The sequence below is a fragment of the Myodes glareolus genome, chromosome 23 (genome assembly GCF_982192425.1).
Source record: "Myodes glareolus chromosome 23, mMyoGla1.1, whole genome shotgun sequence".
Lineage (NCBI taxonomy): Eukaryota > Metazoa > Chordata > Mammalia > Rodentia > Cricetidae > Myodes > Myodes glareolus.
The window spans coordinates 53,743,493-53,886,750 of record NC_142048.1 but is presented as its reverse complement, the minus strand read 5'-3'; the positions used below and the strand labels follow the sequence as shown (position 1 = coordinate 53,886,750).

At 47.6% G+C, this 143,258-nt stretch overlaps 2 protein-coding genes, 1 long non-coding RNA gene, 1 other non-coding gene and 1 pseudogene across 12 annotated transcripts in view; 4 read left to right on the top strand and 1 right to left on the bottom strand.

The window, feature by feature from the left end:
- The window catches only part of Kbtbd11 (kelch repeat and BTB domain containing 11), a 24,274-nt gene extending 6,235 nt beyond the window's left edge, over positions 1–18,039 (top strand). For 3 of the 5 annotated variants that reach the window (XM_048456125.3, XM_085680678.2, XM_085680677.2), the window contains one exon: positions 11,577–18,039. In XM_048456125.3, the coding sequence (XP_048312082.3) occupies positions 12,316–14,220 (1,905 nt within the window). In that variant the 5' untranslated portion in view covers positions 11,577–12,315 and the 3' untranslated portion in view covers positions 14,221–18,039. Of the gene's footprint in view, positions 1–2,150; positions 3,204–11,086; positions 11,225–11,576 lie in introns of those variants that run through there. The other 2 variants (XM_085680680.2, XM_085680681.2) reach the window with 2 other exon arrangements.
- Positions 8,030–10,950, bottom strand: LOC146890540 (uncharacterized). Its single transcript, XR_014998685.2, has 2 exons — positions 10,219–10,950; positions 8,030–9,745 (listed from the first exon to the last, which is right to left on the bottom strand). It is a non-coding gene; the product is annotated as an uncharacterized LOC146890540 (long non-coding RNA).
- Positions 18,040–35,471: 17,432 nt separating the features above from the next.
- Positions 35,472–35,578, top strand: LOC125414581 (U6 spliceosomal RNA). The gene has a single exon (XR_007236319.1). It is a non-coding gene; the product is annotated as a U6 spliceosomal RNA (small nuclear RNA).
- Positions 35,579–38,982: 3,404 nt separating this feature from the next.
- Positions 38,983–103,733, top strand: Myom2 (myomesin 2). 5 transcript variants are annotated; one of them, XM_085680684.2, is made up of 38 exons: positions 39,006–39,024; positions 43,903–44,006; positions 44,188–44,305; positions 46,228–46,380; positions 49,372–49,510; positions 49,628–49,785; positions 50,714–50,806; positions 58,017–58,105; positions 58,198–58,248; positions 59,376–59,540; positions 59,802–59,963; positions 62,008–62,149; positions 63,673–63,872; positions 64,510–64,563; positions 71,579–71,706; positions 72,935–73,118; positions 74,366–74,540; positions 75,906–76,027; positions 77,780–77,967; positions 79,291–79,417; positions 81,273–81,451; positions 83,299–83,413; positions 84,891–85,047; positions 85,129–85,235; positions 86,843–86,887; positions 87,274–87,410; positions 90,138–90,282; positions 90,382–90,441; positions 91,704–91,771; positions 94,472–94,585; positions 94,767–94,854; positions 95,614–95,652; positions 97,386–97,491; positions 99,268–99,431; positions 99,681–99,717; positions 100,964–100,986; positions 101,412–101,467; positions 102,967–103,733. In XM_085680684.2, the coding sequence occupies exons 3-38, from the start codon at positions 44,199–44,201 to the stop codon at positions 103,276–103,278; spliced, it is 4,389 nt and encodes a 1,462-aa protein (XP_085536810.1). In that variant the 5' UTR covers positions 39,006–39,024; positions 43,903–44,006; positions 44,188–44,198; the 3' UTR covers positions 103,279–103,733. The 5 variants fall into 5 exon arrangements, with proteins under 5 accessions (XP_048312243.2, XP_085536810.1, XP_048312242.2 ...); XM_085680685.2 differs by lacking the exon at positions 39,006–39,024 and adding an exon at positions 41,308–41,447; XM_048456286.3 differs by lacking the exon at positions 43,903–44,006 and having other exon boundaries at positions 38,983–39,024.
- A 3,642-nt stretch (positions 103,734–107,375) lies between these two features.
- Positions 107,376–108,405, top strand: LOC148118365 (elongation factor 1-delta pseudogene; annotated as a pseudogene).
- The last annotated feature ends 34,853 nt before the right edge of the window (positions 108,406–143,258 follow it).

Below are 143,258 nucleotides of genomic sequence, written 5' to 3'. Positions count from 1 at the left end.
CTTTCCAGAGAAGATTCAACTAATGCCGCCTGTGAGAAGCAGGCTTCCCTTTTTAAGGTTAAACTGCACACAGTGAGGGGGCAGAGAGATCTACCAGGTGAGAGGAGCCTGCGGGACTGTGGGTGGCTGTGCTTGTGGCCAATGAAACAAGCTAAATCAGAACCTTTATGGCCAAAGGCACTCTGTACTGTAGGCGCACATGCAATGATAGTAATTAGAACATTAGAGTCTTAATTGTGATGAAGCACTATGACCGAAAGCAGCTTGGGGGAGGGAAGGGTTTATTTGGCTTACACTTCCATATTCATTACTGAAGGAAGCCAGGACAGGAACTCAAACAGGACAGGAATCTGGAGACAGGGACTTATGCAGATGCCGTGGAGGAGTGCTGCTTACTGGCTTGCTCCCCATGTCTTGCTCAGTCTGCTTTCTTCTGGAATCTAGGACCACCAGCCCAGGGGTGGAAGTACCCACAGTGGGCTGGCCCCTCCCCATCAATCACTAATTAAGAACACGCTCTACAGGCCTGCCTACAGCCTGATCTAGGGAGGCATTTTCTCAGTTGAGGTTCCCTCCTCTCTGTAGTGTGTGTCGAGTGGACGTAAAGCTAGCCAGCATAAAGAGCAATAACAATAATAATGCAGAGATTAGTTTATCAGACCGGCGGTGTTAAGTTGCTAAACTCACTTGTTCTTGGGGCCAGGTGTCTGGAAGGTTGACAGAGCATGTAGGGCTGTTTGGCTTAGAGACTGTGGGTGCCCAGAGCCAGCAGGAACCTGCTGTGTCCTCCCCCTTCCCAGAGGAGAGGGACACCTGGAACCCTGCCCTCCTAAGACAGCCTATTCCTTTCCACACAGTGTCTGTGTCCCTGCCTTCTCTGCTGCTGTCTGGTAAAGTGTGACATTCTTAGGGGTGTCCCGAATGTGCTCATGGGACCGAGGAAGCGCCTTCAGAAAATGAAAAGTGCCTTTGTGGGATTCTGGCAAAGGCCAGTCCAGGCTGAACCACTCTCACAAGACCCCCTCAGAGAGGAGGCACTGATGTCTGTAGGAAGGCTGCCCACAGAAGCTGCAAGGGTATTGGGGCACCCATGTGACCTTTGGCTCCAAAGGGAGATAATTGTAAATCCTCACTGCAGAGTGCCCTTGGGACCCTGTGCTGAGGTTGGCTCGCAGCCACTCCTTTCTCCGTACTTTACCCTTATCCAGCACACTTGGAAGGTTTCCAGCTCCCAGAGGGCGTCAGCACTGGGGTGTGGGACAAGGCCATCCCATAACACAACTCTCCCAGGCCACGCCAGTCACATGAGATGCTACAGCCTGTTCTGGGGTGACCAGGATGGCTCCCCAAGTGCAGGCCCAAGAAGGAGCTCCTGGGAAGGTCTCCCGAGTATGGCAACACCTGGCCCTGATGGCTTTTGCCTTACCCTTCTCCCCCATTCCCACTACCTCCATAAACCGTTAGATTACACTCCTAAAGCTAGCCCCCAAGGTCTATTCCCTTATTTGGCGACTTACTCCTAAAGCTGGCTATCAAGGTCCAGCAATCAAAGTATTGAAATCCAGCAATCAAAAGCTCCCTTTTGACCACCCCAGTTAATATGCCCAATCAAAATTAACCAATGCATCTTCTCATGGGGTTTTCCTCTTTCCCTTTATAAACTCCCACTTGTCCAGCCTATATTTGTCTCCTGTCCATCTTGAGACAGTCCTTTGTCCCTCTGAGGCAAATATCCCTTCCCCATCTCCCCTCTTCTTTTCTTCTCCCTCCTCTATCTCCTGTCTTTGTCTCTTATTCCCTGACCTCTGTCTCTCTGGGGCAAGTAAATCTCCTTTGTGCTGAGAACTCCGTCTCGGGGTGTCTTGTGCTGACATCGAGGCCCTTTCACCCTGAGTGTTCTACAGAGGCTACCTTCAAACCTGCTTGTTGGGGGAACCGAAATAAAAACGACAACATTGAGAAGTCCGTGACAGTGAGGAAAGTGTCTGGAATTTAAGGTTCCAAGTTCATTGCCGGGGCTAATTGTGGGTAGATTTCGCATCCACGGGTGTCGCCGCCTCTTGTAACCTTGGAACTAGAAATGGTCTTCTTGTTCTTGCCCTTCAGACCCCAGGTTCTGATGCTTACTTCCACACAGCGGTTAAACTGTGAAAGTCACTGGAAAGAGCCCTGCTCATCTTTGCCCTGCTGCACATCCAGTTAACCTAATTAGTGGAGGCCATCATGTGACCAAGCTAGGGTGCCCCGCCCCAGCCTTCCTGTCTCAGCATCATCTCTTCCAGGCCCCCTCTTCCTGACCTCCAAACAGGAAGCGTATCTTTGGACACCGTAACTGTGATGAAAAGAATCCTGTTTTCTCTCTGGCCCCGAAGCAGTTAACACCTGATGTTTAGGCTGAACAGGACGTTCCAGTCAGGAACATCCTATGTTTGAGAACTGACAGTTTTCACGATGCAGGCACTGTAGATGAGGAGAGCAAAGGAGCTGGAATCTGGCTGGCTTTAAGTTTGTCCCCACTGTGGAATCAAGTGTGCTGACCAGAAGATGCAGTTTGGGGCCTGCCTGGGTTTGGGCAGTCCTGACGCTGTTGCCACTGTGTGATCTTGCCCAAGTTTTAGTTTATAAACCCAAGAGCTCACAAGTTTAGAAATTATACCATGTGAGTGTTCCTTTTGAACACTGTTTCATTTGCCTAGAACATGAGTAACCACATAAGTCACTTAGCTGTCATGTCCCTTGTCTGGTGACAATCTTACTTTGTCTGGGATTTCACACCTTGTATTTAGTGTAGGCCAGCTCACACCACTGAAGAGTCTGTCACTGGAGCGTCCAGAGTAACAAATTACAAATTAAAAGACTTTGAACAAACACAAACTATCAGAACAGAAAAGGAGGCACTCCTGTTCCTGAGATTGAATGTGTTATTGTCGGTCCTTTGATGTTCACTCATTCTGAGAAGCCCGATAGCACAAACAAAGCAGGAGGAAACGCCCCTGTACTTCACACGTAGAGTCTGCCCAAAGACCTGTCTCACCTCCCTTCCTGTGTTTTCCACTTTGCAAGCGACCGGCAGCATTTTTATATTTAAGAAAGCGTGTAGGTGGCATTACAGGTAACATCTGGCCAATCTTCAAAAAGGCGGAATTGTGTTTGTGGGATTCACTATGGTTGGTCCGTGCGGATTTGAGCTCGTCGATTTTAAGGTAAAGTTAGCAGTGCTGAAGAATAAGAATCAAGATCTTTTATCTTTTGCTTCTGTCTGAAAGGACAAGACAGGCTCTCCCTGCACATCACTGCTTGCTTTAATTCTTCCAAAGACGCTCATGGTTCTCTTTGTGGCCAAGGTGACAGAACTCTGTGACTACCTGAGATCTCGCTGCCCCACTGGTTCTGAGGTTCCTTACAGCCCATTGGCCACTCTCCTGGGGAGCCAGGCTCACTCCCACAGGCCTTCGAGTCTCCCACTGGCCTCAGTAGAAATTTCATATTCTCTGGAAGCATCACCTGCCCTGGAAGTTAGGTCCTGTCATGACATCTTAGGTCTTGTGTCCACACTTAGCTGGTCATGGCATCTGATTCCATTTGAACATGTGGTAGCTTAGTCTGTCTCCTGACACAGCTCCAGAGGGTGAGGACTAACTGATGTCTGGTCTCATCCAGGTGCTCAGCCTTGTGTACCCAGCCCATGGTAGGTGCTTCGTGTTCATCTGATAATGACTACTGATAAGTATTGTCCAGTTCTGGAGGACCAGTCAGAACCTGAGTGGATGCTTGGAAAAGCTGCAGGTTCATCAGTCTTGCTGGCCTCTCATTTCTGACGCCTGCACCTGTCACTGGTGAAACGTTCCATGTTGACTTTGGGCTCACAGATGGTTCCACAGTCAGGCTGGCCCAGGCAGTGCTAGGAATCGGATGTTCTGGCTATACATGTAAGATAGACTTACAGTGTGTGTACCTTTCCCCCGGGTCTCGGTGATTCCAGGTGTTCACACTTTTTATTTCTCCAAGTCCCTAATGTCACTTGAGTCACCAGGAGGGGCAGACACTTCCGATTTCAGAATATTCCATCTGTGTCTGGGCGTATGTCCTCGCAGAAGGCAGGGGCACAGCTTGCGTCATCTAACCGTGAATGCTTTGAGTGAACGAGCATTGAATTTCCACCCTTTTCTGATCCCAGTGAGTTTGCCTGCCTTGTAACAGTGATGGGGTGGATAGGGTTGCTCTATATTCCAGGTTTGAACACTCCCATCCTTGGGCAGTGGCTTTTATCCCCATTTGCTTTCAAGTGTTGTGCTTCAGGCACGAAAGTAGAAAATGCATTCTGTAGGATATGAAGCTATGCCCTATGTGTGTTTCAGAATAGTGGGATATAAAATCATCCACAGTTGCGTGGAGGAAACAGATGGTAACATCTATTATTTCATGAGCTGGTTGGTGTTCAACTGGATAAGTGAAAATTTAATCTCTCTACATGATACTTCAGATCTCTCCAAATAGCCCTCAGCTGGTGGTGGTCAAGGGTCCCAGGGAACGGAATCCTGCCTCCTCTCTATTATGCAGTGTGGCCTGACCCTGGCGTCATGCTGTAAATACAGTGAAACCCTGGGGACTAGAGTCTGTGACTGAGCGCGGACCTTTAAACACTATGGCCAGTGAATAGCCCTGTTAGCTCACATGGTTTATTAAACTTAAGGACTAGGAAAGCCAAATGCCTCGGCTCTCCTCTCCACAGCCACCTGTGGACAGTGCAAGGGCGATAAGGGGCCATTGCTAGGCTTTGTTTGGTGTTTTGAGACCATGCACCTAATGCTTCTGAGCACAGGCCATTTTCTTGTCTCTTAATCAAGACAGTTCTGTTACTCATGTGATGGTTGTGATAGTGGTCACAGCTGTGGGGGCATGTCCAGGTGGGGTGCACAGCTGTGGGGGCATGCCCAGGTGGGGTGCACAGCTGTTGGGGCATGTCCAGGTGGGGTGCACAGCTGTTGGGGCATGTCCAGGTGGGGTGCACAGCTGTGGAGGCATGCCCAGGTGGGGTGCACAGCTGTTGGGGCATGTCCAGGTGGGGTGCACAGCTGTGGGGACATGTCCAGGTGGGGTACAGCAACTGTGGGGGCATGCCCAGATGAGTACTGGATGGATGCAGCTCACAGACCTCAGAATCCTGCACGCCAGATGAAAGTTTGGGACCTGACCCAGTCCAGTGTTCTTTCTCCTGTGGTTTTCATTTCTTAGATTTTTTTTTTTACTCATGTGTTGAGATTTACACACACACACACACACACACACACACACACACACACACACACAGACCAGCCAGGGCAAGTTTTCCCTCAATTCTAGCTTAGAGTGAACTGGGACAAATGCCTTCTCTGGTACCACCCTGAGCCTACCCTCAAGCCTCTCTTGTGACCTTGTGGGGCTGGGGAGAGTCTGCACTGAACTTGCCATAACATGGCCATGGTCATAGTTACTGGCATCCCATCGGGGCTGAAGGGAGCGTTTGCTGGGCGTGATTCTCTTCCCCAAAGGGACAGTGACAGTCGTGAGGGAGGAACCCCCTCCGGCTTTTAGTCTAGAGCTGAAACAGGCAGTCGGGATGTCAGCTGCCTGGAGTCCCAGCTTGTCAGCGACAGACATACAGGGCAGGTATGTGGGACCGCAGCAGGAGCGCTTTGGGCACAGACTCAAGCGCAGCAGCAGCAGCAGCAGCAGCAGCAGCAGCAGCAGCAGCAGCAGCAGCAGCTTGCTTTATGCCAGTACCACAGAGGCCTCCGTAGATTATGCGAAACCTGTCCAGTGATTTGAATTTGGGGAATTATGGCTTAAGCTCTCGCCCCTTCAAAAAGCGCCACCAGCATTGTATTTCCCTGAGAATGCTGTTTGCTCGGTGTTCAGCACACCTGTGAGTTGCTGAGGACCCCCACCGCCATGGCTCAGTCTTCAGTGAATCAGGAAATTGAGGAAGAGCCCCTACCCCAACCACTGGCCTTCCCACTTGTATAGTGTGTGTTGAGACACCTGTTCTTGGGTTTGGGGTGTTTGGTGCTGTTCCGAACAAGGAAACAAATGTCAGTTGCACATCACTGGGTGTGGCCAGGCTAGAGGTGCGGGGGATACAAGGGGGAACTGGGGAACCCCTGAGAACTCAGGGGCTCAAAACAGTGAAGGATGAGAACAAGGTGAGCCTGTGTTCTGGGAGGGGAGAGGAATTTGAGCACAGGTGCTTTTGATAGAAACAATGATCAAAGACTAAAAAAAAAAAAAGGCCACTGTCCTAACATCTGTCCTGGTTTCTATACATTTGAAACTTTTAAGCGAGAACGTCAATACTTTAAAACCTGCAAGTTGTATGATTACAAAAGCCATATAGGTTTATTTTTTAAAAAAAAAATGGAAATCTGTTGGGTGTGATAACACCTGCCTGTAAATCCCAGTGTGTGGGAGGCAAAGGCAAGAAGGTTTCCAGTGTGAGGCCACCATGGCTGTGCGGGAAGTCAACGTGCAGCCTAGGCTGTGTCGTGACATCCTGTCTCAGGGAGGACTCAATGTGGTTATCCAAGAGAGCCTGGGCTCTGCTTGCCAGCACCCAGCATGCATGCCCACCAAACCTGGGAAGTCTGCCATCTTACAAATGCATCATATGGTGTGCTGTGTGTTATATACTATGGGGCATTTTATCTGGGTGCTTACAAGTGATAAATAAATATAACCAGGAAATAGATATTATATATTAACTATGGATGTGTGTGTGTATATATATACATATACATATATATATATTAGGGGTACGTGCACATACACATATATATTATATATAATATATATTATATCTCCCTAGTTAGTGAAAAGTCTCACATTTCAGGTCCTAGGGGGACACTGAAGTGGCTTGTCCTTTTGGGCAAGAGGTTTATTAGCTATTAGGGCCATAGACAGACAATGTGACAGGAGTTCTAAAACGTTCAGACCTATTTTCTAACAAGGGCCCTCAGACGTTTCAGAGTGTCTGGGGGGCTATGCCGTGTAGCCGATGAGCAGCCCACACACAGCACATCACATGCTGTTGTCTGCTTGTCTCTTGATTCCCAGGCTGCAGAAGAGGGAAAGTGTGTGTGTGTGTGTGTGTGTGTGTGTGTGTGTGTGTGTGTGTGTGTGTGTGAGAGAGAGAGAGAGAGAGAGAGAGAGAGAGAGAGACAGAGAGAGAGAGACAGAGAGAGAGAGACAGAGACAGAGAGAAGAGCCACTGCTAGCCCTCATGACTTAGGAACTTCCTTTTTTTTTATTTTCAAGACAGGGTTTCTCTGTAGCTTTGGAGGCTGTCCTGGAACTAGCTCTTGTAGACCAGGTTGCCTCTGCCTCCTGAGTGCTGGGATTAAAGGTGTGCGCCACCACCGCCCTGCTGGAATTTCCTTTTGAAAAGTCAGGATTACATCAAGGAAAGTCATGAGTATGGCATCTGTCATTTCTTTGTAGAAACTGTGTAACTGTGTGTATGTGTGGTGGTGGGGAAGCAGATAACAGGAACGTGAGCTTCAGGAGTAAGAATTTTGGCTCCCAGGAGAATGGAGGTTTCTAGGCAAAGCTATCTTCCCTGACATACACGTCACATCCCGAGATGGTGGGCACACTGTCTCATGAGCAGCTGCCACAGGGAAGGCTCTGGTGGTTGGGAAGAGAGATGGGCAGTAACTAGAAACACATTGCCCTGTGCCTCACCTACTGGCCCAAGGTGCCTGGTGGCAGTTTATTGGTTCTTGACTATGAAGCATCAGGTAGGCAGAGCAAAGATACCTTTCCCAGAGAGGCCGTGGTCCTGTAGGTGTGGGGGACACAGGCTGGGTATGGGAGAGACACAAGGGAGTACTGTGCATCATTGAAGTTTGTCTCCGGTTTGTAAGTACATCAACAAACTTAAAGTGAGCTGGCTGTAGCAACCTGAAGGATTCTTTTTCGCAACTGGTATTATAGCAAAGTATATAACTTAATTTTGAATAAACTGATACCCACATTACACATATAGTCCAGTGTCTACATTGGGAAGCCATACACAATCTTATGGTTTTTATTCATATAAATGGTAAATAAACAGAAACTTAGTATTGTTTAGATACTTTTAAGGTCTGACTTAGAAGGTCATATCTTACAGAGAAAATGCTATGTGAATTATATTTAGCTAAAAGCTTGTTGTAATCCATGATTGCCTGGCTGTTTAGGAAAGAGGCTTTGGCACTTCTCCCCCTCGGTCCTGGCACACTCCTTCCCAGCAGTTTTCTGGACAAACGGCCTCACTGAGGAGAGTCTTGTCCTAAGGTCAGGAGCAGGCAGTGAGGGCTTCAGTTACTGTACCATAATGGCGACAGAGCTCGGCAGGAGCCTTCGAGGGATCCTTGCCCTCAAGCTGACCGCAATGCAGGGAAATTTCCACTTCCAAACCTCCGTTTGGTTTGGAATGGCATGGGATGGTCTTAGCAGAGTCACAGCCGCCAGAGTTGTTCTTTCCCTTTATTCTAGTTTGCTTAGACTTTTGTAACTTCTTAAAGCTGCTAGGGTTTACAGTTAATCCCCTAATACAAACATGGCTGCTCCCAGTTGTACAACCCACATTGCTTCCCTGCACCCTGCTGTACACAAGTACGGGGAGGGGGGAGGGGGAAGAGGGATCACATCAGAGTCAGACAGCTCAGGCGGTCCTTCCCATGGACAGACTGTCCAGGAAGCCATTCCATCTTGTTAGGGAGGGCCTGTGTGTGAAGACGGCCTGGCTGCTCTGTCTGCTTTCAGGTTACGCTACAGTCGTGGCCGATCCTAGTGAAGAACCCAGTTTCCCTTACCACCACCTCCAAAAGACCATGGGGACCCCCCACCCCGTCTTGCTCATGTGGGGAAGTTTGGTACCTCCATCTCTTTTTTTGAGCTGGGGAGATGTGCTGCCAGCCTTCAGGTAACCAGATTTCTGAAGTGTGACCCTGGCTTTAGTGGGGGACTACCTGGTTGCCAGATTGCCCCTACCTGTTCTGCACCAGCCTCAAAGAGGTGAGGCTGACAGGTTTTGCTGCAGTGGTGGGGTGTGTGCTGCTGGCCGTCACAGGGTGATAGGAGAGCCCTTGTTCGAGGGAGCAGAGTGAGGTAACAGGAGATGTTCTGTATGCCATGCTCAGAACAAAGCACTCAGCCAGCTCACCCTGCTGTCTGTGCTGGGGGGCATCATGGGACACCGAGGAATTCAGTGGGGCACCGTTAAAGCCATACTCTGGAAATGTGCTTCTAAAAGTCATGTTGGGGTCGTGTGTGTTGGGGTCATGTATGTTGGGAGTAAGCAATATAGCCATTAAGAAACACGGCAAGTGTTTTTTGGTGGTAACTGAGTTTCCTTTTCCAGAATGACCCAGAGCTGGAGTTAGCTCCATCCCAGGCCTCCTGACCAAAGACAGGTCCCATCGGTGTAGGCCAGACCACACCACTGCCTTAGCATAGCTTCAGCATGGACACTCAGTGAACATTCTTTCAGGACTTAGGACCTTGAAATGACCAATCCCAAGCTTCTCTTGTAGAGTCTTCTGTTGCGTGGTCCTCCTCTCAGGCTGTGAAGCCAGGAAACCAGGTAGTGCTGAGGCCACTTCCTAAGTCAGAAGATGTTCTAAAGGTGACGATGGTCCGCTGTCCCTCACAGAGGCAGTGTGAAGAATGGGTTGACCAGGAAAACCAGCTCTACTTCAGTCTCATCCAGTGAGGTTTCCAAACATTTCTGTATAAGGCATGTATTGTGTCATGCTTCTGATTTCACTTTCCTTCAGTGCTAAGCCCAAAGGAAAATCTCTACAGCCCGTGGGGTCCTGGGGCACCCATCTCTCTTGTGTTTGAGGTCATCCTTACATCCTCATTGCTATGGACCAGCAAGTCCTTCTGTTCCCTGGGCTGACAGACAGCTGGATGGAGGCTTTGTTGGGATGATCATAGGTCAACCAAAGGACATCATGTCCTGTATCCTCCTTGGAGTCCTCTGACCCATGTGCCTGGCAAACAAAGCTTCAGGTTCCCAAACCTCCCTGGCATTACCTCTCCTGAAGATCTTAGTGCAGTGCCACGGGCAGGGAGAAAATGCCAAGTGAAGCAAATTTGGCATGGAGGGAACTGAATGTCTCCAAGTTCCACGATGGATGTCAGTGGTAAAGAGACTGGAGGAACTGGGTGTGGGTGGGGGTGCTGCACATGACATACCTCTATGTGATCCTCTTCATCCTGTGACAGAAATACCTGAAAAGCAATAGGTGAAGGTTTGGGGCTTGCTGCTTCCAGGCTTATAACCCATTACTGCGGGGTAGGTATGACAGCTGGGGCTCTGTCTGTGATAGTGAGCGCCTGCCCAGGGTTTGCTATGCCTTAGCAGATTGGAAAGCAAAAAAAGTAGACGGGAACAAGATGGTCTATAACCCTCAAGACAGCCCCAGCTCCTAAGCACACATATATGTAGGATAGCAATGAAGGTGGCCGAAAGAGATTCATAACTTAAAACACGAGGGGATTTTTTTTTTTACGTGGGTACGTTAAATTGACTGCATGAGTCTCCAGCAGGAACACTGCAGTGTCAAAAGGTTGGGCATGCCTGCTACTTCGGGCAGCCACAGCCTCCTCCAACGGCACCAGCAGCTGGGAACCGTGTGCTCAAACATAAGGCTGTGAGGGACAGCTCACATTCAAACCATGACAGCACTTATGTAGTATGTGTATGAGAGAGGGAGAGGGAGAGAGGGAATGAAGCAGGCCCTGAGATGCACAATGTACCCAGATGTCACTTCTTGCCTTGGGGAGGCAAGTACATTCTCTGCATTAGTGCCAGTCCCTGAGTTGCCTCTGCTTTTCTCTGTCCATGCTCTTCAGAAGGCTACAACTGGGCCACGCTGACCTGCTGCTCAAATCCCCTCCAGCAAGGCAGGGAATTGTCACCAGTGCCCACCAGGGCAGAACTCTACCTAGTATTCTTAGGGTCCTGACACCCTGCCACACCTGTGCAGCTTTGCCTTCCTTCTCCTTTGCCCCCTTCAGGATATTTGGCAACTGCCTCTCCGAGGAAGAGACCTGATTCCAGTAAGGACCACAGGGGTGGCAGGTGGAGCCCCAGGATCAGATCCTTGATGGTTTCAAATATTTGACATATATTGATTGCAAGTGAATAGGATTGTTTCCAGAAAAGTCAAGGAAACTGCCAGCACTTTAAGTTAATGAGGTGTGTAGCCACGCTGTGCTTCCTCAACACACGATCTTGGTTCTGAATGTAATTCTGCTGGGTTAAACTTCACACTGATAGCTGGCTAGTTATGGAACTAGCCACATATTGGGCCTAACTTACCGTGGTCATAGCCTCTTTTAGTGACATCCATTGCCTGAACTGGGCCTTTCTTAGTCTTGTGCCAGAAGGGGGACTGAGTGATTATGTGTTCCCTCTCCACCAAACTCCAGCGCTAATCAGACGTCTGGCCACCAGACAGAGTAATAACTGCAAGTGGTGAAGGGTCAGGGGTGAAACCATCTCCCTCAACAGTGAAACTCAACACTTCCCGCTTTCCTTTTGTGAACAGGAACAAGACTGTGGAGAGTGACGTGGGACCCTGACATCCCACGACAGAGGCGGCAGAGGCAGGCCCCAGATGACAGATGAAGAAGGCCTGGGATACACACAGGAACTGCCTTTCCTGACACCCACCTAGAGGTGGTAGTTCCCCAAGTGGACTGCGTAGGTGCAGAGCTGCCACCCAGGACTCAGACGTACACCTCTGCTGAACTCTGGGCTGCACAGCGGGAGGCTAAAAGAGCGGAAGCTAGGGATTTAAATGTGGTCACCCCCACCCCTAGAGGATTTTCCGGTCCCGGGGCTGCAGCATTGTGAGGCAAGGTGACACAGGGGGTTCACAGAGATTCAAATGAAGGGCGTGTCTTGGTGGACTAGAGGCATTTAACCTCAGTTCTCCAGGAGCCACACCAGAGAGCCGCAGCTCAGGACGTGCAAACTGAGACAAAACTGCTTTGGCACCAAGCTGGTTGGTTGACCTCCACCCCGACGGATGTAGCCGGAGTTGAGGATCCCGCGGTTCAAAAGTTCAGTGGGAGTTGGGTGCGTCCTCCTCACTAGAGAGGAGAGTGGGAAGGGCAAGGTGGGAGTGGCGTGAATAGGGAAGGGGGTGGACATATGTGAAATCTGATCTGGTGCCAAGGGAAGGTTGTGCCTGCCAAGGACCCCCCAGGGTAACGAACGCTCAGCCTCCACCAGGCATGTGTGACTCCTGAGCTGGCAGAGACCGCACACAACACAGCCCGCTCATGGAGAACTCCGTGGCGCCTTTCGTCCTCTACCCGGGGACTGAGTCCGGGACTCCGAGAGAGGACAGCCTGCCGCTGCCAGCCGAGGAGGAGGAGGGCGCTGCGTCCCCGGCGCAGACATCCTGCAGTCTCAGCACCTCGCTGTGCTTCAGCTCTGGGGACGACTCCCCACCGCAGTCTCGCGCCTCTGCCGCGGAGGGCGCTGAGGCCTCTCCTCCTCCTCCTCAACGCAGCGACTCGCGTGTGGTGGAGACGCAGTGGGAAGTCAGCAGCGCCGCGTCCCCGGAGTCCCCGGAAGAGTGCGCGCGCCCGGAAGAGCCGGCGTCGCCCGAGGAGCCCCTTTCCCGCCACGAGGACGCGCGCCCTGCGGAGTCTCTAGACGAGCTCGGGGAGCCCGTGCCGCTGCCCCCCGGGGTCGGACCCGCGCACGGAGAACCCGACCTGGTCATCGAGGTGGCCGGTCGCCGGCTGCGGGCGCATAAGGCGGTGCTGGCGGCGCGCAGCGACTATTTCCGCGCGCGCGCGTCACGGGACGTGCTGCGGGTGCAAGGCGTGAGCTTCACGGCCCTGCGGCTGCTGCTGGCCGACGCGTACAGCGGGTGCATGGCGGGCGTGCGGCCCGACAACGTGGCCGAGGTGGTGGCCGGCGCGCGCCGCCTCCAGCTGCCCGGCGCTGCGCAGCGCGCCACCGATGCCATGGCGCCCCATCTGAGCTTGGATAACTGCTACGAGGTGCTGAGCGCCGGCAAGCGGCAGCGGCTGAGCGAGCTGCGCGACGCCGCCTACCGCTTCATGAGCGATCACTACCTGGAGGTGCTGCGCGAGCCCGCGGTCTTCGGCCGCCTGTCCGGTGCCGAGCGCGATCTGCTGCTGCGGCGCCGCCTGTGTTCGGGCCGCCCCTGCCTGCTGGCCGCTGCGCTCGGACCCACCGGGGAGCGTGCGGGCAGCCGCCCGCAGAGCCCGTCCGGGGACGCGGAGTCGCGAGGGGACGCGGCGGTTTATTGCTACCAGGCGGAGGCCGGGGAGTGGCGCGAGCTGACGCGGCTGCCCGAGGGCGCGCCGGCGCGCGGCTGCGGTCTCTGCGTGCTCTTCAACTACCTCTTCGTGGCGGGCGGTGTGGCTCCCGCGGGTCCCGACGGCCGCGCGCGCCCCTCGGACCAGGTGTTTTGCTACAACCCGGCCACCGACAGCTGGAGTACCGTGCGACCGCTGCGCCAGGCGCGCTCGCAGGTGCAGCTGCTGGCCCTGGACGGACACCTGTACGCAGTGGGCGGCGAGTGCCTGCTCAGCGTGGAGCGCTATGACCCGCGAGCAGACCGCTGGACCGCGGTGGCCCCGCTGCCCCGGGGCGCCTTCGCAGTGGCCCACGAGGCTGCCACTTGTAATGGCGAGATCTACGTGTCCGGGGGCTCGCTCTTCTACCGCCTGCTCAAGTACGACCCCCGACGTGATGAGTGGCAGGAGTGTCCCTGCAGCAGCAGTCGAGAGCGCTCTGCTGACATGGTGGCCCTGGACGGCTTCCTCTATCGCTTTGACCTGTGCGGGAGCCGCGGTGACGCTCAGGTTGCAGTGGGTTCAGGTGGCGGGGTCAGCGTCTTCCGCTACCATTGCCTGGCCAAGCAATGGAGCCAGTGTGCCGTGCACCTGCGGCCCCCGGGCGCGCCATCAGGCCTGCAGCCCTTCCGCTGCGCCGCCCTGGACGGTACCATCTACTGTGTCAGCCGCGCGGGGACCTGGCGCTACGTGCCTTCTCAGGACACTGAGCCTGGCAGCGAAACGGGACCTGGTGGCAGCTTTGAGCCCGAACCCCTGGGATCCCCTCTGGATGTACGGGGCGTACTGTTTCCATTTGTACTCAACCTGCCTGAGAAACCGGACCGCGGGGAGCAGGGATCAGCAGCCTAGGGCAGGATCAGCTGTACAATTCCACTGTCCAGCAGCTGGGGCGGGGGTGCAAGAGAGTGGGCTGGGGAACCCCCCAGTGGGGAGGGAGGGCAAAGAGGGTGCCCTATAGATAGGGCAGGCTGCTGGCCACAGCGCATCATGCAAATGCTTTTGAGAGTAGAAGCTTCGCTGGTTCCGAAGACATTCTTGCAATGCTGTTTTAAGACCCGCTTTGCAGTGCTGGATTCTCCCGTTGCTTCACTTGCTTAGTGGGGTTCATGTCATAAAGTTTGGGATGAATCAGATAATCCGATGCCTAAGGGAAGAGGTAGAGGCCACCGATGAAATCAGGGGTGGGCATGAGGTGTAATGAGGAGCCTGCCCAGTCCCTGCTGCAAGGCTCTCAAGCCTGAATGGGATCCTAAAGTAGACCAGACGTCAACGCAAACTGCCGAGGGAAGATCACATTCCGCACTGAGGTTTAAAACCGTAACTTATAAGATCTACATGACCTGAAAAGTTCTCTGTGTGAGACATAACTTCAAGAGTAGTGCACTAAGTACTGAAGGTGAAACTTTGTTGACCAGCATGGTTTCTAGTCCCAAGCGTACTGTGTCAAACCACAGACACACAATCAGGCCTGTGTCTCAGAGCCGAGGCATCCTTCGAGGCAACTGTGGAGAGGATGTTATTAGTGAGAGTGATCATCCGTCCTTGCTTAGATTTGAAGCCTTTGGTGATGAAATGTTGTCAGGAAGCATGCTGAGCAGGAAAGCATGACCAGCAAGGGAGTCTTCCTATTAAAAAGAACCTAGGATCCAGGCTCTGCGCATGTTCACCCACTTCCCCGGTTTAGACTAAGCAAGGGCAAGCTTCCCCACTCTAAGACAAGTTAAAATCACATGTTGACAGTTGCACGCTTTGGGCTCTCTACTTGGTTATGTTTTGAATGTGTCTTCTGTGATTCTGATGAGGGAGATGAACCATCTCCCTGGAAGGTGTGGAGGAGTGGTACCCTAAGGTGTAGGGCAAGGAGAAGCACATGTGCTTTGAATGTAGTTTAGCAAGTGTCGTTTACCTAACTTCTAAAATACCCTAATAGAAGTGAAAGGAAACTCATACGTAGATAAGGTTGCAAGGACCCAAACCAAATCAGTTCATGTTCCTCTCATGTGTTAGGATGCTGTACATTTTGAGCGTATACAGACAAGGCCTCCTATTTATTAAGACGTTAAGGACCAAATGCATGTTCCCAAATAACTGGTTGAGATTCCACATCTGGCCCGTTGTTTTATTGCAAGAGGGTCCCTACACATTGAGAGTTTCTGGAGCGTAATTAGAGGAAGCTCTGCATGTACCATGTCATCCCCGTAGAAGTCGGTGCTTAGCTGGGAATTGGTTAGGCTTTAGAGCCTGCTCTGAAAGGTCATAGTGAGGAGTGTTTAGAAACAACCAGTTTGGTTATTCTGCATGACCCAGAGGAATGGAGTTTACGGTTTCTGTTTAGATGTTCCAGCGCTTTGTGCTTGCTCGTGATTACTCATAAACCAAGAGGATGTCTTGGCAACTTGGTTAATCATCTTAGGAAAGAAAAACAGACTTCTTATGCCTGGTTTTTATTGGTCTTTCTTAGGAGTGTCCTGGAGGAAGGGGAGCAAAGTGAAACAATGTTACTCTTTAAACAATGTTTAGAGAGATGTACCTTTTATATTGTAGCTCTTTTTTTTAAAAAAATGAAATTGGTCTCTATTTTCTTTCCTTCAGTACCAAACTTATACAATGCCATTATGTGGTTTTTGCCTGAGAAGTCATTCCTCTGACGTTCCCCTTTGAAATTTGGCCCCTTGAGTGGCATGTCCCTGGAGAGGACAGATGCACATCAGAGGAGTCTTCCTGTGGGGACTAGCATGCTGTTGTGCCCACGGAACACAAACAAAACCCAAGGAAGTCAAAAGGGTAAATGTATTAATCTGTGAACCGTGAAAGGAAAATTAGTTCATTAATCATGAATAGATGTGTGGCCAAGCTGTTTTTGAGAGCATATAAAATATTTTATATCCTGTTTCTAAATAGTGCCCCTTATGAAAACAAATACTGCAGGCCCTGGCATGTCTTAGCAACCATGGGTTTTGTTCTTGGGCTCTGGGAGATTTACTACCTATCTGTCTTAGATTCATTTCATGTTGACATAAGCAACTTACGGGAGAGAGGGTTTATTGTAGCTCAAAGTTCAGGTTACAGTCCCTCAAGCTGTGGCAGTCACAGGCCATAACCTTGAGGGAACAGGTGATATTGATCTGCAGTCAAGAGACAGCCTTGAATGCGCATTACCAGCCAGCTCCTTTTTCTACATTGTGTACATTCCCAGGACCCAGGCAGGAAATGGTGTGGCCCACAGTGGACAGCTCTTTCCATTTCAATGGATACAATCAAGGTTAACTCCTGACAGGTGTGCTTAGAGGCCCACCTTCTGGGTGATTCTAGGTCCTATCAGTTAGCATTAACCTTAATGCCTCCCACCCCCAACAAACAGATGTGAACTCTGTAAGGTATTGGTTTGGTAGTGAGGGGAGCAGGCATCGCTGAGATGTGCCTCCAGGGTGTGAACCAGGGTAAGTCCTTTCATGTTCTACATGCTGGTCACATTCTGCCCCTAAGTCCACCTAGGAGGGTGGTTGGTGTGAGCACAGATCTGACTATCAGTTACAAGAGTATGTTTGTGACACCCATTCATAATCTCAGGACAGTAACCTTTGCACACTGACGCCCTGGGCGTTTGAAAGAACAGTGCTGCTTTAAGGGGAAAATGATCAACACACAAAAGATTGACCTTTTGTTTGGCTGATGGGTAATTACATTTGTGTTGCCAGGGTTCATTTGGGATCCTAGGCAACGAACTAATGTTTCTCGGTTTTCTTTCTGTTTTGTACTTGGGCATGGGACAAGCCCCACCTCTACTGCAGACTCTTGGCAGCTCCGCGGACTTGGAGTGCAGTGCTTTGGCTTCTAGAGAAAGGATGGCAGGAGTTTCTGTAATTCTAAGAAAAACGAACATTGTGGAAATTTGGTTGGCTGCTTAGTTTAATTTCTTACCTGTGCTGGCTTTGCTATTTCGACAAAACGCAATGACCAGTGATCTCTAGTAATCCTGGTGATGACTGTGCGAACCCTCAGCAAACTGTCCAATGTTGAAATCGAATGCCTTTGAGGTGGTCTGCAGAAGTCAAGGTGAGGCGGGATGTGAGCATCTGGGATGTCTTCGTGGGTGATGGGAGCCCAAGCGTGCTTTAGCTTTGTGCCTCGGTTTAGTGCCTTCCCCAGGTTACAGTTTTCATCTTGACTCTCAAACAATACCACTGTCCCCTTTTATTTTATTTTATTTTGTTTTATTTTTTGATATCGTTCACAAGGACGTAATGACCCCAGCTAAAAGTGGAACCGTGCCAACACTTCAGCTGCATCTGCACTTATCCAAGCGACTTTGTCATCCATGTTCTGTCCACACCCGTGAAGAGGAGACTGTCCTGGCAGCAGCTTCACGTGGCTCTGTGGACAGGTTTGGGTTGAAGTAAAAGTCTAGGTGTATTCTGATGTGAGACTGCAGTGCACCCCCGCCCCCGTGCTCGGTAAATCGCCCAACAGTACCTACTAACTAGCACGCACATGCTGCCATTTGGTAAAGATCTGCACCTGTTTAAGGGGAGGTCAGGCCAGCCGTTACTGGTTGTGTAGTTACTGTGCTAACGCTTGAGTTTTCTCCTAGGCATAAATGATGTCAAACCCCTTTATGTCTGTCACCTGCGCCAAGACGAAATAAACCATGTGCCAGTGCTTCTGAAATTCTGCTGTGCTTGCCTCTCTCCCTCGGATCCCCAGGATGGCAGGCGTGGTGTGGCCCCACAGTGACTGGACTCTAATGAGTCTTGGGAGATCTAGGGTATCACTGCAACCAGCTTCCGTGGATGCTGAGGTTTCCCCCGCCTCTCCATCAGCCTCACCTCCATCTTCATACTTGTCTTCATAGTTAGCCCCGTCACAGCCAGGTCTTGCCCCGCAGACTGGGGTGATGGAGCCATGAGGGCTGTGTGTGGGCTCATGAGGTCCATACAGCCGCCAGAACAGAGGAGTGGTCACTGCGTGCCATGGATGGGTAGCCGGACTGGAAATTCAGGAGTAGGTGAGAGTGGTCAAGCCAGGCCTGTGCTGTAGCTCCCTGTAGGCAGAGCAAGCAGACTGGTCACTGTTGGCCAGTGTGACTGATTCTGGGTTCTGGGCTTTGATGGGGATGGGGAAGTGGGGGGAGCAGTCCTCTCCACCTCCCTGACTCTGTCTGGCCTTTGGGGTCCTCTTTGATTCTCTGACTCGGGGCAGTTCAGAGAGCGTAGTTTTGCATCTGAAAGTCAGGGAAGGGTGTGGGTGTTGGTCTGTCTGAGGGACATGCGAGCCAAACCCTGTGTTGTTTTTCCTAGGAACCGACTATTTCAGGGGGGAGGGGGTGTCTCTCCCCAGCATCAAGTTCTAGCGTGTCCAAACATCTTAAAACAGAAAGTACAAGATAGAGTCACATCGGCCAGCCACACCTCTTGGAGAGGGTTCATGGGGAACTGGAAATGAGCACTGGTTTGACTGGGATTCCCTGGTGTATGGGACTGGGGGCCTCTTACATCACGTGGCCTCCTGACACCCCCAGGAGATTCAAACTAGAACTGGCCTAGCAGCTGAGAAGAGGGAACCCCACTGAACAGAGTGACCTATGTCAGCTGAGGAGAACCAGATGTGCAGAGTGGACCCAGCTGAACATAGGACCTGGGGGAGCATGGGTGACTTGTATGAGCTTGGGATACCCGGATGCATGGATATTGCCTACATGATCTGGGTAGGAAGAAGTTTGGGGTTGGCTCTGGAACAAAAGCCCCTGAAGAGACTCTAGCCAGCCTGAGTATGGCAAACATGGCTCTGGCAGGCCTTGCCCTTCTCTCCCATTCCCTCTCCTGGCTGAAAACCATTAGATTCCATTCCTAAAGCTAGCCCCCACAATCGATTCCCTTATTGGCCCTTCCTCCTCCTGAGGCTGATTAACAAGGTCCAGCTATCAAAGTATTGACGTCCAAAAATCAAAAACCCCCTTGTGGCTGCCCCGATTTAAACAAATCAATCCAACCAAAATTAGACACCATTCTAACAAGGTTTCCCCTTTTACCTTATAAACTGCTGTTTGCCTATGGGTCACACCTGTCTCCTCTCTATCCAGAGGCAGTTCCTTGTCCCTCCCAGGACAAATGCCCCTTCTCTTCTCCCTCATCCTCTGTCTCCTGTCTTGTCTCTTATTCCCTGCCCTTTGTCCCTATAGGGCAAGCAAATCTCCTTTGTGCTGAGAACTTCGTTTTGGGGTGTCCTGGGCTGATACTGGTCTCTACAGCCACTGGGAAGGGAAGCCCAGATCCTCAGAGGACCGCAAAGCATGCTCTTTGATGGGGCAGACCCCAGGGTAGTCTAGCATGGCGGGAGGGCCTCCTTCTTCCCTCCTATGCATGGTGAAAGGCTGGAGTACAACTGATGTTCTCTTGCTGGAGAGAGGTGCAGGCCTTGGACCCTAGGAGAACACTCTTGCTCTTAGGGACAGCCAGATTTCCAGTGTGTATGTATGTGATGGGAGGGGATTACAGATTCTGCTGGAACCCTGAAGACACCCATACACTGTGCGTTTGCCTTGGAGTTTGGAGTATCAGAGTGTTAAAACACAGAGCTCTGAAAATGAGGTCCCAGGGTTGTGAGGCCCGTGAGCCTTGACTCTAATATATCGTCCAGGTTCCAGTGTTACCACTTCTATCAGGTGTGGCTGAAAAACAACCAATCACGCTTACCTTTCTGTACCTCTTTCCTGCTCCTTCTGTTCAGGATGGCGTTTGGGTACACAGGCAATGGTCCAGAGTCTGTCTTGCAAACACGAGATCTGGTTCTATGATCAGATTGCACCCAAAAAAGTCACATGCGATAATACGTGCCTGTAATCCAAGAAATGGAGCAAGGTGGATCTCTGGGGCTTGTAGCTAGTTAGCCTAGGTTACCTAGTGCATTCCAGGCTGGTAAGACACTGCCTCAAAAAGTCAAGTTAGGTGGCTCTGAGGACTCACAGCCATGGTTTTCCGATGACCTCAATGTGGTTGTCCTGTCCTCTACATGCTTGAGCACATAGGCATATACACATTTAAACATAGGCATGCACACATACGTACAAACACACACACACACACACACACACACACACACGACATCTAGCTGGAGGCTTCTCCTGCCCACTGCCCTCCTCCCACTCAGCTCTCTGTCCCATGTATTTGAGTTGAGGTGGTGTCAAATGCAGAGAGAGGATTTATGCCCCTCTCTAGATGGTGCGTCTGCTTTTCAGTAAGCTTTACCCTGAGAGACGAAGCCTAGACAAGTTCACTATTCATGGCAACGCAATGCAGCCTGGAGAATATGCTACCAACAACCCAGGAGGAAGAAGAAAAGCTGATGTCTTAAGTTCCCATGGTGTCCTCTCTTGGCTGGATTGTGGTTTTGTCTTTAGTGCTGAATGCTACTCTTCAATGTCTGGATAGGCCACAGGTCACCTAGGCACCGTCTGAAAGGTGTCTTGGTTGCTTCTGAGTTTTTGGAATTATGGACAAAACACCCACATACTGGTTTCTACATGAGCACGTTTTCAATTTACGTTGCTTTTAGACCAACTATCACGATGTCTTGTGTACTTGATAATACTCTCATTCCAAGCATATGGTTCAACCTCTTCTGTCCAAATGTATTTACAACCAAACACGTGTCCATGTACTCAGACTATGGTCAAAACAATGAATGACTGTACCCAGATGAAGTCCCTTCCTGCCCAGTCCTGCAGCCCTGACACTGGTTTGATATGGATCAGAAGTTTCTTTTGTCAATCACTTTTAAAACGCTATTCAAGATGGATGTAGTATTCAAAGTTTTGCATCCAAGCAAAGAGTGGTACTCCATGCCTGTAATCCTAACATTTGGGAGGCTGAGGCAGGAGGATTGCTGTGAGTTTGAGGCCAGACTATGAAGACGGAGATCGCTTGTTCATTCCTGGCCACCCAGACCTGAAATAATCACACAGAAACGATTAATTACAACACTGCTTGGCCCTTAGCTTAGGCTTTTTATTAACTAACTATAACATCTTAAATGAACCCATCTCTATTATTTTGTATTTTATCATGAGGCTCATGGTTTACTGGTAAGGTTCCATGTTCACTGTTTCCTCTCTCACTCAGCCTCCTTTTCCCCAGCATTCAGTTTAGTTTTCCCACCTAGGAGGCCAAAGCAGCTTTATTCATTAACCACTGGTTCACAGCATACAGAGGGGAATCCCACATCAAGGCTGGAATTATATAATAGATATCCTGTCAACCTGGGGTTGTGGGCAGCTGGATGACTGTCACCTGGTCTTAGGTGTGGTCAATGAAGCTTGGCAGTACAAATCTCCTTAGAGCAGGTTCCTAACCCTCAAGCCTCCAGGCTCTTGTCAGGACCTCTGGGCCTCCTCAGCCTCCAGGTGAAGGCTGGAGGAACGTAGACAACTTGAACCTTGGAAAACCTTGGAGCAGAGGAAGGAGCTTGTCTGGGGAAAGTCGAGATCAGTGAGGTGAACTCTCGGGTGTGTCCAAGGTACTGACATTGTGGTAGACGGTCACCTTCAAAGTTTGAACTTAAGAACTTCTCAGTAGAGTTATAAAGATTAATTATGGGCTGGAGAGACGGCTTAGTCAATAAACTGTTTGCCATGCAAGCACGGGGACATGAGTTTGGGTACCAGTGCTGGGGAGATGGAGACAGGAGGATCCCAGGTCACTGGCAGCCAGCATAGCTGAATCGATCTCTCAGTGAGAGACTGTGTCTTAAAAACCAAGGTGGTGGAATGACTCAGGGTCAAGCAATTGCTATTGAAAGACGAAAGCCCTATGGACTGAGTTCATGCCCCAGAACTCACATAAGGGAGAGAACCAATTCCACAGAGGTGCCCTCTGACTGCTTCTGTACCCATCAATGAAAGACGTCCAGTGTCAACCTCTGGCATGGTATACACACATGCACGCACCCATACAAAACATACACACTCAATACACATAGAACTACCCAAACCAAACAAAAAACCCAAATCTCATTCATTATAATAAGCTCACCATTCTGTGCCAAGCTGCATTCATAGCTCTTCTGGGGCACCCCGGCGGCAAGTGGGACATGGCCAAGTACATCTGTCTGTCTGTCAATTCCATATTAACCTTGGCTGTACAGCCTCACAGGGTTGTTCTGCTCCGCTTTTCTAAAATATGGAGCAGTAAGTATGCAAACTTGAAGAAAAAATAACTTTCCTTTGAAAGGATTTCCTGGAAACTATGAGGTCAAGAGCTGAACGTCGATCCCTCTGCTGTTCAGGACATTTACATTTAAAATGCTACTCGACCTTGGAGTCTTATAGGAACGAAGCCCCTGCTCTGCCACACACTATTCCCACCCCCATCGTGAGACAGGGTTTCTCTGAGTAGCCTGGGCTTTCCTGGAACTAGCTCTATAGATCAACTAGGCTAGCCTTGAACTTAGAGATCCCCCTGCTTCTGCCTCCTGAGTGCTGGGCTTAAAGGCACGCACCACCACCACCGGCTTTCCACTCAGCTTCTCTGGTGTGATACAGACCTTGGGCCCCGAGACCCAGTGTTTTACCTCCCGTTCCCCACCAGTGCTGTGCAGCCCAGTGCAGGAATCCACCGCATGGGTGGTAGCAGCAGCAAGCCAGGTGTATGCAGGCCACTCCAGGCTTCAGTGTCCCCGAGTGTCCACCCCAACACCAGCAGCAGCTGGCTCAGGACCTGTGGCCTGGAAGCAGCTCTCTGGAAATCTGTTTCCTCTTTGTTTTTTTCCTGTTGCCGCCCCCACCCCCACCCATGTTCCCAGTTCCTTTTCCTTCCAGGGTTAAGCATGACATCACCGAGCCCTGGGCACACTCTACACACAGGCCACTTTCTTTGGTAAGTCTTGTCTGTCACAGTTTACCCTCTGTCCAGCTGAGGACAGAAAATCAAGAGAAAAGTGCCCATTGTCCTGAGCTGTGGGGAGGACGCTGGAGGCTGCGGAGTGGACAAATGCTCTTTCTCTGGCTAGCCCTCCAATCGGATTTCCTCTGGTCCCCCTGCTCTGGCCGGATGTGATTGGGGGGGCAGATTGAGAGTCTTAGTGGCTTCTGTTGCTCCAGAAGATCCTTGTGGAGAAAGTGGGTGGTCTGGCACGATAGTCACCTACGCCGTCACCTACACTGTCCCCTACACTGTCACCTACACGGCCACGAAGAGTTGGGGAGTGCTGTTCAGGAGAAGGCCAAGTCTGAGAGCTAACAAAACCAGATCCAGATCCTCAGGTCTTTCCATGACCCCACCCTGAAAACTAGGTGTTTCCTGCCATCTCTGCCATACTCTGTCTTCATCTCTTCATCTCTGGTGATCCTCGGCTCTGTCTTTAAACTCTCTCTGAGGTTTTTTTCTCTGTACCGATAATGTCTACGGTCCAATTCGAATGGTTTTCTCTCCAAGGTTGGAGTTCTGTGAGCGGATGTACAATGTAAAAGCATCAAGGCCAGTCATGATTTACATGGGTCGCTGAGTGTGGGAGAGGAAGACCGAAGAGTGTGGGAGGCAGACAGGAGAGAGGTCTGGCGGGATGTGTCTGCGTGGAGCCCCGCCCAGCCTGGGACATCAACAGCTGGCCCCATCTGCCTTATTCAGATGCGGTAGGCTGGGGGAGCCTGGGAGTGCTGATAGCCCTGGGCTCCCACATGCCAGGGTCTCGTGGGTTGCAAACCTGAGAGGTTCACAGCTCTCCTTCCTCAAAATTAGTTTCAGCCTCAAGCATTCCAAACTAGAAACCATCAGCTCTCCACATTCAGGCCCAAGCCAACTCTAGGCTTTCTCCTATGGAGTGCGGTTCTCTAGCCTTGGGTGCCAGGACTCTTGGTCTTAGCTGTTAGCCCTCTGTCCATGGAAGTTCCCTGAAGCTCTTCCTGCCCCAGGCTGTGGTTCTTTGCACATCCCCAGTCCACTGAGTTCTCTGTCGTCTCCAGCTTCCTCCTGAGGTGCAAGTGAGCTCAGGGTTTGCAGCTGCCTTCCCCAGCTGCCTTCCAGCTGCTACTCCTGGGGGTCTGGGCCCCCAGAGCATCACCTGTTCCGGTGTCACCAGTTCAGCCTGCTCTACCTGTGACAGGGACAGTAGGTGGCAATGGACCACTCAGAAGAGGCCTCTACTGCCTCTTGTTACAACACGGGAGTAGGAATATACTGGAGAGGCCTAGGCTAACCCGTCAAGATTGAGAAATAACCTGCTTATATATCGAAAAAAGGGGTACAGCAAAATTCTGCTTAGCTGCAATTCTACCAAGCCTCCGACTTGTGCGTGCATGGCTTTCATTTATACCTCTCTTAAGGAGAGATGGCTCCAAAGGTCCCGAGTTCAATTCTCAGGAACCGCATTGGAGTAATATGATGTTATGCTCTTTGGAGTCTTTGGGGGAGCCCACCACCCAGCTCCCAAATGAATCACATGTGGAGTCTTATTCTTAATTATAAATATCTGGCCTTAGCTTGGCTTGTTTCTTGCTTGCTTTTCTTAAATTATTCCATCTACTCTTTGGCGTCTGTGTTTTTCCCATTATTTTACTTCTTTAAATCTTATTCTTACTCCGTGGATGGCTGGGTGGCTGGGTGGCTGGGTGGCTGTGTGGCTGGGTGGCTGGCCCCAGACGTCCTCCTTCTCAGGTTTCTTGCTCAGAACTCCTTCTCCCAGTTTTCCCTTCTATCTATTCTCTCTGCCTGCCAGCCCCGCCTGTCCTTTCTCCTCCCTCACTATTGGGCGCTCAGATCTTTATCAGATCATCAGATGTTCAAGACAGGCAACGAACCACAGCTTCACAGAGTTAAACAAATGCAACATCAACAAAAGTCACACACCTGATCATAATATTCCCAGCAGCACATGGTGGCTCACAACCATCTATAACAGGATATGATGCCCTCTTCTGGCCTGCAGGTATGTGCGCAGAACACTCACACATAAAATATACATAAATAAAATTTAAAAAAAAGAACCGACCACAAGCCCGGCATTTCACCAACAGCAGGTACGTCAGGTGGTTCTCTGCCCAGCTGTTCCCTCTTGAGGCAAAGGGTGAGTAAGGTCACCTGAAGTTCACGGAGGCCAGGCAAGGTACCTGGGATGGTGGTGACTGAGGTAGGAATCGTGGCTTGCGCAGCTGCCGTGGCTACAGCTGTCCCTGCAGCTGAAGTTTCGTCAGTCACGTGACTGTTAGATGAGAAAGCGAATCCCAGACCCTGGGATGGGTAAGAAGTGATGAGGTCAAGGACCAGAGGGAGGCTGGACCCACGGGCGGGCTACTTAAAATGTAACATATTTCAACTGCTAAGTGCATTTTGGCGCACAGGGTCTCTGTGTCCTGTACACATTGCTGGTAACTTATCCCAGGCACTTTCCCAGGCTGTACTGGGATATACACTGTGCACGGGGTACTGTGCACAGGCTGATGTAATGTCAACAGTGGGCTGTTTGACCCGCATTCCACTGTACCCTGGACCACCCTGAATAATGTTCACCCTCACCAGTCCAAGACCCTCTCCAGACACCAGCACCTGGTTTTCGGGGCACAGACGCACAGCCCAGAACTCTTTTGTACTTTCCCACCCACAGTGTGAGGAGTTTTGTTTTCTCTAGTTTGGGTCCCAGTTAGAACGGCTCTGCAAATTCTAATCTGTGCCATTGGATTCTGACTGCAAAGCGGGCAGGTGACATCAAACGCTCACAAATGGCTTTGATGACTCTGCAACTGCCCCTAGATTTTCCACAGCTATAGCCAAGGTTTGGGAGGTACGACTCCAAATCCAACACCACCCCCTGCAGGTTACTACAGCATACTGCAACTGTTAGGTCAAACTGAAGAAAATGTTGAAGAGTATTGAAACAGAGACAAGTAAAGGTATATTAATAACCACAAGTTACTAAGAATAAATGGCAATCATGATGCCATACTTTCAGTTTTTTACTTTGTGTGTGTGCGTGTTAGTGTGAGTGTGTGTGTGCCTGCATTCATGTGTGTAAAAGGTGGGGCATGTGTGCTACAGCGTGCATGTGAAGTGATGGGCTAGTCCCAGGCTTTGCTGCTTATTTTCCTCCCTGTTGGAGGCAGAGCCCCTTTTTGCTCTGTGTACGCCAGTCCTGCTGGCTGCAAGCTTCCAGGGCTTGTCCCGTTTCTGCCTCCCTCACAGGACCGCTTGGACTACAAACCTGCGCTACTGAGTCTAGCTTAGGTAAGTTCTGGAGATTTGAACTCAGGCCCTCAAACTTACGTGGCAAGTAATGCATCCAGTGAACCATCTCCCCGGCCTTTCAAAACGTTTTAGGTACATTTGATACGATGTAAGTAGTGTATGCACAATAAATGCTTGCTAACTGAAGACATGAAATATACTTTCTTTCCAGGGCAGTGCCTGCCGCGGAGAGGTCACACGCTCCAGTGACACGTGTGTCTGCCCACAATACAGTCCATGATGCCCCCGTGTGTGCCTGATTCTGTCTCAGCTCTATGATCTGTGTTCATGGACCGAGAGTCAGTGCAGCAAGGGGCCTGTTGGTCCTGAAACCAATAGGGGTTTACACGTTTTGGAAAGTCCCCAATATCATCCCAGAATTATTCATGATAGGCCAGGATTTGCATCTAACCCTCGCCATGTAAAAATTGGAAGATTATGGGGAGGTCAGTGCTTAGCAGTTACAGCCTCATGCAGTTGTTTGGGTTCAGGCCAGACTGCCTCTGTCTCGGTTTTGCTGTCCTGCACCAGGGCCCGTCCCTGCCACACCATGGATCTCCAGCTTCTAATTACTTTGTCCCACACGGTATGACTGAGGCAGGGCAGGCTTGGACGTTTTGGATATAGCGTTAATTCTGTGCTCTGGGAATTCAGGGAGTCTGATGGGTGTCACCTGCTGGAGGCTACTAGGTGGGGACCTCTGTGATGCTATCCACTCACAGGTCTTTTTTTTTTTTTCACAGTTGCTTCTGACCCTGGCCATTGAGTTTTCAAATATAAAAGTCATATTTTATCTAAAGGGATCATTTGACGTCAATTATTTAATACTAAGCTAATACTTTTTAAATGCGAGAACATTTTTAAAACTGAAAATTACCATAATCAAAAGGAGTCGCTCGTCTGCTTAATAACTGCTTATTAACAGCTAAAACTAGGAGGTTGTAAAAAAAATAAAATAAAAAGGTCTGCCACTTGACCGCCAGTTAGATCACAGGAAGCAAAGCAAACCTCAACAGGCAGAGGCAAGCTGTCCTAGCCACTCAGTGAAGCAGGCCTCATTGCAGGCAAACACTCTTCAACGGAATTTAATACACTCGTCAGTGAAATTTTTTATGTCATGTGCTTAGCATGCTGAGTGGCTCCGGCCTGCCATATTTACAACACAGCATGCCAAGAAACGTGCCTACCATCTTTCTTTCTTGAATGTAACCTTCAACTGAGGACGCTCAGGCGTTCACGTCTTAGCGGCGTGTTGGGTGATGTGCCCACCTCTGAAGTAAGTGTGTATGTCTAGGCTCTCGGGGTAGCGTCCGGCACGTTAAGGAAGGGCATTGCTTTAGAGGTGGCCTTCTGTCTTTCCCTGCAGCAGGTAACAAATTGTTCCCCTCTTGTTTCGTGCTGGCTTGTTTTGACTTTGTACTCACAAAGATACCCATTGCATTGGTTACAGAACCAGACTTTTGTCCAGAAAACCCTTTCAGGATCACCCACACAGCCATGGGTGGCATTTCCCTTGTTAATCTGTGGTCCACGATGCTTGATGTAATCCATTCTGTCTATAGAAGTCCCCTCTGACCTCCACTCAAGGGTTTCTCTACACACCTGTCCCCACCACAGGGCATTCAGCTCCCTAAATCAATGTTCTGAAGACAACTTTTCTCTTTGCTTATTGTTTAGGTCAAGGACACTATTGGGATCCTTCCCATTGCTGTATCTTGGCATCCCTTCCTCATGGGGACCATGTTTATAAGTGGTCACCATCCCTTAAGGCACAGGGCAGAGCCAGATGCCCCAGAATGTGGGGGAAAGTTAAGAATTTGGTCTCATCTTGGTCTGTTGAAGCTGAGATGTGTTTCTGTGGGTTTCCTGGCAGCTATGCCTGGTGGATTGGGGACCCTATACGCCTGCAGATGGGTGCTGTTGGTTTTGTGTGGGTGAGTTTCCACATTTGTGGCAAAGGGTGGTACCTGTTTAGAATCGCTTTATCTTCTGGGTTTCAATGAGACACACAGTAGAGAGACCCATAGATTTTATGAACACATCATGTGAGCAATAAAATAAAAATATGTTAGTATTTGAGTAGCCATACCAGGTATGGGTCAACTATTTCAACACAGAATTGTGCTTCCGGGGGAACCTAGTGACCAAGTCAACTTTCTTGGTTGTCAAAAGTAAGTAGTCGGAGCTGTCCCTCCCAAATAGCGGTCTACGTCACGAAGACACTGTAGGCCACTCCAGTTGTCCCTGAAGTCGGGCTTGAACTCACCCTAATGTCTGTGGCATTCCTGAGTTGGCTCCCCGGAGGTGCCGCAGTGAGAACACTCAAACTCTGGAGGCAACAAAGAAGGATTCACATCCCAGATGTTTTGCTTTACCAGAACCTGGAATTTATATTTGTTACCACATTTAGCATGGTGTTCTTTCACCATGTTTTCCAAGGTTGAGGAGGCCTTTATTTCTCAAACTTCTTCAACAACTTCTGGCCGCGAGCTCTTGCGTAGCAAGTCTGTTCCGCCAGGGCAGTTTCCCGGGCTTCATGTATTATCTGTGATGCGTTCTCAGTGTTGTTAGGAGGACCTCTGCGGCTCACGTCGCTCCAAACTCCACAGCCTTCTAACTCTGCGTTTAAAGCAGAAGGTCTTGTATGGCGGATACACAGCCCAAACCCACAGTTTGGCTGCCCAGCGGAGCCATCTGTACAGGGAGAGGGGAAATGACTTGTGGGTGCTCACACGAGGGCTTCTTGGGGTGGGTTATTCCAAGTCATTATTTAGTGACAGATATTGTATTATCTCAGTATATAGTTTCAGTATATGGATTTTTTTTAAAAAATTGCTAAGAATTGTTTAGTCTTAGTATATTTTTTGCCCCCATCCCCTTTGCTTTTCAGGGTTTTCAGATGGCAAATATGTTGGTTCTATTTTTAAAAACTATTTTAAAATTCTTATTGTTGTTTTTGAGATTTTAAAAGACTTTATTTATTTTTATTTTATGTGAGGAATATTTGCTTGTATGTGTGTCTGTGTACCAGGTACATGCCTGGTGCCTACAAAGGAGGCCAGAAGAGTTCCCTGGAACTGGGGTTACAGATGGTTTTGAACCTCCCTGTGAATGCTGGGAATTAAATGTGGGCCATCTGGAGGAGCCGGAAGGGCTCTTAACTGCTGAACCCTCTCTCCAGCTCCTGTTTTGTCTTGCTGAGACTATAGGCCTGGTATTTATTATCCAGCTCCCCCACCTCCCTGTTGCCTTCTGCCTTTGTTGTTGGAGGACAACAAGGAAGGCCATATTTGTTGTCTGTTTACACATTTACTCTGACCCCCACTTCCCATCTCTCACCTCCCCAGCCCCCATCCCATGCTGCTGAGCTGTCTGTAGACACAATTACTGTGAATCGCCAGCCCTGATCAGGAAATGGAACTTTTACCACATCGCAAAGGATTGTGGGTAATAATACGAAAGTTCTCGATTTTTTTTTTTTCTTTTGCACGATGTTGTTGAGCTTCCTTTAAAGAACTCGGGGAAGTTCTCAGGGAAGAAGGGATTTCTGGTGGCTTGGCGCGCCCTCTTGTGGACACATGTGAGATTGCAGTAGTGACTGTTAGTGAAGCGAGGGAGGGGAAGGGCTCCCTGGGGAGCAAGGATCAGCACTTTCACCTTTGCTTTTGCAAATAATTTTCGCAGTGATAGCCACAGATAGCGACTGTGTTATTTACTTGTTGGCGAGACAAAATACCTGGTATAAGAGCTAAGGGAGGAAGAACTTGTTTGAGCCACAATTTGAGAGGATGCATCGTTCATCGTGGAGGGGAGGCTTAAGGGAAAGAGCAGGAGGCGTCTGGTCAGGGCAGCACGGAAACAGAGCGAGATGAGTGCTGGCAACCAGCTCACTTTCCCCTTTTTATGCGGTACGGAACCCCAGTCCAGGGAATAGCACCCCTATATTTATAGTGGGTCACATCAGCTAACCCTTCCTGAAAACACCCACACAGACCTACCCAGAGGCATGCCTCTTAGTTGGTTCTAGATCCAACCAAGTTGACAACCATTGTACACCATCACCATGGGCGGCAGATTAGGGATCTGCATTCTTAGGTGCTTCTGCTAAGTAGATAGGCTCACTGTGGTCAGGGTGGCAGACGGCTGAACCTCGGGCCATGCAGAGGCTGTCTACAGTCCCTCTTTCCAGTCTCAGGGTGGCTTTGTTGTGAATGATCAACTGTGTGGCCCCCCTAGTCACAGTAGACTCAGGGGTCTGTAGGAGAGAGGCAGTCCCGAGATTCACCCTTTTGTTCTGAAGCCGAACCCGTGTCTCATTCAAGGTCACAGATCTGGCAGGTGAGTGCCTGGGATGTCAGCCCCGTCCCTAACACCCACTTGTTTGCTTGGTGACCTTGTAGTTTCCTGTTCTACTCACCTGTAGCCTCTGGGCTTCTGGGAACGCTGCAGCTGAGCAAGCAAACCAGGCATTCACATAGGCAGCTGCGGGGTCCTTGGGGAGGACGGGACCTCAGTGGGTTTACACTAAGGGATGGACGAGGACAGTATGGGCATGAACCTGAGAAAGAGCCCCTCAGATGTTGGCTTCATTCAGGTCTTGAGCTAAGTGGGTGGTGGCATATGCCAGGCTTCAGAGAGGCTTAATGCTGAGAAGGACTCGCCTTTCCTATCGGCTGGGCAACCACGGGTCTTGGTTCTGCCCAGAGAATGTTGAGGCTGCCGGGGACCTGAGCTTCCGTGGATGAGCAGCGTATTCCCAGGAAGGCAAAAGCGGCAGGCCAGTTGTTCTGGCTTTGTGAATGCGGAGTTTAGCCGCGGCCTCCAGGCACAGAAGGCTGAAGCTACAGTGAGGACCGCTGTGCATTTAGCTGTCCTTTAGCGATCAGGTTGCACGGGGGGCTTGAACTTGATATGTAACTGAAGATGGCGTTGGGCTCTTCCTCTTCCCTCGGAAGGGCTGAGACCATAGGCCTGCCCCTCCACAGCAGACTCTGGTGGCTGTTCACATGGCTCTTTAGAATCCTTTCGACTTCCCACCCCTGTTGTTGACTGTGTCTTGTCCAAGCTACATAGGTCCCTGAAAGCTGCTCAGTCCCCTGGGCCCACACTCACTCTCCGTGGCCTCCCGAGCTGGACTTCTGTCCCAGTTCCACGCTGGACGAGATGGGAGCTCAGACTTTGATCATAGCCCGGTTCTGTGTGCCTCTCATTCCTCCCAGGAGGCTCCACCACATGGGGCTAGAAATCAAAAGTGGCGAATTTTAGTTCTGAGCCTTCCACTGGCTTTTTACAGACATCCCCCTCCCCCAGGCCATGGTTTCCACTCCAGCCGGTGGGGCAGAGGTAAGGATGTCATTTTCAAGAATGTTCCTCTAACGGAGCTCTCTTTTTAGGCCAGAGGGCACCCTGTTTGCCTCGCGCCTTGCCAGGACAGGCAGGGCCGGCAGAGTGGACTCCTGCGCCTACTGCCACTTTTATTGCCGCCACTGTTCTTGTAAACACGTGGCACGGCACATTGCTGCTAATCTTTGAGGCCTCTGGGCATTTTCAGAATGGAATCCTCGCTGGCCTGGCTTGTCGGAGCCTTCATTCCTGTTTCCTGGAGCCTCTCGTGGGGCAGGCAGCTGGCCACACAGTCCTGTGCATCCAGCTTACGCCCAGAGCATGACCATGCCGGACCGAGCCCAGAGCCTCTTGGGGCTTACACGAGGAGTCTCTAATCTGATTCCCACTGTGCCAACGAGGAAGTCAAGGCCCAGGGCAGCTGAACGGATTCTCAATAGGCGTTCAGATCCAAGAATAGATTAACAAACAGAATGAACCTGAACCGGTGCCCTTGATTCCAGCTTAGGGCTCTCGCTCTAAACCTTGCTGCCTGCTGTCTTAGCGTGGCTCACGGAAGCCACTTTAGGAATACACTCCCTGGGGGGCTGGATACGACTCAATTAGCAATGCACTTGTCACACAAGCCTAAGGACCTCAGCTTGGATACTAGCGCCTCCATACAAGCTGGATGCTGTAGCACACTCCTTAACCCCAGTGCTGCGGCACAGAGACAGGCAGGTCCCTGGAGCTCATTGGTTAGCCAGTGTAGCCGAGTCTGAACTCCAGGTTCAGTGAGAGACCCTGCCTCAAAAAACACAAGGTGAAAAGTAATCGAAGACGACAATGAAAATTTCTGTTTTCCTAGTGCATGCAACCGTGCATGTATATGTACAATGCACACACACTAACATGGGCATGTGCACACACATGCGCCTGCAAGAAATAAATGCAGACACTGGAGTCCGGTGCTTCTAAAAGGCAGATGCCTGGCCATAGAACCCGCAGGGTAAACTCCAAGCTTTCACAATTAATCCAAGATAGACCTACTGGCTCTCCAGCACCCTGGATGTTGACGGACCCGTCAGAGTGAAGATGCAGGTCTTTGTCAACGTCATCCGCAGGCAATGCTGGCCACCTGGTGTAGACAAATTGTCGGAGAGTATGCTATCCTACTGGTAAATTCCAGCTGGGTGGCTACTCTCGCAGGTTGAACGCTGCAGGAATGTTTCACTGCAACTCTGAGTGCTAGCTTGATGCATGGGTGTGGGGGCGCCCAGATCACTATACACACACTAAGCTGCTTGTGTTCCTCTCAGTCACGCAGGAGGCCTCATGTCCTCTGTGGCTTCCTGTTTGCTAAGAACACTTTCACCCTTGGCCTGCTGAAGACAGGCCTTTGCAGGCTGAGGGAAAGCCTCCGGCTGCCGCTTTTGATTCTGGGCTTCCTGCCGCTGCAGCCTGGGCACGTAGCTTGGGTTGAAGGCGGTGGAGCTGGTGCCAGAGGGTTGCACACATGATACCTGCAAGGTGCACTGATGAGATCTGTTGATGGGTTTCCTAGGATATGTTTTGAGCTACAAGATACAGAAAACCTTCGGGCTCCATTACAGAGACACAGAGCCATGCCAAACGCCAAGCAAGCATGCAGGCCGGGCAAGTGACCTCAGAAACCATGGGTTGATTTCTCTATGAATGGTTTCCGTGTGGACGGGGGATGGCAGCGGCTTCCACGTGCAAGCTGTCACCCCAGAGCCTAGCTACTCCAGTGGGCATGGGTAGAGGTGCGTCCACAGGTGCCACACTCTTGCTGAGAAAGCCCTTGCCATGACGGGGATGGGGGGATGGGGGCGCTGCTGGGGGCAGGGCTGGTCATAGCAGCTGTTGCTTGTGGCCCTAGAGAAGGTTCCAGACCTCATCTTTTCCTCATTTCCGAGGGGAGAAAATAGAAACCAAAGGACATTCTCACACTCACATAGGGAAGATGGCAAATCCCTTGCTTATCTCTCAGGACTCTTACCTGAAGCAAGACTGCTTTCCCAGCATGCTAAACTGCCTTCCTCCTGGGCTGTCCTGACCCCTGGAGGCTTTTCTTTTTCTTTTTCCTTCCTTCCTTTCTCCTTTCTTCCTTTCTCCTTCCTTCCTTCCTTTTTCCTTCCTTTCTTCCTTCCCTCCCTCCCCTCCTCTCTCTCTCTCTCTCTCTCTCTCTCTCTCTCTCTCTCTCTTTCTCTTGTGCTTTTGATTTTGAGACAGGGCTTCTCTGTGTTGCGGGCCCCTCAAGAGATCCACCTGCCTCTGCCTCCTGAGTGCTGGGATTAAAGGCATGTACCATCACACCCTGAGCCAGGGGATTTTCTGATCGTGAGCAGCCGTGATTTAGCCAGTTGGATGTTTTCTATAGCTCATTAGACCATCTTCTATTTTCTAAGATACGATACATAGAAATTAATAACTCAAGACTAACTTTATTCATAACTTTATTTATGAGGTTCTTCTCAAGTTGAGTTCCTGAGTTGGACATCAGTTTTGACTACATGGTAACTTAACCAAATCCTCCAGGCTTATTTTGGTCCACACACTAAAGACCCCAGAATTTTGTAGGATTGAAATATTTGTCATCCCACTCTTTGACTTCTGGTCTCTCTTTTTATGTAAAGGGACATTTCATAGAGACCTTTTGTTAAGTTGAAAGCTCCAGCTGGGGTTTGGACATAACATTACTCAAGTTGGTTGATTATTATTATCATTATTATTATTTGGTGGCACATGACAGAAACCCAACCCTAGCTTAATCAATGAAGGGTCTTACCCTTGGGAACCTGGTGGAGAACCAACATCCCACACACAGTAAGTCCTGTTTTCTACATTTTGGGCTCTCAACATTTTCAAGGTTCAGTCTGTGGCAGGTGGACTCCATACAGGGACCGAGGGCAGAGTCTTGGGGAGGAATCAAAGGCTAAGTTTAAATAAATGTATCCTGAAGCAGAAGGGACATTCATCCCCAGGGGAAGACATGGCTGCTTCCCACCAGGAACCTCCTGTGTACACAGATGCAGGGTTCTAGGAAACAGGCTTCCTAGATCCCAGAGCACTGTGCGCTGATGCACATGCAGAATAAGTAGATAAAGGAGGCTGAGGGTGGGGTCCTTTGAGGGCAAGGAGGGTGGGGGTGGGGGCTCTTTGAGGGCAAGAGGGTGGGGGTGGGGGCCTTGAGGGCTAGCCTCCTGAGACGGGGCTGGGGGTGTCGGCAGTGGGAACCCAGGTAACTGGAATTTCCTTGGGTAGGGACGGAACAATGTAGTGTGCTTTCTACAGCTACATTACATGCAATTGGGGTGCAGTGAACCATGTCTGGATATATGGGGTGGGGAGTGCAGAACTAGCCCCTCATATGTGAAAACAGCATGACCTTGGGGCTTCTACTGTGGCCTGAACATTCGTGTTCCCTATTACTTAGGGAACTGTGCACCCACAAGGGGATAGTGAGGGTGTGGGGATTATGGGACGTGATACGGTCACCAGTGTGGAGCCTGGGTAGAAGGGATTCTAGGGACTTAAAGAGGTAACCTGGTGCTCGCTTCGGCAGCACTTATACTAGAATTGGAACGATACAGAGAAGATTAGCATGGCCCCTGTGCAAAGATGACATGCAAGTTCGTGAAGCATTCCATATTTAAAAAAAAGAAAAAAAGAAAAAGTAACCTGTGAAGCTCTCTGTCCCTTCTTCCATGGAGGACACAGCCAGGAGGTCTGTGGACCAGAAAACTGCTTCCATCTCACCTACAGCCTCCAGAATTGAAAGAAATAAAATTATGCTCTTAGCAAGCCCCCAGGCTGTGGTCTTCCAGTGTGCAGCCTGACTGGATGAGGAAGTCGCTGCACACAGACTTACTAAATAGGATCTTAAGCATCCCAGAATGGTCGCTGTGTACGAACTAGCGTGCAGTGCCCTGAAATCGAGGAAGGATCCACATAGAGCCTAGAGAGGTTCACTCTCACTGAGAGAAGCCTGGTCCGGGGTGCAGTAAGACCAAGTAGACAGCCAGCAATTGTGTCAGAAAGAAGGTGTGTATACTGGCTAGGACCGAGGTAACGTCACCCTAGCTGGGATGTCCCTGGTTTGGCTGAAGCTGGTGCATTCCTGGTGCTAGGACAGGTGGTAAAGCTCTCTACACACCACCCTGGTGGTTCCTCCAGGTATTGTCTGCTGGGAGCTCTGCAGACACACTGTCCCAGGGCCACTCCAAAATACTGGAGTTCCTGCTGCAACTGGGCTACTGCACCTTCACCAGTAGCCTCTCCCGGGCTCTCTTCAGGGTCTCTGATATGTGGTGCCTCTTTCCAGGATCCCTTCCATTCTGGAGTTTTTACTGCAACCGAGATTGACGTGTTGACCCATGGCCTCTCATGGTGCCAAGCCTCAGCTGCTTTTCATGACCCCTGCAAGCCTTCAAAGCCAGTACCAACTTAGAAACTTTTATCCAGGGCTGGAGAGATGGCTTAGTGGTTAAGAGCACTGGCTGCTCTTCCAGAGGTCCTGAGTTCAATTCCCAGCAATCACAACCATCTGGAATGAGATCTGGTGCCCTCTTCTGGCATGCAGGCATACATAGAGGCAGAATGTTGTATACATAATAAACAAATAAATAGATAGATAGATAGATAGATAGATAAATAAATCTTAAAAAAAGAGAAACTCTTATCCATTATCAAGTTCATTGGCCAGCATGAGGCACAGCCTTGGCTCTCCGTGTGCACACAGTGTGCTGACCCTGAGGAAGCACGCCCCAGGAGATGTCACCTCAGTGATGCTGGCCTCTTCTCAATCACAGCTGATTCTTCAGCCCCAACAGAGCAGCATCCATTGTCCTAGCAAAGCAAAGGCTTCATTCACATCAGTGGTTCTGGTCTCTTGTTAACGACAAGGGATTCTTCAGCCTTAGCTAACCAGACACCACAGATTCTTTTTTGCTTGTTTGTTTTTGTTTTGTTTTTCGAGACTGGATTTCTCTCTGTAGCTTTGGAGCCTGTCTTGGAACTCACTCCCTTACTCTGTAGACCAGGCTGGCCTTGAACTCAGAGATCTGCCTGACTCTGCCTCTGAGTGTTGGGATTAAAGGTGTGCACCACCACCACCTGGCTCCACTACAGATTCTTAATGCAAAGCACCACACTAATTGCCCGGCGGAACCTTCAGGTGATGACCCTCTACTCTCTGCCCTACTCCTGGGTTTATATTCTAAGTCCCCAAATAGGTCATTAAGCTCTTAGCACTGAATGGCTTTTCTGGTTCTAAGTTCTAAAGCCCTTCCACAATCCTCCTCCAAACACAGTCAAGTCTATCACAGCAATACCCTGCAAAACGACCTGGTACCAATCTCTCTCTTAGTTATGGTTTCTATGGCTGTTATAACGCATAATTACCATGTTATGAAACACAAGACTTGGAGAGAGATAGGGTTTATGTCAGCTTCCAGTTCTCCATCAGAGTTCATCATCAAAGGGAGTCAGGGCAGGAACTGAGGGAGAAACATGGAGGAGAGCTGCTTACTGGCTTGCTCCCCATCACTTGCTCTGCCTGCTTTCTTTTAACACTCCTGCTCAGGGGTGGCGCCCTCGACAATGGGCTGAGCCCTCCCACGTCAATCACTAATTAAGAAAATGTCCCACAAGCTTGCCGGTAGGCCAATCTTACGGAGGCATTTTTCTCAGCTGAGGGCCAGTCTTCCCAAACGACTCTGGCTTGTGTCAAGTTGAAATAGAATTAATCAGGATGTACATAGTAGGCCATGGGGGTGCTAGGAAAGATAAGATGCAAAAATAAAAGCAGGCAATTCACTGACTAAGAATCCAAGGGGCTTCTGAATGAGGCAATAGTGGTCTTTACCTTACGTCTTTCTGAGCCTTGGCTTGTTCTTCAAGCCAGGTGTGGGAAGATGGATTTCTTGAAAGGCCTCCAGGTAACCTGCAAGTGTAGTTCTCACAACAGGCTTCTAGGCGGTGGTTGCTGCTGCACACAATCTAAGACAGCAGTGCAGAGCTCTGTGGGGCTGACGGCTGGAGACCTCAAGCAACAACCGTCCCTCCAGACTTCTCCTCTTGGCAGGAGGACCACGCCAGGGGCACGCTGTTATTTATACTTGGACACATGCTGTGTGAAGTGATGGACACCTGCCGTCAGCCCCACAGGTCAGATGCAGAACAGTGTGAGGGCCGTAAATAAGACTGGGCTTGCCCTGCAGGCTGTCCCCACTCAGGTGGGTAGTAGCTCCTGTTAGATTCTCCCATAATAAAGTCACACCCAGATTGGAGCAGTTTTTAAATCAACACGCACGGGCTGGAGAAATGGCCCAGCGGTTAAGAGCATTGCCTGCTCTTCCAAAGGTCCTGAGTTCAATTCCTGGCAACCACATGGTGGCTCACAACCATCTGTAATGAGGTCTGGTGCCCTCTTCTGGCCTGCAGGCATACATGCAGAAAGAATATTGTATACATAATAAATAAACAGATAAATATTTTTTTAAAAAAATCAACATGCGCACGCACGCGCACACATACACACACACACACACACACACACACACACACACAACTGAAAATACATGGGGTTGCCATCTTCCCTACCAATAGCACCCTTGCCTCTAGGTGCTCTGGCTAACAGGTGACCTGGATGTCTGCGGATGCTCAGGTAGAGAGACGCCATGGCGCGTGTCCGGAAGTCTTCAGTGAATGAGAAAACTTGCCTGAGAATTTGGGTCTGACTCTCAGATCCTGTGCCTGAGTTTGGGTAGAGGCAACACCAGAGTCTGCTCTCTCTTCTGGACAGTAGCCAGAGGGGCAAAGAGGGGAGTACCCTAGGACGCGGTACCCACACCTTCTACTTCCTAGCTTGAGTTGCCCCCTTGTGTCTGGTGCTTCCTCTCTAGTGAGCAGGCCAGTGATTTATGATACAGGTATGGGTTTGGGAGAGGCAGCCCTGTGCCTAAATATAGCACCTCCTCTGGCCATAAATGGGAGGGGAAGCTCGGAGCTTTGCGGGGAGAAATTAGCTCTGCTGACCGGAGCCAGTGTCTGGGAAACCCTTCTGACCGTTGTTTTCTCCGTTCAGGCTCTTCTCCTCTGGGTGAGTCTTTCTCCTTTCCTCAGATGCGACTTTCGGGAGACCACAGAGCATGCTGCAGCTGCATTTCCTTTCTCAAATTCAGAGCCTGGGAAATTGCTTCCTGCAGGTATTCCTGATAGGACAAATCAAGGGATTCCACCCAAGGTGTGCCTCTCTTTAGGCACAGCCAGGATCCCTCCCCACCCCCTGCCTTTTCTTCTTCCCCTACCCACTCCTGTTCCCCTTCCTTTTGCTTCCTTTTCCTTCCTTCTCTGCCTCACTTTTGAAGGGGGAGGATCACATATCCCAGGCTGGCCTTGAACTTCTGAGGTAGTCAAGGACGACCTTGAACTTGTGATCCTCTTGCTTTCACCTCCTGAGCGGCAGAATTCTGGAATCAACAGGTGTGTGCCACCAGACTTTTGTGCTGTGCTGGGGATCAAACCCAGGGCTGCAGGCATGCTAGACTAGTTCTCTACCAACTGAATTACACGCCTAGGCATTGCCCCCAAGGTGGTTCTTTATTTCCCGATGTTCTGGGCCTTATGGTTGTATAAATCTGACGCCCCTTCAAGGTAGGTTGTGCCCCCTGGGTTTCCTACCCTTTTGATTTTTTAAAAAACTGTTCCTAAATCTGCTGATTGAAGTCTGAGGTTCTTACAAAGGATCAGCGATGAAGAGAGGAGGAGAGGGCGGACTAGAAAAAGGAGATAGTCTTGTGGGGTAGAGGGCAGAGAAACACGGGGCTTGGGCTTAGAGCTTGGGCAGGACTTGGGAGTTTCAGGCATTTTCAGTGAAAGGGCAATTGTGGGTTGTTGGATTTCCTTTGCTTGTACATTTGGAGTTTGGATCCTGCAGGTCGTCGGCGCCGTGCCTTGTGCGGAGCTGTGTGCAGAGAGCTGCGCCTGCCAGGAGATAAAGGGGTTCCTACTGCGTCTGAGTGCATTCGAGGGCTGGAACCTCAGCTCTCTCTGTCACCTGCCCCACATTCCTTCCTTACTGAGAGCAGTAAAAACAGGAAGCAAAGGGCACGTGGGACCAAGACACTTAGAGGTGATATGGAATAAATGGGGACCCCAGATAAAAACCTGCCCTAGAAGCCAAGGGCTTATTTTCTGGGGCCCACGCCAACTCCACGTGCCCTCTGGAGATGCTGTGCCCATGAGCTCACTGCCTGGCACTTCTAGCTCTGCAAAGGCAGAATGGAGCAGAAGTGAGGGTAAGCGGCCGGACTCTCTGGAAGGATGCTAGATCTTACCTGCAGCATGTTTGTATGACACTCATAGGAACCGGGGAGCGAGGGGAGACGGTCAATAGAACTCAGTGAGGCTTTTATGACTGCTGACTTAATTTCCCTTTGTGAAGTCGGGTGACTCTGTGGGTTGCTGTAAGGATTGCCTAAGTGGGAGCTGCCTGGGATTGTTTCTGTGTCAACTTCAACACTGTTGAAGTATTTAGGGGAGCCAGCGAGCCCTCACAGACAGCTGAGTGCATTGTGCATACGAAGTTGGACCCTTCTGTATCTTATGTCAAGCCAAGGCTCTCAGAGGAGGAGCCTTGCAAAACCCAGTCATGTTTAATTGATTCTCAGTGTCCCCAAGGCTTTGATTTGTGCAACATTGTTGGTTTTGGTGGTAAGAAGTCCTTTTTGGCAATAAGTCATTTTGAAAACCCTTTAGACAAATAGGGCCAAATATGAATAAGCTGGGAAAACATTCATCTCATGAACTCAGGGCTTGTTTTTTGTTGGGGGGGGGGGTTGGTCTGCACTGTGTTATCTGCTTCTCTCTTCCTCCTTAAACTATTTTCATCTCATGTGTCTATGAACTTTGGCATTTTTACTGTATAAATAATTTCTTTAACTGCCTTGGAATATATGCTTTCAACCCTGGCATATCTTCACAAACTAAAACCGTGTTTAACGACACAAACGAGTCTGTTCCCCGTGTTCCTTGCAGCGAGGACTCCGGACAAGATGCATCACTGACACGGAGCCCTGGTGCTGGGGACAGGCTCGAGTTTCTTAGTGGTGTCATAATTCCTAAACATGTCAGGAGCCTTGCGGGTGTGGTTCCAGAGCTGGGCTGAGGCGGAAAGTGTCTGGGAGTGGTCAGAGGAGCAGCTGGTGTCTTGGCTCTGCTGGAACGCCCCAGTCCTTTGGGCAGGGCGTGTTCATCTGAGAGGGTTCAGCCTTACTGGTCAGCATGGTCTCTGGTGTGAGTTACGTACAACCATGGACATACACTCCTGGAGGCAACGGGTATTTAGGGAAATATTTCTGGCATTAGTTCAGTCCCCTGGTTTTATAGTGTGGACCACACAGTAGCCTGACGCTGTGAGGGGTCAGGCCTTGGAGTTCCCAGAACCAAAGCCTCTCTGTGCTTCTGAACTCAGGGATTAGCAGAACCTGCCCTTTGGAGAAGAGGTGCTCCTCATCTTCTTGGGTATGTGTGGGGCCACTTCAAGGATTTCTGAAGGAGGACAGCAGCGGCGTGGGTTTGGGGGGGATCCCTGAGGGCTCATTCACCTCCCTGCCCCTTACACTCATAGACGGCAGCCTCAGTTTCCAGTCTGGGCCACAGTAACATGCTTCAACAGAGATGGAGTTGGGAACCCAGCCTGCTCAGGGAAGTTCTGAAGCAAGAAGTCCGAAGGAGACAGCAATGGCAGCATACATTGGACCTGGGTTCCATGAGGCCTCCCTTTCATGTGATATGTCTTGCTGGCCATGGGACTGGTAGCAGTCTGAGGAGACAGATGGAGCCGAGGGTCCCAGGCACAGCTCTCAAGTGCACTGATCCAGCTGCCATTGTCCCTGAGCCATGAAATCTAAGGTCCTTTCTTCTTAGAATTCAGCAGTCTTGGAGTTGGCATTGGAGGTCACACGTCAGTTGTCCTTAGAGGCTGCGGTTTGACAAAGGTGTATGGTGGGGAGTGCCTGCTCTCGGAGAGCCCTTGACTCCAGCCTTTGATGGCATCAGGGGGACAAAGTGTAGGGGTAAGTGCACTAAAGTGCTGTTGCCCTTGTCAAAGGCACCCAGGGGACGTGTCTGCAGTGGGTCTGTGTGTCAGAGCGAGGGGCCCGGGAAACATGACCACTTAAGGCAGGTGGCGCCTGGCTGATCACTACAAAGTGTGTACTCCTCACACATGAAGTGTTTGAAGACTTCCAGACCCCCTGGACAGCGGGTGAGGTAGCGTCAGAGATATACCATGCTGTGTGCGGACGCTGTCTGTGCCTGTAGTGTTGAGTGGAACATTCAGACTAGTCAAAGGGAAGAAGGCCATTGAGATATAGGGACCCTTGTCATCTTGCGTTCCACACAGAAGCATGCGTCTAGTGGAGTGTGCTTGGCCCTCTTTCGTGGACTGTGCTACTAGGGCACGCGTTTGGAGTTCTTTTTGTAAATGACAATTTGGAAGTTAACGTAGCATGAACACATATGTTAGTGAACATATAGAATGATGTGATATTCTATGTTTCTGATGAAGAATTATAAGCCATCAGGGCAGATGGATTAGGGAAGCAGCCTAGGGAGTAAACTAGCTCCAGGGTGGTTGTCTCTGCAATGCAAGGCTATCTTTAGTCGCCACGTATGCACACCTCCGGAGACGGCACATGCAGTCATGGGCAGCCGACCTTTCTTGGGGATCACTTTGCTGAGATATAGTCAAGGTACCCTCATGTTAAAGTGAGAGGGTCTTTTAGGGGTACCTCTTCCCGTCTACACGGTTTGGTGTCACAGTGACCCTGTGACAGAGACAGCCATGGAGTCTGCTGTTTGGCATCCTGTACCAAACACAGTGCCAGCTGCTACATAGATTCAGTGTGGAATATCAGAGCTGGAGAGATTAGGAATAAAGCCCCAAGGCTGCACCACAGAGCTGGAGGCAGGGTTTGGCCCCAGGGAGCCTGGCACCTGACCTCTGAGCTCTCCTTCAAGGCTGGCTGGGTTGGTTCTGTGTGGCCCTTAGGGCACAATGTCTTTTTACACATTTGCAGCCAGTGGGTGGTGGCACACTCTGTGGAAGCCAGCAGAAGCACAGTCGGCCTCTGGGATAGGAGATGCTTGGTTGACTTGTCGAGTTTTTGAGAAGAGGCTACTGAAATATGTTAGTATATCAAAGCATAAGGGGCCCCAAGACAAAAGTTACTGACCTTGGGGTGGGGGATGGGCTGGCCTGAGTTTAGACGATTCCCAGGATCTTTGTCAGCTCTGTGATTCTGCAATCCCACGGTCTTAACTGGAATTGATCACAGGGTAAATTATGTGATGTGGTAAAGTTTCTGCTACAGGTGAGGAGGGCTGGAATGGGGGCAGTCTCTTCTCTGAGACCGCGGGTTTCCATGCTGAGTTCCTACTCCAGTCATTTCACCTGAGTGGCAGTCTTGGGGCCCTGCTGTGGGCTCTAAACACAGCAGACTCAGAGTTCAGGTCTGGGAAACCGAGGCTCACAGAGACGGAGGGGAGCTGACTCTGAGTGATTGTGTAGAGATGACCAAAGAGGACAGGCGTGAATTCTATTTACTTGGGGTGAATCTGTGCACTAGATGAAGACATATAATTCCAGCAATGCTCCAAAATCTCTCGGGAAAATTCCACTCAGACTTGCTCATTTTTTCATACCCTTGGGTTTCACTGCTGTCTTGCTTTGTCCTTTTCGGCATCTGCCTCAGAGGCAGAAGTCCACAGCTCATGACTTCAGATAACTCTTGAAGACACTAGGGGGTTAGTAATTTCCCGAGACCTCTGGCCCAGCCACGGGAAGTGGCCACAGTCTTTCCAGAGTATGTGTGTGTATGTGTGTGTGTGTGTGTCTGTCTGCATGTAGAGACAGAAATCAATGAATCAATGTCAGGTGTCCTTCTCAATTGTTCTCCACCTTACTATGATACAGGTCTCTCACTGAACTCAGAGATCACCGATCTTTGGACTTCTAGGCCAGTGAGCTTCCGGACTCCTCCTTTCTCCACTCTGCCACCTCCAGCCCTAGAGTTAAAGGCATGCAGGACCTTCGAGTCTTTTCTGTGGGTGCTGGGGATCCTTTGCAGGGCTTCCTGCTTGCATAGCAAGCATCTTTTCACAGAGCCATTTCCCCAGCTCTTCCCCTCTCCCTTGAAATGATGTAGAAGGTAAAGCAGAGACCACAGGTCCTGACTCCTCATGCTCTTTTCTCTCTTAGGAGCACTCAAAATGTCCCTGGTGGCAGTCCCTTTCTATCAGAAAAGACACAAGCACTTCGACCAGTCATATCGAAACATCCAAACCAGGTATCTCCTGGACCAGTATGCATCCAGAAAGTAAGTTGTCAGGTCCTGGCTAGGCTTCCTGAATGCTGAATGAGTAGCTCTGATGTCTTCTGGCTCAAAACCGTGTAATTCCCTGAGATGTGGCGATGAAAGGGTTTGCAGGAAGACTGCATCCCTGATATACACATCCCTTTGGAAGACTAAAGTTTGGCTGGGTTGCATGGCCCAGCTGCATGGAGTTTTATATCCTGCAGGGCCTGTGGGCTGACCCTGGTGGAGATAGAATGCCCACGGTTACTCAGTACAAGCCCACTGACTTTCCTAGCAGCGGGACTTAAAGAGTCACACACAATATGGGACAAGGAGGAAAGCAATGGGAAAAGCATTGGCAGGGTTCATAGGTGGCAGAGCAAAGATGGAAATGAAGTCTGTTCTGACCACAGTTCTGCTACCTCAGCAGTACAGGTGCAACACCTGAGCATCCTCCCTGCCCAGTGCAGCTGGAATCTAGACCTCCTGATCCCCCTTCATCTCCACGCTTCTGAAGGACTGGGTTTCTTCCTGGCCCAGCTCCTGAAGGACGAGGTCTCCTCCAGTTTGCAGCTCGTGCCTCCCTGGCGCTGTTGGAGTGGCAGCTGGCCTATCTACAGCTTCAATGGGCTGATTAGAGGGCGGTGAGCAGGATGGAACCTCTGAGTCTGACTTGCCCCTGCCACAGGTTCCTGCTCCATGTCACCAGCACCCTATATTTAGCAGTGCTGGTGGCTTCGTTTAGTTGCCATTCCTCGTTATAAACAAAGCCAAACATTTGCAGCCCATCTCAACAGAGATTATGCCTTACACACACACACACACACACACACACACACACACACACACACACACAGGCATAAACACAGACACACCACACACTGATGCATACACACACATACACTACACATACATATGCACACACATACAGGCACAAACACACACATGCTACACACAAAAACACAGACTCACCACGCGCTCATGCATATACACATACCACACACATATATGCACACACATAATAGGCACAAACGCACTCACATACTACACACACACACCACACATATACCACACACACACACACCACACACATAAACCATACATGTGAACACATCACACACACATGAACAGAGACACATACCATATACACACAGACATAAACACAGGCACATACCATACACATTCACACACACACCATGCACACACACCATACACATGAACATATCACACACACACACCATACACATGAACACATCACACACAAACACAAACACAGACACACACCATCCACACACATACACCACACACACACATACACACACATACTATACACGTAAGCACATCACACACACACACGAACACAGGCACACTACCTTCACCCCCTCACACACTTACATCTACACGCAGCATCTTGACTGAAAAACAGGAAGAATGGTTCAGGAATGACTGGCAGAGAAGGGAACCCACTAGCTCTAGGGAGCTCGGGGGTGGGGGCGGGAGTTTCTTAGAGGTAGTTTGCAGACTGAGGGAGAGTACCACATGCAAATATGCAGGCTTGGGTTTAGGTGTACTGCATATGTGTGCTTGTGATTGTATGCATATATATCAATATATATGTGTGCCTGCACAAGTATAGATGTCTGGGTATGCGTGTGTGTCCATGGCCATGCATGTTCCTGCTTATGTTTGTGTGGTATTTATTGGTATATGTATGTGTCTCTGTATGTGACATGTATGCATACACATGTATGATGTGTGCCCGGGTGCATCTGTATGGACTACTCATGGGCATACATGTAAATATGTGTGACTTATATGTGCATGCTTTGGGTGCACGTGTGTATCCTGCAGGGAAGGTTGGGTGTATAGACAGGAAAGTGTGTGTGTTAGCATAAGTGTTAGTAATTTTCCAGCACACCTCATCATTTCCACTGTTTGTCCAGGCGAGCAACCACCCAGTCATCATCTGAGAGGTCTCTTATGGAGAGGTCCTCTTCGCAGAGAGCTTCCAGTCAGAGCTCCACTGGGGGTGTGTGCAGGCTCTGTGCAAAGCGGGTGAGCGCCTCAGAAGAGGAGGAAGTTGAAAAGGAGAACAGGTAATTACTTTGCGCCCTCCCTTGGCCGCAGCCCATAGCTCCTGTGCTTCTAAGTGTGGGCATCCAATTCACATGTGGGTTGGGTGACCTGGGGCAGAGAAGGGCAAGGGGGCACTAGCTGGGGAGGTCCAGCAGTGGAAGGCGGTTGCCTGTAACCAAAGCTGAATTCTTTCAATCACTCCCTTGCTCTTTACCATTTGACGTTAGTCCCAACACACAAGGAATTGGAACGGCATCTCCATCATTATGGGCCAGGGCTGAGATGTGGTTTTGGCTTACCCTCTGCATTCAGATCCCTGCCTTTCCAAATTATCAGGAGCCTCCGCTCCACGGCTGAGTTTCCATCACAGCCTCCGGGGCTGTTGTCCCTTGGAGCAAGGTCATCTTCTGAGGAGGCAGCCAGGGTTTAAACAGCTGTCTCTGTGGACTCCAAGGGCTATGAAGGGTTCCATAAATCATCGTATCTTAGATGTCAATGGATTTGGCTCACGAGGGTGCACTGTCATAGGAAAGAGAAGGACTGGCCAGAATGTCAATCCTACAGTTACAAAATCCAAGTGATGGAGCAGCAGCTGGCGGTTGTGCATTAGTCTTTCAAGAAAAGCACGGGTAGGGCTGGAGGGGTGGCTCAGTAGCTGACGCTTGCTGCTCTTGCAGGAGAGCTGAGTTCGATTCCCAGGTGACTCACAACCACCTGTAACTCCCTCCAGTCCCAGGAGATCCTATGAACTAATGGTGGGAAGCAGACAGTCTCCTTTTCAGTCATTTGCAAAGTACAGTTCTTCAACAACAACAATCCATTGGAGAGCTGAACCACAAGCCGGTGGAAGCAAGATTCCTGTTTTTTTTTTTTTTTTTTTTTTTTTTTTTTTTTTTTTTTAGATTCCTGGCATGTTAAATTCTTTTACATCCAGGGGCGAGGAATTCTCAGCCATGTCAAAGTTATGATTATTTTTAAACATACTTGTAGTAATCCTCACACTACCGTTTAGTTAGTTAAAACGTGTATTTAATGAATAAAATGCAGCTGGGCAGTGGTGGCACACACCTTTAATCCCAGCACTCGGAAGGCAGAGGCAGGCAGATCTCTGTGAGTTTGAGGCCACCCTGGTTTACAAGAACTAGTTCCAGGACAGGCTCCAAAGCTATAGAGAAACCCTGAAACCCTGTCTCGAAAAACCAAAACCAAACCAAACCAAACCACCACCACCAACAACAAAGAAGAAAATGTACCAATTTTAGTATTACTTACAAAGAGCTTCATCCGAGAGGAGTAGTCAAACAGCGAAATGGTAAAGATAACAGCTCTCTGGGGAATCATATGTGAACACTGTATAAGGACCCACAGGATTTAAACTTAAGTTTAAAGACTTAAAGACTTTGTTTACATAATGTGTTATACCTTAAGAGGTCATTCAAAGGACAGGGATGAAGAATACTATATATGTGGACTTATAAGTATGAATTTTATTCATCCTTTTCTTAAAAACAAACTAGCTTATCAGTGATTTAGGTATATAGTGTATATAGTGCTATGAATACTGTATAAATTTATTTTATTATAAAGTGGGGGCTTCTGATGTTAAGGAATGGCTTCAGAATGTAAGCTGTGTTGGGTGGAACGTAGGCCGGTGGGGAGAGTTGCCTGCTTAGCATCTGTGGTGCTCTGGGTACCATTCTGAGTCCCACATAAACCGCGTACGGTACATGACTAAATTCCAAGCAACTGGAATGTAGAGGCAAGAGGATCAGAAGTTCAAGTCATCTTGGGCTCTATAGTGACTTTCATGTCAACCTGGGCTACATGGAACATAAACACTCCTGAAGTTTTAAATATTCATTTTTGGAAAGATATCTTCTGATTTTATTTAAGTTTGGGGACAATACACTGGACATTTGAGCCATGCCGCTGTGTGTCCATCCATTATATATCAGTGTGCCTTTGAACATAATAAATGTCCCTCAGTGTCTACACTGTTGGATGAGGAAAGTGGACATCGTTAACTGAATGGTTGGTATGTTGGTTATGAATCCCACCCAGTTTTGGGACAGTCTCAGTGGATGGAAATCTTCACGACATACAGACCCTTTGCATTGGGTTCTCTCACGTTGCGTCTGGGTTTGAGTTACAAAGGCACCTCTTAGCCTAAGGTAAGCATCAGTCCTCGTGGTAGGTATAGGGTTGCAGGTGTGGGGTTGGTCAGCCCTCTACTGACCCCACTGTCCCCGTGGAATCATATTTTGCTCTCATCAGTCATGTGGGGATCTTCACCATGTCAGGTCTCGAGATCACTTCTTCCTCCAGAAGTGGGTTGGGTGGCAAGTGAGTGATCCCGGGGTCCAGGGAGCGGAAACCATTGCATCGCAGGGTAGCTGCAGAGGGTGAGTGGACCCTGCTGCCCTGATGGGAGTCCCGGTCTTTCATTATGTGCCACCACTCTCACCAGCCCTAATTGCTATCAAAGTTCTTATCATTCCTTGCAGGCATTAGTCCAGTCTGGTACATATTGGTCCTTTGCTTTGACAGAAAGGGATGGCTCTGGCTTCCCAGGATTAAGACTGGTATTTCTTCATTGTTTATGAAGAAATGCCTCTACATGCAACTTCAACTTCTACATGCAACTTCTACATACAGGGATCCTTCTAAGCACCCATATATACATACATGCTCTTGAAGGACTCTAAGGAGTGGCCAAGTTTATTAGCCTGGTCTCTCATGCCAAGAAAGCAAGAGATGTGTGCTATGCATGTCTATATTAATAAACCACACACCCGCTGTTCTTTGTAACTTCCTGTGTGCCCTTAACACACTCTGAAAAGCAAATAGGCAAAACTAAATAGAAAAAGTTGCTTTATTTCCCTCCATTGTCTTCTTTTCTTTTTCCCCTTCACACTGAGGGATGGGTAGCCAGAGAGGATCAGTCTAGTCTGTCAGTGCCGCAGAGTCTTGTCACATATCCTATGACTAACAGAGTTTCTGGGCTCTCGTAGGTACCGGTCCCTAGAGGCTTCTTATGGAGAAGCTAAGAGACAGCGTTTCCTCAGTGAGCTGGCCCAGCTGGAGGAGAATGTCCACCTGGCACGGTCCCTAGCTCGTGACAAGCTGGACAAGTACTCTCTGGAGCAGATGGTAGGAGGACCTCCCAGCTCCTTGGGGCGCAGAGAAGGAGAGTTTGCATGCATGCAGGTGGTTTAATGCTTCACTCTTGCCACACCCACCCTGACCATCCTCGCGTCTTCCCGGCAGGTGGACGACAAGCTAGCCTGGGAGAGGCACTCATTCGAAGACCGGATGAGCAGAGCCCCTGAGATCCTGGTGAGGCTCAGGTCCCACACCATCTGGGAGCGGATGTCCGTGAAGCTCTGTTTCACTGTGCAAGGATTCCCCACACCCGTCGTGCAGTGGTGAGCGACCGCATGCACGCAGGGCTGCTTTCCTCTGAGAACTGTGTGTGTGTGGAAGGCGTACACGCCTCAGAGCCTGTCCTGTAGACTTACAGAAGTCCCTGAGGGAAACGCATGTGCAGCATTCAAAACGCCTGTCTAGTTAATGCTCGATCGCTCAAATGGTAGGGACACTGCCCTGGTGACTCTCTCGGAACATTTTGGTGAAAGGTTAGCTCCCAGAATAGGAATGTGTGTTTGTTGTCTTGGCTGTTGTCTATGTACTGGCTTCATTGTTGACCTTGTCCAGAGAGCCCATGTATCTGCTTTAATTACAGGAGGATGCATAGAGGGAATCTACTATCATAGATATGGATAGTAGTTTTTAAATTCGAGTTAAATCCTTAAGATCCGCAGACCCTCCTTGTTCTCCTGCTGTGGAAATCGCAGATTGCTGTGTGAATCCCCTTGAGATCTCTCGCAGGAGTCTGGCAACCTCGTAGGTCAGCTCATCCACGGTGTTAGGAGACAGGGGAGTATTCCAAGGCTTGGCCATCTGTAACAGCCTGTGGTGGGTGAGCTCTGTTTTGTAGTATGGAGATTGGAACTTCCGGGGCTAGGACTTCATGCACTCTGTGACTTTCTCTTCGTGTGTTCCAGCTGCAGTGCGGCCTGATGGGCCAGGCTGGAACCTGGCTAGCATCAGCTGTGTTTCTTTTTTAAATGGAATGATAATTTATGAATTCCTAAGAGGTTCAAGCAGATATATGGGGTTCTGTCTGTTTGAATGTTATAAGTCCTACCTCTTCTTGAAAGCTAGCTCCAGAGTGTTTTGCGTTAATGGGCAGGGGAGAGAGGAACAGATATTTCTCAGAGCACAAAGGAGGTTGGGATAAAACTACAGAAATATGTCCGCTATTCCACTAACGTGAATATTTCCCCCCACCAGGTACAAAGACGGCAGTCTGATCTGCCAGGCAGGTGAGCCGGGGAAGTACCGGATTGAGAGCAGGTATGGCGTGCACACCTTGGAGATCAACAGGTGAGGAGCTACAGCCAGCGTGTGCTGGGGTCTCATCCGATGACTGAGGGCAAATTCCAAAGACAGCGGAAGCTGACTGAGAGAGGCCGTAAAGCCCTCAACGCAGCCCTCGGGAGGCTGAGGCAGAGTCTGGGGTGTCTAGGCCAGCCCAACTGACTGAGACTTAAGTGTGTCTGTAATCTCAGGTGGGCTGAAAGAGTCGTATGACACACACATATTACACTCAGACATTCAGGTGCACACAGGCAGGCTTATTCTGCCCGTGCCTCGATGTTGGAACAGAATAAAAACATGTTCCTTTTAAAACATTTTAATTAAAATGTTTTATGCGTTGGGTTCTGTTGAAGGAGCCGTGATTTTGATGGCAATGGAGACCAGTGCAGTGATAGTTGCAGTGGACAGGCAGACCTGGAGCAGGAAACCAAAGCCAAGGACAGGGTGGGGTCCACAGACAGAAAGTGATGGCTGGAGGCTTCTGGGAAGGGGTTCTGGATAAATCCACCTAGTGGGGGATCTTGTTGAGTTTCGGCTGGTCCCTGATGGAGATGGATGAGGGCCTCCATTGGGATGGAGGAAGGGGTCGAAGTGAGGGGATTTGCCCTTGAGGCCCTGTTCCAGGAGGAGCCTGTTTGGACTGGAAGCCATTCTGTCAGACCCTGGCCCTGCAGCTGAGGAGGGCTTTCTCCTTTCTGCTTCCCAGCTTTTCTTCCTCTTTCAATCTGTTTCCTGGTGACTCGTTCTTCTCTGTGGAGGAGACAGTCTCTTCTCTGGGCTCATCTTGGTGGCCAGAGGACAGGGTAGTGCAGTCCCTGTGCCCTGTAGGGCTGTGAGCCCCTCCCTCAAGCCCGCAGTGTACAAATGTCATTCCTCCACAGCTAGGCAGTCTCTACTAAGCTGGGAGCCCTGCTGCCCCCCATAAGCTCCACCTCCTGGCCCCAGAGTATTGTTTTCTTCGGTCATCCACTGATAACCTACTGAGTGCCAGGTATCGTGCTAGGTATCAGAAGGTGACCCTTATTGAGCACAGGTGAATAACAGGTAGGTGAGGGGGAGAACTGGGCCTAGGGTGGCAGACCATAGCCAAATGAGGACCAGGGCCAACTGGCTTGGGAAGATGCAGCCTGAGTGTCTGAGGGGAGAGGCTGTTAGGTGGGAAGAGGTGTTTGGGTGAAGGTTCTCCAGCAGTGTCTCATGGTTCACAGGCGCTGGGGCGAGAGGGGGGAGGAGGACCAGAGGCCAGTGATAGATCTGGAGACCAGGGAACCGGCAGGGCAGGTAGGATGCTGGCTTTGTTTAGCAGTTGAAGCAAGTGGACAGGATCCCTCTTGACTTGGGGTGGGAGGGGCCCAATGGGACCAATGTCGTCATGCTCTTGGTGAAACTCAAAATTAAGAAACTGGTGTGGAGCAGGGAGGGAGCAAGGGAACTGAGGAGAGGGATCCAGAGGGATCTGGAGGGATCTAGAGGGATCTAGAGGGATTCAGGGGGATCTAGACGGATCCTGAGGAATCCAGAGGGATTCGGAGGGATCCAGTCTACCTATGCAGCAGCTAGACTCAGGTGCTCCTGGTGGAAGCATGCAGTGGAGGGAGAACCAGTAGGTGAGCAGGGATCCAAAGCAGCAATCAGAGAGTGGGCGGGTCTCCAGAGCAGGGGCACTCTCTGGACAGCAGAAAGGATCAGTGGGCAGTAAGTCAGTGCCAGTTTTCTCAGGAAGACTTTGATGTCAGGGAACCTGGCAGTACACATACCTGGGCAGTGTGTGCTCTGACCGGCAGGCCTGCGTAGGTTGGTTTGAATGAACAGTTAGCTTTTCATCAAGAAGTGTTTTCTCTTTATCAAGTGTGGAAATAGTCACACCCCTGCCCAGTGTTGGCAGCATTCAAAATTTACACCCAGAATAATATCAGCTTTCAACAGTGAAGAAACACCCAGAAGGATCTAAGTCAGTTGGCCCTGGTAGGCTATGATGGAATGATCCAGAAACATGAGTCTCTTGACTTACCAAGACCAGCGCATCTCTTCTGTCTGTCTCTGTCTCTGTCTCTCTTTCTTTTCCCTCCCTACTGGGGGATTGTCTTTGCAGATCAAGAGAATTTCACGTTCTGCAAGAAAAGAGCAATGGGAAACCCCACAAATTACAGTTTAGCTCAGCTGTTCATTCCAAAGTGCTGAGCTACAGGTCATCTGATCTGGGGCGTCTCCAGGGTGTGGAATGCCTGCCCGTCTCTCTAGCTGGCTGTGGAATGAGCTTTTCCTTGCATTCTGAGATGACATTTGCTCCTATGAATACTCTTTGGCTCCTGCAGTTGGATTCTTAAGACACTTAAAAGCAAACAGGCTCCTCGGCACTATTCTATTTGAACTACAACTCGTTATACTTGTGCGTTTTCCTTTGGCCACCCATAATGAGAGCCTCCTTTTTATTCCCAAAGGTTTTTTATTGCTCTCTTATTCTGAGGGGCACTTAGACCAGTCAGTCTCATTTCTTATTAGTGGCACCACCATCATCCCCTCTTTGCAGAACATTTTCATGACTACACTTCTCTTCTGCTTTACTTTTTGACTTTGTGTTTAAGCTCTGAGCTAAGAGTTAAGCACTAAGTCTGATTTCTACATCACTTACTGTTTAAGGACCCCAAGTGTTGTCTACCAATGAGAAATCCATTTATGATGTCTATTCATCTTTAGCAAAGATACAATTGCATTTAGTTCCCATAGAAAGTTGTGTTGAGACACTTTTACACTGAGATTTCGAGAGGCAAGAGAGGTCCCCATGCAAGTAAAAATTGAGACCAAAAGAAAACCTTCCTGTTCTGGGAATCCATCCAAACAGAAAGTAAAACCCTTGCAAAGTTCTCTCAGCATGAAGCAAAGGCTAGAATTAGACTCTAGGTTTGCTGAACGTTCCCTTTGGGTCTGGAGGAGCAGAAGGGAGGGAAGGTCCCCTGGGACTAGTGGGGATGGGGTCATAGTTCACTGTCTCCAAGTTAGCCTTGGCTGAAATCAGGGTTTGGTAGAATTCCCAGAACCACCCTGACTTTCTGCTTCCCATTCTGCCCCTGTCCTAGGCACCGTTTCTACAGCTCTACTACATTCAGTAGTGGGGGAATATTCCAGGGCTCACTTCCATACAAGGATGGTTGCTTGCTTATCTATATCCATATCACTGTTTCAGAGTTTTGTAGAGTACAAAACACCAAGGAGTACAATGGACAAGATGAAGGAAGATACTAGAAATTGTAACTTGCACCCTGTCCACCCAGTGGTCACCTGGGTACACCCGATTCTGGGGAACAGCTGCCATAGATCAAGGGGTCTCATATTTGGGCAAGGTCATGGGTTTCCTATCCAGCGGGAAGGAAACTCTGGAACCTGCCTCCTGGGCCGGCTGTCTCCGGGACCAGGCTGTCTCCGGGACCAGGCTGCCTCCGGAGTCGGGCTGCCTCCCGAGCCGGGCTGTCTCCCGAGCAGGGCTGCCTCCCGAGTCGGGCTGTCTCCCGAGCCGGGCTGCCTCTCGAACCGGCTGCCTCCCCAGCCGGCTTTCCTAAGCAGTAGTTATTGCAGAAGAAGAAGCGCTTCTCCCATCAGACCTTCTCCTAATTCCGGGCCCTTGTGCTCCAAGTGCTAATGGGTGAACGGAGGAGCTAATCAGTGCTAATGCGTTAGGTGGCGCTGTCCCATCTGCATTTCTGAGTCACCGCGGGGAAAGCTGGGAGTTTCAGGGAGGTGGCCTGAGACCCGATCAGGGCAGTACTTATTTCCTCTCTTCTGTGGTCTGTTCTGCGACAAGCTTTGTTCTCTTCCTGTACCATGTCAGCTCTTCCTTACTCAGAAACGGTTCAGGGGGATTGGAAGGCCCTGATGTTTGGAGGACTTTGGGCAAAGAAAGAAAACTTTGTACAGGAGAGATAGTGTGTGTGTGTGGGTGTCTCTCTTTTGACTCAGTGATTGAGCAAAGAGCTTGATATTTATATTTATATTATATTTATAAAAGAGTAAAAGCTCTTCAAATACATTACTTCATTTTGGTCACCAAAGTCACCCTTAGAAAGCATTTTAGGAACCTTTGGGGAGGGATAGCTTTGGTAGATGAGGACTCTGAGCTGATTGAGGAAGTACATGGTACCAAGGCACCACGACAGGAGCATTACAGCCTTGGCAGCCGTGTTCTCTGCGGTTATTCTGACTGAACACTATGGACAACAGCCCTGACTTGCCAAGATGAACAGTTACAAACAGAAACAAGTTTTACCTTGAATTTAAAGGACATTACTCAATTAAACAGAGGTGGTAGAATCCTTTACTGAGGCTTAGGCCCAGACAAATTATATACTATATAAATTACATGCTATAGAGTTCTAAACACTGTTCTTAGCTGTGCAAATAGGGTGTGATACATCTGAGCACAGGCATCTACTCTGGATTTAAAAATCGAAGAGAATTGCGCTGCCGCAAAGGAAACTCAGTTTGGAAACCGTTATAGCGACATGAAGGGCTGTTTTTGGAACTGGAGATTGTGAAGGCTCTGCAGTGGACTGGACACCGGGTACCGTCTGTGTCCACACTCCCCTGAGGACTCTTTATGGCCTAAGTGTTAATCTCCTTCTCAACTCTGAGGACCAGGTGATCTGCTAGGCCAAGGTCAGTCTTTGTCCTCTGGGCTCCTCCTGGAAGTCCTGCCCAGGCTTCCCCATGCTCTCTGCTGACTGGTTCCTTTGGGTGTCCTGCTCCTACTTCCAAGCTTTGTCTGGGCCACTAGGTGGCCCCGGTTGGGCTCCATGTTGATCAGGCAGTCACAGCACAGACTTTGCCTCTTTGCATTACCTGTCCAGGACCTCCAGCAAGGGACATCCAGCCATACCTCTAGTCACCAGGCCTGTCATTTTTCCCATTTTGCAATGCCGATGCTGGTGGAAGTAGTGGGTGTTGGTGGAGCAAGCATCCACACTGTGGAACATTCTACTGTACCCTGTTCTGTACCGAGGTAGGGCTGCCTGCAGAATTTCTAAGTGCGGAGCTGATTGCTTCCTCGTCGAAGCAGGCCAGCACTGCGCTGTGTTGACGGGCGGCAGCTGGTGTTCACGCCTCCCAGGTGAACAGAACATAATGTTCTGTGCAAATATCCAGATGGATGGGGCTATGTTGACCTCTGTGAGAAGCGGCATTTAAAGGGGCAGATGTCATGTCTGACACAGCAGAAGTGGGTTGGAACTCCCAAGAGAAAAGAAGGGCGTTGACAGACAGCATAGGTCTCTGAAAATTCTCTCCCTTTTCTGAGAGATGTTAAATCTTTGGTCAAAGAAAATATTTTCAGCTCTGAAAGTGACAGGGAAGAAAGCCAGGTGATGGAAAACTTGAAGGACAGGGCATTGTCTCTGGGAATGCTGGCTGAAGGCATTTTATTTATTTATTTTTAAATAAATTTTTTAAAAAATAAGTCTTTATTTATTATGTACAGTGTTCTGCCTGCATACATGCCTACACCCCAGAAGAGGGCACCAGATCTCATTATAGATGGTAGTGAGCCACCATGTGGTTGCTGGGAATTGAACTCAGGACCTCTGGAAGAATAGTCAGTGCTCTTAACCGCTGAGCCATCTCTCCAGCTCCTGAGGGCATTTTAAAGTGAGATTTGGGCAAAGTTTTTATTTCTTATAAGAGAACTCGTGCTATTTCTTCCCCAAGACTAAGACCTTACCCAGTGCCCCCAGTTAGGAGGGAAACAGCAGGAATGCCACTTTTGGAGCCCTGTGGAGCTTGCTTTCCAACCTTTCCAAGTGTCAGATTCTCCCACGGTATTTTCCAGGACCCACTGGCAATGTTATATAAGCCAATAGCTGGGGACTGTGGTGCTGGGAACATGGCACGGTCAGTAGGGGGCTTGTTATGCAAGCATGCAGACCTGAGAGCTGGGCATAGAGGCATGGGCGCAATCTCAGTGCTGCCGGCACACAAACAGGTGGAAACCTGGGGCTGTCTAGCTAGTTAGCCTAGTGTAGTCTAAGCTCCACGCCAATTGGAAACCGTGCTTCAAAAAAATCACGGTGAACAGATCCCAAGGAACAACTCCAGAGGATGACCTCTGGCTTTCGTGTGCATGCACACACATATACCTACACACACATACACATGAGCACATATGTATATACACACAGGAGAGGGCGCAAGAGTGAGACCCCTACCAAAACCTAATAGAGTACTGCCATAAATCAGAGGACATAAAGCCGCCTGGCTCTCTCTTGTCACATTTTCTAGGGAAGATGAAGGGGTAGGGTGCCAGTTCACCACCACAGAAGTGGCCTCACTTCTGAAGGAAGCCAGGAGATGAGAATCCTGCACCCTGAGAGTTTCAGCCCTTGCCGTCTCAAGCTCATAGTCTTCCCGGGATGGACGCATGCACACCCACGACCAACCCCAATGAGGCCAGTGTGGGTCATTCCAGTCTTGGAAGGATTGTACCATTTGTGGTTCTTAACATCAGCTACTGGCTGAGGAATGCTTCTGGGGAGTGAGGCGGGGCTCTGAATTTGCTTTCCTTGACACTTAGGAAAGCTTGTGGGTTTCTGCTCAGGCCTCAGATACAAGCTCAGGCTCCTGCCTGGGGCTCTGGAAAGTTCTCGCAGCCTGGTCATGCTGTCATCTCAGAACCATTTAGAACAGGATAGTGGTAGGCACAGTCCCAGATGGGAAGCATCAACCCAATGTAGAAACTGGCACCAATTGCCAGCTCCTGGACCACCTCAAGCCAACTAGAGATCAACTCCCAGGGAGGAGAGCAGCCACCCTCTACAGAACAGACATAAGACACTCCCAAACATGCTTCTTTATTGACCCAGCAGGAGGTTCTGCTGTGCACCAAGATCCCAGAAGCCTTCCCCGTGACCAGATGAAACAACAGATTCAACTAGGCTGAGAAATAGTGCCAGACAGACCTGATGAATTCTCCTCGAGAGTGAAATAAATGATTTCTGGAAGCTGTCCTATCCTTCCTTTCTGAGAGTGCAAGCCACACATAGTTTGGGGTCAGGCATGCATCTGTATCTATAATTAATACTATGCCCTGCCTTCCGTTCCAAAACAGAGCTGGCGTTCTCCAATAGATCACAAGTGATCCAGGCCACGTGGTTGGCTTTCTAGGAATGTTTTGTTCAAGTTCAGGAGGCCGACCATGTCAGAACATCTCTTAAACTTGCTTTCTCTCCTCAAGGGCCAACTTTGAAGACACAGCCACTTACTCAGCAGTAGCCACGAACCCCCACGGACAAGTGTCTACCAATGCTGCGGTGGTGGTGAGAAGTATGTTCCTGCTGTCTGTCCGGGGTAGGGGAAGAAGGTCTTTGTCCTTGCCTGTGTCCTTCTGGGTCACATGCACCCAAATTTCCCCACAGGGTACAGAGGAGACGAGGAGCCTTTGCACTCCGTAGGACTCCCAATTGGATGTAAGTATACCTGGCTGTCTTTATCTAGAAAGATGTTTAGTGACAAATCACTAGGTGAGAAATGATTTTTCTCAGGGTAAAACATCTTTCTAACAGATACTGGAAAGATCTATAATACAAAATACTTTTAGATTACAATAATAATAAATGTGCTTGTATTCACCGTGTAACTTTTTTTTTTAACCATTTTTACACTTTTGAAATTAGTGTCACATTTACTTTTAAGTGTGAGGGCACACACTGGGGACACAGAGATCTGGAGATCGCAAGTTGAAGGCTAACCTAAGCTACATAATGTGACCTTGACTCAACAACAGCGGGGACGATAGCTCAGGGGTAGATGTTTGCCTAGCGTGTGCCAGGCCCTGAGTCTGACACCAGTCCTGCAACAGCCAGCTAAACACAGCCTGTTGACTTCCTCCTGAAGCACACCCTCTCCTGAGTACGTGTTTGAGGTTTAATCTGGTTCTTGTTGACGTCTCCAGGTCTGTTTGATCACTTGCTGTGAAATGGCCCACAGATCAGAACAGCCCACAGTTTATTCTTAAAGAGGAAGATGTCATACCACCAGTGGGTATGCCTTTCCCAAAGCTGGTAGGCCGTAAAACCTATGTTGTGAGCGCAGTCAGGTCTGCACTGTGTCCCTGTGTGACCATGTCCCTGTGTGACATGTCCCTAATGGCGGTCTCCCAGGACTCAGGTGACTGAGAAGGGGCCGCGGTTCCTGGTTTGCAGGCTTGATGTCTCAGGCTGCCAGTGTGTGTTCTGGCAGGTACTACTTCCTGGTTTATAGGTGGTCCTCCCGGGTCCTCCTGGCTACAAAGCTGTCTCTCTTCCTTCTCTGTAAGGGTCCTGACTCTATCATGGGGCCCATCCTTGTGATTCCATCAAACCCGAATCACCTTTGAAAGGTCTAATGCCCTCATATCACGGTGGTTAGGGCTTCAGCACACGAGTCTGGGGGATGCAGAACCTCAGGCAGTTCTCCACCCCAGTGGGCAGGTACCCCATAACCAGCTGAGGACCCAGCAGGCAGCTGGCAGTGCTCTGAGTACATCTGCTGTGCTGAGACCCAGGCACACAGGCTGGCTTGGCGCCAACAGTGTCTGTTCCCCCGACCCCCACAGTGCCACTTTCACCCGTGATTCCGTACACCCATTTTGACGTCCAGTTTCTGGAGAAATTCGGGGTCACCTTCAGAAGAGAGGGCGAGACAGTCACACTCAAGTGCACGCTGTTGGTGACGCCAGATCTGAAGAGAGTGCAGCCACGAGCTGAGTGGTACCGGGATGGTGAGCACTTTGGGGAATTAGGCTTGGGGACATTTCCTCTCTACTGCTAGACTTGTGAGCCCTTGGTGGAGGTGTGACCTCAGGCCTTGTGCCTCATCTCTGCTGGTGTGTTAGCAGCTGGTATGTGTGGTGTGTGTGTGTGTGTGTGTGTGTGTGTGACCTTGGTAGCCTGACACTGACCTTGAACACCATCTAGGAGCCCCTTGGAGCAGCTGATGAGGAAGCCCCCGGAGCTAACCTTGCCCTCTGCTGCTGTTTCAGACCTGCTACTGAAAGAGTCGAAGTGGACGAAGATGTTCTTCGGGGAAGGCCAGGCCTCGCTGTCCTTCAGCCACCTGAACAAGGACGACGAGGGGCTCTACACCCTGAGGATCGTGTCCCGGGGTGGCGTTAGTGACCACAGCGCCTTCCTGTTTGTCAGAGGTGCTTCAGTGGGTGGGGTCTAAGCAGAGGGTTGGAAGAAGCCACATGGGAGGTGGGGGACAGGGAAGAGATACAGGAAAGCAGATGGGGTGTCTTGGTCATTGCACACTTCCCCTGCCCAGAAATAGCCCCTTCCAAAATGAGAGGCATGTCTGTCATCGTGACTCTGACTTGTGAGTAAGCAGATAGAGTTAGATGCATGGTCTCTGCTCCCTACTGCTCCTTCCCACCTAGAATTTATAAAGGGAACCCCCAGAGTGAGTGTGCTGCATGCTCAGCTCCGTGGAGGAGGCAGTGGGCTCCTTTAGACTCTGGTGTTACGACTGACACATGACAGTGTTTTTTTTTTTTTCTTTTCTGGTTCAGTTCATTCCTAATTACTATGGTCACAACATGGCAGCAACAGTTACAGAATGCCCTGGGTCAGGCTTAATCCTCTGTCCTGCCTCCAACCCTCAACACAGGCTCATCAGGATGCCCTTCTTAATTATATAATAAAGAAATGTACCATGATGCACCAGGCATTGCACCAGGCAATAGCAATGATAGCAAGCATTGTAAACACTCATCATACATATGTGTGTAGGTGTGTATAGACATGTGTTCGTGCACAATCTATACAGACCACTGAAAATTCCCATGATGACTCTGTAAGTTGCTCTGTTTCCCAGCTGGAGACACCAAAGCTCAGAGAACTTAGTTATCTTTCTTGCGGGGGAGCCGGGGCTGAACTCTGTTGGACCCATAGCCTGGGAGCGTTCCCCCTGCAAAGCCTAGCATACTGTGTTAGAGTTATGTCCCCTTCTCAGCGAGCTGCTTCTGCCCTCCCTGGCCCACCCACCCAGGCTGCCCTCTGTGGGCTCCTTCCTGAACCTGTTGGGGAGACCCCAGTTATGGAGGCTGTCCCAGGCTGCCATGCTTTCTGTCTCATGTGGGCAGCCTTCTTCAGCTGGTCCCTCTGTTCAGCCTCCTGCAGCTCCAGGTGTGGGTGATGTGAGAAAGCCCTCGGGATGTTAGGTTTTTTTGTCTCTCTGTGGCAGTTAGAACAGAGAGACCGTCATGGAGAGCTGTGCCATTAGAGTCCGTTACCTCAGGAACAAAAATATACATCTTGCTTCCGCACTTCCCGCAAGCTCACATAAGCACGCAGGGCTGTGATCTCAGGCTCTCCCATACAGTTTTGTGGGCTTTAATGGAATCGGCGTTAAGAGATACCTCCCATTCTTCGGCGTGCCTCTGGCAGGGTGTTGTGTACCATAAAAATGCAATGACTTCAACCAGGTTTCATTGCCTTGCTTATTCAGCACTATGAGCTGGAAGAACAGGACACAAACCTGGGGAGCCCAACCGTTCTAATCTCTTTCTGGAGGTTATGAATGGAAAGGAACCAGTAGACTCAATGTCAATAAATCCTGGGCCTTTACTACATTATGGAGGTTTAAACTAGAAACTGCAGAATGCTCTGCTTTCTGTGGGCATGCAACATCATGGCTCCTGATTAAATACAGATTTTAGATAAGAAAATCAAGTGTTAAGTGTATTAGCTCTCTAACCAGCTCTGCTGGCCTTCAATGTACTGTAATGAAAATTACACGTACAGGCCCAAAAATGAATGGGGAAGCTTTGACCCAGGCATTTGACCACAAAGTTGTCTTTTTTTTAAATTCTCACATTTTCTAAGAAATTTGAAATATAAAAGCATCTCAGTTGGTATTCCCCAGATGTTGCAAAGGCTATTTCACCACCACTGTACTATTAGTAAAGTTTGACTACTTTTATGATTTGACCACGTGAAATTAAGTGAAGGAAAATTCTGATCAATTTATAAAAAAGCCACAGATAAAAAGACTAAGTGTTTAGTTTTTTTTAAATGTATATAGACATTTATGTTTCTTGATATCAGTCTGCTAGGTTACTAAACACGTTCAAATAATTTGGTGATAAAGATCAAGCTGATGAGAAAGAGTGTGAGTTTGGAGATCTGTGGACAGGCTTGGCAGTGACCCCACCTTGTAGGTGATGTGAACACGTTTCCCTGTGACAGATGCTGACCCCCTGGTCACAGGGGCTCCTGGAGCACCCATGGACCTGCAGTGCCATGATGCCAACAGAGACTATGTCATTGTGACTTGGAAACCACCCAACACCACTACCGAGAGCCCTGTCATCGGCTACTTCATTGACAAGTGAGCGTGTGCTTCATTCTCCTAGGGAATGGGAACACCAGTGACGTAGCTAAGGACACTGGGATGTTCAATGTCACTGTAGGCCGACGGTACCATTCAGGAACATGGTCATGCCACTATTTGGCTACCCAATATCACAGATAAAGTAATTGATAAATGATGCTAGCAGCTTGAGCCTGGGAGACCCCCCGGGGGCTGGTTGACCAGTAACCCAACCGACCCTTCATCTGCGGGATAATTAGGGGAAGAGGGGTGGCACTTTCTAACATGAGTGTTCAACTTTATGACTCAAAGAGCCCAAAAGACTAACTTTCAGACCCTGCCGTTATCCGCTGGGGACTTAACATAAAAGTTTTATATTTAAATTCCTCAGCCTATGCCTGCGTGTCCAGGTTTCTGGACAGGACTATATGTTCAAAAGTCTTCTGAATTCTGCATGGGAAGGGTTCTGGAAACTGGTGTCTTACTGTTCAGTAGCCTGAGCAGGATCGCAGGAAGGTGTCAGCCCTGGCTCAGCTCAAGTAAGGTGTACAGTGCAGACAGAAGACGGTAGATCCTCTCCAGACTTCATCTTGCAGGCTGAGGGGCCGCCCTGTGGCCTCGTCACTCAAGCGGCCAGAAAAATTGCCGACAATGTGGCTTGTCTTGTTCAATTTTGATGCGAAAGTTTTTTGTTTTTATCTTAGATTTTTGTCATGTTTTATTATTATCATTGAGAAGCCTGTTCTTTTAAAATAAGAGACAGAAAGGGGATGGATCCGGATTGGGAGTGGGTAGAGAAGAACCAGGAGGAGTAGAGGGAGGGGGAAAACTAAAACAGAAAATGCCAACAACAGGTTTAAAATGTGTGTTTGAGCAGATTTGACTTAAACATGTTTGATGCCAGGAATTGTCTTAAGCTATAAACCGCAAAGATTGAACTTACCTGTCTATCCATGTAAATGCATGTATTGGCTATCTTCCTGACATCTAACTTTCCCTCATCTATCTGTCTGTCTGTCTGTCTGTCTATCATCTATCTCTCTCTGTCTGCCTATTATCTAACTGTCTATGTATGCATGTATGTATCTATGTATCTATCTATCAATCATCTATATCATCCTTCAATCGATCATCTCTATCATTTATCTGTCTATTATCTATCTCTCTCTGTCTGCCTATCTATTATCTATCTACTACCTCTCTATCTATCTCTATCATTCTTCTATCAATCATCTATATCCATCTATCATCTATTTATCATCTATCTTATATCTATACTATCACCTATTTATATCCATCCGTTCATCCATCCCTCTCTCCCTCCACTCTTTATGTACCTGTATAGTGATAGCTATTGAATTTACTAAATACTTTTAAGGTTTATTTTATTACCATTTATAGATGTCAGTATTTCAACAGTGTGAATTTTTATCCAAATAGCATGCCACCCTGTGAAGACTGCTCTGTGAGCATGCATCTCTGAGTACTTAGCAGATTACCACATGTGCTTCGTTTGTCTTTATTTCTTTTTCATTTTGAAGATGTGAGGTGGGAACCGACAACTGGGTCCAGTGCAACGATGCACCCGTAAAGATCTGCAAGTACCCCGTCACAGGACTTTTTGAAGGGAGGTCATATGTGTTCCGTGTGAGGGCTGTCAATAATGCTGGCATCAGCAGACCTTCCAGGATCTCCGATGCTGTGGCTGCCCTTGACCCCGTTGACCTCAGAAGGTTACAAGGTAGGCTCATTTAAGTCCCAGTAGTAACTGGGAACCCGTGAATCCCCTGCATGTCGTTAGTTCTTTCTCTGGCTACCCGTTGCATTTAAGCATGACTTCCTGTGATGAGTGCGGCAGGCGGTGTTTCCCTATTCTCAGCATCTCCATCAGCATTGTCTTTGGGCTTGGAGGTGACTGACACCTTGGAGTTGATTGGCATGCCTTTAGGAATAGAGCCTGATGCTGTGCTTCATGGCAATGCTTCCTGCCTTCACCACGCAGTGCCTGGGGATCTAGAATGCCTAGAGTCACATGTTCCCCATCTGTTGGTCATGCAGTTCCACACGTGGTGGGACTTGGGTCTCAACACCAAGCCACTCTGTGTCTGAGTTTTAAGTTCTATGGCACAGATTCCTTTATGGAACTGGACCCTTCGTCATGGTTCATGGGAGTCACTATGAGTCCTCTGACCTTCTGCAAAGAGCTGATTGTGCTGAGAATCATCAGGAACACTTCCAAAATACCAGAGGTCATGACCTCCATACCTTTTTATTGCCTAAATGCTGAGCCAGCTCACAACTCACCCCAAGTTAGGGAAAACTGTGCTTCTTGTAGAGAACCCTTGAATCTTAAAGTCACTGTCACCCTTTCTGTGCAGCCATTCATTTGGAAGGAGAGAAAGAAATCGTCATCTACCAGGATGACCTTGAAGGTAAGACACTCTTTCTTCAGCCTTGTGAACTTGAGAGCTCTCATTAGAGATGAGAGAGGCGGAAGGCAGAGTGGACAGTGGCCAAGCTGTCGTATGTGAGTCTCTCTTCTAGTAGGGCCCCAATGCATCTTCTAGGGACTTTGTCAGGTAAAGCTGAGATTTGATTCTTAACTGACGTTGGGTTCCTCCTTCCCCCTCTCTTTCTCTCTCTCTCTCTCTCCACATACATTCCCTCCCTCTTTTTCTCTCCCTCCCACCTCTTGAGACAAGGTATCTCAATAGCCTGGAGCTTGCAAGAGTCAGTAAATCCCAGTGATTCACCTGTCGCTGCCTCCCGAGTGCTAGACTTAACAAGTGTGCACGCTTGGCTTTTTACACAGGTGGAGATCAGCAAGCACTGTACCGTAGATCGATCGAGCGAGTCCTCATGTTATGCCCAAATCCACGCAATCCCCACAAGCGAGTCCCATACGTAAAAGCAAAGAGCCTTTATTTTAATCAAGTTTGCAAACTTGGTCTCTCTGCATGTCCAACGTATTGGAATAACCGGAGAGCCCCAAGCTCAATTAGAATAGGATTTTTATAGTAGTAAAGGTGGGAGTGAGGGTCTCTGAGGTTTAGGGCCCCTGATTGGCTGACGTTTGTCTAGGGGTGTCCTGTTGAGGTACGCTGGCAGGTGTCTCTGTCTACAGCTCTTGGAATGCCAGGCATTTTCTTTGAATGGTCTGTTCTTGGGTGGGGGTTCGGCAATCTCAGCCTGTGGTTCCTCCTGTAGCCAGGCGTTTTCTCAGGGTAAACTATTGAGACTCTAGACTCCGTTTAAATTCATTGATGGCCAGAGTCCCAGGTGATAATGGTTGGAAGTAAAGAACTTCCTTTGGGTGATCTGCCCAGACTTATTTTATCATGGCTGCCCCCCCCCACCACAGCCCATCTTACCAACTATCTTAGTGAAAGAATATCTTGTTTTATTTGAACTTTTTTTTCAGCAAGAATTTCATTCCTAACATTTGAACTGAAATGGGTTGCAACTCCTCTTTCAAATGGCATTCTTGATTTGGGGGATCGTGTTTCTCTTGTTGAAGCTTGATGCTATGTCTGTGTCTCATCAACATACACCCCGAGACAGCTAGAAAGAGGGACCGAGGAGGCGAATATCACACCATGAGTCCAACGTTCTGGACTTATGGCCAGATCACAGTGCAGTGAGCAGAGACGTAAAAAGTCACATTCTAGGGGTGAGATGGCCAGTGGGTAGGAGTGCCCCTGGGCAATCCTGGTAACCTGAGTTTGATTCCCAGAACTCATAATGAAAGGAGAAAACTAGAAAACTAGCTCCTTAAAGTTGCACACACACACACACACACACACACACACACACACACACACACTTTCTTCTTCACCCCTCCCCCTCCCTCTCCTTCTTTTTAAAGAAAGACTGCAAAACCAGTTTGAAGCTACCAGAGAAGATTCCTCCTAGGGCACTTGCGGGCTATGATTGACTTTTAGGTTTGCAATCCACAGTCTCCATGTGGACCTGTGAAGGTTATAGGGTCTCTGAAGAAGCATGCTCCAACCTTGACCACAGAAAAGTTAAAGTTCCATGGCAAGCACTTGGGGATTCTGCAGAGGTGACCTTGAGGTGGCACTAGTGGTCTTTGTCATATATATATATATATATATATACACACACACACATATATATACACATATATATGGAGGTCTTCATATATATACATATATGTACACATATATGTATATGTATATGTACACACACACACACACACACACACACACAAACATATATCCAGAAGACCTCCAAAGTCAAGAGAGACACTTGATCAATACTCAGTAGAGGAAACTGGCCCAGGCAGGGTGGTTTACAACCCCACATAACTGTCTGTCCCTTAGTCTAGCGCTGTGCTAAGCGAAGGGCCTACTGAAACATAGCTATTTGAATGACTGAGAAACAGCTTTGAGATATACTGGAGAGGACAGCCGTGCTGTGAGCAGGCCCCTATAATTGGGAGGTTTGGCATGCTGGGGGGGAAAGCATTCTATTTCACTCTCATGGGATGCAGGATTAGCAGGAGAAATGTGGAGCTCTCCCAATGAGGACGGTGGAATTCACACCCCATAACAAAGGCCGCGGTGAGAAGGTGCAGCTTGCTTCACAAATGCCCTGGGTCTGTGATGAAACCTGTGGTACTGCAAAGCAGGGAGCCTAATAAAACTCCCCAAGGCAGGGACCTTCCAGCCGTGCCTTTCTAGCTGGAGGAGCCACCCTTAGCACATCGGCACAGATGCTTTTGGGAAGCATGCTGAACAAAGAATAGTGCTGGTGAAGAAAAGTGCCAAGTAAGCAAAGCAGTTCCATAGCAACAACAGGAGTGATACAGGGATGCTGCCGGCAGGCACAGGGGCTTGGATTTCCAGAGGAGGAAACTGAGGGCATTCAGGTATTCCATTGACCCCCTCTCTACATCCCGTTTCCAGCTGGTTCTACCCTTCCTGGTGGTTGTGACATTCTTGGGTGTGGCAGTGTCTTATACAGGCATCAGAGCATGCCCAAGGCTAGTATCTATCAGCATGGCTAGCCTTGGAAGGAGGATGAGACCCCATATGAGGACTGGGGAACCTTGGTATAGGCTGGTATTCAGCCTCGTGGGGATGCTGGCCCTGGTGTGAGGCGTTGCTTGTTTAGAATAGCAATATCTATGGTCTGCAGCAAGCTGGGTGTGAAGCAAGGTTCTGATGTGGTGGGAGAGAACTTTGAGAGTGAGTTTGTGTTCTAGCTTTATTCTGCTGATATGATTTAAAGGAAGCACCGTGACGAAAAGCAGCTTGGGGGAGAAAAGGGTTTCTTTCATCTGACAGTTCTGGGTTACAGCCTACCAGTGGGGGATGTCAGGCTAGGAACAGAAGCAGACACGGTGGGGGAACTCTGCTTACCGCTCATGGCTTCTTGGCTCATGGTTTGATAACTTTTTCATATGGCTGAGGACCACTTGCCTAGGGAGAGTACCGCCCACAGTGGGCTGGGGCCCTTCTTTGTCAATTAGCAGTCACGACTGTGTCCCTTAGACGTGCCTACAGGCCAACCTGACCGAGGCAGTTCTTCAACTAAGGTTTCCTCTTCTCAGGTGACTTAGGCTGTGTCAAGGGGACAATAAGAGCTAACCAGGACAGCCTGTTTCCTCTGGTCATTTAAACATAAATACTCATCTTCACTAATCTTTAAAGAGATTCTATAGTGTTTTTAAGTAAATCATGTCCGAGTTCAAACATTTGCCACTAGCAAGCTTCCTTTTCAGTAATGTTTTGTGTCATCTGGCCCTCCTTCCTTTTCCCTCTCCTTCTCCCCTGCAGCCTCCCCTTGCAGTGCTGAGGAATCAAGTCAGTGTTTGCTCATCTCCAGTCTAGCATTGAACTTCCTCACCTCCTCAGCTTTGACTGTTTTTAAGTTCAGATAGTTCTTTAGACATTTGTTTCAATGAAATGGAAACATTACTTTTCTTTTCTTTCTTTTATTGATTTTTATTGAGCTATACATTTTTTTTCTCTGCTCCCCTCCCTTTCCCCTCCCCTTCTGCCCTCTCCCATGGTCCCCATGCTCCCAATTTACTCAGGAGATCTTGTCTTTTCCTACTTCCCTTGTAGATTAGATTCATGTATTTCTCTCTTAGGGTCCTCATTGTTGTCTAGATTCTCCGGGATTGTGATTTGTAGGCTGATGGAAACATTACTTTTATTGACCAGGAAAGGCACGTCAGCAGTTTTGTCTTTTTGTTGTCTTTCTTCTTTGCCCTAATTGCAGTTGGTTGGTCCCTTCCTTTAAATATTCTATCCATAGCAATGCTCCTTCCTTAATATAATTTACCTTTTCCAATTTTTACTGAATTATCACTTAAAAAATGATAGTCTATTCTTGGAGAAGCTAAATCAACTAAGGTTAATTATATTTATGTATTTTTAAACTTTATGCAAACCTCTCTCTCTCTCTCTCTCTCTCTCTCTCTCTCTCTCTCACTCTCAGGACAACTTTGTGGGGTCAGTTCTCGCTTTTTATCTTTATACAGTGTCCTAACTAGCATTCACTGTCAGCTTGTCGCAGCCCAGAATCACCTGAGAAAGGAGTCTGAGTTGAAGTATTGCCCAGATAAGATTGGCCTGCAGATATGTCTGTGGGGATTGTCTTGATTGGTAATTGATGTAGGAAGGACCAGCCCGCTATGGGCAGCACTATTCCCTGTGTAGCCGATTCTGGGGACTGTAAGAAAGCTAGTTTGCTAAGTATGAGCTCCAATGAGCCAGCAAGTCGTGTTCCGCCATGGTTTTGCTTCACGTTCTCGATTGAATTCTCCCCCGACTTCTTACAGTGATGGGCTGTAACCTAGGAGCTGAGCAAACACATGGCCCCCCTGCCTTGCTTTTGGTCAGAGTGGTTTTTTTTTTATTTTACTACAGTAACAGAAATGAAGTTAGAGCTTTTGGGTCCTGGGGATCAAACTCAGATCACCAAGTCTGTACAGCAAACACTTGTAGTCATTCAGTGATCCTGCTACTCCTGCAAGATTGGTTTCCTTCTACTGATTCCATATCCAGGATCCCATGGTCTGCCTTGAACCATGGAGCTCGTACCCTGTGTGCTCAGTTGACCATCTATTCTGGAAATTGTAGCCCTTGGCTTGGATTTCTCATTCTCTTGATTTCTGGCTCCTTGAGAGCTCTACAAATTCCAAATCAAACTCAGGTCTTGGTAACTTAAGGATACTTCTTCTGGGGTGGATGATTTCCTTGGGTTAACAGAGGGAACAAAGCCCAGGATAGGGACCCAGAAGCCCTAAGCTTAGACCCCAGCTCAACCTCTCAATGGCTGTGGCGTTAGATGTGGTCTGGGCTTCTATTATGCATTTTAGATTGGAACTTGACAGTGTCATCTTCCAAGGGGAAAAAGATGATGAATGTGGAAAAATTTAAATAATAGGAAGATAAAATAACACACACACACACACACAACACACACACACAGTTATACATTCTGTGTTTTCGTTATCAAAATAATTTTAGTCTGAGAAATATTTCTGTATCTTTTCATCTTCATCTTCATCCAGTGTAACCATGGCCTACTAAGTGAAGGCCCAAGAGAATTGGTAGGAAGTGAACAGAGGCCAAGAGCATTTGTAGCTAACCAGCTGCACCCAGCTCTACAGCGAAAGGCACAGGGAGAAGTATTTGGTCACTATATATATTTTTTTTATTTTGTCTCTACAGACCTCTCCCCTCACCCTATCTGTGTTTTTGTGAATTTCATTAATTCATTCTTGGCTCCTAGGCCATCCCCAGCCTGGTTTCTTCTGTCTGTGGCTAGGGTCTTTGTAGATCTGCTACTTGCTTCCCCCGGGATAGTGTAGAAAGTCTTAATGCCTCAAGAATTTCATCCTTAGTGAGAGCTCTCTGTTGGCAAAGACTGGATTTTTTACTTCTTGCCTTGGTAGCCAATAGTGTTTCTTAGTCTACTTTTTCTATGCCTAGAGACTGTGTCCCCAAAACTACACAGATAAGTCTCAGCTCTGAAGTATAATATTTGGCATGTAGTTCCTGCCTGCTCCAGGGTGGTAGAAACTGTACCCGATATGTTCTCCCTAGTTTGCTTCACCAGAAATGATTTGGTTCTGGGAATTTGGCAACATTTTCTGTGCCTTTCTCTGGTGTCCCTGCTTGTACCCTTTTAGGTGCTATGCACATGTAAGGGTTGAGAAGGGCTGGTGGGGTCCTGGGCTGTTCCCCATTCCCTCAGTCACCTCTGTTTCTCCACTTTCCTGGAGACATGCTGACTCCTCTGTGAAATTCAATCCACGGACGGGCATGATTCCGGATCAGGCTGAACCCCCTAGAGCGCGCTGTGCTCTGTGAAGCGACTCCCAGAGTGAAACCCAATCTTGTTTTGTGCTGTTTCCATGTGGCTGCTCAGTTTGCCGCCTGGAGCTGAGTCCCAAGGGAGCAATTAGCTATTGCAAAGGGCAGAGAGATGTCCTGGGGACTGTTCAAACCGTTTTAATCATGTGCTAATCTAACTGAAAGTTTTCATATTTTGTATAACAATTAAAGAGGCCTATGAAATTCGCTCATAAATTCAAACACAAATATCTACCACCTCACATGTAGTTAAACAATGTAGGTGACTGAGAGGAGACGTGGGTATACCAGATGTCTTTGATCATAAATACCCCTTCACAGCTATCTGCAAAGAGCTTATCACCGTCTCTCCTGAAGTTCAAATAAACAAGCACAGATTCCAGTGCTTGCACATGTGTGTGGGACTTTGGAGGGAGGAAAGAGCAGCATGCCTTAGGAGCTAATGTAAGATCTCAGTCCAGAGCATGGTGACATCAGGAAGGTTCGGCCAGTGCAGGCTCCTTGGCGATGCTGCCTGCTGCCTTCTCAGATCCTAGCAAGAGACAATCCTGGTTTGGTTGGTTACTTCTGGGTTCTAATTCCTCTGTCCTGTAGAAACTCTGAAAGACTTTTGGATAAGATTCTTAGGAACTGGTTTTTTTTGTTTTGTTTTGTTTTTGTTTTTTTGTTCTTTTTTTTTTTAAAACACAAACAAAATGGAATGATCTTTAATGGAGTGGTTTTACTTTGACTCTGGATAAAGAAGCCTGGGATCTGCTTGCCTTCTCTGAGTAGAAATGGCCAACTGTAGCAGGGCAGTCTTTTAAAAACTATTTATTTTATGTGTATAAATATTTTGCCTGTATGTGTGTCTATGAGCCGTGTGCACACCTGGTGCACTCAGAGGCCAGAGGAGAGCACTGGGTCCCCTGGAACTGAAGTTACAGCCACCATGTAGGTGCTAGGAATCAAAGGCGGGTTCTTTGGAAGAACAGCCATTGCTCCTGATTGCTGAGCCATCCTCCCAGCTCACCAGGGCAGTCTCCTGTGCCCTGGATTATGCTGGGGACGGTTGAGTATCACCACGCAGCACCCACTCGGTTCATTTTTCCTGCAGGTGATGTTCAGATCCCAGGACCTCCCACCAATGTCCAGGCCTCAGAGATCAGCAGGAACTATGTGGTCCTCAGCTGGGATCCTCCTTCTCCCCGTGGGAAGGAGCCCTTGATGTACTTCATTGAGAAGGTATTCTGGCCACGTCCCCAAGAAGGCTACTCTCCAGCGGCCACCCTGTTTTCTGTGCTTTACTTAGGGGCTGTGAGCCCACTGGTCTCTGGGGAGCCTGACCACTGTTGTATAAGAGGAGGGTAGGTAGTGGGGAGCAGAGCTGCGACCTGGGGGCTGGCCCCTCACAGGTAGCTGCTCTGGCATGGACACTTGCGGGAACTGAGCTTTGTCACCTGTGTAGTAGACTGTTGCACACCTGTTTGGGTCCTCTGTCCCTATGGTTTGGGGAGGAGTGGTGTTTACACATCTGCACCCGCCTTCCAACGTCTCCCAAGGGCTGCTGGTTTCCTGAGAAGTGGAGCTAACAGTGTTCGGTGTTTGCACGCAGCCATGCAGCCACTGGATGGCGATCTGGTAGAGCGAACCATGTGTCTGAGCAGCTTGAGGCTTCATTACCTGGATAGAAGAAAAGGCAATCACATTTTATGTCATGGCCTAGGACAACACACACACATACACACACACACACACACACAGACACACACATACACACACACATACACACACATATATATATACACACACACAGACACACACATACACACACACACATACACACACACACATACACACACACAGACACACACACATACACACACACACAGACACACACACATACACACACACACATACACACACACAGACACACACATACACACACACATACACACACATATATATATACACACACACAGACACACACACATACACACACACACAGACACACACACACATACACACACACACAGAGACAGAGGCACACACAGGCCACACAGGCACACACACATATACAACATGTTCACACATATACAACCATATTTGACAAATTATACCCCTATACTTTGTAAGATATACCATTATGTCTTATGTATTCTCTCTTACTTGGTTTTTACAAACTTGAACCCTGAATTCAACAAAATGACGTAATTCCCCAAAAGCCTTTGCTCAGTGAGCTAAGTAGTGCCATGGTTTTGCTATGTGACCTCACCATTGTGTGACCTATGCTCTTGGAAACGCATAGATTGTGTCAGCCACCACTCTAAGTCACTACAGAATGGTAAAGCTTTTAACTGGACTGTGACTCATTCCGTGGTGAGGGAATCATAAACATTCTTTAGTTATCTCTTTAATGATTGTCTCTTCCCTCTTTCGGAGACTCTGACGTCCTGCCCCATTCCTCCTGCAGTCCGCAGTCGGGAGTGGCAGCTGGCAGCGGGTCAATGCCCAGACAGCGGTGAGATCGCCTCGGTATGCTGTCTTTGACTTGGCTGAGGGGAAGTCCTACGTCTTCCGGGTTCTGTCGGCCAATAAACATGGCCTGAGTGACCCATCTGAGATAACACCGCCTATTCAGGCCCAAGACCTGATTGGTAAGCTATGGCATACAACCAGAATCCATGACAAGCTGAAAATAAGGTGTCCCTGGTACCCCTTCAGTGAGAGAATGAAGACGCTGGAGCCCCTTGTGCATGAGTCTGTGCGTGGGGTTGAGTCCATTCACAAGCAATGGAGGGCTGCCCCATATTGTGGCCAGCGCTCAATGTCTCCCCCAAAGGTCTGTCTACTTTTCGTGAAACCAACAATGGTCTGTGAGCTTGTTCACTGAGACAGGGCTTCCCTGTGTAGCCCTGTCTGCCCTCAAACTCACAGCCATCACTCTATCTCAGTCCCTTGAGTGCTGCGGTTATAAGCATATGCTACCTAGTAATGCATGGATTAAAATGTACATTTACGCTATGGTCACTTAGAGACCCAAACCCTAAACGCATGGTGGTTTCCTGCTCATCCGACTTGAAGATCCCACTCAGAAACTTTCAAATGCAGCTCACAGAAACTCGAAATTACGGTCCATCCCAAAGTGTACCCCTCTCCGGAGGCCTCCTGAACCCCAACAGCTTTTGGCAGGGTGTGCCTGGTATTAGGCATTTTCATTCCGAGCCCAGGGTACCCCTTCTCCTTTGTACCACATCTTACAAAAGCTGGAGATGACAGTAAGCTGGCTGGGGGCGGAGACCTGCGCTGCCTTCAGGTCCTCTTTGGGTTGTGGCTTGTTTGTACCGTCACCCAGACTTGAGAAATCACACCCAGGACCACAGCTGTCACACCTGTAGCCTCTGAGGAGATGCCCTGGCCTTTTCTTTCACTTAATGACACATGCACAAAGTGACGATAATTAACCAAGACAGCCTGTGTCGGAGGTGGTTGGCTCTGGAGTGGCCAGAGGACTTTTCCTACAACCCACTGGGGAGAGGAAAGATAGAAGATGTGATGATTAAATTCTAATTCCAACTGAGTATCCGTATAGATTCTCCAGAATACAATATCAGTGTGTGTGTGTGTCTTTGGAGGGAGTCTCTGTGGGTCTTGTCAAACATGGCCGTCAAGCAAAGCCTTCATGCACTAGAATCTCTAGCAGCCATTTGGAAATGAAGATTTCATGGTGGTAATGTCTTTCCTGTCAGTCATGTGACTCCAGAAGAGCCCCTAGTCCCACAGCGCTACCAGAACTCACATCTTTGTAGAGATTTAACCCTGGTTTAACTCCGTGGGGCCAAGGTGGCTCTCTGGAATGGCCTTCACTCTGACCACAGCTTCCATCCTCCTGTCTCCCCCTCAGTGGTCCCGTCGGCTCCGGGCCGGGTGCTCGCCTCTCGGAACACAAAGACGTCTGTTGTGGTGCAGTGGGACAGGCCGAAGCATGAAGAAGACCTGCTGGGCTACTACGTGGACTGCTGTGTGGCGGGAACAAACCTGTGGGAGCCATGCAACCACAAACCCATCGGATATAACAGGTGCCACCCCCATCCTCTAGCGACCAACCAATCCAGTGTTACAGAGGCGGGGTATCAGACACGGCGTGGCTTTCAGAACTGAGGAAATCACAGTAGAATGTCTTTGACTCCCCTGTAGACATAATCCCTTTATTTAGTCATGTGTCGGGGTGGGTCATTCTAACATGCTGACTTAAGATAGGCAGGCTACATCACTGAGATAGCTTGTCTGTTGATGCGAATAACTTTTTTCTATTATTATTTTGATCATATAAATGCATGATATGCAGTGCAATAATCAAACATATATATATATATATATATATATATATATATATATGATATGTCACGATAGCTATCACTGCTGTTTTCTTAATATTTTAAATTAGATTTATGTGGGGGGTCAGAGTAACATCTTTCCTCACCACACAGCAGGGCAAACCCTTCATCTCCCAACAGGGATGGGACAGGGAATGAATACTCCATGGCTGGGCAGTGGCTCCAGACTTGTGTCTTTTAGTGGGAAGCCAGAGTCTTTACTTCTGAACTACCCATTCAGTTCTCTGCCCAGGACACATGGGTTGCCTGGCTCTGTGTTTTCTGCACTTCGCAGGAAGGTGGAGTCTATGTCCGTGGCAGCTCTACCATCTTCCCTGAAAAATAATTGCATATTGTAAAACCCCAGAGGGTATAAAAGAATAACAGCCAGGTGGTCTGTCAGCCCACTGCCAGCAACAGAAGAAAGACTCGCGAGAGGATTCTCAGGACGGGGTCTGCAGGGTGTTGTATTGACTACCGTAATGAAATCATATTGACGATAGATTCCTAGCAACTGTTTCATTTTCCTGTGTGCAAGGCAGTTGGGCCAGGTTCCTTCTGGATTGTTTTCCATTTGATGCTCGTGGCAGTTCTGTGAGGACTGAGCTTCCCCACTTCCCAGGAGGGAAAGCAGAGCCTAGTAGGGGTTAAAGGACATGACAAGGGACATGTGGTTTGGTGGATGTCAAAGCCCACGCTCCAGCCTGCTCTGTGTGAAGTCGAGGTCCTGGTCTCTACTCACTGCCCTGCATTCAGTTCCCATGCACGGACCTCTTAGATGTGAGGAATTGGATGCTATGGCCAAGCTTCAGTCTCCAGATGAAAAACTGAAGGCAGGTCTCAGACTTTTTCATTAAATGCAGTATAATTAGCTTGCTTTTTCACTCTAAACAACGAATTAATTCATGGCACTGAAAATGAGGATGAATGTGTGTGGTTTACAGGAAGAGTAAGCTTGGGTTTAGATCAAGTGAGAATTTTTATGAAGGGCCCTGGTGACGCATACTTGCTCTGTAGGAAGTGACAAGCCAGGGCTTGCGCCTTGTGACTCTCAACTGTGTTCCTCAGGTTTGTGGTACATGGCTTAACCACCGGCGAGCAGTACATCTTCCGGGTTAAGGCCGTCAATGCTGTGGGGACCAGCGAGAACTCCCAGGAGTCAGAGGTCATCAAGGTCCAGGCGGCCCTCAGTATGTAGCTCATGGGCTCTTCTGTCTCTGTGTAGGGCTGTACTCTCTGCATCAAAAATGCTTGTCACACCACCTAGACCAACACCAGGGGACAAAGGTGTAGGTGCGGGGCTAGTTACAGAGTCCTCACCACCCAGTAGGTTGTTTGTCCTGGAAACAGCAGTGGAGGGTAAACTGGCAATAGGCCAACTCCATGGCAATTAAATATGGAAGGTATCACGACAGCTCCTTACTCGTGTGAGGATATTCTGTCTGCCATGACTGTCTCTTTGAAATATGTGCTTTCAAAGAGACAGCCCATGTGGCTTTCATCTCTCTTCCTGGTCTTACCCATGAATATTTGAAATGTCTATTATTTTGATCAAACAAGACAATTCAGACCCAATTTTTTTTTGCACACATCTGTGATGTGTGTGTGTGTGAGTGTGAGTGAATGCTCATGTCCCTGTGGGTGTGTGAGTGTGGAGGCCTGAGGGGTGTGCTTAGAAATCACACTCCATTCATTTGCTGGGGCAGGGTTTCTCCATTGAAGCTACAGTTTGAGGAGAGGGCTAGTTTAGGGAGCCAGCTTGCTTCAGGGATCCTAAGTCTCTGCCTTTAGAGTTGTGGGGTGGAAAAAGCTTTTTGCTGTTCCTAGACAGGGTGATCCCTCATGTCTGCTTGCTGCTGTAGCCATTGGTGGAGCTCACTCTATTGGTGAACATTTACAGGATGTTCTAAAATACCAATGTCACACCTGCATATCTCTATTACACTATTATCTTTTCGTTCCGAAGAGATACATTGAGGTTTTTGTTTTGAACTCCAGATAACTTTACCACCACTTTCAGAAGTTAAGGCAATACTATTCCTGGACCCCCCTACCCAAACACATACCCACCTTTTTTTTGACTTTGTTTTGTTTTTTGTTTTTTGAGACTGGGTCTCTCCATGTAGCCCTAGCTTGCCTGGGACTCACTATGTAGGTCAGGCTGGCCTTGAACCCACAGAGATCCACCTATGTCTGCTTCCCACCTGCTGGAAATAGAGGTGTGGACCACTTCTCCCAGCTCTGGGACTTCTGAGGACAGTCTGAGGACTCTGCTAACTCCAAAGTGGGCGCGGGAGCAGAGGACAGTTGGTCTTACTCACATGTCTCGGCCCTCCCAGAATGACCTGCATCCATCCTTACTTGCCTTTTGCCCCGTTCCTCCCGCAGGAAGCCAAAGGCTTGTGCTTGCTCCCCATAGGAATTACTGATGACTAACTCACCATCCCCACTCATGGAGGATGAATCAGTCAGTGGGAAGCTGGGCACACTCCTAAGCTTGTTGGGGAAGGTGACGTCCCTCTAGATATGGTGTCCAAACAGGGAAACATGACCTATGTACCCATATTCTGAAATTTTCATTCCTGACCAAGAAGTTAAAACACACGCAATGGATAGTGCCGCCCCCTGCTGGCCACACAGTAATGGTTCTCCACACATGCAGAGTAGAAGGCTGTATTTGTTTCAGGGGTTGGTCTGCTGTCTCCATCTCCTGTCTCCATGTTTGGTCCAGGTTCAAACAAGTCCCCGTTCTATCATCAAGGCGCTTGAAATTGCATTTTAGAAAGAGCCATGGATACAGACGAAAGGAACGGGCACTGTTAAACTCACCCCCTTTAAAGGAGGCCTGTGCCTCTGTTTCCCCCGGGGACCTCAAAGGTGGCTTCTTAGTGGGATGGGGAATATGGAGCCCTAGTGATTATCATGCTTCTGTGTCCTTGCAGCTGTCCCTTCTCACCCCTACGGGATTACCCTGCTCAACTGTGACGGCCACTCCATGACCCTGGGCTGGAAAGTGCCTAAATTTAGCGGTGGCTCAGCCATCCTAGGTTACTACCTGGACAAGCGAGAAGTACATCATAAGAACTGGCATGAAGTCAACTCCTCACCCGTCAAAGAGAGGATTTTGACGGTCGGTTTTCATTTGTCCTTTGCTTTTGGCCTAGGTGACCTTTGCTGACCTTTGGGTGGACTCCTTTGTCCAGAGTTTCAGAGTTCAGTTGGCTTTTGGGCCCTTTGATTCTGAAATAGACATTGTTTAAAAAATCCTAGAAATAGGGGGGCATGGTGTTTGGATCTAGATGGATCTTAGAAGCTAAGAAACAAGAAAGAGGCCTTGTCAGGAACTGAGCAGACTTTATAGTCAATTAATGACCAGTTGGCAGGGATGGTGTGTTCCATTCTAGGAGCCCTTCCTGGTCCAGGGGCAGGGTGGGCAGACGGGGCAGAGGGGCGGGAAAGGATCTAGCTGAGCAAGTGCTGATGGGAGGTCACTACTCTTTATCGATAACCACCTGTCTCAGCTAGAGTTTCCATTGTTGTGAAGAGGCACCGTGACCACGGCAACTCTTATAAGGGAAAACATGTAATTATTGTGGCTCACTTACAGTCAAGAGGTTTAGTCCATTAACGTCATGGCGGGAAGCAAGTAAGCATGCAGGCAGACATCGTGCTAAAGAAGGAGCTGAGAGATCTTACATCTCGACTCACAAGCAACAGGAAGTGATCTGTGTCACTGGGTGTGACTTGAGCATATATGAGACCTCAAAGCCCGCCTCCACAGTGACACACTTCCTCCAACAAGACCTCACCTCCTAACAGTGCCACTCCTTTTGGAGGCCATTTTCTTTCGAACCACCACACTCCCCTTTCCTAGAAATCCTGTGTTTCCTATCTCCTGTGCCGGTGTATGTCACACCAGATGCAGAAGGAGTGACAGGTCTGGAGTTAAACCCCTAATTTTGATTTCAACTACAGAGGCCTTTGATTTTTCATTTGAGCAGTGAAGAATGAGTTCACCTCATCACCAACACCTAAGGACTGATCACAGCATACACATTGGGAAAATGAGAATTTGGAATGAGGTCTTAGCTGCCTGATACCTGTCATAGTGAAAGTCCTGCTTTATAATACAGTTTATAATATGATTTTGTAACATTTAAACTATATTGACAACACTTAAATGTGATGATGTGTGTGGCTTGAACTCAAATTTTGTGTGACAATATTAATTCTTGCCAAGTTCTCCCTCAGCATCCGGTGGCTTTTTATTGGGCCTGTGCCCCTGATAGACCTACACTGGGTGCAGGTGGCCTCTTTAAAAGACTCAGTCTCACTTTCCAGTACGGTTCATTCCACTTCCTTCTCTCTTCAAACTCCTCATGGGTCTTCCTTTGCCCTCTGCGTGTTAGCACCACACTGAGCTCTTTTATTAATCGAAACGAAATCCATACAGGTGGAAGGCTTGACGGAAGGCTCATTGTATGAGTTCAAAATCGCTGCCGTCAACCTGGCTGGGATCGGGCAGCCGTCGGATCCCAGTGAGCACTTCAAGTGTGAGGCTTGGACGGCACCGGAGCCCGGTGAGACAGTCTTCCCTGGCAGGCCTCCCTCCAATAGCATGTCTGGCCAGAGGGGGCTCCAGTAGCAGGCTTGTGGGTGCCTGTTATGATATTGTCACCTCCTTCCACAGTGAGAAGGTGGCCATTGCATGATGTGGATTGTGGCAAGGGCTGCATGTGGCCGTGAGGCTGGACTGATGCAAGTGAGCATGGCCATGGAAGGGGTTTTGAGTAGGGAGTGGGTGGCGGAGCATGGAAGGTGCTGCTAGCCCAGGGCACAGAGGGGAGACAGTGTTCCACAGTCTGCAATGTGCAGCTGGCCCCTGACATATGACCCCGTTTTTTCCTTCCTTCCTTCCTTCCTTCCTTCCTTCCTTCCTTCCTTCCTTCCTTCCTTCCTTTCCTTCCTTCCTGTCTTTCTCTTTACTTCCATCTATCCTTCCTTCCCTCCTTTCTTCCTTCTTTCCTTTTTTTCCTCCCTCCCTTCTTCCTCCCTTCCTCCCCCTTCCCTCCCTCTCTCTTTCTTCTCTCCCTTTCCTCCCTCCCCTCTTCCTTCTTTTCTTCCCTCCATCCTTCCTCCCTTCCCTCCCTCTCTTTTTCTTCCTTCTCTTTCCTCCTCCTCTTCCTTCCTTCTTTCTCTCCCATGTCCATATGTCCCAGTCTTCCTCTTTCTTTCCTCATTTTCATTAAATTAAGTTGGGCCCCTTAGAAATGGCTCTGCAGAAATTCTCCTTCCCCTTCTCCTCTTCCTCTTTTCTTCCTCCCCTGCCCTTTATCTCCTTCTCATTCCCCGGGAATAAGGCCAGGGTTTCCTATCAGCTAGGCGATGCTCTGTCATGGAGCTGTATCGGCAGCCTTTATCTTTTTTTTTTTAAAAATCAACTTTATATTAAAAACTCAGATATAAAAAAGAAACCACACACTGACATTAACTGGACCCAAAGTCTATAGGCATTCTGAAGTTGTGGGGCTTCACATTGGATTTTACTCTTTTGCTATTGAATACATTTTGATTCATTTATCTACCCCCAAAAATAAAAAAAAAAGTCTATGGGAGAATTGGAACGGGGATTATATTAGCTCTACTGTATCTTTCATAACTGTGCCCACCCCTACTCTTTTATTTTTATTTTAAGAGAGGATTTTACTAAGTTGCCAAGCTAACTTGAACTTACTCTGAGCCAAGACAGGCACTGAGCTTTTAATCCTCCTGTCTCAGCTTCCTGACTAACCAGGATGGCAGGTCTATACTACCAGGCCCAGCTCCAGTCCTTTGAAGGCTTCATACAGACTGCTTTCACAGCACACACAGAGTATACTGAGACCTAATTAAAATGAAGCTGGGTTAACATCATCTCCCCCCTTGCTTCTAAAAGCTCCTCTGGGAATGGGGAGTCAGCCCCAGACTCTTGTGGCTTGCTGGTACCCTGGAGAGGACTGTGACTGTGTTAGCGTGTTGGGAGGTTTGTAGTACACCAATGGTAACAATTTCTGCACATTGACTCTCCGATGCCCACGTGCTGGCCTGAAAGAGTGATGTACACTGTGTGTTGCTTGGTTTGTACTCACGATCGTCCAGGTACCTGATGGAGGGGATGGAGGCTGGACTCTCCTTCCAGCCCCAGCATCAGGAACCTTCTAGAGAGAATGAGATGTGGATGTGAAGAGGATACATGTGTTGCCTGTGGAGGGAATCACTGCAGTGGTGGGGGTGGGAGGCCCCTGCCCAGCAGACAGGGTGACATGAGTGGTAGGGATGGGAGACCCCTGTTCTGGCTGCAGGTCACTGCAGTGGTGAGGGTGGCAGGGTCACTGCAGTGATGACGATAATTAGACTTGGCTCAGCTGGCTGTGCTCAGATTTAGCGACTTTTCAGGCCCTGCCTATGACCTGACGTTCTGTGAGGTCCGAGACACCTCTCTGGTCATGCTGTGGAAAGCCCCCGTGTACTCGGGCAGCAGTCCTGTTTCTGGATATCTTGTGGATTTTAAGGAAGAGGATTCGGGGGAGTGGAAGACCACCAGCGAGGCACCGACTCCAAATCGCTACTTAAAGGTGACTGTCACCCCTTTCACATGAGTGCTTTTGATTCCCTAGCAAACTGGCCTCAAGTCTGTAGGTGAGAGATGCCCTGGGGACCCCCATCGTAGGGGACTTCGCCTCCAGGGTCTACAGAGCAAGGGCAGGAAGCTCCAGCAGAGGGCAGCAAAGCGCCTTAAGGAGGTGGTGTTGTCCTCACAAACACTGCCAGAAAGCTGTGAGGATTTGCTGTTTCTTCCCTGACCCACGTTGCAGCTTACCTGGCCACCATTGTAGGGCCACGCCCCTTGTATGCAGAGGTCCATTTTCCGACCAAGGCAAGGAGATGGCATATAACTCTGTGCCTCAACCTCAAGCCCAACATTTTCTTTACGTAGTTCCTGTAATTGCTAATAATAATTGCTTATCTTTAACAATTATTTATTTAATAATAATTATTATTGAATAATTATCTTTAATAATTATTGCTAATAATAATTGCTTATCTACTTGATAAGCATCACATACTCAGACACAGACATGCATGCACATGCATTCATCCACACATATCCACACACCTGTGCTCGTATATGTGTACGTCTACATAGCTGCACTCATCTGACACACATGCATATATGCACACACACATCTGCCTATATACACACACCTGTGGTCTCTCGTGTGTACATATACAGCTGTACTAACATGTACACATGTACACCTGCACCCATTTGTATGTATACTTGCATGTACACATTGTATTATACAGATATAAGCACCTTCACATTCTTATGCACATGTACATACATGTAATACACACAGAAGCCCACACATGCATAGACGCACACCTACACTCTCACACATGCACACATATACACAAGTATACACATGAACTCATATACGTATACCTGCACTGTCACATACATACATCTGCATACATTCACTCATACGCAGGCACTTGTATACACACATATACACATAAACATATTTGCACTTACACTCATACACATAATTTTACATCAGCACTCACACATGTCTGAACACATAAATACCATTCTTGCACTGTTACAAATGTGCACACATGAACCCATACTTGTATACCTGTATACACATACATCATGTATACAGACATACAAACTTGAACTCACCAACCCATGTACACATATGCACACAGATACATGACTGTGCCCACATATATACACATATGTACATTCACGCCATCATACCCATGCACACCATAATTCTGACACACATATGCATACATACACACATGCATTGCCACATGCATTTACATGCATATACACCTGCACACCTACACTCACATGCAGAATGTAAGTTAGTTCACCCTCATTTTCCAAATACTTACATTTGCAGTTTCCTAGTCGCTGGGTCAGTGTGACAGAGTCTTTGAGTCCCTGGCCTACATCCTTGGATGCTTACCTTTTTGACCCAGGGTCTTCTCTTGATGTGGTTTAGACAGATGCCTTTGCACCCTCTTGCAAGGAAGGTGATATTTGTGCCAGACACTGAAGTGCAATGATGGAGGCATAGGCAGTAATATGCTCTGCCGAGCAGGCTCACAGCAGAACGCTGTCTCCTTTGAATGAGTATGGTTGTTGGGAGAGTGTGCGTACATGTAAGAAGAGACTTATGGCATGTCTAAAGGATGATTTCTAACAGCCAGAAACCACATTTTAAGTCGTAGCTTGTCCTGGAGAGCTATGTTAAATAGCATCACCAGGTTGTAACCTAGTCCATAGCATTTGATCCCGTACCTCAGTGTTCAGAGGAGCACAGGAATGTAGATGAGCCCAAACCTACTCCTTCCATCAGTGAGCTTGGGCGCTGTCTGCCCTGGCACGTGTTTCTTCTGTCATTGCCAGGTCTGCGACCTGCAGCAAGGTAAGACCTATGTATTCAGAGTTCGAGCCGTGAATGCCAGTGGACCAGGGAAGCCGTCAGACACGTCGGAGCCTGTGCTTGTGGAGGCCCGGCCAGGTGAGCCCCTACCTCTCGGTTGCTCAGCGCAGTAGATGTCACCCCACAGAGGGACCTTGAGGAGAGCACTTGTGCTCTGTATGTACGTGTACGCATGGGTGGAGGCATGTTTAAATGCGTGACTATGTAACCTACCATTTTAAATCTTAAAAAGTTCTCTGATAACTTCATACGTGTATATAATTCATTTTGATTATATATATCCCACTACCTGCTTACCCCTTCCTCACTGAACTCTGCTTTTCTTCCCCACAAGTCCCCCAAACATGCTTTAAGCAGAACTTGATTGACAGAAGTTAGGCTACATCCAGGCTCCGCACTTGCTCTAAGCCCCTGAGCATATGGCCGTCTGCCTGGTGAGGTGAAGTTCTAGGAGTAGCGGGCCGTGTCCAAAGGGGACCATTGTTGTTTGTGCAACTGCTGGGGTCAGATCAGATGCCTATAAAGCTATTGGTCACTTTCTTGGCTGTATCAGACTCCTTTGAGGTAATCTTGCAGAGAGGCATCTCTGGGACTGAAACCAGCTCCCAGGATACTCAGGTTGGTTGTGTGCCTGGGTTCAGGGAGGTGATGGAGCCAAGAGCTGAGACCTCCGTGTTTCACTCCTGGGGCCTCTTGCTCTTGTCTCTCTCTGTTTCCCTCCTTTTCATCTTCCAGGATTGGTATCACTGACTTTAGTTCCACTTAACCAGCTCTGACTCCCTTTGCCAACACCGCCGTCACTCCTACCACCAGCAATAATACAACGTCCTCTTCTTCTTCCTCCTCATTTTCCTCCCCCCTAAAGATTTGTTTTCATTTTATGTGTATGAGTGTTTTGCCATGGATGTGCTCTCAGAAACCTTCTAAGAGTATATCCGAGCCCTTTGAACTGGAGTTACAGATGGTTGTGAGCTGCTAAGTGGGTGCTGGGAATCGAACCAATTCTTCTGAAAGAGCAGCAAATGCTCTTAATGGCGGAGACATCTCTCTACCCCCAGCACTAGCTTCTAAGAGTTGTATTCTGAATATCTGGTGTCAGGCCAACTGTTCTCCTTGGTCAGCATGTGCCAGACAGATAGCAGCCTTTATTCCCCCCCCCCCAAAAAAAAACCCAGAATAACAGACATGGAGAAGGAAGAATGTGTGGGAGCTATGGAGTAGTGTAAACGTGACGGTCCAGGTTATGGTCTGGGGTGACCGGTCAGTCCGAGAGGCAGTCCTGAGGTTTCTTGAGTGTTGGAGAGGAAACCAGAAGAAGTTTGAGGACACAGATAGCATCAGCTCAGCCAGCAGCTGGCCTTGTCAGCCAGCTCCCTGAGGGCGGCTTGCTCTTCTAAGCCTCTCTGGTCAATTTTGGACAGACATTAAGTAAAACTGATGATGCGACCGATCTCAAACAGGCTTCCACCTGGCTGCTGCCAGCCGCTCTCTAGAGAAAGGAATCTGGGGGACACGGTGTTCCTGAGGATCCCTCCCTTCCTCCCATCCCCAATAGGCACCAAGGAGATCAGCGCTGGTGTAGATGAGGAGGGCAACATCTACCTTGCGTTTGACTGCCAGGAAATGACGGACGCCTCCCAGTTCACCTGGTGCAAGGCCTATGAAGAGATCGCCGATGAGGAGCGGTTCGAGGTTCAGACTGAGGGCGATCAGTAAGTAGCCAGCCAGAGGCTGCGGACCTTTGGCTTCCACAGGCAGAGGTGACTAACCCTCCCCTTTCCTTTTCCTTTCAGTTCAAAGCTGTACTTTAAGAATCCAGATAAAGTGGACTTGGGGACATATTCTGTATCTGTCAGTGACACGGACGGTGTGTCCTCCAGTTTCGTGTTGGATGAGGAAGGTAATGTCCTCCTGACACAGGTTGGCCATCCCCAGCTTTGTCATGCTTTCAGAGATTGGCTCTCAAAGAGAGAAAACACATTTGGTCAGGGAGAAGGCTGGGCATGGGGTTTGCTCATGAGCCAAAATCTCTTTAGAAATTTAGCAAATGCAGGCCTCCTTGCTGCCTCTTTCTGTCTTGGAAAGTATCCCATGGATGAAGCAGAATACAATCTTTCCAAGCGGTCCACTCCCAGGACAGCAGCATTGGTTCACTTCTACCTCAATACAGCTCACAGAGGAATCAGTTTGTAATATGTGAGCTTAGGGAGACGCCTACATCCCATACATGGTGGGAGGGAGGACAGGTGGACCCTAGAGAGGAGGGTGTTCATGACATGCTGTTGGCTCTACAAGTTTGCAGATCTAGCTCAGTTTTGGTTAAATTTTACCAAACACAGACAAACTGGACAAGACTCCCCCAAGGATAGCTGAGGGTTCTATTGCCCCTCCTTAGGCTGAGAAGGGGCTCTTCAGGCTGCCTTTGAGGACTCTCTTGCACACACAAGAAGTGGTGGTGTGTCCCTCAACATTGCAGTTCACACAGGACACTCTGATTACAGATGTAATGCATATGTAGATGCCTAGGGGGAAGCTTCTGCCATAGTTTAGATAAACCGGGTGACCAAAGCAAGACCTCAGGGATCCGGGTGTAGTTCACTTGATTTATGCCCATCCATGCTGGGAGGTGTCACTGGGACCGGAGGTCCTCATGGCCAAGTCAATGGTCAGATGAAGTTTGCTTTTGCTTGGGAAGAATATGATGTCTTTCTTTAGCACAAATGAGTGCTCTCATATGTCCAGGGCGTGTTTTAATTCTAACTTTGTGAAGGAAGGGAGGAGAAGAAGAAGGGGAAAGAAATGGAGAGACATCTTGGAACTTTAGCTTCTCTGACTTGGCTCAGGATTTCCTCTGGGGCCATGTTTTCTGCTTTTGCCCTGTTGCAATTTGCAACGATGAGAATTTGCTTGAATGGGGGGAGCTTCACTTCATCTGAATAAGACAGAAGAAGGAAATGTTGATGGGGGGAAGAAACCACCTAGCCTCAGCATGTTCCCAGGAGCAGGTAAGCTGCAGGAAGCACCATCTATGTGTGAGAGAGTGGTCATCCCCAGAGTTGTCTCTTTATCCAGCTGTGAAAAGACACCTTGACCACTGCAACTCTTATAAAGGAAACCGTTTAACTGGGGTGGCAGCTTACAGTTCAGAGGTTCAGTCCATTGTCATGGTGAGAAGCATGGCGGCATGCAGGCAGACATAGCAGCACCGGAGAAGGAGCTGAGAGTTCTACATCTTGTTCTGCAGGCAATAGGAAGTGAACTGTTTCACTGGGCATGGCTTGAGCACATATGAGATCGCAAAGCCCCCATCTGCAATGACACACTTTCTGCAACAAGGCCACACCCACTCCAACAAGGCCACACCTCCTATAGTGCCAATTTCTACAGGCCAAGGTTTCAAGCACACGAGTCTATGGGGGCCAATACAATCCAAACCACCACAATCTTGTTCATAGACTTCTGAATGCATGGGTCAAAACTGATGAAGTTTTTTTTTCTTCCTTTTAGAACTTGAGCGTTTGATGGCATTGAGCAATGAGATAAAGAACCCCAGTAAGTAATCACCTGGCTTCATACACGCATCTGCAGACCCAGGAGGAGGGAGGGCCTTCAATAGGCTTATGATCATCTGCTTAGGAGAAATATCGGCTTATGTTGTGGAAACTTGCCTGTCCTTAGTCCAAGCGAATTATCTGGCAGAGGTCATCTCCCAGAGTCACCCCTCAGCCTCTGACCATGTCCAGAGAGCTTCAAGGGACTCATCCAACAGGAGGCTTTTCACGTGGTTTTCACATCTTGCTTCCATGATTCTGGGCAATACTCCATGGCTCACCTTGAAATGTTTAGGAACTGGGATTGGTGTTGTCCTTCCAATCTTCAGCTGTCCATCTGAGGCCGATCTCTTCACCACTGACTCAGGATTTCTCTTCCTCCTGTAGCAATTCCTCTGAAGTCTGAATTAGCTTATGAGATTTTCGATAAGGGTCAGGTCCGCTTCTGGCTCCAGGCAGAGCACCTTTCACCGGATGCCAGCTTCCGGTTCGTTATCAATGACAGAGAAGTCTCTGACAGTGAGGTGAGTTCTTGGATGTGAGCTATGGCTTAGAGGCAGCTGGGTTTGCTGGTCTGGGAGTGGGCTAAAGCTTAGAGAAATCTGAGTTTATTTGGAAGGTTCTCAGAGTCAATGTTTTGAGTTTGTTCCCACCCTTTCAGAAACAGGGTTTCAGAAGGTTGACCAGATAGCTCGAGGTTGTGGTTCTCACAATGCTCAGAGATTCAGTCTTGGTTTGGTATTTTACTGAATGAGCACTTGACCTTTGCTCTACTTTGTGTGTATGTGTGTGTGTGTGTGTGTGTGTGTGTGTGTGTGTGTGTGTGTGTATTCACTTGTGTTAGTGGTTGAGGTGTGTGTATGTGTGGCACACGTGGGTATTTTTCCTCAGTCATCTTTCCCTTTTTGGCTGAGACAGGGTCTTGGTTTGGAATTTCATCAAATATGCCAGCCTAGCTGGCCTACAAGCTTACAGAGATCTATCTGTCTGCCTCCAATTTTGCTACCTCTAGGCATGTGCTACCATGTTGAGCTTTTTATGTGGATTCCGGGATCCAAATTCAGTTCCTCATGCTTGTGAGGCAGGAACTTTACTGAATGAGCCATCTTTCTACAGTTTTGATTATGTGAAAAATAATCTTGAAATTACTATAGTCCTCATCTTGCACTATGGAACACTTAACTATGTGTAGATATATTAACCCTTATCTAGTTTATAGCATGCTGGGGAACCCAGTCATAGGAAAAATCTATTTTTTAATGGGATCTCTTTTATTCAGGGGTGAGTTAGGTGAGTCATCTATTGGTATGTCCCTCTTTGGACTAAATGCCCAGTGTATGTCTTTGATGCTTAGCCACCTAGTCCTAAATTCCCCATTCCGGTATTCACCACACACCTATCCACTGGGAGCTGAAACTGAGAGCCCACCCATGTTTGTGGGCAGCCCACTCTCTTCCTATGAGCTTTGCTATCTACTCTCAGCCTGGACTTTATGTCTGGTGATGTTGGCAAAACAGAGCTACATGAAATGTATCGAACAGAAATCTTGGGATGTCAGGATCATGTGGTGTTTTAAATCAGGTGATCGAGTCAGTCTGTTCTATGGGAGCCATGCCCTGCTTTTAGAAAAAGTAGAGGGCAGTTGGGTTTTGTGGGCTGTAAATGGCCGAGTGCATGCACACTGTGTATGGGATGGTACTGCCTGATCAAGGTGATGGGAGATGTTTTCTCTGGGCAGGGATCATGCTAGGAAAAGAAGTGGAATGTGGAATAATTGCACATTATTCACTGAGCGTCTTTTGATTAACATTCCCTGCCTGCCACGGAGAGCGACGATGCTGCTCCCGAGCTAATCCTTTGGAGTAGGAGTGCGCCATTTCACGTCTTTAATTAGCAGCCCACAGGTGACTTTCACATTTGAAGACTGATGCTGTTTTGTGAAAGTCACATAAAACCCTGTATTTATGGGGCTCATAAAATCACAGAACTTCATCTTGCTGCATCAAGACACCTAATTATTTCCTAAAGCCTTCTCAGATACCGTGGTGAGGAAGCAGAGGAAGCTGGAGACCCTGCTGTGTCTTCAAGCTTCTGGCTGGTGAAATTCATACCTGAGATCTTTTAACTAGTTAGAGTGGGTTCCGGCACTTCTGGGAACAGATGGTGAACTGGTGGTGATGTCACACAGATACCAACCATTTGTTGAGCAACATGAAAGTTGCTTTTGATAATTCAAATGTCTTCATCTGAAACTAGACAGATATGCAAGGACCAGGGCAGGGGCAACATGCTGGGCTCTGATACTTCTAGTTCAATATGGTGGTGACTCATTTCAAGATGAGGACACAGTGCTTCCGCATAGTTCCTGTCATTAACATGTTCCAGAAGGCTCTACCTCAAGACTAATTGGCAGGCTAGTGCCCCTTCATTGCAGACTTTCTTGAGAACATAGATATATCTGTCTCCTCTTCTATCTCCCTTTGAAAACACCCAGTGATGTGGTACAAGTAAGGAACATGTGACTGACATACTTGGAAGCATCTTTGAAATTTTTAGTATTTTTTGTATGTTTATTGGATACCAAAGACTGGAGAGGGGGGCAGGCTTTAGCCATTTACAACCAGGAGGCTGTTTACAGTTCAGGGACGGAAGCTCATAGCTACACACTGGGGAACTTCCTGTCTCTCTTCCCTTCCCAGGGGACAGTGGTTTCTTTTTGGTCCTTGGTTCACCAAGAGGTATAGTTGATAACTTTTTTTCTGAGTTCCTTTGTGTGCCCCAAGTTCCTTCAGAATGGTCTCAGTTGTGTCTTAGTCTTCTGTTGCTGTGCAGAGACACCATGACCACAGCAACTTTTATAAAGAAAAACCTTTAACTGGGGGCCTGTGTACAGTTTCAGGGGGTTAGTCAGTGATCATCATGGCAGGAAACAGATGGGTATGGCACTGGAACAGAAGCTGAGAGCTTTATACCCTGAACCACATGTGGCAGAGAGATAGAGATAGAGAGAGAGAGAGAGAGAGAGAGAGAGAGAGAGAGAGAGGACTCACCTGCTGTGGGCTTTTGAAACACTTCCTCTAACAAAGCCACACCTCCTGATCCTTCCCAAACAGTTTCATTCCCTGGTAATTATACATTTAAATATATGCGCCTACTGGGGGACATTCTCATTCAAGCAACCTCGAGGTGTTACTTCATTGTGGAGAAGCAGTTTCATCACATAATTTTCTGTGTTTTATTCTGGGTTCCAGACTCACAGGATTAAATGTGACAGATCGACAGGCGTGATTGAGATGGTCATGGATCGGTTTACGATAGAAAATGAAGGGACCTACACTGTGCAGCTTCAAGATGGAAAGGCCAAGAATCAATCCTCATTGGTGCTCATTGGAGACGGTATGCCACGGGGAGCATTTCCACATGCCCGCAAAACATAGTTGAAGGAAAATTCCTTTGAATCAAGAGATATTTCATCTCTCTCTTTTTCTTGAATAGCGTTCAAAGCTGTCCTTGAAGAGGCTGAATTTCAAAGGAAGGAGTTCCTCAGGAAACAAGGTAGGTGGTGGCTCCCTCCCACAGCAGTCGCACGAGGTGCAGACCTGATTTTGTAATGTGTCTCCCACAGACCCAGCGTCTCACAGCTGACTCTGAAGACACGTGGGATGATTGAACATTAAGCAATCATTTTAGCTGAGGAAATTAGGAGATGCCTCTGTCTTTAGTCCTTTAGGGGCATCTTGCTTATATTCTTTCTTGTTTCTAACCTTGACTGACCCTGAATATATGTTCATAACTTCCTATGACTGTCCTTATCAGGGAAACAGGCTGTCTTAACTAACCTCTGCCCCAGTGACTGACTAGTCCCTGTCCCCTGCATCTTGATAATCCTTCCCAACTCCTTTCTTTCCATGTTCCTCTGCATGCCACATGTTGATCACCTCACACAGAAGGTTAGCCAAGTTCCCATCCTATTTTAGCCCAGTATAACCCTCTGGACATGTCAGATGGACTTCTCTGGATACCCCATCACAGTGTTCAGACCACACCTTATTTGGTTTTGCTTTTACCACAGGTTTTTTAAAAATATATTTCACCTTCTGTTCTCCATTTATTCCCACCAGTGCCTCCTAGGCACCTTCCTACCTGCCCTTCCACAAGCTTATTTAAACAAGGCAACAATTGAGTTCTAGCCTTATAAAATGTATTCATATAAAACAATCAATGCATGAGTTTCAAACCTTCTTTACATTGTTGTGTTGAATGAGAAAATAGTTTTACTAGAAGATAGCTAACTTCATGCTTTTTTCAGCAGAAATGATTGATATTGTTGAAAGACAAATCGCTACTTAAAGGTGACTGTCACCCCCTTCACATGAACTAACAAGCGTCTACCAAGTTGCGAGGTCACATTGCTCTGTCTTTCTCTCACCTCTGCTAATTCCCTTTCTTTAAAGACTTTGTCACTGTGCTGCTCAGGGTTCAGTCAGAGGCAAAGCCCAGGAAAGAGACTGTGAGGGGCCGGATATAAATATCTAAAGAACAAATGACCCCATGTGCAGTAAGGAGGGGACCGTGTCCTCCCACTGGGAACAGGAGGCTCAAGAGAGATTCAGATCTAAGGCAAGCTGGCTTGGGGACTATGAGCCATACCTTGGCTTTACAGGACACAGCAGGTTCCTCCAGCCTTTATGTTTATATATCAAAATATAACATAGACATATTAAAACACATATACATATGTATATGTAATATCTACCTTAGCCGTAGGTGTCTGTACATGTAAATTCTTGTTTTAGAACTTCCTCCTTTCCCCTCAGGCCCTCATTTTGCTGAGTATTTGCACTGGGATGTTACAGAAGACTGTGAAGTTCGGCTTATCTGCAAGGTGAGAGACCCAGTGGCTTCCCGTTTGTGTTCCTGTGGGGAGAAAATGGGTGGCCAAGGTTTAGGTGCAGGAAGAGACTTCAGGGTCTAGTGAACCCTGAAGACATAGTTGGTAAGTGCCTGTCCTTCCTTCTTCATAGCGCATTAGTGCTGTGGCTTTCAAAAGAAGAGTTAAGGAGGTAGCTTACTAAAGCATGGACTTAGAATGTTAACAGTGACTCCATGAGAAGACGTGTCATGAAGACATGTGTATACCATGCTGTCCACATGGCACCATCAGGGACTAAAAGGCATATCTGGGGAATGATTACTTATGTTTTATGTTGACAATCCAGTAAAGAAGCTTATTTCTAAGTTGTATTTTAACTAACAAACCTTTAATTTGTTGAGTACCTGCCTTATATGTCACTGTGAAAGTGTTGGGATAAATGATAATAGTGCATTATTTTTGTCCTTAAACTACTTACAGATTACTTAAAGCCCAAGTAGGAAAGATGAAAACAAGCAGGCTGTTTCAGCAAGGTGGGGCTTCAGGGGTCAGGCCAGTCCAACTCCAGGGGGTGAGACCATGAGCAGGAGTTAAATGTCACCTTTAACCACAGTCAGAAGGACAGAGTCAATGTTATGTGTTTTGTACAACAAGAAGCCATGGAGCTATATCAAGAGGGCAGAGCCGGTGGGTGTGGGGTTGTAAGAAGGGTTGGGTATGATGGTGGAGCCTGAAGTATTGGCATTCAGAGGCAAGACGCTGTCCTTTACTGGACAATGGACTTTTTTGTCCATGGGCAGAAAAACTGGAAAAAAACATCAGTTTTCTCAAATGATCACCCTGCACGGATAGGTATGTATTTCTATGGTGAGCTTTACAAAGCTCAGCTCATTAGGAGGTCAGAGGTCAGGCTCAGGGACAAGGAGAGTGACTGATGTTCTGGTTCTAACCACAGCACCAGGACATCCTGGTCTTCCTGTATTCTAAGGACTAGGGGGAAATTGTGAGGTTCACTTCTTGGTGGCTGATAGCACCCGAGTGCTGTGTAACTGCCCACAAATATTTGAAACTACGTCAAGTTTTCTGATCACAGATCTGCACAGTCCAGTGGACACGGGTATTAGGACGAAGAAAGAAATCTTGAAATGAGTATTTTGCAATCTCATGCATTCAGTTTGCACATGCGTGTCCCCATAAATGCTGCAAACCACCTTCCTGAATATCTTTTCATTCAGTCATAACTGTGGCAGGTGATACTTCTTGACTTATTTATGTGATACATAATACATAGGGATAATACATAATACATGTGATAAAATACACAGGGAATAGTATATATTAGGGTATACTTTCACTTTTATAGAATAGCATTTGAAAACAAAAGAAGTATTTAACAGAAACCTCAATCACAACAAGAAGTAAGTGTGTTGTGAGTTTGCCATTCTCTAGAGCAGTGTGATGGGAGAGCAGCGCCCTTTGGGCATGTGCAAAGCATGTGAGCGATGTCTAAGGGACTTGCTTCTCCATGTCTCTTTGCGCACTCATACAGAGATGAATTGCAGGGCTAGAGACGACGTGCAGGGGCTGCCACGGGGTGAGACCACTCCACCCACATGGCAGCAGGATGGAGGCTGTTTAGACACCAGATTGGAGGGCACTGGGAAGTCTTTGGTTCCACACACAGAGAATGGCAACTTTCCCCCTGCTGAGCAGAGTGAGCCTAGAGATAGGGAAGGATGGCAGAGGCTAGCATTGCAGGGAGAGCCAACCAGAGCAGACCAGGAAGTTACTATCCTGTGATGGGTGTTCAGTTATGTTCTGTGCTGGGTGGGGCGCTTCCAGGGCAGCTAGTCCATGGCCCCCATGCATTCCTTAAACTCGTGATTGGCTTCTCTGTATGAGGCTGTTTTTCAACTCAAGACTAAAGTAGGCAAAAGTACCTGCGGTATGTGATTTTTCTCACGTCACTGGCGACAACACTGCATATAGCTGCTGTGGAAATTCCAAACACATGGCCTTCCTGATCTCTAGAGCCAACCCCATGATACAATGTTCCATCGCTGGCATTCCCTGTATGGGGGTGATGGGGATGCAGACTCCTTAGCTTCCCAGAATCCAATGTCATCCAACACCTGTCACACAAAGTAGAATATTGTCTTCCTGAGCTAGCATGTCACCCACGTGTGAGTGTGGTTCCTCTCCATCAGAACCCTGCAAACCTTAGCTTCTAAGTCAGAGGCTCGACTGTGAGGAATTCCCACATAGGGAAGCTCTCTGTCCCTTTGTGTCCACATAGGGAAGCTCTCTATCCCTTTGTGTTCATGTGTCTCAATATCACACTTTCAAAGAGCAGTCACCTGGTGATCTAAAGAGCTTGAGGAACATTTTAAGAATCAAAGCACTTTGCTTGGGCCTCATCAGAGACATTTCCTATTAAAGGAGAGATTTTCACACCTACTGACTCATTGGTCCTGTCCGTGGCAGCTGTGAGAGCTCACTGCTTTTAGGAGACCATTGATAAATCATTTGCTGTCATTAGAAGTGACAATTCTTCCACGAGTCTCCCCCTCCACACCTCCCACGCTGAGCCTGTTGAGGGTAAAAGCTGGTGTTTTCTTTAGGTCTGGGGTTGACTAACTCTGAAGGATGTTGTTTTTTTTTTTTTTTCCCCTCTTGAACCATGGCGATTCACTTAGGACTTCTGTTTTGCAGGTTGCAAACACAAAGAAGGAGACAGTTTTCAAATGGCTCAAGGATGATGTCCTTTATGAAACTGAGACCATGCCAGACCTGGAGAAGGGGGTCTGTGAGCTGCTTATACCAAAGGTACGACACAGTGTACGACGCAGTCAGAGAAACAAAACAGCGCTTTCCGTAGCTTGTCAACTAGGCCATGCCTTCTGGTTTGCACACTGATTTCCCATGCTTTGCAAGGAAAATGGACTAAGACAACATCTTGCTTCACAGTATTTATTTTGCATGAATATGGAATGTGTTTTTTTCCTAGTTGTCTAAGAAGGACCATGGGGAATACAAAGCAACCTTGAAAGATGACAGAGGTCAAGATGTCTCTATCCTGGAAATAGCTGGCAAAGGTAAGATGGTGCCTTCTTTGTCTTACAAGGAAATCTGTCCTGGATGAGGGTTGTTGTGAAGCCATGTTCACGTGCACACTGAGCTGTGTGCGTATCCACCAATCAGGACTCTAGTCTTTCCATGAGACTGGGGACACTGCGGAAGAGTACACACGAGTATCTGTAGCTGTGTGCATACCAGCTGAGCAAGACTCCATTCTGTCCATGGAATGAGGGGTGTCCGGGAAGTGGGGTCACACACACCCTGAGCTGATAGAGTGCTATGCTGTCCATGAAATGGCCCGTGCTATAGAAGTACCCTCATGCACAATCTGACTGTGTGCATTCCGCCACTTCAGTGACGCTGGGAAAGGAAACCGGATTGTCCTTTGTCTATATTAAGAGTTTCTTCACAGTGTTAGAGAAAATGTACAATATCACTTTGGGCTTAGATGAAATGTCATTTCACTCCCTCATCAGAAGCTACGTTTGATTCCTTACAAATGCAGTAAAGGTGATTGAAGCTCTTAGGAAGTTCTTCAATTCCATGTACAGTTGGATTTATGTCGAACAAAATGTTCTTGTCCCGTGTTTAAAAAGTGAGTAGGTTAGAAGGATTTATGGCGCACATCAGCTTTTTATGGACAAATATTACCATTTTAGTGTTTCATTTTTCAAATGAGGATCACAGTTTCCTGTGTCAGTTTAATTAGACATGGAAAATCCTGCTTTCAGTTAAAGTCACGACCAATGATGGTACATCGCCTTTCTCTCTTCCAGTGTACGAGGACATGATCTTGGCAATGAGTCGTGTGTGTGGTAAGTAAAAGTCCCCGAGATTTCAAGTCTGGTGGGATGAAGCATCTCTGCTTCCTGGGGTGAGCACTCATGTCCCGGAGGACACAGATGGCTGGGGTGTGCAGGAGAATGACTGGTGACCTGCCCGCTCTGTCATGCTCCATCCGAGCTCTGCAGGGTGAATACTGGGGCCTGTGTTCAGCTTCAGAAGGCCCTGCTGACACTGCCCCCCATTCACAACTGTCAATTTGCCCTTGCCCAACCTGGGCAATGATGTTGTTCAAAAGTGCTATTAGTCTTTCTTCAAACACAGAATAGTCATAGTGGATTTTGAGCACTTAGACTTCATAGTCTGTATATTGAGTCATTTGCCTTTGTCTAGAAACTGGAAAAGCAAAAACACTGCTTATAAATGAGCAAATAGTAGCTTACATGCTAACAATTAGTGATCAGTTACTCCAGACTCTCTAGATGTGAAGGCATGCAAAACTTGTGACCCACTAGCCACGCGTGACTGGACAAAGTCAAGGATAGCAACACATATGGCCCAACACAGAATCAAATACCTATCTATGACATCATGAGACTTTCTGGAATTTCCTTCCCTGCCACCCTATTGTGAGGCTCTCCAGTGTGAGTTTTGTGACTGACAACACCGTGTTATAATGTCAAAAAGTTAGATACATCAGCTGGAGAATATCCAAGTTACATTTTTCTGATCATGTAACCAAAATCTGCGTGGGCAGGTAGATGACCAGCTGGCTGAGTCAGGGCTCACCAGAGCCCATATCCTCTTTACCTCAATTGCAAAGTCCTATGCTTTCCCGGAATTCCCTTGAAAACCACTGTGTGTACCTTTAATGCTTTTGCAAGCAGTCCTGTGAGGTAGACCTTTTTGCTTTCATTGAGTGAAAGGGACCTGGCTACATTTTAAAATGAGGTTCACTTGGAATGGTTTTCAGTGAGTCAACACTAACCCATAGATGTGCAAACTGCTTGTAAGGTGAATCAAGTCATTTGAAAAATGCCTTTGCTTTCACATTCTGTGGGGCTGGTTTGTATTAACTATCTCATAACGTGCTGGAGGGCCACTTGCCAATGACAGGTTGGTCACATGTGGGGAACCGATGAGTGCAACAGACTGGCCTCACATGATGCTTCCAGAAATCCCGGCTCACTCAGTCACCCAAGGTGGACACAGGCATCTTTTATGGGGAGTTAGGCGTGGATGGAGAGCAAGCACAGATGTCTCCATGTGACTAGACTCCCTGACATCTCTGTGGCATTTCAGGTGGAGAGGAGTGAGGTGCAGATGTCTCCAGGAAGGAAGGTTCTGGCTGTGTCCTCCCACTCCGACTTCTGCTGATTTCCCATCCTCCTTTCTTTATGGGTTTTCTGTAGCTCTTCAGACTTGGGTCAATTAATATAGCAGGTTTCATAGCCATTGTCACCAAGATTGATTCTTTCAGGCAAGCCAAAGTGCTAAGGGCCAGGTGTGGATTACGTTTGAAAAGCTTTGTGTTTCTTTGATCGTAAGCGAAGGGCTTTTCACAGTACTCTGCAGGGTAAATGTACTTCTCAGATGAAAACATGTGACATGGGAGGGAGGGAGGAGCCTCTGTGGTTATGACAGGAATGCGTAGCAACTTGAGGAATGACATGCCAATACTGTGGATGGATACGCCTTACCGTTGGGCCATGGGCCTATCCTGCTTACTTCTCTGAGATCTGATCTAACATACTGTTATCTGCAGGAGCCTCTGCCTCACCACTGAAGGTTCTCTGCACCCCAGAGGGCATCAGACTTCAGTGCTTTATGAAGTATTTCACAGAGGAAATGAAGGTCAGCTGGTATCACAAGTAAGTATGAGAGCTTCTGTCCATGACCGCAGCAGCTCATGGTTCAATGTGATACTCTTGGCAAACCACAGGCCATGACCTGTTCTCAGTAATAGTGCCAAGATTTGGCTGAGTGGGCCATGGAGCAGTGAGTCTGGGCAAAGGAGAAAGAAAAGGAGTGTCAGAAGGTGTCCACAGTGGTTACAAATGGCACCTGTGCTCAGAACACATTTTCCTGGTAGTGAGAAGAGCAACAAGGGGAGCAGTGTTTAGAGCCCAAGGTCCAACTATAGGTGGAGTTTTCCTGTCCTGCAGCTGCTCTCAAATAGAAACACTGAGGCTTCTATTAATTTTAAATGCTTGGCCAATAGCTCAGGCTTATTACTAACTAACTCTTTTATTTCAAGTTAACTCATATTCCTTATTTATGCTCTGTCACATGGTGGTACCTTTATTAGCATGGGACATTCATCTCCTGCTCCCTCTGTGTCTGGCTGGCAACTCCAGACTTTGCCCTTCTTCTTCCCACCATTCTCAGCTTGGCTCTCCCGCCTACTTTATCCTGTTCAACTATTGGCCAATCAGCTTCTTTATTAAGCCAATCTGAGTAACAATTCTTCACAGTGTACAAAAGGATTATTCTGCAGTATCCAACCTTTCAACTAGTGGCTTTCTCACTAAACATGAGTAAGAAGACAGGGAACCCAGGGTAGAGGAGGAACCTGTGTCAGTTGGTGACATTTGATCCATAGACCCTAATGAGAAATCCACAGAATGCAGACATAGGCATGGACAATTGTTCATTGCTTTAACAAAAAAAAAAGCTAAGTCATACATCAACTAATGCAGAAAATGCCACTTTAAATAAAAAGCTGGAAATTTATCCAGCACAAACAGAAATGTTCTTTGGAAAGGGGACCTTGTTTTCTTGCTGGAGGGTGAAATTAATGTACTGTGCAGACATGGTAAAGTTCAACAGTCTGAGGATTGACCCCTTCAGATGTTGAAGAATCCCAGCCACTCGAGGGATGTCTTGCTGTCCTAGGAAAAGCAAAGCTAGCAAGCTCTTACCTCAGGCTGTATGTGTTCCCCCAGCTTGGGAGTCTTTGTTGTCATAGTTTCAATTGACTAACAACTTCCCTTAATCTGGGTGGGTTCCAATTACCTGCAAGAATGAGATACTTTCTGTTTCCTACATCTTACCTTTTAGAATCAGACAGGATGGGAGTGGTGTTGAGGTGAAGGCTTCCAATGGATTCTCTCCCACTCTGGGTAGGGCTACCAGCTGCCGTGACCTGTGACAGGGCTGTCTATGTTTATAGTGTATTTGAGTTTTAGAGACAAAGAAAATGACGTCTCCAGATTTAAGGCCCACATTGGGTAGCACGTGGCAGAGGAAGACTGAACAGGATACAGGAGTCATTGTGTATTTAGGGATTGTGGCCAGTGGGTCACACAACACTCAAAGCAGAAACGCTGTGTCAGGTCATATGTTCCATGCTTAATATTCTTACGAATGACCATATTAAATCAAGTATTCTGAAGTCCTTTAAGTTGTAATTATTTGGCTTTAGGAGGTTTTAGGCCTGAGTTATTAATGTACTTAAGTTTAAAACAGTCAGAAAAAAAAAAAACCCAAAACTTACTGTGCCATTGGCGTGAGCAAGCGAGTAAACAGTCCCCAGCCAGATGTAAGCGAGCGGACCAGGCCTGCCACACTCAGGCATGCTAGTGGCCCCTCACAGGTGTGAGCATGAGATCCGGAGGTTAACTGAGCTCACCCATGTTGCGTTGTAGAGAGGCTAAGATCTCATCCAGTGAGCACATGCGGATTGGAGGAAGTGAGGAGATGGCATGGCTGCAGATCTGCGAGCCCACAGAGAAGGACAAGGGGAAATACACTTTTGAAATCTTCGACGGCAAAGACAACCACCAACGCTCACTGGATCTCTCGGGACAAGGTATGAGGCGTTCCCTGACGCTCGTCACATTCCTGTGAACAGCCCACGCAGATGCTGAAAAGAAAAGGGAAGCATGAAATAACCCACTGACGTCATGACGTTCACCTAGAGGAAACGACTTAAGAAAAATCAGTTTGTTAGTTTGATTGCCCCTCAGTTTCCATCTCGTCAGCTAGCTAGTAGAGCATCTGCGTTGATGAGAGTTAAACATGTGAGATCATGACTGACGTATGCAATGTTTCCTCGCAGCATTTGATGAAGCCTTTGCCGAGTTCCAGCAGCTCAAGTAAGACCCACAGCTTGTTGGCATCATTTCTGATTGGGGGCGGGGCTCTCGCTTGGGTTCATTCCGGCTACCTCCAGGGTCATCCAGAAATGCCTTGCTGATTCCAAGAATGCTCTCTTCCCGGGATGAAAATAGCAATGGAAGAAACTCAATCTGTAGCAGGGCAACCATTTTCCTACACTAGAAATGTATTGTGTAGTAACTTCCTAGGGCCAGCTGAGCCCTGGATCACTTTAAATGATTAAAGTGATGGATTTCTCAAATTGTCATAATCCAGGTGACATGTGATGCAGAGCAACTGTTACAGAATGCTTCAGGTTTTCAAATGAGTGTCTGAGGTTTAGAATATTAGAGCGGAGGACAGCCATTGGCTCCTACTAAGTTATCTAGGATGCCTTTGTGGAGTGGATACGTGACAAGTCTGATAAATCAGAAATTGACAATTTAACAAGATGCCGAGGGTTGAGGAGATGGCTTAGTCAGTCAGGTGGGTCCTTAGAACCCATGTTTGAGAAAAGAAACTGGGTACAGAAGGGCACACCTGTAATCCAACCACTGGGAGACAGAGAAAATGAATATGGTGGGAAACAGCCGAGGAAGGTACTTGATATCAACCTTTGGCCTCCACATGCACACACATCCACACCTGTACCAGCCAGCACACACAGGTGCAGGCACACAAACACCTAAAAGTCTCTAATGCAGCCTGGTGAATTTGATGTAAAACCATGAGAGTCTGTATGCTAACCTTCCTTTTGGTTTTAGCGTGCTCCTCAACTCCAAATGACCAGAGCACAATCCCTCTGCCTGGGTACAGGTTCTGCACCCTCAGATCCAACCACAGTTAAAAAACAAAACAAACAAACAAACAAAGCATTGCAAGGGCAGCGTGTCCCTGCAGGCATATTTCTTGTTGTCATTCCCTAAGTAATAACCGTGTAGGAACTCTGCACACAGTATTTACTCTGCTGGGAATCGAAAGTGACTAGAGATGATTGACAAGACCTGGGAGGATGAGTATATGCTGCGTGTGAATATGCCTTTTCATCTCGGGGGCTTGCACGTCCGTAGATTTTTGTATCCTTGGGGTTCAGCTCTGGAACCAGTGGGAATGCCTGTACCACTATATATCATTAGGCCTGCCTTCTTTATTTGCTTTTGCTGTGAGCAAGCGTCTCACGTGCTTTGGTGAACCTTGGTCGGTAGCTTTCCTTACACCTTTCTCTCTCCCTCTTGTGGTTTCCAGGGCAGCTGCATTTGCAGAGAAGAGTGAGTACATGTGGGCTGCTAATGAGGCTGGGTCGGGGGAGGTGCACATTCCACATGGTTGAGTTAGTGGATCAGAGCAGCAAACCTGCTGGCCCCAGGTTGAGTGCACCCTGCTACCAAGTGGCCCAGATACCAAGACTCTCTCCCTCGTGAGGTGTTGCTCTAGGTGCAGTCTTTGATGTGACCTCCCTGGTTCAGTTGACGCTCATTCCTATTTCCTTGGCATACTTGCCCCCCAACCTGCACAGAGCCAGCTAGTCCTTGCCCATGGCCCCCGCAGTAGCTTTCTCCACCCAGACCATAACTTTCTGTGTGTCCTCTGCTGAGGTTATGCCCGCCCTTCCCTGTTTCCACCTTGGCAACACTTGGTGTCAGCTCAGGCCTGCCTGACAGTGTCTCCTCAACCTAGCTCTTCTTCATTATAGATCGTGGCAAGGTGATTGGTGGCTTACCTGACGTGGTGACCATAATGGAAGGCAAGGTGAGAGCAGACAGTTGGGGACACGGCTGGGATGAGTGTGGTGATGCAGGGCAGAACTCAGCTGTCATCTTGCGGGGAGGACACAGGGGAGCACTCAGAGCTAACTCCCATTGTGCTGTCAATCCTTGTCCTGAACCCCGGAGAACTTCTGCAAACAGAGAGGTGGGATAGCTTAACAGTCATGACTGGGGTGCATCTCGGTGGTAGAGGGTTTGTTTGATTAGTGTGTGTGAGCCATTGGGCTTCACCCTCAGTACTGAGAAAAAGAAAAATAGCAACAACAATGACACAAGCCAGTGTTGCGAGTCCTCAAACACCAGGCAGGTTGTGTGACTCACGGACTTGGTACAAGGGGACCTTGGGCTCACAGGGTCTGATGTCACCTGGCTCAGGGACTTCTCTGTGGGAGGTGGTGGGCCAGCTCCCCCATTAGGGGTGAAACTGCAAGCCATCACTTTGAAAACAAACAGTCACAGCTTCTTTAATAGTAAAGGGAAAGCAAAACCCTGCTCCAATTTCCAAGGTCATTCTGGAATCTATAATTGAAGCTTTAATTTGTCTCCCATCAGTGGAGTTATTGATATCTAATTGGCACTTCTGCTGCATGATTCTAGCTCAATGTCACAGGGACATAGGTACTTGAAAGGGCTTTATTAGGCCTAAATGCAAAATTTATAGACCTCCTTTTAGCAGTCAGCAAAAGCATGGGATGAAGGCCCCTGAGATGGAGCGACAGTGACATCACAAAAGATGTAATTGTGAAATTAACAGGCACAGGCGGCCAGGGGGCTGAGCTCAGGCAAGTGTGGAGTTGCTGCATCTGGGTTTGGAGGTGTAGACACTGTATTCTCTGGACTTTCCAGAAGAACTGGGAAGACAGACCCCTAAGTCTAAACATAAAGGAAGTAAGAGCCAGTACTTCTCTTAGAGAGAAAGTTGGGGTTCAGCTCCCAGAATCCACACTGGGCGCCTCAAAATCTCTGATTCCTTCAGTTCCCAGGGGATCTGACACCTTATTCTGCCCCCCACAAGCAGCTGTGCTTACACGGACATCTCCATACACAGATGTGCGGGAAGGCACATAAGAAAGAATAAAAACAAACACACTTAAGGAGCTTACAAACAGGGACAGTAGCGCTAATCTATTTTCCAAGTTTACACCTGCCCCCCTCCCCCGACTCAGGTTAGAACTTGGAACAAGTAGAACCATTTTCACAGGGTTTCCTCAGGCCCTGCCTCCCATAGCACAGGGCTCCTCTGCCCCCACCTCCCTTTGGAGCCTGTGTCTATGAAGGGTGGGTGATAATAAATGATCAACAGGTGCCAGTAGGCAAGACTGGGCTTCCACCTTCGGAGAGGAACATGACCTTCTTATTCCTTTTTATATTTAGTACTGGAAAATGCAACATGCATGCAATGTGTCTTGATCACAGCCCCCCCCCCCCCCACCCTGTCTCCCACTCCTAACTGTCTTTCTTCACCCTGTCTTCCCTCCAAAGACCTTGAACCTCACCTGCACAGTGTTTGGGAACCCTGACCCTGAAGTGGTCTGGTTCAAGAACGACAAGGACATTGAGCTAAGCGAGCACTTCTCCGTGAAGGTGGAACAGGCCAAGTACGTCAGCCTCACCATTCAGGGGGTGACGGCCGAGGACTCGGGCAAGTACAGCATCAACGTGAAGAACAAATACGGAGGCGAGAAGATCGATGTCACGGTCAGCGTGTACAAACACGGGGAAAAGATCCCCGATATCTCACCTCCCCAGCAGGCCAAACCCAAGCTCATCCCAGCCTCCACCTCGTCTGAGTGAGGGGATACAGTGTGCCCTGGGCTGGAGCGATGGCAGGGACAGTTGGAAGTCTTAGGATGTTGTATGCGCTGGGGGGATGGTGGTTCTGAGCGATAGCACATGTGGCGAGATGGGTGATTGCACACTAGGTGTTTGACTTTTGCACTCTGTGATTACAGTTTTATGTGTGAAGGGAAAGGCAGTGTTTCTACAAGGCTGACAGACTTGGTTGATTCCAAGAGTAGAGGGCAGTGCAGAGTGAGCTGAGAGTGAGCCGCTGACATGTCCAGGGTCAAGGCCGTGTGGGGTGATGCTCAGATGGTTCTAGCATGTGATCTGGGCAGTCATTGCCATCCTGAGGGGGATGGTGGGGCCTGCAGGACACATCTCTGGAAACCCTTTGGAGACTCTGAGCATGCTACTTGGGTTGCCATTTTTTTCTCTTGCTTTAGGCTAATAAAGAAAATAAAAAGGTATTTTTGCTGTGGTTTCTTTACCATCCTACCTACCTACGTGTTCCCATCTTGGCTCAATAAGTTTCTCTGGCTTTCACGCTCCTGTGGCGTGTGGACTACGGCTCTCCTGCAGCTCCATCCACTTACACAGGCACAGAGAGGGACCCTCAGTGAAGAATCCCGAGATGTGCATTCTGACAGGTTCTCAGACCGTTGATTTAAAGACTTTTGTAGGGGCTGGAGAGATGGCTCAGTGGTTAAGAGCATTGCCTGCTCTTCCAAAGGTCCTGAGTTCAATTCCCGGCAACCACATGGTGGCTCACAGCCATCTGTTACAAGGTCTAGTGCCCTCTTCTGGCCTGCAGACATACACACAGACAGAATATTGTATACATGATAAATAAATTAATTAATTAAAAAATAATAATAATAATAAAAAGACTTTTGTAGAGGAAAGCAAAATTTGTGTCTGGCATTGCTCTGCTCTAGGATGCTAATTAATTAGGCAGGGATTCCCAGGGGGAGCAGCCCCTTATTGAGAAGGAGCATTGTAGTACTCTCTGAGGGAATCTAAAGCCTGGCTGAGTGTGGACCTGCTTGGGTGAAGTTGAAAACCACACAGGGTGAATACAGGCTTCCTGTATAAGAGGCCCAAGTTCGGAGGGGGGAGAGGAAGGTAAAAAAAAAAAGAAAGAAAGAAAAAGAAAAAGAAAAAAGAAGAAGAAAGAGGCCAAAGTTCTCTGCTATAAAAGTCTTCACCTGCCAATATCATAGTTGCTTTGTCGGATCAAGAGCTTTCTGGGTTAAGTACATTTTATCTCTTTGGGTCATTAAAATCTGTATTAGTTGATTTTATTATTGCTGGAACCAAATACTTAACCAGAGTAACACCAGGAAGAGAGGGTTCATTTCTGCTCACAGCTCCAAGGGACAATCTGCTACGGAGAAGGGATGGCTTCAGGAGCTTGGGGGATCTGGTCTCAGTGTGCACAGCCAGGAAGCAGAGAGATGAATGAATCCTGGTGCTCAACTCATTCTGTTTTCAATCAGTCTTGAACCTCAGCCTGCACAAGAATGGTGCCCCCCATGTTTAGAGTGGGTCTCCTCACCTCGGTTAACTGAATCCAGAAACTCCCTGTTGAGAAGACGGGTACTGACACAAGACATCCCAAGACTGAGTTCTCAGAACAAAGTAGATTTACTTGCCAGAGGGACAAAGGACAGAGAATAAGAGTCAGAGACAGGAGAGAAGGGAAAAGGGGAAGGGAACAAGGGAGAGGGGGAGGGTATTTGTCTAGAAAGGACAAAGGACTACCTCTGAATAGAGAGAAGACAGATGTGACCTATAGTCACACAAATGACAGTCTATAAGGTAAAAAGGAAACCTCATCATAGGATAAAATGTTAATTTTGATTGGACCTGTTAATTAGGGCAGCCAAAATGGGGCTTTTGATTGCTGGACTTTAATACTTTGATAGCTGAACCTTGGTAGTCAAACTCAAGAGGAGGAAGTGACCAAATAAAGGAATATATCTTGATGGCTAGCTTTAGGAACATAATCTAAAGTATTTTTCCAAGGAAGAGGGAATGGGGAAGAAGGGCCAGCATCATTGTTTACCATGTTCAGGCTGGCTAGAGTCCCTTCACCTGTTGGGTGATGAAACCTTTCCTGGGGTGATGCAACACACATATCTACTCCCCCATCCCCATCAGATAGGGAGCTCATGACAAACCGAAGAGATACCACCAAAGTCCAACTTGGTGAACCATTGAGTTTTATTGGGTTTACTTTCTGGAGTGTGGTGAGGGATTACTTACAGGAGCAGAAACATCTCAAAGACAGCTGGATCATCAATGTCCACCCCAGCATGGGTGACAGCTCACAAAACTGGGAATCTGAAGCACACTGCACAGCTTGTAGACGGCTCACCAAGTTGGAGAGTGTCCTTTCCAGGTGCCTCAGTTGGTCTAAACGCCTTCCAGGAAGCTTGGCTGGTTTCTGCTTCTTCTAGGCAGCTAGTCTGGCCTGAGAAACTTCTTCGCAGCTCAGCATCTTTCCATCTGAGAGGGACTCTCAATTTTCATTGCTTACTCTGGCAGGGAGAGACCTAGTGAATCTGGTCAGTTTCAGGAACTTCCTTTGAGTCGTTCACCTTCCCGATTAAGGAGCTTCCTGCACGGTGGAATGTTTCAATCTCTGGAAACTGTTACACAACACTCATTCACAGGCTCATCTCCGAGGTGGGTCTAGACCCTGTCGCTATTAAAGGTCACAGAAGCCAATCCTTTTAACATTTCCTCCTAGTTTTTGTAGATGATATTGGCAGTCCTGAAATTTCAGTTTATCTTATTGCAGCATGGGAAGTGGCTACACGGACTTGGTTAGTCGTTCGCCCTTCTGGGTCACATGGGCAGTCAGCTGGGTTCATTTCCTCTCCTATTTCACATACCTCCAGAACATTTTCGCAGCCACAGGCTCTTTTCCAGGTGAGACCTTTGCTTTATTAGGCGGAATTCACTGATTGACTAGTTTAGAAACTCATTGTCTTTTTATTTAGCAGCTGGAACTCATATAACAGAGTTGTGATTTATTATAAATTTTATTTTTAATTTAATTTTATTTTTAAATGTGTATGTGCCTGTGGCTTATGGCTCTGTATCTGTTGAAGGGACACTAGCCCACTTGAGCATGTGGCTCTGGCAGGCCTTGCCCTTCTCCCCCCTTCCCTCTGCCTTGCTAAAAAACATTAGATTATATTCCTAAAGCTAGCCACCAAGTATTCCCTCGTGTGGCCATTTCTTCCCCCTGAGACTGACAGACAAAGCCCAGCTATCAAAAGCCCCCTTGGGCTCACCTAATTAACATGCCCAATTAAAGTTAAACACCTTAGACTAACAAGGGGTCCCCCTTTACCTTTATAAACTGCCATTTGCCTGTGCCCCCTACCCAGAGTCCTCTCTTCTCTATCCAGAGGCAGTCCTTCGTCCCTCCAGGACAAATCCCCCTGACCCCTTTCTCCCGTCCTATTCCCCTTCTCCCCCATCTTCTGTCTTTTTTACCACAGCATCCTAGCCCATTCTAACGCAGACCTTCCCTTCTTCTCCTCTTCACAGTTCCACCTGCAAGGTCATTTGCTGCTGTTTTTCTATCTGAGTCAGAAAGCAGCCACGTTAACTTTTCTTTCCCACTTAATAACGGATCGTTTTGTGAAAACCGGTGTTTGGGTGTGACTTGTACCTAACCTGGGGTCCAAAAGGAAGCCCCCACTGTTTGTGGGTCTCCTTCCTCTGCACCACATACAAGAAGAATGCGGTTGACTTTAGTGTCTGTCAATCTGCAGCCCAGGGCTTGTGGTCGGCTCTGTCTCTGAGAGGATATGAGTGGGAGGCCAGTTCAAGCTGGAAGTGCAAGACACCGTGTCTTCTGAAGAACCTAACACTGTCCTACCACATCTGTGAGAATCCTCCTCCCTCCATCCCTTCTTCCTCTCCTCTCTCCTTTTTTCCACGCAGGGGATGGAAGGGAGAGCACCTAGCGCGTAAACAAGCATTCTGCAGTAAGTAAGCCCCACTACCGGTCCAATTTAGTGATTTGTTTTTCATTCACCTTCTTAGGTTTGACAAGAATGAAATTGTGTAAGATTAGAAAATGAGTTCCAAGCTGCGCGGTCGCCCTCCCTTTCCTTTGCAGTCCTGAGCTCGCAGTTCCAGGCTTTGGTTGCTGCGTCTTTGGCTGGCGTCAGAAAAATGGCTACAAACTTTCTAGTGCACGAGAAGATTTGGTTTGACAAGTTCAAATAGGACGATGCGGAGAGGAAATTCTACGAGCAGATGAATGGGCCTGTGGCTGCTGGCTCCCGCCAGGAGAATGGTGCCAGCGTGATCCTCCGTGACATTGCAAGAGCCAGAGAGAACATCCAGAAATCCCTGGCCGGAAGCTCAGGCCCTGGGGCCTCCAGTGGACCTGCTGGAGATCATAGTGAGCTCATTGTACGGATTGCCAGTCTGGAAGTGGAGAACCAGAACCTTTGAGGCGTGGTGCAAGATCTGCAGCAGGCCATTTCCAAGTTGGAGGCCCGGCTGAGCACTCTGGAGAAGAGTTCACCTACTCACTGAGCCACAGCCCCCCAGACCCAGCATGTGTCTCCTATGCGTCAAGTGGAGCCCCCAACCAAGAAGGCCGCCACACCAGCAGAGGACGATGAGGACAATGACATTGACCTGTTCGGCAGTGATGAGGAGGAAGAAGACAAGGAGGCGGCCCGACTACGGGAGGAGAGGCTTCGGCAGTACGCAGAGAAGAAAGCCAAGAAGCCCTTACTGGTGGCCAAATCCTCCATCCTCTTGGATGTCAAACCTTGGGATGATGAGACAGACATGGCCCAGCTGGAGGCCTGTGTGCGTTCCATCCAGTTGGACGGGTTGGTCTGGGGGGGGCTCCAAGCTCGTGCCTGTTGGCTATGGAATCCGGAAGTTGCAGATCCAGTGTGTGGTGGAAGACGACAAAGTGGGCACCGACTTGCTAGAAGAGGAGATCACCAAGTTTGAGGAGCATGTGCAGAGTGTCGACATCGCAGCTTTCAACAAGATCTGAAAGTCGGAGAGTGTGTGGTTCGTGTGTGTGAGGACCTAATGAGATTAAAGACTGAGACCCCGCAAAAAAAAAAAAAAGAAAAAAAGAAAATGAGTTCCATTCAGTTTGGGGAACAACATTTTGCCCTCAATGAGGTAATAACTGTTCTGTAGGTAGCTGTGAAAACACCCAGTTTATGTTAAGTGAATGCTGAATATTGAGATGTCCTTCAGGTAAGTGGGGGGGGGGCTTAATGACTATTCTCCAAAATCCCAGCTGTTTTCCAGAGTATTCACATGGGCTCCTGAAGTCTGCAGATAATGAACCACAACCTGTATCGTACACAGCACCGAGCGAGACCTCACCTCCAGTTTAGGGAAAGAAGGACCACTGCAGGGCTGTTGGGATGTTGCTCTCCGCTCACTCCTAGTGACAAGGGGGGTCCCTTACAGCAAACACAGACTCTTCTCTAGGAAATGTTTAACCCAAGAGAGTCCGCACATGAATGTTAATTACCTAGAAAATTAAAAACTGCAAATAGATTCAGAAATTAAATTTCATAGAGTGCACACAAACCATAATGATGACCAAGCAGATGTCTGTGACAAGAAAGGACAGAGATGGTTCATCACTGGGAGAGGTTGCTTGTAGAAGCCTTTAAAATAATTCCAATGATTCTTGACTGGAAGGTGTATTTATGTCCATGTCCACGGGGGAAGGGATTGGTAAGCGGAGGTCTGAGTCCTTACCATCTTCTGGGGGAATGCTTGTTGTCCACCAGGGCAGATATTAGCCAGGTAGAGTGTGCTGTGCTTGCCTGTGACAGGGACCATGCCCCCATCTCACCCCAGTATTGTACTCCTGAAATTTGACATTGAAATTTATGTCCTAGCAATGCTGAAGCGTGCGTGAGAAGCCCGTATATGCCGCTCTCTCTGCGTTGTCTTGCAGTGGCGCTAGCTTTAAGTCTGAACCCACTTTCAAGTGTTCAAATTGGCTTTTCTGTACAGTGTGACCTACAGATCCAGCTGTACTCTGCGTGTGAGCCTTGGTATTCTCAGTGCTATTCATTGCAACGGCTGCTCTTTCCTTATCTGTTCCTGGTGACTCTGTCAAAGATCCACTGACCATCATTATGGTGCATGTTCATTGCTTACTGTTTGTTTTCCAGAACCCTGTGCAGCCCGGGACTTCTCCAAGACCTCCCCTGTGATTTCTTATAGCTCCCAAGAGCTATTTCCCTTCTGACCTTGAACTTGCTTTCTGTAGCTTGTTTTGAAAATGATGTTGGGATTGCACTTTATTTCTTTATTTGTTGCAGTGAAGCATGGACTTTTAGGCACAACAAGGCAATAATTACAATAAGACCAGTCAGACCCATGTCTTCACGGCTGTGTGATGATAACCCTGACTGTTAACTTGAAGGACTCAGGATGGATCTAGGGAAGAGTGTCCCAGGATCTGGGAGCCCTTTTTTCAAATGTGATGGAGGAGGGATGAGTTATCCCGGGAGTATGTGGTGCCATTCCCTGGGCTGAGGTCCTGGATCGAATAAACAGAGAGAGAGAGGGAGGGCTGAACAGCAGCACTCACTGCCTGATTCCTACTGTGGATGTCACATGACCCACAGCCTCAGCGGACTCTCTCCCTTTCCGGCCATTATACCATGAGCCAAAATAAATCCTTGAGATTTCAGGGTTATTATTACTATTATTATTATTATTATCAAAGCACCAAGAAAAATAACAAATTAGCCTGTGGAATGTCTTTGCAGATAACCTTAGTGTTTTCCTGGTAACGGGTCACAACACCTAGTTTTAGATAGCCTGACATTTGGGGTACACACCCACGCCAAACCCACAAGATGTGATTCTGGGGTAGGGACTGCAAAGGGAAATCAGACACATAGTGAGGCCTGGGATAAGCGGACCATCATTGGTTAAGACTAGGGCAAAGGGGAAGGGGCTGGCTAAGCATCTTCTCCCAGAGCCGGGTCATCTTATTTCCCACCTCATCCACAGGAGAGAGACAACTGCATCAATGTTACCAGTCAGTCTCTCCACTGTGTTTGGAGCGCAAGCTCAAGCTCACGGGAAGCTGGCTTTGCTGGGTCTCTCAAGGCTGTGTTAGATTTCATTGTACAATTTGTTTCACACACAGGCTCAGATTTTTTTCAGACAGATGTTATTTTCGCAAAAAAAACTTTTTATGTCGTTTTTGGTTTTGTTCATGTGCGTGTACACATGGCACACGTATGGAGGACGGGGGAAATGTGGCATGAGCTGGTTCCCTTCTTCAGCCATTTGGGGCCAACCCCTTCTCTCTGTTTTTCTTTTTCTTTTTTCTTGGAGTTGTAAAATAGTGGCACCTTCAGATATGCTAGTTTTTAGTCTATAAAATTCTTGTTTCTCAATTAGGCAAGTGGAACCCACCGGCTAGCCTTCCTCTGGTCATTCCCAAAGTAGCCACTAGGTGGCAGTGAGACACTCAATTTTTAGCCACCTGGCCAGACCTCTTGCTTCTTTGGTGCAAACCCATCACTTAGAGAATGGAGATTGTTCAAGGCATTAGACTTAGCCCAGCAACAAGGACAGGTCTGGCAAATTACTGTTTCCAGAAAATAGCAGGCCGTTTGGAAGCAATAATACAGCGTCTTAATCTTCACGTGACTCACACTGGAAGGAATAAAACACACCTTGTGAGATATTACAAGGCTCACATTGCATCAGCCAAGCCATAAAAGTGTGTGATCTATCTCTACATTAAGTCTGGGGTGTGAATTTTAAATATCCCATGTTTCAGAGAGTCACGACAAAGGCGGCAGTCTCCCTCATTTTTCAAAGCTGTAAATCGCAACGTTGGAATTCTTCCTGTTAGCTCTGGATGCGGCAACACTATCACAAAGTGATGGGAATTGAGTCAGGACTTCCTGGGCCTCCGGGGATCTGTGAGCCCGGGAGTCCTTCTCTGCCCTTCAGCATCTATGCCTATGGATCGTATCTGGGAGGGGTGGTACTCAGAGGATCAGAACCCCAACCCCCTCCCCACTCTGTAATGATCAAACACAGCTAACTTGGCCATCTTTCACAAACATTTTAATTGATTCTTTGAGTTAAGTAGTGAGTTGGATGAAAGATCACAGATGATAGTCTCATTTTTCACCGGCGTCAAGTGGATTAAGTTCCTATTTAGACTCATTTCGCCTGCAGAACCGCGGCCATATTTTTTAAACAGAGCCTGTTAAAAAGGTTCATCAGAGTGTAACAGTGAAGGAGCACATTCAACGGTAGATTGGCATAAAAGAAGCCCGAGTGCCCCTAATGGTATGACTCCAAAGAAGTCACCGGTCGCTTAGTGCCCTAAGCTGCTATCAATTGCCTTGATCTCTCTGCTTACGCTTTGATATAGAGTCTCTCCTACTTCTCCAGATGTGCAAATGTTGTTTCTTTCAATATACTGCTGTAAATATACGATCAGTTCCCAGCACAGGGATAAAGACACAGGATTTGTACCCCATAGGCAGCCTTACCTAGATGATGTTTCTTCTGTGACTCAGTGTTTTTTTTTTTTGAACCAATGCTCCTCGAGCTAAACCATATCCTTATGCACATAGAGATTCCCTCCATGACCTTGGACCCCTCGAACACACCCTGTCCACAGCCCATCAGGGGACCTCAGGAACTGTTCTGAATGTTGCATCTTCCCTCCACATTCCCTTCCGGTGGCTCTTACTATCTGATGTTTAATGGTTACTAAGGTATGGCTCGGACCTGCTGTGGACTGAGATGGACTGAGGGCCGGATGTGGTTGCGCGGCCATCCCCTGGCTGCCTGGCCATCTCCTGGCTGCCTGTCCCAGAGATGGTCCATAAGAATAAGCTGTCCTCCTACACCAGCAGCAATGGCAGCCCTCGCCCGTTTACCTTTTCTTTATCTGTCTCCCCATGTCCTAATTAAACCATCAAAACCGGGCCACCATGGCGGTAAAGAATAACTGGTCCCTGGCCTGCACAGGATAAAACAGATGACAAACAATTCAGGTCTGAACACACTAGGCAGGTTGGCAGCCTGCATGAGGCCGACTTGGAGGGGCCATACCCATAACCAAGGAGTCAGCTAGGCAGAAGCCTCAAGCAGGTGCCTAGGTGGGCTTTGGAACAGCGGAGATGACCTACAGCAGGCAGACATGTCTAGAATTCAGGAGGGAAACAAGACTGTCTTCTGCCAGTTATGGCCCCAAGATCACAAAGATCCGTGCAGATATGCCCGCCTGCTGAGGCCCAGGGAGGGTTATGTGATGGGAAAGTTCTGAGTCTCGACTGTGGGAGACTCTGGGAGGCTGTTTTGTGCAGCCAGAGGTTTGGAGCCTCGTGGTCTGGCCAGCAGGGCAGGATGCAGAGCTTGAGGCCATCTAAGGAAACCATGTCCTCTTGCTCTGTTTTGGAAATGTCCCTAGTATTTTCTCAAAGGGGAATAAACTCACAGGTTCGTGTCCATGCCTTACCTTCTAAAGGCCGAGAAAGGAAAAGGGATAACGGAAGTCCTTCTGTGTTCGCCACACTACTGGCTTAAAGGGCGCTTGTGACAACCCCCACCTCTCCTCTGTGGCCACCTGACTCACAGTCTTTTTTGGGAAAAAAAAAAAAAAAAAACAGTTCCACCTCTGCCTAAGGGGTGAAGGCATGCCTCTATTGCATCAGCCATTCTCGGCACGAGAAACCGCTATCAGAACGGTCCTCAGTACCAACGTGGCGTTGTCTGGAATCTCTGCTCTGCAGACATTTGAGCAATGTTGAAAGTTGGGGGTGGACACTGTTTCTTACAGCAAGAACTGGCTTCATCAGCTGGAGAAATCAGACTGTTGCGTGCAACCGAGAGGTTGCTTGGTTCTGTTCTGTGTGCCCAGGTGAGTTTTGTTGGTCACTGTCCATGAAGAATTCCCCAGGTGAGACAGTCAGTCTGGGTAAGAAGCTTGAGAGAGGACCGGTACATACCAAATCTGTTTCAGGTGATTAGTGCTCCGGCCATAAACCCAGGATACCAGAGCCTTCTGCCTGCTGAGTTCCTGAGAGCTGTTCTCTAGCAGGTGAGCCCAGGCTGTCCATCAAAGGTACATGAGCAAGTCAGTGGGAGCAATGGTGGTGGCATTCCTCCAGGGTCCTAGCTCCGGGTTCCTGCCTGAGTTCCTGCCCTGACTTCCTTCCCTCAGTGATAGATTGTGATGTGGAACTGTAAGTTAAAAATCAATCCCTTGTTCCCCAGGCTGCTTTTAGTCAGAATGCTGTAACACAGGAAGAGGAAGAAAGGCTCCACCCCCCGTCCCGCCTTCTTATGGGTCTATCACACATGAGTTTGCTTACATTTTAAGTTTTATAATAATCTCAAGGCTTGGACATGGGCTAGTGCGTGCCATGCACACACACGGACATGCACACACAATGTCGTAGTTAAAAACTCGCCCTTTCCCCCTCCCCTTCCTTAATTTTAGAATTTGCGCCATCGTACCTGAAACTGACGTGTCAAGTTCTCTTACCCATTTTGTCCTCTGATTTCATGTGTGGCTCTATTATTTTCCTTCTGAGAAAGACATGCACTATTTCACATTTCTGGACACTGAAAAGAGTATTAACTGAGCAGTACTGCTCGCATCTTGGTGAGAAGTTTCTAAGGTGCAGATACAACAGTGGCTGGACTAGTGGCGTGCTCTCCTAGGTCTTCCCGATCTGTTCTTGGAAACACTGTCGAGTTGAAGTCGTGGTCTGCCATACAGAGTTCCTTTTGTTTCTCCTGTTTGGTTGCAGATGAGACCAGGGAAAGGCTCTGGTTGGTGGTGTGCTGTTCTATTGCCCCCCTCCTCTGTCCGTTCTGATGACTGGTAAGGTTGGCTTGGCTTCTTCAGGTTAACAACTACGTTGTCCTCAAACAAATTTTTTTCTTTGTTTTTTTTTTCAGTTCTCATAAATTAAAGTTTTCATTTTTCTTTTCTTTTTTCTTTTTCTTTTTCAAGATAGGGCTTTTCTGTGTAGCTTTGGAGCCTGTCCTGGAACTTGCTCTGTAGACCAGGCTGGCCTCAAACTCACAGAAATTTGTCTGCCTCTGCTTCCTGACTGCTGGGATTAAAGGTGTGCACCACCGCCACCCGGGAAATTACATTTTTCTTTATGCATCTGTGAACTATAGGGAGTATATATAGGGAGATGATGGGGAGGAGGGGTGTGTCGCAAAGAACCAAGGATGTGGCGGTGGCTATTCCCTCTCTGTGCTTGCTGCAGATGAACCTCTGGCAGGATATGCTTGGGGTGGGTATCGTCAGTTATTTCCACCAGGGTTTATGGAAAGAACCACTTTTCTTAGTTGCTGCTTTCCTCTTTAAGTCTGTGTGACAGTGAATCACGTTTATGAATGTCCCAATGTCAAGCCCTTCTTGAGGTCCTAAAACAGGTATTTGGACAGACTATATTTACAAATAAATGCCACCAGATCATCCACAAATACTAGCGACGTTCATGTGTATAAACCCCATATTGAAAGCTCAGTCACTGCCACTATTTGGACATTAAGAACAGACCACATATTCCTTGCAAGTTTGGTAGACGTCTCCTGTCATATTATATGGAACTTACATTCTTTTGTGGCTTGCTCCCACAGAAGCTTGCAAGATAGTTGTGTGTTTATCTCAAGACAATTAGAACAATATTTGTAAAGTCCTCAGTTTGTATAAGTCTGACAAACTCATACTTGGATCTTGTGGTCTTGTCTTGTGCTTTAATGTTTTGTGTTCTCCTTGTAGTTAAACATTTAAAAGGTTTTTACACTACATGGTCTGTAATGATGGTTGCCAAAATTTGGTTTGCTTGTTATTTTCAGAAACCAGCATTTGTTCTCATTAACCATCCTCAGGACTTCTATATGTTCTAGCCAATTATTTCTGCTTTTCTTTCTTGCTTTCCTTGGGAGTGAATGCCAATTCATTTTTTCCCCCATCTTAAGTTGTGAATTCCATGTCTCCTATGCCGTCTTACAGAGCCTCTCTGTCTCACTTGCGGGCTTCCCGGGCCAGCATGTTGGCTCTTCCAGACGGGCCTTGAGTTTGTAGTCCGTGGGGGCTTCAGTAAGACATGTCCTGCACAGGCTCATCTATTTAAGCAGTTGGCTGCACTGTTTAGCACTATTATGGAACCTTTAGGAGGTGTCCTTGCTGGAGGAAGTACATCACTGGGGGCAGCCTCACTTCCAGCTCTCTTTCTGCCCCTGTGTGTGGCTGAGAAATGGTCTCTCAGCTTCACGATCCTGCTGACATGCCTTGTCTGCCAACCTCTACCTGTCTGGGACCATAAGTTCCTTAAGTTGCTCACGCTGCCTCACGCATATATAGGTATAGATCCCAAACCCATACCTACCATTAGCGTTCAGCCCTGGTGTCTCACACTCTCTGGACAAGTGTGCAATGATGTATGTTCACCATAAGAATCACCCAGGTAAGTTCCATTGCCTTGAAAAATCCGCCACGCTCCATCTGCTTGTCTCCCCTTGTGCGGCTAGTTTTACCTTAGTCAACTTGACACAAGATAGAGTTATCAGAAAGGAGGGAACACCAATTGAGAAAAGGCCTCCCTAAGATCAAGCTATAGGCAAGCCTGTAGGGCATTTTCTTAGTGATTGGTGGGGGAGGGACCAGCCCATGGTGAGTGGGGCCACACCTAGACAGGTGGTCCTGGGTTCTAAAAGACAGCAATCTGAGCAAGTCAGTAAACAGCGCCCCTCCATGGCCTCTGCAGCAGTTCCTGCTCTGTCTGAGTTCCTGTCTTGACTTCCTTTGATGATGAACTGTGATGTGGAAGAGTTAGCCAAACAAACCTTCCTTCCTCAAGTTGCTTTGATCATGGCATTTCATCACCATAGCAACCCTGACAAAGACACGCCCTCCAGCCCTAGGCCCTTGCTGACCCGTTCACCATCTCTAGCTCCCGTCTTCCCAGAATGCCGCATGGCTGGCACTATCCCACGCCCATCTCTCAGCTCGACTTCTTTCTTTAGTAACATGCTTTGAGGATCCCAGGGCGTCTTTTCGTGGTTGGGCCGCACTTTTCTGTTTACTGAATAGTTTCCCACAACGTGGCCATACCCCAGGCCCGCTCACCTGCAGCTGTCTTTGCCGCTTTAGAGTTTAAGCAGCCACGAGTACAGCTCTTCGGAAGTTCTGTCTGAAGGCTTTGTGTGCACACAAAACTTCAACCTCTTTGAGTAGCTACCAGGGGCTTTGATTTTTAAGTCGTGTGCTCAGACTGTTTGGTTTGATAAGAAACCACCGAACGGTGTTTCACAGGGTCTGTGGTGCCTTCCGTTCGCCAGCACCGAGTGAGGACTTCTCCATGTCCCTCCGCATCAGGGTCCAGGTATTGGTTGTACTTAGAGCTGAGCAGTAGCAGCCGTTAGCTCTGGTCCTGTTTTCTGCTTGTGCAACCTGTGCTTAAGTTTGCTGCATCTGAGCTGTGGCAGCGAACCCAGGACAGCTGTCTTCTTTCCCTATTCCCGGCTCCTCCATTTCTGCTGCTGGGCTTCATGCCCTGCAGCTACCAATGCCAGTGTCCTGGCAACCAGCATCCCTTCAGGAGGGATTTCCCTACATCCTCCCACCCGCTGTGTTTGAGAGCATGACCTCATACAGGGAAAGGCAGTGGGCGCCTTCCTCATGTGTTCTGGCCTCTGAAGATGAGGAAGCTATGTTTGTGGCAGCTAGTTCATCATCATCATCATCGTCATCATCATCATCATCATCGTCGTCGTCTTAAACGTAATTTCTAATCTGCCATGTGCCCTCTCTACAAGATACCAGTTAGACATGCATGCTCCTTCTTGCTTAGACACTTCTTTTTAACTTATAAAAGTTTACGTTGTTTAAATGACTTTTCTGGTTAGTGAGTTCTGGGATGCTGGTCTTCAGTACTGTGGCATTCTGGAGACAGGATAGAACCTTTGGAACTCCCTATTACCTGTCACCGATATTATCTGTTTGCTCTGCCACAGTCTAACTCCAACCCACCCAGCCCTTGTCAAGGCCATGTTCACAACTTCGTCCCTGCCCTTCTGCATCTGATTTCCCCTAGCCCTGCACATTCATCTTAAAGCTGGGCCCCAGTCACAGTACCCCTCCCCTCCCAGGGCCTGCTCAGTGAATTATCCTGCTAAAGCCTGGCATTTAGTTCAACACAGCCCACCACTTACTTCACGGCTAACCCTTAGGCTGCTGGAATGCCACGGCTCTTCTGTTTTTCTCTGTTGAGTCTGCACCCACCCTGCTGTGCAGAGGACTCCAGCCCCCTTCTTCTCCTGGTCCTGCCTCTGTAAGTCAGCTTGCTGGTCCCCTAGTGTCTGTCTCTTGTCACATGAAGAGGCTTCTGTGTGAGTGGAGTGTCGTTGATGCTCTCTCCTTCCCCCAACCGTTTGCCCTCATACTTTGTGTCTCTGCTTAACATGACCATTCAGTGCTGGTTCCATATTTTTAAATTTCCATATTAATGGGTTTTTAATCCCTCCAAGGGATGTTTATTCTTAGTCATTTGAATATTGAATATGCTGACTTTTCTGTACTTTGTACATTTCATCAGTTCAGGACAGGCTCTGGGGGACCTGAGGATTTCTTGTGTCTCCACATGGCAGGATAAGCATCCTCACCTTGCTATGCCTTGGTTTTTCGTGTTTGAGACCACATATTCCTTGAGGTCACGTGTCCAGGAGACTGTGAATGGGAGATAGTCTCATCTGTGCCATGAGCCCCTCTGGTACACACTGGGGCCACAGAGAGCTCGTCTTCTGCCAGATCTGCTGACACAGAAGACTCGCAGTTCCTTTCAGATAATGATTTGCTTATTCTGGTCTTTAAATATTTTTTAATATGTAAATATTTTTAAAGACGTCTACATCCTACCGCGCCATGCTAACCATAGCTATTCTCCTTTTTCCTCGTTAGCTAGAAGCTCCCTGCCACCGCTTTGCAGGGATGTGTGATGAAAAAAAGGAAATTTCTTTGCAGAACTGCAGTTATGGGTTCCACCAGGCCGTGATTTCCTTAAAACCGTGAAGTCATTTAAATGCTAACATTTATTCATCATAAAAAAGGCAGTGGAAATGAATACAGGAGCTGTGGTGGGGTGATTCTGCTAACTGACTCAATTATGGTGACAGTTTCACAGTTATCAAAACATTGAGATGTGCACCATATATATGTGTATGTATATTTGTATAATATATTATATATAATGTACACATAACTTTTATTTGTCAATTATATCATGATAAAACTAGAGGGGAATGTTTAGATGCTAGAAAGCCAGTATTAGCTTTTCTACCTGATCCTAGAGAAGAGTCCTTGGTCTTAAACAAACATTCTGGGCACTGGCTTTCTGTGTGTGTGTGTGTGTGTGTGTGTGTGTGTGTGTGTGTTTCTTCTGGACGATTCGCCTTCTATTTCAGGTTCCTTTTTTTTTTTTTCCTTTTTCCTTTTGATTTTTCGAGACAGGGTTTCCCTGTAGCTTTGGAGCTTGTTCTGGAACTAGCTCTTGTAGACCAGGCTGGCCTTGAACTCACAGAGATCCCCCTGCCTCTGCCTCCCGAGTACTGGGATTAAAAGCATGAGCCACCACCGCCCGGCTGTACCCTTGTTGGAGTACAGATAGATTTTAAATTTGTCCAGGTCTTATTACAGTTTCTAAAGAAAGAAAATAATAGTAAAATGTCAAGCAATTAGGATCATCTGGGAGCTGCTTCAGGCATGCGCTGAGATGGCTGATGAAGCCTGCAGGACTTGACAGCGGCTCACATAAGCTATGCTGCAATACTCAGTGTGATCGGTAGGGGGAGTTGCCGCTCGGTGACTGTTGATTTTGCTACATAGTAATTGATCCTGTTGAATCTGAGTGAAGCTGCTTTTCAGTGCGGGTCCTGGAGGTGGCCGCCCCCTTGGGATTAATTAGTTTTCTGTTTCCCTCAAGCATGGTTGCTCTAAGTAGACCATTGTGGATGCCACTCAGTGAATACGCTCGTCTACCCTGCAGACTCACACATCGCTACAGGTTTTCTTTAATTCGTGAGCTCATTACTTACGCAAGAGTCTTGGAACACAGAACTACTTTGACATTTAACCATCTTTCCTCAAATATTTTTATGACAGACATTAAATACAGAAATGCATTCCCAGGGCAGAATTCAATAAATACATAGTTAATAGCAAGCAGCTCCCCACAGGCTACCGCTGTCATTACCTAGCATTTGGAAGCTGGGAAAGGACAGAGGTGGCCGCCATTCCCATAAGCCTGACCTCATTAACAGATTTAACACAGCTCTCCCAGGGCACCAGGCCTTATGATCAGTAAGGGGCCCCAGCTGAGACTGTGCCTGAAGAGGAGTCGGCACAGCCTTTCCAGTTTGTCTAGGAGGGTTTGGCTCTTAAACCCCCTAGGTCTAGGAGTAGAAGGAACTTGGCATTTGTGAGTTTCCCTGGATCATGGTGAACTAAGAAGCAGTTTTAAATGGATACACCGGTTCTTTACAAGATGATGCTCTAGAGAGCTGGGCTAGAAACAGGGACTAAAAGGCCTTGCTGCTGGTTCCTTCTGGGAAGGGTCTGTGTACTTTACCTAAAGGTGTCGCTTCTGTAAGCCTGCATCAGGGTGTTTATAGGACAGAAAAGCCATAGAGCTCCCGGAGCCCGACCAGAGTGAAATGCCCATCACACAGCGCCCAAGGCCTGCCGGGAAGACGTGTGCACGAGCCTTTCACAGTTCCTACAGCTGTTTCCTCAAGATCCCTCTCAACGGCAGCGCTTTGGAAATCCCGGGGTGCCTACACCGCAGAGGTGGGAGTGGGTTCTGAACAGGAGAACAGTTTTAGTGGCTGTGTGACCTGGGCACAGTGGGGGTGGGGCAAAGGTGCGGTCGTTTTCCCTAGACTCTCCCCATGACTCAGAGGGAGATATGGTCCAGCTCCCAGCTTCCCCGTGAGGATAGAATGCACTAAACCACATATTTACACCCAACTTTTAAAGATGAATGCTTGATCCTGTTGGGGCGCTAACAGGATGTGGCTTATCCTAATTTTGTGGAGGATACGAAAAACAAAGACGTCGGTTTGGACGAGAGTGTTGTCCTCTTTCTTAGTGGTTTCTGCCTTTTAAGCTACGGCTATCCTAGTCAGTAACGGCAACTCTGCCACTGTCAGCAGCGGCTAGGCAGCAAGAGCCACGGTCTGAGGAAATTTTGCTCCCTCAGACACCGACTCTTTCAAAGCTACTAAGAGAATTTATCTAAATCTCTGTCCCACTAAAGAGCTCAAGATTCAAAGGTTGAGTTAGAATCCTGCTTCTTAGAGAGGCTGAATAGCAAGCAGCTCACCTCCCTGAGTCTCCCAAGAAGTCCGCATGCTCCCCCCCTCCCTATAAGCCCTTCTCTGCCTGGCTTCTTCTTACAACTTCCTGTCAGCTACTTGCTGATGCAGCCTCCGGATCTCAGGTGAATTTTATTCAATCAAACATTTTTGCATTGTTAAACAAATGTTCCAGAGCATAAACAAAAGTAACACACCTTAAAATAATATTCTACAACACAAGAGAATCTCTGGCTGGGCTGATTTGGTGAAGTCTGTCTGCCTTACAAGGGCAATGGGACAGGGCTGGGAGGGCAAGCCTGTCTTCTGATGTGTAGCAGTCAACACGGAAACTCAAGAAGACCTAACTATGCAACATATTTCAAGAAAAAGGAGAACAACACAAATCTTTAGAAACCCCAATGGAATGGAAATAATGATGGACCTCTGTTCATCTCTTAACATTTAAAATAGCACTCAAACTATTTGTCTGAGTTTAGGATAATAAGGATACACAAAGTGAGAAAAGATAGAGAAAGATAGAAAATATAAATACATCAAGAATCAATCATTGACCTAAAAGTACAATATTTCAAATAAGATTTGATGGAAACTTTAACAGAAAACTAAAAAATACAGATAGGGAATAGAGAGCTCGAATACTTGATTACAGGTTAGGGTAAATAATCTGTGAGGGAAGAAAAAACAAAACTCTAAGTATGTGTGTGTGTGTGGAGAGAGAGAGAGAGAGAGAGAGAGAGAGAGAGAGAGAGAGAGAGAGAGAGAAACAAGGTTTAAGGATCTGTGGGACAAAATTAAGCTGAGAATTTATAGTTACTGGAATTTCAGAATGAGAAGCAAGAAACAGGAGGCATCTTAAAACTCATGAATGGATATTTCCCACACTGAAGAAGGAGCTGGAAGTGCCGATCCAGGACGCTGAAATGGTCCTCAGTAAGATAACTTCAAGGACACTACTGTCCAGACAAGCACAGTCAAATTGCCAGAAGCTAAAAAAGAAACAATTGAAAGCAGCCAAAAAGGATTTGCTACTTAAAAGAGATACTCTTGAATTTTATTTTATCTTAAGAATTAAAATATAATAACCTCATTTCCCTCTTCATTTTCCTCCCTTCCACCCCTCCCATGATTTCCCTTGTATTCTTTATATTCATGACCTCCTTTTTATTAATTCTTCTCTCACTCTTTCTCCGTTAAGACCATATATTGTTACCTATATGTGCATGAGCTCAGGGCTGACCATTTGGTTTTACATCATCCATTAGGGGCGTCTTCCCCAGGGAAGACTATTTCTCTCATACTCAGTGTTCCTTTGCCTGTGGTTATTTGTCTAGGGTTGGAGAACAATGAGATTCCCCCTTTCCACATCAGCATGTACATTGCCACAAAGATCTTTATTAAAAATGATAATTTTTTATAAATTTGTTTTTATAATTTTTTGAGAATTTTATGTAAATTATTTTGACCATATTTAATCTCACCCCTTATCCCAGCTCCTCCCAGATCCACTCCTTCCTCCATGTTCTCTTTTAGAAGGCGCTGTCTCCCAGGAGATGCCCTGGTCTTTCTCCATCTTCCCTGATGGTCCCTGAACAGTAGGTGTAGGGTTTGTATTGCAAATGTATTAATTAGGGATGTGTACCCTATGCTCAGTTATTCTTGTATTTTGACCAGTGTGGCTCTCCGACTGCTGCAGAAGAAGCTTGTTTGACGATGGGTGACAACCACACTTAACTGTGAATATTAGGGATTGATTTTCAGGATGCAGTTAGAGCTGATACTGGTTTAGGAAAGTGGCCATGGTAGTTTATCTTCTAGACTCCATGGTCTTGGCAGCTACCGGTAACAAAACATATTTTCCAGCAGAAACTTTAGAGGACTAAGCATGGGCGAGATGGTCTGTTCAACGTACTGAAGGAACAAAAACATCTGCCAACCAGGAATATTATACCTGGCAATCTTATCTTCCAATAGCGACGAAGAAATGAAGACCTAGTAGGAGAAATCCCAACAAACAGTTCTGTGTGATAAATAATTCTCATACCTCACATGCTGAGCAGGAAGGCTGTAGTCGGTGACGTCACCTCTCATAGGAAAACACCGTTAAGGGGACAGGTTTCAGATGCTATTATCTCAGGAAAGACAGCTATGCAGCCTGATGGCCATAGTTGTTATTTTGCTAGCTATCCTGATGCCATGCCTCATGTTATATACTTAAACATCCTAATAGATTTATTTTTGTTTATGTACGTCTATTGACTTCATTCAAACAGCACTCGATACCTGTTTCCTACTGTTTGAATCTTTTACTAAATGAGAAAACTGTATTCATAGAGGGCAGATCTGACTTACAATCACTGCTCAAAACATAAACATTAGAGATGATTTTGTGGAACTGTCTTGAGCGCTTGTGCCCGTCCATTGAGAAACACAGCTGGTGGGGGTGGGGGTGGGGGTGGGTGAGTTCCTTCACAATGCAATGTTTTTACTATCAAAACATGAGGATTGTTTTCTAGGGGCAAGTAGTTTAATATTTGGCAATATTTAATTTTGAGTGCCATTTAATTGGAGATCTGGATGAAGCCTAGAGGTCCTGGGCCCAGGATGTCTGGAGTCCAATAGCAGCAGGACCCTCCGCTGAGAGCTGTGTCCTGGTTCTCCTGCGCCGTGTCGCACTGAATACAATGGCCACATGGTGAGGAACCTGGGGACCACTTGAGTTTATAAATAAAACCAGAACTACTTCAGGGGAGGGATAGTTTGAATTGATTTATGCCATAAGAGGCCGTGGGCAGAACTGTCAAAGCATGAGAAAGATGTGGACTTTAACACTGCTTAAAATAGTGGAAAGCTGGAAGGATACACCAAATACCATCATTTATTTAGTGGCAGGAAAATACTTTAAGCTCAGCAAAGATCTAGGCGTGCAGATCCCAACAAGCTTGCTTTTGTATGTTTATTTTTATTCATGTGTGTGCCTGTGTTGGTGCGAGTGCATGCCACATGTATGTGCCCGGTTATAGAAGCCAGAAAAGGTGCTGGAGTCCCAGAAGGCTGTGGGTGCTGGGAACCCAGTTCAAGTGGTTCTCTAAGAGCAGGAAGCTATTACACATTGAGCTGTGTGTGCCATCGCTCCAGCCCTTCGACAAGCCTGTTTATCTCATCTTTAATGCATTTGGAATTTCCAATAAGGAACGTGTTCACGGATGAGCTCTGGGAATGACAGGGTATTATTTGCATGTCATTTATGGCATTGTCTTTGAAATTCCATTGGACTGCCCATCTAATTGTGCCAAGTGTGCAAGATTTCAATCTAACACATGTTTATACATTATTTGAAGACACCAGGTTAAACAAATGTGTCATTTGCTAAAATCACAGGGTGTCTGGCACCCAGGAACCAGCTGCCAGTCTGGAAATCCATTTATTAGTACATCTTGGCCTCGAGACCCGTTTCTGCTCCTGCCTCCTTGGGATGCAGCCTTGGCTAACGAATCATCTACCATCTGCAGCCGTGGCAAGATTCCTTCCTTGTGGCATCACATTTTCTTCTGAACACAGTCACCTGACCCCGTGAATGGGATGTGGAGTGGGGCGAAAGATTGGTACGGTCTGAAGAGAAACCTCACGATTCGGTTTTATATTAGGTAAAGCAGCTTTGAGATCCTGTGTGACTTGGCTCAGGGCCATGAATGTCTGAGATTTCTTGGGTCACAGAAGTTCGGCTTCTTGCTCTTGTCCTGCTAGAGCTGGCTCTAGAACAAGCCTCAGGAAGTACCTCTACAAGTCTTGCCCAGGTTGGAGTGACCGTTTGAGTTCCAAGGTTCTTTTTTTGCGCGCCACACTGGGAGACGATGTGGGCCTAAGAGGCTGACTGCATTCAGGCTTCCCACGGCCCCACCACCTGACCTTTTCTGCGTCGAAGCCTAGGGTCTGAGGAGAACGAGAGGCCTGTGTCTGTAGCCACTTCAGCTGGTCTCCTGAGAGCAGATCATGCGCTCACCCAACCCCTCAGCACAGAGCATCCAGTGTGTCTGCTTCCTTTCTTTTGTCTACGCACATGCTCACTTGGGTTTTACTGGGGACAGGAGCAATGGCATAGAGAGCATCAATTCTTTCATGGCACCTTGTTACACGCTGAGGTCCTCCATCATTTATTTATAGTAAAATGAGTGCCCTGTCCCCATGTAAGCAGATGCAGACATAGGCCAGGAGGACTTGCAATAGGATGTATTAGATTGGTTTTTTTTTCCCACCGTGCTCAGAAACCTTATAAACAACTTAGAGAAGGACTTATTTTGCTCCTAGGAACTCTAGTTCTTCATGGTGTGAAAGGAGTGAGGGATCGGGACAGCTATGTCTTGATGTCCAGGAAGCAGAGCTGGCGCATTCCTGAGCTAAGCTGTCTTTTCCTTACTCCCTGTTTATTTCATCCATGCCCGGCCTAGAGGGTGGTACTGCCCGCATCCGGACAACTCATCACACTGTAGCTACTCTAGTAACACACAGACACACCAGGTGAGTGACACTCATCTTTTAAATCCAGCTGAGTTGGCAAGTGATCTGCTTTGTCAGGCAAAGGCGGATATGACTTGCGTGGAAAAGAAAGAAATGATAGAAGTTTGGGCACAGACCTGGATTTCAGGAAACATCCGTTAGTTTATAAAAAGGAAATGCTCCCATCCCACAACCAAGGGCTGGGGTTGCTGGGCAGAATGGGAATCTGAACTTGGTTTCATTTGTCATCAAAGCTGACACGGTTCTTTACTCAGCAAATTGGGGCCCTCAAGGAAGGTTTCCCTGGCATCTGGTCTACCTGGCTTTCCCCATATCAGAAAGCTAATGCGGCCTCAGCATTTCTCATGGCTACTTTGATATCTCTTATTACAGGGGGGATAACAGGAAAATGTTTGTGTGGGGATATTGCAAAGAGAATTTTTCTCAGATTCTTTTTTCCAACGAGTTAAAGCAGATGGAACCACCAGGCCATTTTCCTTGTCCTTACATTGCCAAGGTGTCACTTGAAGGGAAGAAAAGCGAGTTGGAAGATTGCTTCTCTCAGCCGGTGCCTTTGTTTGCCTTAAACTTTCAGATTTAAGTTCTGAGAGCATGTACCTCACATTGGTGTCAAGTACAGTGTGTTTAATAGCGGAAAGGGTCCAAGTTACAACCAATTGTATATCAGCGGAAGGTTCTTGAAATAAAAATTCTAGGCTTTTTTTCCTCTGGTTTAGTGTATTCTTTGTGGGACTGAGACAGTCAACCCCAGAGTTTTATGAGATTGAAAATAACTCACTCACTGGCAGGACCAGAATGTGTCAGATGTGAATTTGAGACCCCACTGTTGCCTCCCCAGTGTTGACCCACATGGACCTCACCAGGTGTGAACGTCCAAACTCCAGCTTCCTATTTCGTGGGGTCTTCGTTTCGTTTCCTGGCACCAAGCTCAGGCCCAGGCATGTCTAGGGAACTGTGACTTTGTATTAGTGGGTTGACGGCCTCGTCCAACTTTCCACACGCTGAAATCTTCTGTGTCAAGAGCAGACATTGATCCCCCTTTAAAAGGGGCGAGATTCCATCTCAGTGAAAATGTCACCCCTCTGAGAGATTATTCCTGCTCTAGTGTTGTCATGCCATACTTCAGAACGGAAAGACTTGGCTATTTTTAGAGCGGAGACAGTCATAGGGCGAAGCGGGGTGAGGGAAGCTGGCTGTGCGTGGGGTGTTCTGTGCCAGCTCTCTGGCAGTGGCTAGGAGGGTGCAGCGTGGGGCTGGTGCCATGGGCAGGCTCTTATGCAATGTGGACAAATGGTCTCCATACCCAGCAGGTGCTCGCCCTGTCAGCACACTCTCCTAATAACATTCCAGTTGTGTTTCTTATATAACTGGGTATTCTATAAATACTTCCAGGTCCAGCAGTGGCTCGTAAGAGCCCAAGCTACCCAGTGCTTTGAGAGCATCGGGCCGCCAAAGCTTTGTCTCAGCACCTTCAGATGGGGCATCAGCTAAAAAGAAGCCCCTTTCTTCAGAGCGCGTTTTAATGCTTTGAAGAGGGAGCAAAATTTGCATCTTTGCTGAAAAAAAAGTTTTCTTCGATTATATTTAGAATAAAGACTTTGTATGAAGCTTGTGGCAGAGTCTGTGTGAGTGGTAAAGTCAGGAAGGAAAGAGGTGAAGGCGGGGGCTGGAGAGATGGCTCCCGGTTAAGAGCACTCGCTGGTCTTGGAGAAGATGCTGGTTCAGTTTCCAGCAGCCACATTGGGCAGCACACAATGCCTGCAACTCCAGCTTCAGGGGACCCAATGCACTGGTCTCCAAGAACACTTGTATACACCTGCGGATCATGCCCCTCTCAGATCAAAAATAGATAAGTCTTTGAAAGGAAATAGGCTTATGTTGTACAAATTAAAATTTCTTATTATCTTTCATTATTTAAAAATAAATCCAAGAAGCTGTGAGTTAACACCTCTGTCTCTAGGTTGTCAAAATATTTTCCTTAAGAACTTTCTTCCATTCTTTAAAGTTCTCATGATTTAGATCTACTAAATAGTTAAGGGATATGCTACTGACACATGGCCATAAGTGTATCAGAAAGCGTGTACTGTTTTAATGTATTTGGCTTCCATCTTAGAACATTATGTTTCAGTCTTCCAGACAAAAAAATTGATATTCTGCTTTTCAGTCAATCCTCGTTTATCTTGTTGAAGTTCTACATGTTAATTAAGTGGCATTCATGAATATGATACCTGAGGGTCAAAAATTTGAGATGACCTTTTAACCTAATACCCCAATGGAAGCATTTGACAGCTACTGAAAAATGTAATTACAATGAGGAAGTTTTAAAAAATTCTATATGAAGTAAATCAATAGTAATTTTTCCATATGTTAATGTATTTCATGCCATTTTATGCATAAAGTATAAAGACATGTTACACACAAGTTTACATTTATTTTGTATTACTTGCTTTTCTATGACTTTATAAATATTTGTTTTGTAGAACATGTATTTAATATTTATGATAATGAAATCCACAAGTGTATGTTTAATATCAATGAGTGGAATGAAGAGAGCATTTATGGCTCAATTTTACTCCAGTTGCTTTTATTGTCATATCTTCTTCAAAGGTCAGTCTGGGCAAGGAGTGCCACGCTATTTCTAACTTCTGTCTATCTATCTATCTATCTATCTATCTATCTATCTATCTATCTATCATCTATCTATCTATCCATCCATCCATCCATCCATCTATCCATCCATCTATCTATCATCTATCTTTATCATCATCATCATCATCATCATCTCCATCATCTGTCTATCCATTCATTTTATCTGTTTCCATGTATCTTTAATAGCATCTATTGATCTACCTACTTACCTATATTAATCATCTATCTCTCTCATCTGTTAGTCAATCATCTATATATCTGCCTAGCTCTATCTATGATCTATTCACTATCTTTCCTCCCGTTTCATCCTTGATCTCAGATACACTTTTATTGCTGGGAAGAGATACCATGAACAAGGTAATTTATAAAAGAGTTTATAGAGGGACTTGCTCATAGTTCCAGAGGGTTAGTCCATGACCATCATGGCGGGGATACAGCAACAAGCACACAGGCGTCTTGTTGGAGCAGTAGCTGAGAGCTTACCTGTTGAGATAACAACAGAGGCAGAGGGAGAGAGAACTGTTATATGGCACGAGCTTTTGAAACCTCCAAGTCCATCCCCAGTAACCTCCTCCAACAAAGCCACAGCTCATAAGTCGTTCCAAACAGTTCCGCCAACTGTGAACCCAGCATTCAAACCGATGAGCCTATGGGAATCATTCTCATTGAAACCACCACACCATTTTTCTATCCTTTTCTTGTCATACGTCTATATCTTCTATTATCAATTCCAAATACAAAACCATCTGATGCATCTCTTCATTTATTTTAAAAACAGTCAGAAGTATGTTAGGAGTATTGCACAATAGCAAGACCTACAGGAATTTGGTAAAAGAAAAGAAGACTGAAAACCAAGGAAAGAATGAACACAAAGACTAGAGTGCCATGGTGATACTCTATTCAATTATTAAAAATATAGAAATACATTTATTTCTAGGCTCTGGAATATTCAAAGACGATGCAGAGATTTGAGCCAGTCTTAAGGAAATGTGTAAGAGCCCACGTGTGTGAAGGTCTGTGAAATTTTAGGGACAGGTGGGAAGGAAAGTCACCTCAGTCTCCACAGGTGTAGAATATGTTTAATTAAATAAAAAAGCAGCAAAGCTGCTGCATGCTGATCACTAGGAGTGCATTAAAATGCCCCCAAATCTGTACTGAACACATGTCAGCTGCAGAAACACGAGACAAGAATGAGCGGTGACATTGAGCACAGCTTGCAAGGTACCTTGCTGGTGCTGGCAGTTCCTTTAGCTCCTCTAGAGATAGTTTAAAGTTTCTTCTGTGTTCTCACGTACAGCTTCTTTAGGTTGAGTCAGGAAACCTGGGCATGGATCTGGGAAGTCAGGAGGATCATCCATTGTGAAGACAGCGGCTTCTGTGCAAGCACACACAGAGCTTGTGCAGGTAAATGCGGCTCGAGGCAGTAATTCTGGAGGGCTTAGAGTCAGCCCAGCCCCGCTGAGAGGTTCCCAGAGCATGGAGCTGAGAGGGGTTTGTGTCTCATGTAAAAGAAAAGCACAGAGAAACAAAAGAGAGTGACGAACAGCAATGCGCACTCCGCAAGCCTCTGTGGTGCCCCGACTTCAGTCTCCAGGGTGGATGCAGATCTTAGTGCAATGGCTCGGCTAAGGAAGCAACCTAGGTGTCCAACAGAGGGATGGAAAGGGCAAATGTGGTTTATTTACACAATCGAATTATTCAGCTACAGCTAAGAATGAAGTTCTGCCACGAGCAGGAAAATGCATATATAACTGAGATAATCACTGAGAGAATTAGGTCAAACTTAGACAACTACCACACATTTTCTCTCATTTGTGGGTTCTAAGTTTTATAATGATGCATAAAATCATATATGTACTGATGGCATGTACATATATGGGAAACAAGACAGTTTGGGGGACAATAGCGAGTACCGGGAGGGGATTGTGAGAACGGAGGGGATAGCCAGGTACAGAGGCGTATTCTGAAAGTACATTATATACAGGTATGAAAATGGCTGTATGTAAGCATTTAATTCTAATAAAATTAAAAAGGAAAAAAAGCAATCAAGGAAAAGGATAATAGATTCATGCTCCCAGATGTGCCTGCTCAGAAAAGTTACATAGCACACATACCTTTTCAAGTCAGTTCTGACTTCTTCACTGACAATGAGACTAGGTCGAAGTCACTGATGACAACCGTATCCAAGGGCTAAAAAGCACAAGTGTTTTCAATGGCAACTCCTGTGTCACAGCTGTCACGTGCAAATGGGATATTATCTTGGTGATACCCCCTCCCCACAGCGATGTGTGCAGTAAGGAAACCATCGTCCCTTCTGCAGCAGCTGGGATCAACACATCCCTACACCTCTGCTCCTGTGGATGATGTAGAAAGAACATAAGCAAAATGGTTCCTGCCGCTGATTCAGAGACTTCAGAGCCACAGGTGGGGCATTCTGCCATTGACCAGTGTCTCTCCTTAGTAGATGTGGTCTGTGCACTGCTCCATCTTAAGAGATCTGCTGTTGGGCCCAGACCTGTGTGGGGGCTGACCTCTAACATCACTCTTTCTCAGTCATAATTCCATTCTTATTCTCCCTCCTCTCCTCTCCTCTCCTCCCCTCTCCCCTCCCCTCCCCTCCCCTCCCCTCCTCCCCTCTCCTCTCCTCTCCTCCCCTCCCCTCCCCTCCCCTCCCCTCCTCCCCTCTCCTCTCCTCTCCCCTCCCCTCTCCTCCCCTCCCCTCCCCTCCCCTCCCCTCCCCTCCCTTCTCCCCTCTCCCCTCCCCCCCTCTTCCTTCCCTTCCTCCTCCTCTCTCTTTTCTCAGGGAAAGATGCTAGCAGAACGGGGAAGCACCCATGCAGGAGATTGACATTCCTTTGGCGTTGTTTCCAGTTCTGAGGATTCTTGGGTTTATTCCACATATTCATTTGTTGGTGGATCCACCTTTTCATCGGCGTACACCGAGATGCACCCATTGGCAAAGACTGGTAGGTGGCAGAGCTGAAATCAGTAGGTTGGGTATGACAGAGGTGGGCATGCATGCTGTCACCTTCAGTGTGGGAGGTAATGGGTGATTCTGGGGCCACCATTCCTGGTAGCATCCTGGCAGACCTGAGGACTGGCAGTCGTTGAGGGGAACCTGGCTTTCATGGACTTTACAGAGGACTTTTAAAGCATGGGTTGATTGTTTTGCCTCTGTCTATAGCTTACTTTTTGCTTTAAAACATTGGATGGGGTCGGCCTGGAGTTCCCAATTGGTATTCTTGTGCAACTTTGCACGTCTTGAGAGAAAGTACTGAAACACATAAACTACTGATTTCCTCAAAGGCATATGTGTGGAGTTTGCAGTCTTGCCAGACACAAAGGGATTAACTACCTTTGAGCGCCAGCCCAAATTTAAAAAATGAGCATTTGATGTCCATCCACAGGAAGCAGACCCAACTGCTGAGGACAGAATAATGTCATCTCAGCCAGATAAAATTTAGTAAAGCAGAAATTACAGCTACAGTGATGGGGGGTTTCCAGGAAGTTCTCAGTGTTAGAAATACCTCAGTTCATAGAGAGGCCATCTGAGAAGGAAGGTGTTGACAGATAGAGGAGGTGTAGGGGCTCATGACAGCCAAAACTGCTTGGAAGGCTCCAGCCTCCAGTCTCCAAGTTAGAGTAGTTGGATTCCTAAGGGTGGGATGAGATAGAAATCTGGATATCACAGAGGGCTTTGGATTGCCTGAAGGTAATCACTGTGGAAGCTGAATGGTAGAGGCATGATGTCACTCATCCGTGTGACCTGGTATTGATGTGTGGGTAACTGTGGCCACATAATACCCCAGGGTCACTGAGCATGGGAACAGCATCCAGTGAGATCAATAGTTCCTGAGTGTGAACTTGTCTCCTGCCATCCAGAGCAGGATTTGCTCTGACCCTGGTGCCCACGGGTGAGAAGTTTCCTTATTCTGAAAAAAGGAACAATTCTGGGGGAGACCAGTAAGCTTATGACTTCCAACAAGGTTACTGCACCAACATCTGGGACAGTCGGTCTTTGAATTGGACATTAGCAAGAAGTCAATACACACGAGACTGGCTGTGAGCATGAGGTAGACTAGGAGGGATGTGTTAGTCACCTTCTCAGCACCATGAGGGGGACAACTTGAAGGTGCAGGTTCTATTTTGGTTCACAGTTTCAGAAGTTTTCATTCATTGAGGCAGGCAAGGCTTCTGGTTGGTGTGAGGGCTGCTGGGCTCATGTTGTATGGTGTGTCAGCAGAGAGAACAGGTTCAGACCAGGACAGGTACGGCTTGGCAATCTAATTGAAGCAGTCAGACTGTACCTCCAAAAGCTCCACAGCGCCATACAACGTCACTGTTAGAGAGAAAATGTAATGTTAGCGGCACTCCACACTCAGACCGTATGTATGTGTGGTGTTAGCACGATCACACATAGTTTAATGAGACTGTGTAAACACATTGAGAGACCAGAATGACACATCAGAAGAGAAGGCCAGTGTACATTTAAAGTTAATTAGGCTGTAAACCAATGTGTAACTTCCTAAGTGATATGTGATTTTTTTTCCCCAATGTAATATTTTTTTGATTATTTGGGAATTTCATATAATACACCCCAACACACCCACTTCCCATTCCTCCCAGGTCCATCCTCCCACCCTTGTGACACCCTCTCTGCAATACACCAAGTCCAATTTGTGTTGCCCATTTATTGGCACATGGTCAAACTCCCTTCCACCGGCCAGTTCCTTAAAGATAACCAAGTCCTTCCCCATCCCTATTCAGAGGTCATCAGCTGTGAAACGCTACACTTCAGCATCTTTATCACAACTTTTAAGGATTCTCTTTAATGGCTCTCTGTCTAGACGGCTTCCTTTTTGTTTTTGCAGGGTGGGATGGGGGAAGAGGCTGTCACAGAAGTCTTCAATGTATCTCATTCTCAGTTATGAGTCTGCAGTCATTGATACTGTTGCAAAAAAAAGCTCCCTTACCTGTAGCAGCCAGTGGCAGCATGCATCACAGATGTCACCATGGCCCTTCCCTGCAGCTTGGACATTAACATGGCCTCCGGCTGCAGCACAGACCACGGATAGCCATACGGTCTCCTGCAGCAACCCTGATCATGGTTATAAACATGGTCTCTGGTGGCAGCACAGACAACGATACAGCCTCTGGCAGCATCATGGATCACAGGTGCCAATGTGGCCTCCATCAGCATCCACATGGCCTCTGGGGAACAGACCATGGGCATTATGGGCAATTGTGGAGACTGGTCTTTTAAATAGATCTGATAGGTCGTTTTTCAAATATTAAGAGTAATGTACCAAGCATCCTTCTTTGAGAATCTATTATTGAACAGCACTAGGAAATAGCAAGGAAGCACATGGCAATGACCTTCCTCCTGCAGCAGCTGTGAGCGGCAGCTTCCCTCGTGGAGGTCTTTCTACGAAGAGTAGACAGATCACTCACCCGCGCAGAAAGTATCAGCTTCATCAGGGTTAGCTCATCACCCATGCATTCCAGAGTGTTAGGGCAGGATACTCGCAACAGGAAAACAATAACTATGTGGGCACGGGAAGAGGAAGCGGACCACCCACCGAGGAAGTCAAGTTGTAAGGAGAGTCTTTCGTAGATGCTGATCTTGGTCACTGGGTTGAAGGGAGCTCATGCAACACTGGTGTGACCTGGCAGGGCCACTGGGACTGGTGGTCTGTCCTGTGAACACAGTCACATCTGCCAGGGTCACTCTTTCAGTGTAGCAGAGATGGACACCAGAAGTAAAGGTGGGAAGACCAGACTTAGTGTGAACAGGGCTTTGTGCCAGACGGCTTGTTCCTCTTGAATGTCCTGCCTGTCGCTTACTCCAGCCCCACCGTTGAAAGTTCCTCTTTATACCCTGCTTCCAAAGCTCTCCTTGGTTCGTGTGTGTGTGTGTGTGTGTGCGCGCGCGCATTAGTCAGGTAGCAAATGTGTGTGTATGCACACGGGTGCACATGTGTGTGTGTGTGTGTGTGTGTGTGTGTGTGTGTGCAGGCTAGAGGTGACTTTATGTGATCATTCTTCAGATACTGTCTACTTTGTTTCTTGTGACAGGGTCTCTTACTGACCTGGAGTTCTTGCCAAGTAGACAAGCAGCTGGCCTACATGTATGCCAGCCACCATATCTGGCATTTTGTGTAGTGTGTGGGGATTGAACTCAGGTCCTTAAACTTGTACCACAAGCCCTTTCCTGACTGAGCTATTGCCCTGACCTCCGTGAAATTAAGTGCTTTCTATAAACACTTGATTTTAATGGAGGAGGGGAGGCAGTCAGGTGATTTTTCAGTTATTTAAATTGAATGACTCGCAGAAGTTCATTAGCGAAAGCACCAGTCGGTGGTGGAATGAGTAACTTTTTAGAAAATGATGTGTGAGAGCCAGTAGCTCCTCAGAATTCTTTTCTCCAGCCCCTTTCTTTGAAAAATTACACCTCAACAAATGTAGAAATTATATTTAACTGTTGTTGAACTAGATGTGACAGTACACATTTGTAATTCAGTAATTAAGAAGCGGAGAAAGGAGGGTTACATGTTCTGGACCAGTTTGGAGCAAATAGCTTGGTTTTGTTTCAGTAAAAAAAACTTTCTCTGAGGTAGGTTACTTCTAGGTATTTTACCATTTATACACAGACTTTCATTTGTAAATTGCTTATGGTTCAAATTATTTATATCTGAAACTATCTTTTGAATATAATATTGTTTTGTTGTTATAAAGTTTAAAAGTTCTAGGGCTGAATAAAAGGCTCAGTTGGTGTGCTTGCCATACATACATGAGAACCTGGTTTCCCAGAACTCATGTAAAAAAATCTTTACATGGTGGCATGTGCCTGTAAGCCTAGTACTGGGAGGCAGGGGCAGGAAGATCCCTGTCTGGAAAAATAGGGTAGAGAATCATTGAGAAGAACACTTGATAATGACCTCTGGCGTCTATACACACATGCATCTACATACATATGTATATATATATGAACACATATGCACACACAAGGTTGGCATGGGTATTACACACTGTAGCATCATTGGACGTTTGCTTAGTAACTCTTTCCACTCTCTTATCTTTAAAACTAGGTTGACAAGGGTCTTTAATATATGGGACTGCATAAAGGACCAGTGGAAAAACCAGGACCGTTTTCCTTGGTGCCATTTTGGCATAGACTTGATGACGAATGTGATGATGGTAATTATGATGATAGTGGTAGCAGTGATAGGGATGGCGATGTCCAGAGCCACAGTGATGGTAATGGTAGTGATGGTGGTGGTGGTAACCGTGGTGATGCTGTTGAAGGTGGTGATGATGAAGGTGACAGAGACAGTGCCGATGGTGCCGATGAAGACAATGATGATGGTGGTAACGAGGACGGTACTGATAATGGTGGCACTGATGATAATGGACCTGCTGGTGAAGATGATGATGATGATGGTAGTGAAGGGGATGGTGATATTAATGGTCACGATGCTGATGACTATTGTGTGATGCTAGTGCTGTTGGTGATTATAATAATAACCGTAATTTACCTCCCGAGAAGATGACAGCCATAGTGCCTTCTTAGATGGCATCATCTATCTTCTTACTATATGGGGTTTACAGAGAGCAGAGGTTCATGCTCTAGAAGTAAGAGTGACAGCCGTAGGAGGAGTCCTTAAAATGAGCCGGAGCTGTGGAAGTGTGCCCATGGGGACAAGCCATGGCATGGACCATCTGTTAAACAAAGCTGCCCACGAGGGGCTGATCTAGCAGCTTATTTCCTCTGGTGAAAGAATAACTTTTATTGTAAAAGGCGGACAAAGGCGATGAATTCTAACACATTAACAGAAGAAAAACATCAAGATTGCAAGTAATTAGTTGACTGTTGCATGCTCTGCACAGCGAACTTCTCTCAGGGGAGACGGAGCACTTTCCATCACGCCATACTTAACCTTTTCTTGTTCCATTTGTCAAGCCAAACTTTGCCAAGGATGGGCTTGTCTGGCTCTAACTTGCTTCATCTTTTGGTCTCAAGGAGAGATTGTGCATATTTATTTCCCTGATAAAGGATTTTACGTTATCTCAATAAGTGTGTAGTTATTCAGTTACTTTAGAATTTAAACTACCTTCCTTTAGCCACAGGGGCATTTCCACAAAAATGTTGTATATGTTCAGCCCACAGAGGCTATACTACCCTGTCAGGGCACTAAGTGCTGCCCATCAAATTCAGGACACAGGACGAGTCGGGACTGTTTTCTGACTCTGTGTGGATTAAGGATGGTGTTTCCTAAGCAGATTCTGCAGACTGATAGATAACAGCTTCCTGGCATGGTCCAAGTTATTGTTTTCTCTAGAAACTTCAGGAGATACAATCTCCCATTGATCAATGTCTAGGGAGGGCAGTCCTAGTCCTAGGATGGGGAGGATTTTAATTTCCTCTCAAGCTCTATTTCACAGCTCCATAGACCTCTGTGGGGGTCCTTCTCCGCAGCAGGAAGGAACAGGAAGTAGCTGGTATGGGGGTTAATTCTTTCCCTCCTTAACCCCTTCTCCCCTCTCTTTTAGTTAGGCAGGAAATTGTCTTTGGTGCTTCAGCCTGAAGTCATTTTTCAGTGAGGAAGAAGCTTCCTTTTCAGACAAGCCAACACCTTGTGCAGGCGACAACAGCGGGAAAGACAGGCGGCTTCCGCGCGTCTCCCGCGTAGCAACTTCCCTCCACTCACGCCTTCCGCTCCAGGCCTTTTGTGCTCCATTGTGCAGTCAGAAATTGCTGGTGTATCCCGGAGCTCCTGCTCACTTGATCTGGCATCTCCTAGGTTTTATCCCGCCCCCTCCCCGCCCCCGGATTTGTGAATTTCTCAACATTCAAATAATCTCTTCTGTAGAACACCATACAAACAGTTAAACACAGAAAACTCCCGGATTGCAGGGGAAGGCACATTCAAATGAATCAGGTGACATAATTCTACTGGTCTCTCCTTTCCTTCTGAAGACAATGAATACAGAAAGTTTAGTCTTTTTTACCAAGCTGCCTGTTTAGTCATCTCTGCTGTGAATGATGGGACTTTTGTATCAGATGGCATACATCAAGTTCTGTCCCCACAAGCTCTCTCCCGCAGCCCAGTGACTAATGAAAGTGGCGGCTGGCTTTATGCGTCTCTTCAAGTTCATGGAGACTTTAAATGTGGCTGGTGCATCTCTGCCAATTAATATGCTGAATCTCAAAAAGAGAATGAAATGATTAAAATGCCATTAAAATGATCTATAAATCTCTCACTTTAAGAAAGGGCAGCACACGTAGTATATTATCGTCACAATGTAAGTGGGACTAATTAGTCTCACTCCAATTAAAGCTTGAGTTATGAGTATATTGCAGTCTGATATATTGCTATTTTTAGAAAGACAATAAAAGGCAGGAAGGGAGCTGAAGGAGAGCTTCTCTCTTGAGTTACTCACCATAGAGGGCAATGCACTAAGAAAAGCTTTGGGTTCCCAGAGGGTGTCTGTGGAACCAAAGGAGAGGCCTGCACCTTGGCTCTTACGTTTGTGTTGTAGCTAATTATGGCATGAAAAAATTTATATAAGAGAGGAGAATGTCTTGAATTCCAGGATGCCTTGGCCACTTTTCACAGTGCTCCACAAGCTTCACGTGTCCGACCCAGTGACCTCTGCGGGGCACGGAATGTCTGCTACTAATAAAGGTTGTGGGAGCGTCTTGCATGTCTCCTGTGTTCTCCAGATGGGGATTAGAACCCTGCAATTGCAATGCATGATGGGTACTCTGATCTGGGCCGGGTGAACAGGGGGACCCCCAGACAAGTGGGCTGAGGAACTGGCGCTGAGGAGGCCAAGTTTCCTGGGACCACGCCTGTCTAATGGTGTGATGGTCAGTCTTGGTTGTCGACATGACTGCATCGGGAATCAACTAAGAAACCTCCTGGCACGCCTGTAAAGAATGTGCTTGGTCAGGCTGTTTGAGGTGAGAAAACTCGCCCTGGGTGTGAGCAGCACAGAGGAAAGGAGGTCCGAGGGGAAAAGCTTTACCTTTTGTCTGCTTGCATTCACTCTGTGCTGGCAAATTCATCTACTCCACTTATGTCTTGTTGTTGAACCCATCTACTCAGCTTAGCTGTGGCTACTCTTTGGATATCAGAATACAGTTTCTTTGACCTTCTAGACCGTCTCTTGTAAGTCAATCTAATAAATCTCTGGTGCCGTCTGCTGTGTCTCTGACACTGTGTCTGGTTCCTCTGCTTTCTCCAGGAGTCTCCCCCTCGGCTTTCATGCCCCATGTTCTATCATCCTCTCTTGTTCTCCCTCCCTTAGACATTTTCCTCCCCACGCACAATCCCCTTTATAGTCTCATGACTCCCCACTATAAATGTGTGTGCACAGACTTCCCCACTGTGTGTGTGCACACACACACATACATGTAGGTTTCAGTTTAGATTCCCCACACGAGAGAACACAAGCTACACCGATGGGCACCCATCTTTCTTAGCCTGGCTTCTTTCACTTTGCAGTGTTTCCTGGCTCTCACATCTTCTCTTAGAGACACGGTTTCTGTTCACCATGGAGGAGAAATGCCTTTACCATCCTGGTGCTGTGCACTGATTAAATAGTCCCTGCTGAGCCCTCAGAGTTATCCCAGGGACACACTGGAACCAGTCATCACCTCTGACTGGATCTATCCTTATTCTCTTAGGAGCAGGGCAGCTTACTTCAGACCATCCTAACACTGTGGGCTCAGTCACTGTTGAGCAAAGGGGTCCCGAGACAGTTGATGAGATCCAAACGAAGTACCAAGAAGAACATGGGGCAAAGTATTGTGGAGGGTGAGTTCCCCGGATGGGCAGCGTGTGAGAAGGTATCTTCCCTGGGAGATACCCTCGAGAGACCCCTGGATAGGAGCAAGTGAGGGGGCTGGGGACATGGCTGGTACTTGTCTGATCTGTCTGTGCTGCCTGTCTGGGCACCTCGTGTCTGGGTGGTGACAACCTGCATCAGCATTTGTCACTGATCATTCATAAATCTTTCTTGTAAAACGTGGCCAGATACCTTGAGAGCCACAGTGAGTGACTTCTAAGAAGAGAGCGGTTATCTCAGGGGACTGGGCCAAAATGAAGGCCCTGTAGATGCGTGCTCATGAATAAACCTCTTCATGGTGCCGAGAACGGGATGTGCTCATGAAAGTATAACCCAAAACACAACGGATACACACATAAAAGCTCAATTAATTTAATTAGAGCCAAATAAAAGGTGCCAGGAGAGGACTCAGCACAAGGTCTGGCTTGTTGTAATGGCCAAAAATAATTAAAATTTACTGAGAAATTGTGCTATTATGTGGTTTGGGCTTTCTCAGTCTGGTAATTCTTGATGTGAAGAATGGCATAAAGACTTAATAATTACCACATTTATTGGTTTACTGTAACTCATTATATATAGTGAATATGTATATATATATATATATGCATGTGTTCACACACATGTAGTGAGCAGATACCACACACACATAATCATGTATGTACCTATCTGCCTTCACCATGTGTTCCCTGCACTGTCACACTGCTGCCCTGAGGACTGGGGATGGAAGGACCTGAGGGTAGGGCAGAGTCCCTATGTTCACTATTGTCTAAGTGCTAGGCTGACTTCTATTCTGAATATTGAGGCTGTATGAGAAGGCCATACACAAAACTGTGTCCTAGCCAGGGTTTCTATTGCTGTGTAGAGAGACGATGACCACAGTAACTCTTATAAAGGAAAATACTTAATTTTGGTGGCTTGCAGTTCAGAGGTTAAGTCCATTCTCATCGTGACAGGGAGCGTGGTGGCATGTAACCAGACAGACATGGCACTGGAGAAGGAGCTGAGATTCCTACATCTTGGTCTGCAGAAAACAGGAAGCGAACTGTCTCACGGGGTGCAGCTGGAACAAAGGAGACTTCCAAGTCCACCACCCACAGTGATACACTTCGTCCAACAAGACCACACTTCCTGATAGTGTTACTCTCCAAGGGTGTTGTTTTCTTTCAAACCACCACAAAAACTTCCAGGAAGAGGATTTAACTGATCAAACTTGGTGCTATGACGATGTTTAAAAACAGAAATTCCACCGGGTGAGATGGTGAATCTCAGGACTCTGGAGGCAGAGGCAGATGGATCTCTGTAAATTCACATATCCTCATCCACAGAGCAAGGTCTCAGCCTGTCAGAGTTGCCCAGAGAGACCTCATCTCAAAACAAGCTGCCAAACTACTTAACCAGCTGGAGTTTGAGATGCTGTCCTCACCATGAAGGGGACCCCAGAGGCTGGTCCTCATGGTGAAGAGACCCCAGAGCCTGTCCTCACCGTGAAGGGAACCCCAGAGGCTGTACTCCTGGTGAAGGGACCCAGAGACTGTCCTCACCATGAAGAGGACCCCAGAAGCTGTGAGGTAAGTTGTAGACATGTAACGAAGTATCCTGGGATCCAAGTTAGAGGAAAATGACAGATATGGAAAAGTGTACTTGCTGATTTTACAAATTAAAAAAAAAAGGAATTGTACATTAGGAAAGCAAAAGACGCAGATTACCAAGTCGGAGAACCCCAGCTCAGGTAATCCCCAAACACAGAAATGGACAGTCAAAACCTACGCATGGGTGTGGCAATTATTACTGACCCGTTAGTGAGATATCACTTATCTAATAACACAAATGTTCAGCAGTGGCTGTTTTTAATTCTTGCAGTAATGATATTGGTGAAATGATACATTATTATCAGAAATATAAGTTGATGAAATCTATATGTGTTTTGTTTCATTTCTGTTGCTATGAGAAGCTACCCTGACAAGAAATAACCTAAGCAGGGAAAAGGGTTTTTAGTAGACTTTCAGGTCATGGTCCATTGTGTCTGAAAGTCAAGGTGGCTCACTTGAAACAGTTGGTGATCATATCCACAGTCAAGATCAGAGAGAAATAGACACATGCATGCTTTTAGTTCTGCTAACTCACACTGACAGTTTCTCCACTCTTACTTCAGGACCCTCTGCTTAAGGAATGGTGCCACCCACAGTGGATCAGCAGCCATCACTCACATTATTAAGATGTCCTCTATAGATATGTCCACAACCCAACCCAGTGTAGACAGTTTCTTAATGAGTGTCTCTTCCTAAGAGAATCTAGTTTGTATCAACTTGACAGAGTTAACCATCACACTATGTTTTAGAATAACTTGACAGAGTATATATACATGTGCACTGTCATGAAATGATCTACTTCAGAGTAGTACCCCTAAGAGATGAGTACCCTAAAAGTGTACAAGAAGGGCATTTGTAACAGCCGTGCTCACAGTGACAAAAACAGTCATGGAGACAAAGCTTGCTCATCAAAGTGTGGGACCAAGCACCTTCGGGGACTGTGGAGCCTTGGACTATTTACTCGCTCTCTGTCACTTTATTGACTGCTGGTAGGTGGAAGAAATGGAGACTGATCTGGGGGAAAAAAAACAGCTCACGGAGAAGTGGATGCCTGCACTTTGGAAATTGGCTTGTTGGTAATTGTATTAGCAACTGGAAAAAAATCCATGGTGGATCTCTGCCAGCTTGCTGTTTGGGCTTCCTAGAGGCGCTGGTGTCTGCAGAATGACTGACTGCTGGCGGGCCTGGGGGGCATGGAGACAGAGAAGAAAAGCAAAAACTGCACAAGGAAATAGAACATTCGGTTAACATGAATCCCTCAGCCTGACTTGGCAGCTATGTGGGCGTGCACAGAGATGAAGAGAAAATAAAATTGTCTAAAACAATCTGTTCAGTAGCGAAAACTTACCTGAAGATTACAGTTTAGCTTTTTTTTTAAAAAAAAAAAAAGAAAAGGAATAGACCTTATACAACTGCATTATTTCAGAAAATGCTCAATTTATATACGAAGCTTGATGGCCTAAGGATTAGTTCTAACCTACCATCCAGATATGGCCCTCAGAAATTATTTAGCATGACAGTGTAAATAAGTCAACAAAGGGGACAATAACTGGAGAATTATTAAGTTTATAAAGAAAATCCTCCTGTCACGTGAATGAAGCGGCTGGCGTGGCAGCCCCAGGATGGATTGTCTCATCCCTGTATCTGTCGCCCACATGGTTCTTCCCCTCACAAATGTGCGTGTGTTTCTACATAGTCACACCACACTTACCTGTGAGTGTCTTCTCTGAGATTTATGCTCCCTTTTGGAGCACGGGGCTGAAGGCACTCCACAGGGGAAATCGTCATTCACAGTTGGGACAGGATATAGCCCCATAAATCATTTCTTGTGACCCGAGTGCCATGATTTCAGCCCAAAGTGAACAACATCGTGTCTGTGACTTACAGAAATGACCAAGAATTATGTCTCGAAAACTCTAAGGCAGCCTCAACAATCCTGCTTCTTTTCAGTGTTAGAAGCTACGTTCTGTGATGAAATATTGGGATAGTATGCCAGAAAGCTAGATGGATGGAGAAAATGGAGACTTTTCTTTTGAAACAAATATGGATCAAGACTCCATTGTGTGGGACAACACAGGATACATATCCCAAGAAACGTGCTCACCACGCGGGGTTCACCTTCCAGTTAGACCTCCAGTGTTGGAATAATACTTGAGTCAATCATAAATCCCCCCTTGCTGGATTTGAAAAGATGAGTTTTTCCCAGTTGAGGGCAATGGAAAAGTTAATTAAACCGTGGGAAGCTCTTTGCTTATGCTTCTTTGGCTCTGGCCGTGCCAACCCTCTCTTCTTGACTAAGCTTTTCTCTCACACAGGGGCTGATGGCTTCAAGGCAAGCACTAATCCTCACATTCTTAGTCAGAGGTAATCACCTCCACTCTGCTCTCATGCAGAGCCACCTTCTACAGGCAATGGTGTCGACACGTCTGCAGCGAAGGGTCTTAACTGTGGGAGGCAGAAGTGGCTTCTCTCCTACATCCCTACCCTCATTGCTGCTGATTCTGTCCCTAAGCATTTTCTAAACTCTCACTGCGAGGCCGATGTGTGAAACAAAGAGATAGAGCAAAGTCATTGTGTTGTCCAGCTACAGTGGGGACGGGGATGATGCCCGGATCAGTGGAAAGTCTTCTACATTGAAGTTTTACTCTCACTAATGTCTTTGGTCTTTTCATCCTCAAAGCTCCTCAGACGACTGCATCTGGGCAGGGGATTCACTACTTGCTGCCACCCACTTTCCTCCATCGCATCTCTGGAAATTTCCTGCCACATATGCCTTATCATTTGACAAAGATGCCAGGAGCCCAGAGAAACCTCTAGTGCTATCCTTCCTCCTCCTCTGCCTCCTTCTGGACCCTTGCTTTGTGCTTTCCAGCAACTCCGGGAACTTGGTCAGGGTCTCCTAGGCCAACAGACTCCCAGGGGCTCTCAGGGTATTTCTTTCTGCTTCCCGTCAAGGTAGGAACCTCTGGAAGGACCCAGCACAGC

Bases quoted from the DNA above. Each gene is read 5' to 3' on its own strand.
- Myom2 (XM_048456285.3), top strand. From the start codon at position 40,165: ATGAGCTCACTGCCTGGCACTTCTAGCTCTGCAAAGGCAGAATGGAGC. The intron at 76,028-77,779 runs GTATGTAGCTCA...GTGTCCTTGCAG, and splicing joins CAAGGTCCAGGCGGCCCTCA to CTGTCCCTTCTCACCCCTAC. The intron at 81,452-83,298 runs GTGACTGTCACC...TGTCATTGCCAG, and splicing joins CTCCAAATCGCTACTTAAAG to GTCTGCGACCTGCAGCAAGG.